At 34.5% G+C, this 144179-nt stretch overlaps 2 protein-coding genes across 4 annotated transcripts; both read right to left on the reverse strand.

Moving 5' to 3' along the window:
* Positions 1–41795: 41795 nt before the first annotated feature.
* On the reverse strand, positions 41796–67345 carry LOC100369565 (solute carrier family 28 member 3-like). Of its 3 annotated transcripts, none has more exons than XM_078008940.2 (11): positions 67088–67345; positions 48790–48975; positions 47848–48131; positions 46723–46864; positions 46061–46252; positions 45357–45518; positions 44575–44837; positions 43982–44150; positions 43034–43210; positions 42486–42666; positions 41796–42150 (listed from the first exon to the last, which is right to left on the reverse strand). In XM_078008940.2, the coding sequence occupies exons 1-11, from the start codon at positions 67244–67246 to the stop codon at positions 42053–42055; spliced, it is 2013 nt and encodes a 670-aa protein (XP_077865066.1). In that variant the 5' UTR covers positions 67247–67345; the 3' UTR covers positions 41796–42052. The 3 variants fall into 3 exon arrangements, with proteins under 3 accessions (XP_077865066.1, XP_085362535.1, XP_085362536.1); XM_085506409.1 differs by lacking the exon at positions 67088–67345 and adding an exon at positions 54240–54436; XM_085506410.1 differs by lacking the exon at positions 67088–67345 and adding an exon at positions 51125–51274.
* An 8839-nt stretch (positions 67346–76184) lies between these two features.
* On the reverse strand, positions 76185–98366 carry LOC100367480 (ATPase SWSAP1-like). The gene is made up of 7 exons (XM_085506123.1): positions 98211–98366; positions 96393–96548; positions 95975–96089; positions 89172–89248; positions 77993–78114; positions 77291–77522; positions 76185–76302 (listed from the first exon to the last, which is right to left on the reverse strand). The coding sequence occupies exons 1-6, from the start codon at positions 98363–98365 to the stop codon at positions 77353–77355; spliced, it is 795 nt and encodes a 264-aa protein (XP_085362249.1). The 5' UTR covers position 98366; the 3' UTR covers positions 76185–76302; positions 77291–77352.
* Positions 98367–144179: the final 45813 nt, after the last annotated feature.

Here is a 144179-nt window from a genome sequence, read left to right on the forward strand (position 1 = left end):
ATACCTTGACATTTATCTCGAATTTGACAACAATGGTCATCTTTCTACCAGACTTTATGACAAAAGAGATGATTTCAATTTCACTATCATCAATTTTCTAAACCTTAACAGCAATATTCCTGTTTCCCTCGCGTTTACATGTCTCAGCTTATCCGTTATGGTAGAGCATGTTGTATGTATTCTGATTTTTTACAACGACATCGTCTTCTCTGTTTTAAACTATGAAGTCAAGGGTTTATAAGAGAAAGACTGATCTTGTCATTTAAAAAGTTCTATGGCAAGTATCATCAGCTGGTGGACATGTTTCTATGAAGCAGATGGTAATAGAAGCGCTGGATGTCAATTGTCTTGCACGCGAATAACCTAAAATTCACGATTGTGACTCAGAGAGATGTATGGCGGGTGCCACATGTGGAGCAGGATGTGCTCACTCTTTCGAAACACCTGACATCACCTCTTGGCTTGTGCCATGAGGTCCATGTATCTCTCTCACCGATTTGACAGTGTGTTGTTTGGTTTGTTTGTGTGTCCACTGTGTGTTCTTGGATTTGTAAATATTGCCTTTTGACATTGATTGTTTGAATTATAGTTGGGTATTGTTGCTTGGATTTTCATTTACGCATTAAGGGCCCTGACTTCTACTTTTCACTTACAATTCATGTCACAGTATTAATTTCATATGTTGCACAGAAACAGAAAATCAAAAAGTTGTCTTCTGTATCGAAGAGTGATATCGATATCGAAAACATCACAGAAACATAACGTATATCGCATCACCTAGCCAAAATAAGAAAATAAAAATGTAATTTACTCTTAATTAATCTTCGATAAAATATTTGGGTATTTAGGCTTTTCAGTAAAACTGTGCAAAAATGCTTTCCGATAGCTAACATGGTAGTTCTAAATCGATCATTTCTATTGTTACGAGCTTAAAAAATAATCGAAAAACTGATGGAAAAGTGTGTTTTTGAGACACGTTTGTTATCAGAGTCCTGCAATCTGTTGAAAGTAACAAGTTTATTCAATAACGTGATCATAGCAAGCTAACACATTCATGGAGAATGCAAAGGCTCGTTGTTATTTCACTCTAGTACTATTTCTCAAAATTTCGCATGTTTTCAATAAGCTTTACCATTGCTAAGTTACCTAATTAGTATGCATTTCTAGAAATGTGAGTGCACATGCGCAATGTATAATGGAACAATTGTGATCGTGAAGAACCCACTCCTACAAGAAATTAGTAGCACGAAACTAGTTGTCGGTTGAATTTTTTTGCAATAGACACAGTTTTAGGACCTGTATATGTAATGTTTCTATGTTTCGTTGAGAACTATTTTGTAAATAAATTTCTAAAAAGATTTCATCTGTTCGTAGATGGGACATCGTTGCTTGATGAGGGTATGCGGACGAGTGACTTTGAAACGTCTCACTCAGATCGGACGGCACCCTCTCATGCCAATTCTCGTGGCCAAAACGTTGGTTTAATAAAGTTAGCTTTTAGCAGTAAACTTGACTTGCTACCATTCGCCTAACCCATACAGATTCTGTTATGATTCATACATTGAGTCAAATTCGCTAAAATCGCATGTAGCCATGTTGAAAGTGTGTCATCTTCTGTGAAATTTGTTTTACAACGTTCTAAGTGTCTGTTTTACTTTCTATAGACCGATCCTTGGCTGTACTTCAGACCTCGCATTCAGGTATGTTGCTTAACTTGATAACTGACTTGTCTCGCTATATAACCATGTTATCGGTAAAATTTAATGAGGCAATTGACAAAAACATTTGAAATGCATAGAAAACGACATCGACACATTCATACTGCTCTACCAACGGTGTATAAGGCAGAATTTACGTGAGCTTTCCCTTGGATGTATATATATTTATATTCATATTCCGAAGTCGTTCCACTTACTGGCGAACAATAAATTACCAGCAGTGTAGAAAACACAACTTTGAAAATGTGTTCTGCCGGTTTTGTTGAAATCTACAAATTATACCCTATCACAAGTTTTTGTTACTCACGCATAGATAAACTATCCATTTTTTTGCATCACCATGAAAAACAAACACAAACAAAAACAAAATGTTCCAACTTGAATGAATTGTTTAATAGAAACGAAGAACACTAGATATTTTATCACAGCAATTTCAGCCCTCATGCAACGAGTTTGATTAGATATAGGATAGGATAGTAATATGTGACATACTCGCCAGAGTCCCTCTAAAAAATGGCACTGCGGCTTTGCTCTTCTCACGCACATGTTCACCCTTAAATGTATTTGTCCTCGCTTAACCGGAGGTAGGGAGGCTACGACGGCTGAAATGTAGATTTTTCGACACAAAAAGACAGGAAGGTCAAAAAATGAGAGAAATTTAAAACTACTCACCAACAAAGAGTCTTGTCCCGGGATACAACCAATCAGCTGGCCGCCTGAACAATAAAATAGGGCCCAAACAATTTTAATGCATTAAATGCATTAAAACAGTATATTGGTTGGGTTCAATAGCGCAGATCGAAGCCAGCAGCATCAAGCAAAAAGGGGCTTGTTTTGGCTGAAGACCCCATCACGCTAAGGGTTTCTTGCTTGGGGGCCCTTGGTGGCGTGGGCTGGGTCCACAAACACTGTCTGACCCGTCACGACTAGTTCCTACCTGTAGATACTCTCCTCCAACGCTTGGAAATCTCTCAGGAAATAAATAATGAAGACATTCTGAGATCTCCAGAACCCTGCTCGAGCGAGACACCAGACATCAAAGCCCAAAAGTTGGCTACTTTGCACACTTTGTGTGCCCTCACCTGGTGACGTTCCAAACTGGTCGTTGAAGAAACCGTTAATTATACTCTTCCACAACCGTAACGACAATTCAGAGTGAAATGGTAATATTCGAGGCGGGGTGGCTTTGCTTGCCCCACCCATAACAGACAAACATGCACTTCTCGCTGCCCAGAGACACCTTGGTGCAGTCGCAGTACTAGCTCAGAACTCGGACAGAACATAGAATTTTTTCCTGATGGTCTTCCTTGTCCACTATGTGGGCATGGGATGATAATCGGTTCAGGGTCATGCCCTGGGATTTGATTCTTGGCAAGAAAGCCCATCCGAGTCTTCAAAATAACTTGTGAGTTCATAAAGAGGTACAATCTTCACTAAAAGACAGTGCCTCTATCTCTGACCGCCGCTTACCTGACGCCTCTTCGAGCAGAAAGGCTTAAACAGCTGTTGCATAACTTAACTCAAGGCCAGTTTTGGAAACAAAACTGGCCGATATCCAAGAATCATCAATATAGATTTTCCTTGATCAAATAAATACAAGAAAAAATAGGCTACCTCTCTAATAGAGGGACTGAGATAATCAATCTCCCTTCCATTACACCAGTCAATGTAAAGTCTCCATCAGAACTCATACTAATGGATGTTGCTGTCCGACTGTACTAAAGCGAGGAACTCGAACAACTCTGCAGAAAAGCCTTGCACTTGCACAAGTTTATTGATAGCCTCCATGCGTGAAGATATAATAATGACGCGGTAGAGTATCGTACAGTTGGAGCAACAGATCCGGAAGATCCAGCAACTCCACCCTCAACAAGAGGTATGGGACAGGACTGACCCAATCCAGGAGCAGTCTTCTTGTCCTTGTCTCCCAAAGGGTACCAATCACCCCCCCCCCCCCTCCATCACCACAACCTAGGTCACACGAGGTGCCCAGGGGAGTAGGCCAACAGGCAAGGTCTCTACGTCAGCAGTGAGAGAGGGGAGCGCAGATGAAAACAAAAAAGTCCGGGGAGATGATGGGATCACCATCGGCCTGCACGAAAACAAAGTCTCGTGCCAAGCACTGCCCGGTTCACAAGCTGCATTCTTAACCGTATAATGGTAAAGGTCAGCTGGGCTCCGGTAGCCTGTGCTTGTCCCAACAAGGGGCGAGAGACGAGATGTAGGGTACCCCCGTTAGAGGGGGGTCCCCCTCCATAGGAGAAGTGGACGCTCCCTTTCCAACTTGATGTGAGTTGGCCCCCAGACCCTCTTAAGGAGAGATCAAAGGTATCCGTGGTGACTGGCAACTGCGCTCCCGGGACAAAAGCAGTTGAACGATGCATGTTCGTCTCAGTATTATCACACGAAAAACTGACTCATTGGGAGAAAGGCCCATTGCCGCAAGCGACGCCTCAATCACCTCAAAGATGAATGGTTGTGAAGGTCTTGTGTCAGTCGTCGATCCTGCTTCATTGAGCAGTGAATCTGACCGTGGCAACTCTTGATCTTCCTCAGTCTGCGAAAGGAGAGATTTGTTTTTCACTCATTGAAAACAGACACATCGTTAGCTTCGGTTGGGGAAATCCCCTTTTAGAGTGATGCACACCAGCTTTTTTTGCGATTGCTTGCCCTCAGCTTCAACCCCACCTCAAAGTGCTACCACGATCGAGAAAGCCACAGATCACAAATTGCGACTATAACAAAAATGACAGCACACATGTTTCGGGTCCCAAACTGGCAGCTCTTAGTGGCAAGATGAGCGTATCTTATGTGCCAAATTTAGTCAGCACGTGAGAACGTGAAAAAAAGGAGTAAATCCCCCCCCCCCAAGGAATCGAAGCGAATTCAAACTGAGCTGGCGATTTAACAAAAACAGTTGCCTTAATAATGGAAAGGCCTTACTGCAGATCGCACCAACACTAGATTTCTAAGCAAATCCCAGTGGAGATCTGTAATCTGCCTCTTTTGCAGCGGGAAAGAAAAATTTCGTCTATACCGCAGCGGAACATAGAGAATTTAAACTGACAGGTCTTGTGTGCGTGATCGCCCTGGAGGGTGACCCCCCAGGCAAGACCTTTTCTTAAGAGAGGGGGGGGGCAAGGGTTATTTTCATTCAACGTAATTACAATATTTTTTTTGTTTGTATAACATAAATTGAAAAAAATAAATTCCGTAATTATGTAATCACAGGCTGGACGTACAACATAATCAATCAAATATTTTTTTCGTACACTGTAAAAATGTGTCATTTTTCTCGATACGTACGAGAATTTACATCCAAATAAAAAAATCGTAAAGAATAATCCAGGGAAATTATACCTTAGAGACTGTAAAACGACTAGATGACACAATTCACTGCAAAATTGAATGTCAAGACGTAAAAGGCCATCTAACCGAAGAGCATTACGAGGGTAATATGCGCATGTGTCTTTACACACGGCGCAGCAATGGCGGAGAATTTGAGTCTGAGAGCTCTTCGGATCATTTAATGTTCCATTTTTTATCACTGTAAACACGTCTTTTTTTCCTTGTAAATTGCAAAAAGTCCTTTTTATTTCCCGTAAAACTGTACCAGCTGCCAGTCTCCCCCCCCCCCCAAGAAAATGCTATCATAGGGCGTTTCTTTGGGACTCGAGTATATTCTCTGGTAGTTTCCGTTTGGGGCTGTAATCTGTAATTAAGTCTAACGAGTAATAAATGAAATATATTATTTCCACAGATTTTCTGGTAGGCGATGTAGTAAACAATAAGGTTTTACTATATTTTTAGATAAGCTTAATTTAGAATGATTCCCATAGCTGTTGGATGAAAGTGAAATCTAATTGGTCATTTCTGATATAGTCATAGTTCTGCGTAATTATAGCATTAAAATCAGTAACCAATGGACAAGTTGGTGTACGTTTATAATAGTTCCTGGTATCCCGTGGTGTCGACGTTATTGAGCAACAAAAAAAGGTCGTGATATTACAACCAGTCGTCCGAGAGTCGGTGTTTATTAGACAAGATTGTACTTGTTACTTCGGAAATATTTTATAAATTTAAGCACGGTTATTAAAAATTATACTAATTATACATTGTCCAACTTCATTGTACGTGTAAGAGTGTGAAAAAGTTTTCCATATTGTATGAATGGTTAATAAATTTTCAAAGATAGCGTGGATCCTACAACGCAAAATAACCTCACAACACTGCGCATTTCTGCTGACCGAAAGTGATTCTATGGAGAATAGACCCCCTTCGCGCATATATTGCTAAGCAACTAAGGAACCCAAAACTAGTCCATTAAAGGAAAAGTCAAAGCTAACAACAATATTTCCATATATTAGAGCTCGACAAATCTAAGAACATGCAATTTACAGTATATTTTTTACATCACTTTTCAATCATTTTCTCAATTTCCATGTCATACTTTACCCATAGTCCTTTGCTTGAGAATCAAGATGGCTGACTACATAATACTATGGATCACAAAGGTCATTTCACACTTGTAGGCACCGGAAATTCTGCATGTGGACGCTTCCAAAATAAGTGATTACTTCTTTTCTGATATTTTTCATCGGAAAAGTTGTCCAACTCTAGCACTGATAAAAAAAAATCAGCAAATTTTCGCACAGAAATTTAAAGATACATGACAAGTTTATAACAAGATGTTTTGACAGGCAGTTTTTATCGGTGTGCAGATGTTGAAAATCGGCCCTTTTTTGTAATAGTTTTGCGTAGTGCGCCGAGAATCTTCTGAATATAGCTGAAATACGCAAGCCGATTAAAGGTGACATTGTACAGCACGTTTGCCAACTTCGATTATAGTCTAGTCTAACATAAGCAAAATAGAATATTGTAGGTCACCAGTCATCGCTTGTAAAAACAGGACAAACAAAGGTCATAGCGTCGTAGTCGCGTCAAACATCGCGTGGGATTCGACAAACGCGAAAGTATTTCGGGGACATTTCCATGCCTTATAATGTGCTGTCCACATTTGATGATAGGCAATTTCGATTAAGTGAGGGTATTCGGAAGCAATATTCCTCTGTGGAAGATCGGCCGGTCAATGTAAGCTGCGAAATAAAGAAATTCCAGTTCAAAATCAAATCGTTCGATTTTTGCGGCAGACGTTTGACGCGCGTCTTTCATGCATCTCGCGAGATCTCGCAATTGTTCGGAAAATCACAAATTACATAACGTCAGTCAAAAAATGTCAGCTTCTATTATTTGAACACTCTGGAAAACACAACCCCATTATCAAGGTCAGGTTTATATTGCACTGGTCCTGCTAACTCTGTATTGTACCAATTGTATTTCAATATTATTGATGCGGGCCTTTTCCTGCAAAGTCACAGGACCTCGCCTAAGGAGGTTTTTTAAGAGACCTACATAGTAATGCTGCATTAGACCAAAAGTCTAAGCAGCATTCTAGAATTTCTTTGCACTATTTATCCCGTCGAATAACGTCGTTTCTCAAAGGATATTAGTTTTGTGTCTTGAATGTCCAGATAATCATCGGATATTTCGTAGGATATAATCTATTTCGTCGTGTACATCCGCTGCTGGTTGAAGTAGGGGATAATAATACGACTTCCTCACCAATATTTACAGTTTGATCAAAGTGATCAATAGACACATTATTATTAACGCTGACAGTTTAATTGCATGCCTAATCACTATGCAACGTGCTTTCCGTACCAGGTATAACAAGTGTGTTTTCATTGTCCTTGTTGAGTTCACTTTATTTGTTGGTTGTGTGTCCATTTTTAATACTTTCGTCACACACTTCATTATCTGCTTCATTGTCTGTCACCGACTTAGCTTCTTCAGTGTGTTCGTTGCTAGTAGTGACCGTTTCGGCTTCTGTGTCACCTGTTGTGTTCATGTCTTTAATTGTTTGATCATTCTGATATTTCTGTAGTTTGTCAGTGTGCTTACCATCGTCTGTGCTTTTACCAAGATTTTCAGAGTTCGTATGGCTATCAACATTTGTATTTGTACCATTCAAAGTACCCCCATTTTGACTTGCTTGATTCGGACAATTCTTCTGTATGTGACCAGTTTGTTTACATTTAAAACAACGAAGGTCGTCCATGGACACGTATACTGCATACGGCCTTCAAAAAAATACATGTATCAAACCATTAATTTGCGTATTATTCAACAACATATAGGTTTGTCTCGTAAAAGACTGAACATGCTATAGACTTTCCGACTTACATCCAAGAGGGATGCTGCTGAAATTGCTAACGATACATCTGCGGATTAATGAATTTGAAATAAAGGATGGAACATTAGAAACAATTACACGTGCTGCTGGTTTCACCATGAACCCCCCCCCCATCCCCCCAAATCGAAGATGAACATCACATGCTTCTAATTTGCCCACAATATGCTAATCTTAGGCTAAGATTTATTCCACACTGGAATGGAAATTTATTTTGTTAATTTATTCAAGTAATTCAAATACATTAGTAAATCTAGGCAAGCTTTTTTTTCATTATAGACTCGCCGAAAACTGTGGAAGGGTTTATTTAACTTCAAGAATATTTAATATTGTACATATAAGGCTCATGGCCTATAGTACTAAATATATATATATATATATATATATATATATATATATATACCATAGGTTCTGCCTGTATCATTACATCATTGATTATAATGCCGACATTGACAACAATATCAACACATTCTACATTTGCAAGGAATATAATGATTCATTCTAGAGGCAGCAAGCATTTGCTCATCACCAGCAAGTTTCCAAACCACAATTACATAGTTCTCAACTGAAATACCTTCATAACTATCACACCTCACTGCATGCTTCTGCGTGAGTGTGGCTGGAGGTTGGGCAGTTCTGGTCGCCATCTTGGCAGTGTCCGTCACAGAACCAAACGACAAAAAAAAAAAAGACGACCGAAAAAAAATCGTACAATAAACCAAATGCAACAAATGAAAACGAAGCGAAGGTACTTACCAATAAACTGTATAACAAAAACAAGACCAATAAGTTGAGAGAATATGAGGAAATAGTCAAAGTTTGAAGAGCAGTTTTTACACACGTCTTCACAGTGGAAGAAGAAGAAATATACAAAACAGTCGTATCCAAAAGACCTGTACCCTAAAAAGAAGTAAAAAGACAACATAAGAGTACAAGCTTTGCTTGTAAATTAGCCACATTGGAATAATGTTTACAGACTTAATCTAAATATGTTCTCATTATTTCACGCATTGATTCCACAGTTTCTTACGAGGGACCCAAACCTGTAGAGCTACACCTTATTATTGTTTGTTTTTTTCATTTCTCCTTCTTTCTTCCTCCATAATTTGTTTTATCGAGGCGTTTGATAATATGGCTGAAGCTAATATCCTGAACTTAATGTGATGATGTGGAACCCCAATGGGAACTGGTGCAATTGACTTCAAAATGGCGTTCGGTCAAATGATTTGGCAGTTATCTTGTTTTGAAAATTTGTATTTCTTCTCACTCAGACAGTTTTGATTCACATTATGATGTAATATGCATATTTTAACTTATTTTCTTCAGCAGACATTGTGAAGAAGTCGATTATAGAATCCAATTGTGCTGCATTGTGGGTAATATTGTTAGAAGTCTGAAAATAGGTGAGCTCTGGAACAGTAATGCAACCTTCAGAAATCTACCCCAGCATTCGGAATAATCAACAATTTTAGCCGCCATTTTGAATTTACCCAAAGCCGGTAGTGTCAATTTTGAACCACTACTCTTTGACATAAGTATAATGTTATAAAATAAGTTCTAAAACAAGTCTCATTATTATTTTTAGCGGCCATGCGATATTGGCCGCTATGAAGTCCTCCCAAACGCAAAAAGATCATGACAATTCATTTTTCAACTTTATATTTTGTATATAGCATGTTTGGTCACAATTTTTAAAGGGAAAAATATATTAAATTGAACGATCATGTGGTTTGTTCGTCATTTGTGAGTATTGACAAAGATTCCCAAAAGTATGATCATTTGTTGCTTGAATGCTCCAATCAATCAACTTGCTAATTTGCATATTAAATAAGTAGTTATAGCTTTTTATAAAACAAATAATTTTTTTCTTTGCGCATTTGTTTTCTCATGGGCGCTTAAATCAATCAACTTGATATTGTGCATATAACATGTATGGCCATAGCACATTATGGGGAAATATTTAATTAGTTTTGATCACTAACGTGGTGTGTTCGCCTTTTTGGAGTTTGTAATTATATATGTTTTAATGCGATTTAGTGTAATTCACTCTAAATATATATTCTTTCATTGGATTACAGTATCGGTAGGGTCACGTGGTTCGAAACCATGGGATTAGGATCATCTGAACACATCAATATGCATGACTGTATTATGTCAAGAACTGTTATATGTAATCTCAGATATTATGAACACATTATATAAGTGACATTTCTAAAGACGAACCAACTGCATTTCGATCCCATGGTACTGATGATTTAAACTAAACTAATTTATTATAGAAAGGATGTATAATAGCTTAATAATATGTTCTATTTTGGTATTTGAACACGCCATTCCCTTTAACAACTTGTTTAGTCCATCTCTCATTCACTATTATTGTATTTCAATAAACAACTACTGGTATCACTTGTTTATTGCTAATGATTTTCCATAGAGATTGAAAAATAAAAGGAAGACATGATTTATGAATATTTTGTGCGTAGAATGTGTTTATTTCAGGGTCACATGATGAGATGAATGAATAATATAAACAAAAATGTCAGAAGCGTTTCATACTGTTATTCTGCTTACACAAAAACACAGCATTGTGGAAAATTATAGATTAGAATATTATTTTCAGATTATTATTATTTCTAATAATTTGTTACATTTTGCAAAATTGTGAGGTCGCAGCCATTTTTTCTGACGACGTTTAAATATATTTAAATATATATTTCAATATAATTATATCTTAACCAAGGTTCCCCAAAGTCGTACACCACTTCAAGAGGTTTCAAAGACATGTAGAAGATCATCTTGGTGCGAAATAAATATTTTCATTTGCTTTTTCACCACCTAGATACATACACTCCATGATTCGGCGTGGCAAATATCAATTCAACGTTTGGGCCTCGAGATTAAAATAATTAATCATTGGACTTCTTAATACATTCTTGTCCTAAGGTATGTTTTGACTCTTTCACACATTGATCCCTATTTTTTTCTATTCTGTCTTTGGTCTATTTGATTTCTGACTTTGTTCCCGCTTCTTCATTTAATTGTGTTCTCTATTGCCACATTTAATTTGTTTACCATAATTGTACATTATTAACAACTGTTGACATAACGTATTTATTGATCATACATTATAATTATAATCTTATCACGTGTGGAGCAAGACAATAACAATTACTGTGTTGCTATTATTACGTTACTTATTGATTTATGTGATGTAATATTCAACAATAATGTAATGTCAATGTCAAACCCTCATAAATTGTCCCTGGGTTGTAATGCATGTACTCGATATCAACACCATTCGTGTTCCAGTATCCGTTTACCATGGCTAACTGTCTGTTAATGATCATAATATGTCAATTTTCTTCACTATCTTGTCTCACTGTCTAGTTGCATATATCACCGCTCCGTCTGTTTACTGGTTAGCAGCTAGCACCCACCATGTACATCAACACGTTAACAGCATTAAATAACATGTACCAGTACATGGTTTCTAAGTACAGACTCTAAAGTATCTTCGGTATATGCTTACAACTGTTACTTTATGACATTATTTTACGGCTTATGGAAATGTTCTTTCATTCCAGCTTTTACCACGCCCGTAACATCAAAGATGGAAGAGAAAGATATATTAGGGGAATAAATAAGACATTCTGAAAAATATTAACATATGTTAATAATTAACAAGAATGCATGAATTTACACATGTACCGTACATTCGGTAATGCTTATAAGAACAAAATGTCAATATGACTAAAGTGAATTCAGCATTACGTGCAGATGTAAACTTAGATGACCATAACTTTACCAATATTTTGATTTATCGCAATTGTTAGAGGACAGTCAGCAGTTACCATTACAGTTTAGAATTTTTGTCAACATTCTTTAAATAAGTACATTACGTTGATCAGGCTCATTGTGTTTCAAATGGTGGTGTAAAACATTATGGCGATGCCAGAGTATAGTGAAAAGCTATGAAAAACACAACACACTATGAAATGGTATAATTGTTGGTTTCCATTTGACTGGTTTCGTTGTCACGTGGTCACAGACAATTTACTCCTATCTCTTGCCACGTTCCTATTTTTTTTAACAAACCTCCATTTGTATACATCAGTGCTTACAATAAAGTCAGTGAACTGTCTTTTACGTGTTATCAACGATGAGATGAGCAATAAATTGAAACAAGATACTGGAATCTTTGAGCCTTTTTCTGTTTTCTCTACATGTCTGTCAGTTGAGGTTGCATGGTACACGGCGCAGTGGTCTGCAGTATTGGATTGATAATATAATGTTTATTGAAACCGTATCTTTAGTCACATATCTCTCTCTTTTGTATGTCCTTGCATTCTGTCCCTTGTACCACCAGCATTCACGGGAATATGACTCGCATCGACTCTCAGATAAGCCACATCTACATATTGTGCCCTTTCATGTGTTGTTTTCACAGCACAACTTCTGATTTTCCATGTCATTATGACTGACGATTCCCTGATATACACCAGATCTTGTGGTATTGATCTTCATATGCATATCTTCATATGAGTTAAATCGTGAGAGGTCAAATTCATTTTGTTTTTCCGCAAGGGAAATATCTCTTCCATCTTCAAAATTTGAAAATGCTTGTTGTGGTTTGTTTCACCTTTACCGGTCAGTCGATGACAGATGTAAGCTGCATTGAAAAGGAAGCCTTTTACAATGATCTCAAGGGAATCAAGATAGGAGTGAACATTGGGTTTGCCAAATTGGTGCCTAAGGACAACCTGAGAAAGTTTTCTGATATAATTGTTTTCGACAGTCACAGTGACACACACGGCTAACTGCAAATGTGCCCAGAATATGTTAAAATATAAATAGCATGGAATGAGTTTTTGTTGGCAGGATGTTTACAGATTTGATAGCCCTAAATCATTTTATAGGTATGACATTTTGTGAACACAAAGTTTATTTGTGTTTTACAAATCTCATTCATACTTTCTCGGTGACATTTAATTGATCAATCATTGAATATTCTACCTGCTCAATCTGGAATAGTTGTTTTTCTTTTCTAACTTCAGAATACAGACAATTTAATACATTGTTCGACATAATTTTATCTGTTACCGTAACTCCATAAGTTATTTTGCGGTATTGCACTGGGTATTTTCATCCTACCATAATAGAACATGCGTGTGAGCGTCTTCTAATAATAAAAAAACAAACATGGCAGCATCAAGGGTTTGACCGGACTCCACACAAAGAAGTTCACCAAAACTGTTCTAAATTGTTTGGAATTCACAACAAAGTATGCACCTAGGCAGTAAGCTGTCGCATCAACCTTAACTGTGCGTTGGTCGATAAATGAAAATTAGGTTCAGCTCTATCAATGTTGTGGTCTTCCACTGAAAACCTAACGACTTACACACAACTATTTTTGAGAGTACTGACAAAGATATCAAATTGTTTCGAAGTATCATTGCTAGTTTTCTTAATACAATCTTACTAAATGAAATAGACAAAATTGTAGCTTAGTATACTTAGTATACTACTTTCTTGTTGGCTTCATAATACGATGTAATTCAGGGTCCGCTGTACGGATTCCATAAGCAGATTCATATTATATCAACTATTGTGATTATCACTGTCCGGTGTTTAATGTATTAGTAACACGTCTTATAAAATGAAATGAAGAGATTTATTTGCAACATATGTGCGGAAGTAAATCTCAAGCAATATTCAGATGGGTACAACTGTTTATCAATATAGGTTCCAATTTCCTATATTGCCTATTCACTATATAACGTGACCCTTTGTCCATGATGTATTGTAATATAATAACACTATTCATGCAATAGAAAATTCAATGAAACAAAATGGCGTTTACATTACCCCCATTGTAGCCTGGACTCACCCGTCACGACATTCTCCGTCGCCGAGACTATTGGTCTTTTATCCCTAAGCTCGGTAGTCGACAGGGAACGTCCCACAAGTCTCTGCCACAAGCTAATTTAAATATTAATGACCGGACCTACTTTTTGCTTTGCCATGAGTGCGTTCGCGTCGCTCCCTGGGGATGCCTCAAACGACGTGGTAGGAAGTAGATGTATTGGTCCGTTGCTATGCGAGCGAAACTCGTATAAAATGTATAAAATTTATTTTGTTATCACGCCCACTAGCATTTTATGTTTGAGAAAATTACCTAAACACGTTTTTACCTATCGATTTTATAGTTCGCTATCGTTTTCCCAACACTTGTGACGTCATATAGCAGTCGAACGAGGCAACGAGGTGAACTCACCGACGATTTACATCTACGTCTACTACCGCAGGAACTACTTTTTCATTATTTTAACATTTTGAAACGATTTTAGCACTGAATGTAAAAGTATTTGATATATTTATTTTAAATAACGCACATTTTTTTCAACACGAACCTTAGTATATATGCAACAAATGAATTAAAAAATGCGGAATACCAACAATTTTGGTGTAAAATGTCGCCTGTGGCAGAGTCTAGTTGCGGCTCTCTGTAGCTCCCTAGGTCAAGAAGACTTTGCAAGGGAGAGTGCCGGCACGAGTCCATACACAAAATAAATACTGTTTTAAAACTAGTTGACCACGCAGTGTCCACTGGGTTCGAGGAATTCGTGGTTGGTCTACCTGCGCAATACAAGTAATAGTCTTAGGGGAGAACAACAAACACACTGACACAGGTATCTGTTTAATGACAACATGAACTATTCAATACTCAATAAATGTTACAATCCTCTCATAACTTGATAGATCCAAAATAATAGAGAAATATTAAAATCCCTAACTAATGCACGTACACGAATGAATCATTGATACGTACAAATAACAACTACACAATATTACTGATCATTACAGTGAAAGTGAATCAGTAAGTCAAACAATAAAAGTTAACAATTATGTAGTTTCTTACAATGTACAACAATCTCTGATTAACAAAGTTCAATAATGTACTACAGTAATCCTTACGAGTTAGGCTAGGCAATGCACCGTAGTCACTTAACAGTAATATTTAACAATAGTGTGACAATACACCATAACTGGTAACAGTAATATTTAACAGTAGTGTGACAATACACCGTAACTGGTAACAGTAATATTTAACAGTAGTAGACAATACAAAGTAACTGGTAACAGTAATATTTAACAGCAGTGTGACAATAATGCGCTTACGTCATTCACACTAATCCCTAACAACAACTCAACAATGTAGTGGCAATAATACATCAACAGTATTGCTCAGCAATAATCTTTAACAGTAGTCGGCGTGGTAATAAGTTCACAGATGTGTATCAAGCTTCTCCTTGTAATATATAGTTCTACAACACTGCTGTTGAGTATAATAGATGACGTGGGTTTCACAGATTCAATGAATAGCGACTACCCAAAGTTAAATCAGTACGTGAATAAAATTGATATGGGCATTATCATATTGTCGCAATCAATGAATGCAATGTCCGATGTTCTTCAATGTTACTTTATATAACGGTAGTTGTATTGATACATACGATTGACCACCACTGCTGTTGACTCCCTATTTACTGCCGAGTTGTCAGTCGGCGAAGGGTCGTTCTGCTGAGAGTTGCTTTCCTCAGACAGGAACCAAACCCTTCAGGCACTTTTTTATAAACATTTCAAATAAAAATACATGTAGACATCAGACTTTCACTGATCTAGGTGCAACAGTAAGCTGGCACAAATAGTCCAACCATGAATTGTACATACTGAATAGAAACAAGCATTAAACGTCTTTCTACAGCTGAAACAAAAATTAGAGTATAATTTTAAATAAATAATATCAAGACACCAATTATCTTATAGTTGACTGATAAAAATCCGTTGGCATATGCATACAACAATGACCTACTTTCGCCGGAAATGACGGTTAATGCGCCACTAAGTTTGTTTTCACATTTCTATAACTTTTCAAATACATCGAATACAATACACAAAAAATAACACTATTTTCAACAGTCTACATTTTCTTACATTGATGGGATAAGTGAAATAATACGATCCATTTAAGCTCTCACCAGGACGCTTACTTATTACGTTACTTGATATTAATTTTATTAGTTCAAAATACATGTTTAGTTATTTTTGTACTGGAATCCAGTTTCTATTTATGTTTTCTATTTTACTGTATAGATCGCGACACCCTATTGTAACAAGGTTTAACCTATCTATTACTTTACATCTATCCAATGTTCTCTTTTGTCATATTTTCAACATATTGTATCTCCAAAATTATGTTTTGTAGTTAGTTACCAGAATATTCTATGAAAAACTGCTGGTATCACGAACTTTTTGCAAGCGCTTTTATTGATGATTATAGACTCCAGAAATAGTGTGATTTATTAGCAGACATCTGGTGAGCTTCAAACTGCAAACTGGAAAAAAAGAAACGAGAGAATAACAAGTCACGTTTGGAAAATAAGGAAGAAATATTATTTCAATTTGGAAAAACGACTATTCAAATAACAATTTCATAACATTTCCTTAAGATAAATGCGTTTACCTTTTTAGATATGATCCAATTGCTGATATTTTGAAATAGTCTAAGTTAGGGCTGCATTGCGACCCCTTAGCTTCTTAGTTATTTATCAACATAGCATTTAAATACAGCCCCACATACATGTTATCATTACAGATTGCGCTACCACAATCTTCGGATCCACATCGTAGTAAAAATGGTCGGAATTTGGTTTCTCCTCGCAGCAGTCTTCCAGGTGCAGGTTAGTGTACGATATATATTATGTTTATCAAAACGATATTCTGTGTCTTCTCTTCTCTGTGAAAACTGAGTAGAGCTGTTGTACATTACAACACAGTCCTGGACTAATGATACTTTTGATAACTTTCCTAAATATGTTCTCTTTGTTTATCAACGTTGAACATCCAATGTGTATTACAATGTTGCAACATGGTGTTTATAAGTGTTTAAACTAATTTGACTGCAATCCACCATTAATTAAAACACTAATTAGACCGCTAAGCATAAATTGAAAAATAAATCACGTGGTGTTCATCAGTTGAAGTGACGGCATATAAGCGATGCTCTGTACATTTAGGTGGCCAGACAACTACATTGGTTCGAGCAACAAAGAAACGTTGTAAATATTTGTTTTGGCGATGCGGTCTGATTTTTTACCGGGAATTCTTGTTCATATCCACAGTTACATTTTCCGTTAATACAATGTCACATTTCTGGATTACAGTGTATACCTTATTTAAAGAATGAGTCGTAATGCTTCATAGAATGTGTCCACTTTAAAGCGTATTGTTGTTATGTGTTGATGACACACAAAACACACCAATCACTGGTCGTCAAATACAGTTAATGTGACTAAAGTACATTAAACCTAATATATCTGTTATATCGTCTTGATGTTCATCGCTCTTTGAGAAGTTTGCACAGCACAAAAGACGGCTAATGTTATACAGAATGTATGTCTGAATGTACGAATGGGTCTTTTCCCGCTAATACCTCAAAAACAATGGCTTAATCGGGATGGCATTTTGTATTAATTAGTTAATTGCATATAGTTACTTACTCGTTGTGATGCCTTTATCTAACTAATTTTGTTTGAATGCTAAAACAAACAGTTGTATAATAGAGGTTCAGTAAGCATAAATAGTTTAACATTTACTTAACTTAGAAGCATTTTATACCATTTATATTATGGAGATTTGTAGTTTTTATGCCAGGTGCTTTGTGGGAATGTCCACTGAGAAAACAAAATGTGATATCGCAAGTGTAATACATTCTGCCCATCGTCTTCAATCGATATCTTGTACTATCAATAATTATGAATGCGTTTCTAAACTTTGTGATATTTTAAACTATAATTGTACATTTTGTGATAGTCGTCACATGAAATCATTGGTGCATTATTTATTTTGATTCTGTGAGTTAAGTAATAACTCGTGATCCAGGCTACACAGATATGTTTTTTTGGCTCCCATTCCGAAAACCTATTCAGGGTACCAAATGAATTACCGCCGTTCTGTACAGTGCGGCCACATCCTTATTTTTCACATGTCTAATACGATCTCATTCAAGCATTACACATAAATCCTAAGTGACATGTGCACGAACATTAGTTTCATGGTTCAGTTTAATATTGTTATCGGTTACCGCCCAATATCGGTAGTTGATGTGGTTCATATTTGGGCGACAACCTCATAATACATTCGTCATATGAGAAAGCATAAAGTTGGATTCAATCAGACATAATTTTGTATTAAATGAATGCTGAGCTAAGTTTCTGAAATGAATATAATCAAACAACATCTACATTGAACATGAGATTATTGTTACTAACTCTAATTCATTTTAGTGCTGTTCATAAGTTTAATATTGAACTTTTTGTGTGTGGTTCCGAAAATGAATGCAAATTTCGCCAGGAACAGACAAGGTGTGTTGGTAGTCAGTCATGCCCGGGTAAATCCTAGGATTACAATACGTGTCCAACAACAACAACTACAACAACAAGAAAAATAAAATAAAAAAGGCAGACCCTACAACGATGTTTAGGTAAATGCATATTAGTCGATATTAAAGTAAAATAACGATGTCTATAAATATTTGTAAAAAGACACCCTTTTTGATGACAATTACCCTATCATGAACAAATCCCAAAGTTGTTGGCTGTTAACATGTATTACGGTCTCAGGAGTAATAGACTCTCCGACATCAGAGAAAAACAGGTGTATTGAATTAACTTTTGTTACATGCTGTTTATATTATCATGTTTTTTTCTTATTGTACAGTTAAAATATTGCACGATCATATCAATATACTGCCCCTGTTGTGTGGTCTCGTACAATTTATTTTGTACTCAAAAAAAATATTTTAATAATACTCTGTTATTAATATCAATACTTTCTGAATAGGCAAATCTTGGTGGTCGGATTCCCAGAAGCTATAATGGTAAATATAAATTAGTCATTACAAAATGAATCGTTTTTGTAGTTACATATATCAATGGATACAATTTGAAGCAAACAACTCGCAATGCAATATGTTCTTATTTCAGGGCCTGCGTTGATTGGTACTGGCGAAGATATGAAGTTGTACACTAAAGGTTATTCTGAAAGAAAGTGGGATGGTCCTCTTCGAAGTTCATGCTGTATGATGAGAATTGCAGTTATGCCTGACGGTAGCTTACTTGGAGTCGGTGAAGACAATCAACTATATACTAAGACGTCAATTTATTCTGGCAATTGGAAGGTCGTTGAGGGCAGTTGCTGCATTCAGGATGTGGCCGTGAAGCAGGACGGTACAATCATCGCTGTATCCTCAGCCACAGGTACAAAACTGATGACTCGTCCCGATTTGAACAGTGAATGGACAACCAGCCGTAAATTCAACGATGTTGTCCGCATCGATGTACTGCCAGACGGCACAGTTTTAGGTGTCACTAAAACTGGAGGACTCAAGCGACGTGTTGGTGGATTTGATGGTACATGGCAATACCAGAATAGTTTTGGTATGAAAGCAGACGACATTTCAATTCAACCTGACGGAATCGTACTAGGTATTGAAAAAGGCGGATGTGGTGTTCACGCCCTTGACTTAGAGACTGGTAAATGGGGAGAACAATTACCTGAATCTGAATGTGTAACAGCTATTGCGTCTCCTGGCAATTTGAGTGAGTACAGTGTTCATACATACGAAAATAGTTTCGTTAACAGAATCATTATTTGCATTCTTGTTTTTTAAGATCAATTTTAGTACAAATGCTACTAAACCAAGCAGCATATTATATATTATATAAACTATTTTTTTAATGAAAATATGATTTATTAGTTATTATCTTCACTTTGTGACATATGATATAATCAAATGTACAAAAAATACCTTCTGAAAAGTAGAGACGAATATGCAAGTGATTGTAATTACTTCTATTATGTTTTAGAAGTTAGGTAAGCTTGTGAACACGCTGAAGTTCTGAAAACTAAGACACAGTTGAACAATGAGACCCATTTATATTACATTTTTGTTCATTACATTAGTACATTTTTATACTTTTGTACAATTTGATAAATATTATGGAACATATAAATATGAGCGTATATACTTTGTAAAGACTAATACGTCTTTGGAAAGCACAATTGAGTGATCAGTAGGAATTGTAGTTGACAGTATATCTTTTGGGTTTTATTTGTTGGCAAATACGAATATTATTTATTTTAATGTTTACATAACATTAACATTTTGGACAGAATTATTTCGATCTATATTTGGTAGTTTTAATAGTTATTTTTTTCCGCAAAAACTGTCGTTTGCATATATTATTACTTTATACCAAGTTTCTAGGTTAAAATAGGTAAACTATGTATTAATCATAATACCGTCTTATCACGTAAGTGTATGAAAAAAAATAATTACTAGCTATAGCAACATATATATTTCTATTTAAAGTATTCCCTGAGGCGACTGAAGAACCAACAACTGTTGAACCCACAGAAGCACCAACCGAGGCCCCAACAGATGCACCAACGGAGGCCCCAACAGATGCACCAACGGAGGCTCCAACAGATGCACCGCCACCACCACCACCACCTTCGAGTACGTAATCATTCAATAATTAAAATTTTCAGACTGCATTTTAAAGAACCTTACTATGGGCTACAAATTCCCCCTCACAATATTGGTTGTTATCAGTTTGTAGTGTTATAATAAACACATAAATAACTCTAATGTCTACAACATTTAATTCGTTCCCAATAATTACAATCCAGACATCTCGTGACATACTATTACTTTGTGATTACTCGACAATGTTTTTCAAATATTTACATATTTATTTGTAGAATATCAAGTTTTTACTGACTTAGTAAAAAACAGAGATGCTTACGGGGAATGCTATAAAAGAGGTATGATGCTTGCTGTCCCACATGATAAGAGTGCATATAATGACATAGTTAATGCAATCAAAGCCAAGGGGACACTGGATGCAAAACGTTTCTGGTTTGGTATAAGATCAATCGATGGAGAAATTAAAACAATTTATGGAAGTAACGCTTACTACCGAGCATTTGCACCTAACGAGCCCAGCGGTGATGGCGGCTGTATCAGTCTTTCGTAAGTGATTTTTTTTCAATTTCCGTCAATATATTTGAATGCATCTGTCACGTTCCCGATTCAAGTAGCAGTCCCTTGACATTATGTCGTGGTCATGACACTCAGAATAAGTGTGATTGTTTATAACATTAGACGTGGATTTCCGTGAAGTGAAGCTCATTATACGTCCTTCTAGCTGAAAACTTTGCAGTGAACTTGAGGTGTGAAGATTATAAAGAAAAAAGTAATATTTGCATGGAGGGTTAAACACATACTAGACAATAGAATACAATTGACCTGTCCTACCAGATCTATCCATAGTCAAGAACTTCTTAACAGCAAATTATTTCCAAGGGTAATTTTAGTGCATTTTAGATAATATTTCAAATTAAGTTATTCAATTGGCATGTTTTTGTTTTACTGTTTATTTGAAGGCACTTATATTAGCAGCATTCTAAAAGTCAATTTAGTGTTCAAGCTCATCATAAACTCTCATTGAATTTTGGTTCTGTCAGAATACAAAAAACGGATACTTTCTCCGAATAATAAGTTTTTTTTCTATTATTTATTTGTGGTTAGTTTTTGTTTTTGTTATGCTACATTATATTGTTGAATTATATATGTCAATATATTTGTTGTATTTTGGGTGTATTTAAAAATAATTTACCAAAGATATAAGTCGATTAAGGTATGCTGGAAAATGTACGGTATTCTGTTTTTCCTCAAAGGGTGGAAAAAGATTATAAGTACGACGATGTCACCTGTGGGAGCCAGGGTATGTCCGTATGCGAACCCCTAGGTAAGACTTTTATATGTGAGCTCGATTTTATGTTTTGTGACTGGAAACTATCCTCAGACTTGTGACTTGACACTGTCGTTCTTTTTGTTCATTCGTTTAAACATGTAGGCATGTTTTAATTTCTTACTATTGAAGGACAGTTGTTGAAATACATGATAAACTTGGTAAAATATCCTATGATATATATCATATGATTTGTATATGTTTAGTAAGTAATCATTGCTAATTAAATTTTGTTCAAAATTACAGATCCTAACTTTGCTGCAGAGTTAGTCAAATACAAAGTATTCGAAATAAGGGCTACCCGTGAAGATTCAATAAATGAATGTAAAAGGAAAGGCATGGTACTTGCCAGAGACAACAATGAAGATGTCCATGCTGCCATTACAATCAAGATTTGGATACTTGCCGCAAGAAAAGAGAATTTCCACATTGATGCACTCAAAAGTGGTTCTGACGTGGTATCAAGTGATGGCACTGTTCAGAATTTCAAACCATTCGCAAAGGGTGAAGTTGATGGACAAGGTGACTGTTTTTATCTACGGTAGGTATTGATATTTTATCGTGTGTCTCTAATTGAATGTGTTCCATTGTCTAATACAATATTATCAGGCTGATGACACGGTATTCAGCATTTGTGTTATTATTATGGCCACTGGCTGTCTAATTGTTATTTAGGTTGGACGAATTTACTTTGTCAAATTTATTTGTATTTTCGGTTAACATCTATAAATGTTTTAAGAGATAAAAATGTTTGTTTCTAGACATTTAGGTGCTAAAGTAGACTTTATAGAGACAGAAAGTAAATTTCTGATACAGACTAAACAAATAGAATATAACCACAAGCTTTTCAAAGATGAAAATTTATTATAATTTTAAAAGAACAAATCTTATGAAAAATAGCCAAGGTATACGTATAACAGGTGTCAAAATGATCATAGTATAGTAGTTGTTTAGAAGAAAAATGACAGAAATATTTGCGAAAAAAGTAGAATTAAAGATATCCACAGAAAACAAGTATAAGTCCGAATAATCAACTACTAAAAATGCACGTGTTCTAGTATAGTGTTGTAAGCGAAGTAATATGCAATCTTACTAACACTACTTGTAACATAATGCAACACAGTCATGTGGTACAGCAGCATCACCAAGAGACTGTTTTTTTGCAAGTTCTTGACGAAAAATGTAAGGAGTTTAAGAAGTCATCTGCAAACTAAATACATTTCATAATAACTATTAATATATCAATCAACGAATAACGTATATAAGTGTATAAATTGTAAAAAGTATATCCATGATATGATAAAGAGTACGATGTATACCATTTGTCTAAAAGATCTAAAAGTGTATTTATTTCAAATTACATTTATTAAATATTCATAGGCGGCGGCACGAAATTTTGCATGTTGAGGCGACCTCTGGTCACCACCCCTCGCGCCTAAGGCGCGACTTCCCAGAGGGGTCCAGGGTATGCTCCTTCTGAAATTTGTTTAAATCTAGACCCTCCTGCATTTTGAGGGACAAGATTTGCTGACACAAAGAGTTTCAGCTTTGTCTCATCTGCCCCTTCCCCTGTGCCGCTGCCATTGATATTAAGTGAATTTAATCTTCTGTTCATTTCCTTTCTTTATATAAATACATAAAAAGTCTACATTAATTTTGTGGCATATTATACATATTCACATCAAGTTAATTATTGGAATAAAAAGATTAGAAGAGCAATCAATCAATATTATAACCGAGCTGGGTATTCATGGTTGACAATCGTACATTCTTTTTGTTGACAGGAGAACTAAGGAATTGCAGTGGGGCGATCAAAAATGTCATAAGACGTTTGGATACGTATGCTACGACAGTGAGTTTGTCTTTTGCATTGCATATATTCCAATAAAAAATACGAAAATGGGTCTTTAATACTAGTAATTCTTTTCAAAATCAGATTTTTTCCTTTGTGTGCAGGACGCTTTTTGTAACAGACACACTTATTCACTCAGTAGTGAATGCATAATTGAATGATATCAATTGAAGTATCAGTTATTAATTGTATAATTTTTTCTTTTTCTTTGAAAAGAAAATGCTACATCTGACTAAGGAATATATATGCCAAATAGGTAAGAAACTACTGGCTGAATTGATTATGATGATAAATGTTTAACACATCATTTTGAAAACACTTAAATTACCCATAACGATTTTTCTAATTTATTGTGAAAACAAAGTTCAGTCCTCCAATGTGGCTTTGGATGAGAAAGTCACAGATGAAGTATAATTTGACTCTCTATTTGTACATTGTCAGCTGTCTAATTCTATTTTCTCATATTTTTTTCACAGAAATTGATCCTACCGAGAAGCCAACCATGAACCTACATCATGACAAACAAAGCACGTCACCCTATCTCAGGTGAAAAGATGCATTGTAAGAATGAATAAATAAATAAATAAAATGTATAAAACTATGCAAATGATTCACGTTTTCAATGATGATTGTCAAAATTTTTGCATCATATATTGCGTAGTGTTCACATTTTCGACTTCAAAGTATTTGTTTTTACATTGCTACAATGTACATCAGCAAATTTAAGAAGAAACAATGAGTAGCCTTTTAAAACTGCAGTAAAATTCTGAATCGATTGAGTGTGTAAGACCCACTGTGATAAGGTATCATTGAAAGTCACATTTACTTCGTGAAGCAAGAAACAGGTGTGATTCGTATTTTTGTTTTGTTTTAGTACATTTCGTAGGCCGGTATTTAAAATCTTGAATGGTTTGCTAACGCCGGCTTTTCTGATGATATTCCTTAAAAGTGAGAAGATATGTAATAATAGCAAAACGGCATTTCCTTTCGTCATGCGTTACGTGGTTGTAATATCGTGTAGTGAATACTGTATGTCATACTGTAGCATCAAATACATGTAGAGTAACGAAATATCGAAAATATCACATATATATATATCATAGGTTGATCACAATGTTGTAATAGGTATTTCATAGAGCGAAAATAACATGGGTTTAGTGTATATCATATGTGATATTGACTAAATATATTGATACTGCAAAAAGATCACAAAGTTGTCATCTGTATCAAATAGTCGCAAAGTTGGGAGATTTTGAAAACATCACCAAGATCTAATGTATACAGCATGTGGTGTGAAAAAATCATAAACATCAATATATGTATGGTGACATAAAATATTGTGAGGGAGGGGCCTTTGTGGGGCTACTCCGTATTTAGGAGCTGGGATCTTATCTTTAGTACAGGTCTAATAATATATATTTCTGGTAGCGTGGTTATATTATAAGTCTTCTTCTTTCAGCTCGTCTGCTGTCACGGGGTGGGGATCGTTTTGTGAAACTATATCACGACAATTGAGACAGTGCAAAGGAGGAAATATACCGGTAACGAATACAATAAATCAAAACGACACAATATATCATGTTTTCCTCACTTTAATATATAAATACGGGGTGCTAGTCACTGGAACCAGCAAGGCATGGGTATATGCAGTAACCAAATAAAACTTAGGACCTGATCGATGCTGCAGGGAACACTCCGGTGAGCAACAATGTACATTGTTGCATTCATTCGTGTCTGATACACTGTCGAAGCGGCTGCATTACAATTTAAGCTCGTGCTGTGTGTCCAGGGAGAATCGGCAACTGCACTGATGTCTGCTGCTACTAGTAGCACCGGTACCAGGCCCGTAGTTTGGGGGGGGGGGTTCGGTCGAACCCCCTGAATTTTGGAAGTGAATAGATTTATGGTCATAGATTAGAACATAATAAAACAAACAGTATTAATTAAAATAATTATCATCGTTTAAATCACTTGACTCAGTGAGGTAACTATCAGACTCGGTCGAAATTGCATAGTAATGAGCATTTCGGTGACAACGAGCTGTAAATGTCAATCGTGAAGTTACGCCATCTCAGTTCAACAGCTGCCAATCAAAACAGGTTGTTATAAATGGGAAAGCTTTTATTCGGTGATTCCGCGATGGTGTAATGAAGATCGCGTTCAAGCAGCTGATGTTAAATATTAAAGCAACATTGAAACAATAATGTAATGGTAGTCACTCTCTGAAGGATGTGGTGGTCCTGAATAGGTCCGTTTGTCTTGTGCTAGTGCAGGCCCGTAGTTTGGGGGGGTCGGGGGTTCAGTCGAACCCCTTAAATTTTTGAAGTGAATAGATTTATGATCGTAGATTAGAACATAATAAAACAAACAGTATTAATTAAAGTATTTATCATCGTTTAAATCACTTGACTATCAGACTCAGCCGAAATTGTATTATAGTAATTACGGGCTTTAAATGTCAATCGTGAAGTTACGCCGTCTCAGCTCAACAGCAGCAAATAAAAAAAATGTTATAAACGGGCAAGCCTTTATTCGGTGATTCCGCGATGGTGTAATGAAGATCGCGTTCAAGCAGCTGATGTTAAATATTAAAACAACATTGAAACAATAATGTAATGGTAGTCACTCAGTAAAGGATGTAGTGGTTCTGAATAGAGCCGGTTGTATTGTGCTAGTTTTCGCTCAGTTACTGAAGTGTGTAGATCGAACGGGATAGACACGATAACACGACACTCTACTTTCCTAGTTTGGTTCATGAGTTTTGTATTCATGATGGCATATATACTGTTTTGTTCAAAGTGTATCAGCCTAATGTAGTCAACTTATTGTAAGTACGTGTAGCCTGTGTTATTGTACAATAGTGTACAGCTACGGGTTGAACAGATCTTTAAAAAAATGATTTAATAAAGATTTATCATCACGAGTTGTATAGGTCGAGGAGCTTCCTGCAGCCAACAATTTACCCCACAGTGTTGCTTCAGCACTGAAACTGTGCGATGAATCATATTTTGATGTCTTAGAAAATTTACTATATTTTAGTGGGTTCATAAACAAGAGATGTAGTCATTGAAGTCTATTGAGACCGCTGCTAAACTACCACTATATGCATATTATTTTACCACCCTTTAAAAACAGATTTACAGTGAACCAACAAATTTACATACTGTAAGAAACTTGGTAGTATGCCATTGGTTAGTGCATTTAATTTGTTTGATGCAATCATTGTGCCAGCTATTCTTATGGTAGCGATATGGGTGTACACAAATTCGGAAACCGAGAGGGTACAGACAACATTTTGCAGATATCTACTTAGCGTTGATAGTTGTGCAAACAATATGGACGAATGTGGAAGGCTGCCATTATGCTGTGGTTATTTCAAGCGTTGTATCTCATATTGGTTGAAATTACTTGAAGTAAAAAATAGCTGGAACCCCAAAACATGTTATATCATGCTTAAATGATTTGACAAGATTGGCAGACTTACTTGGGAAACCTACATAAAAATCTCCTGTTTAAATATGGTTTCGGCATTTTCTGGTTTGAAAAACAAGTTGGAGATTTCTTAGAGATATATACTTAAAGAACAAACAAATGTTGTCAGCAAAAATGGCATGCCTCAATTTCACAATCATCCAGGCTGTGTACTTTTGGAAAAATCAAAGTAGTATTATAACATGGGAGATTTATTGGCAAGCAATTATAGATTAAAATTTATACTGACGAGTTTTCGCTGTTTTGGAAATAAACATAAATGTTGAATTAGGCAGACACACAAAAATACAGTTAGATCAATAAATTTTTAGTTTTTGCAGTGATACGTTTGAATTTAGCATGATAGAAAATGAAATTTACTTTGTTTTTATATGTTCATTTTATAATGATCTAAGGGCTGATCTGTTGTCAATAATTTTACGCAATTATGCAAATACTGACAGTCTGGGCTTACTTCGCCGCTACACAAACTGCCACACCATATATCAACTAGCTCTGTATCTTTTAAAAGTTTTTAAGCGACGAGATAAATATGAATCCAGCTTAACTTAGTACCATATGTTTACATGGATGTTGTATTGTTTTTAAAAGGTGATATGCACTTTTCTACCTATTATATTTTCTACGATGAACTGAGGCCCTGTACAGAAATAAAATTACATAATTGACTAATACTAAGATGAAAAATTGTAGACAGATTTCGACATGAAATTGTGTCACTTTTATGTGCGCTAACATCTGTGAAGAGCGAAAAAGCTCGTGAGTAGCATTCTACCTTAAAATGCTTGAACAATAATGCTAAGATACGTACAGTCTTGTCTTTTTTGTGTACAACATTTTGCCGTAATGGATCAAGGGCGTGGATGTGTTTGTCTGTGGGTGGGGAATGGCCTAGGACCCCTTCTCTATAATGGTAAAATAGTACAAAAATGTTTTGTGTAATAACCTACCAACTTAACACAAAGTAAACCAATTGAATTTAATACCGAGAATATAAAAATGTATGTAACAGAGCTCAAACACACTTTTTGAATATTATAATATTCACACGTTTCACATCAAATATATCATTTATTGTTTTCGAATTCCCTATTCAAAAGTGTTGGCTACGGGCCTGGGTAAAACGGGAGCATTTCGGGCAGCGAGCGTCCGTGGTTCCTTTTGATCAGCAAGGACTACTGCGAAGCACGTCTGCATATCTACCCCTGAATAGGGTAAAGCTCACTGGAGTAAAGAATCAGCATCACAGGATATTACAGGATCAAGTCAGGTCACCTTCCTGACTAACGATTTTCACACTTGTCTTTACCTAAATACTACAGGTAAATCTCGAAATAGCGGGCCAATCAGTGTATAGAGGATGCCAATTTTGGTAGTGAAATAAACCTCATTTTATCGAAGCTCTACCAATTTAAAATAGCCGACTCGGGTCAATGATGTCATGTGTATTTGTATTGCCAACAACGCTAGGCACAGCACAATCCAAGGTATTTCACAATCACCATGGACTGTCTGAGTCATGCCATTAAGTCACAGGAAGAAACGGGGTGTATGTATCTCAAATTCCGGTGACAATACAATCCAGTGACTGTAACAACAGTTTAAAAATAAACATGTACAATGTCTTAAAATACCAGCCAGAGTTGAGAATGATGACTTATCCCACTTGTATTGAATACCAAGATTACACCATACAAGGAAAGATTTTTCTAATTGTTCAACTAAAGAATTGTCTAAAACATTAACTATAGTACTGTCTGTCATTGAAGAAGGAATTCAAAAGTACTGTGACACTGTCTTTTCCAGGAGTGGCGTAAATCACATGTGGATATTACACAATTCTAAAGAACTTTTCGAAAAACTCAGATCTAGATTTTATCTGAAATAAAGTCTATTAAAACATTCGACTTTTCCACGTTATATACTACAATACCACATGGTAAATTGAAATCACGATTGATAGATATTGTTCAATAAGCATTTTTTTATGAGAATGGTTCTCGGCGATATAAATATATTGTTCTAAACTACAATTCCACTTATTTCGTCAAGAATGAAACTAATGCCACCACTTTTTACAGTGATGTAGACATTGTTCTCATGCTTGAATTTTTGAAAGATAATATACTTGTTAAGATTGGACGACATATATTTCAACAAATTATCGGTATTCCAATGGGAACGAACTGTGCTCCATTGCTGGCCGACTTGTTTTTATTCTCGTATGAGACCGACTTACTTCAGAAACTTGTTAGGAACAAACAATTTAAAGAAGCTAAATCTTTTAATGTCACATTTAGATATATTGATGATGTCCTTTCCATCAATAATCCTAACTTTTTTGATTCGCTCCCATTGATATATCCGACAGAACTAGACATTAAAGAAACTACAGAATCAGCTTCCTCGGCCTCATACCTTGACATTTACCTCGAATTTGACAACAATGGTCATCTTTCTACCAGACTTTATGACAAAAGAGATGATTTCAATTTCACTATCATCAATTTTCTAAACCTTAACAGCAATATTCCTGTTTCTCTCGCATTTACATATGTCAGCTTATCCGTTATGGTAGAGCATGTTGTATGTATTCTGATTTTTTACAACGACATCGTCTTCTCTGTTTTAAACTATGAAGTCAAGGGTTTATAAGAGAAAGACTGATCTTGTCATTTAAAAAATTCCATGGCAAGTAACATCAGCTGGTGGACAAGTTTCTATGAAACAGATGGTAATAGAAGCGCTGGATGTCAATTGTCTTGCACGTGAATAACCTAAAATTCACGATTGTGACTCAGAGAGATATATGGCGGGTGCCACATGTGGAGCAGGATGTGCTCACTCTTTCGAAACACCTGACATTACCTCTTGGCTTGTGCCATGAGGTCCATGTATCTCTCACCGATTTGACAGTGTGTTGTTTGGTTTGTTTGTGTGTCCCCTGTGTGTTCTTGGATTTGTAAATATTGCCTTTTGACATTGATTGTTTGGATTATAGTTGGGTATTGTTGCTTGGATTTTCATTTACGCATTAAGGGCCCTGTCTTCTACTCTTCACTTGTAATTTATGTCACAGTATTAATTTCATATGTTGCACAGAAACAGAAAATCAAAAAGTTGTCTTCTGTATCGAAGAGTGATATCGATATCGAAAACATCACAGAAACATAACGTATATCGCATCACCTGGCTATAATTAAAATAAGAAAATAAAAATGTTATTTATTCTTAATTAATCTTCGATAAAATATTTGGGTATTTGGTCTTTTCAGTAAAACTGTGCAAAAATGCTTTCCGATAGCTAACATGGTAGTTCTAAATCGATCATTTCTATCGTTACGAGCTTAAAAAATAATCGAAAAACTGATGGAAAAGTGTGTTTTTGAGACACGTTTGTTATCAGAGTCCTGCAATCTGTTGAAAGCAACAAGTTTATTCAATAACGTGATCATAGCAAGCTAACACATTCATGGAGAATGCAAAGGCTCGTTGTTATTTCACTCTAGTACTATTTCTCAAAATTTCGCATGTTTTCAATAAGCTTTACCATTGCTAAGTTACCTATTATTAGTATGCATTTCTAGAAATGTGAGTGCACATGCGCAATGTATAATGGAACAATTGTGATCGTGAAGAACCCACTCCTACAAGAAATTAGTAGCACGAAACTAGTTGTCGGTTGAATTTTTTGCAATAGAAACAGTTTTAGGACCTGTATATGTAATGTTTCTATGTTTCGTTGAGAACTATTTTGTAAATAAATTGCTAAAAAGATTTCATCTGTTCGTAGATGGGACATCGTTGCTTGATGAGGGTATGCGGACGAGTGACTTTGAAACGTCTCACTCAGATCGGACGGCCCCCTCTCATGCCGATCCCCGTGGCCAACACGTTGGTTTAATAAAGATAGCTTTTAGCCATAAACTTGACTTGCTACCATTCGCCTAACCCATACAGATTCTGTTATGATTCATACATTGAGTCAAATTCGCTAAAATCGCATGTAGCCATGTTGAAAGTGTGTCATCTTCTTTGAAATTTGTTTTACAACGTTCTAAGTGTCTGTTTTACTTTCTATAGACCGATCCTTGGCTGTACTTCAGACCTCGCATTCAGGTATGTTGCTTAACTTGATAATTGACTTGTCTCGCTTTATAACCATGTTATCGGTAAAATTTAATGAGACAATTGACAAAAACATTTGAAATGCATAGAAAACGACATCGACACATTCATACTGCTCTACCAACGGTGTATAAGGCAGAATTTACGTGAGCTTTCCCTTGGATGTATATATATTTATATTCATATTCCGAAGTCGTTCCACTTACTGGCGAACAATAAATTACCAGCAGTGTAGAAAACACAACTTTGAAAATGTGTTCTGTCGGTTTTGTTGAAATCTACAAATTATACCCTATCACAAGTTTTTGTAACTCACGCATAGATAAATTATCCATTTTTTTTTTGCATCACCATGAAAAACAAACACAAACAAAAACAAAATGTTCCAACTTGAATGAATTGTTTAATAGAAACGAAGAACACTAGATATTTTATCACGGCAATTTTAGCCCTCATGCAACGAGTTTGATTAGATATAGAATAGGATAGTAATATGTGACATACTCGCCAGAGTCCCTCTAAAAAAAGGCACTGCGGCTTTGCTCTTCTCATGCACATGTTCACTCTTAAATGTATTTGTCCTCGCTTAACTGGAGGTGGGGAGGCTCCGACGGCTGAAATGTAGATTTTTCGACACAAAAAGACAGGAAGGTCAAAAAATGAGAGAAATTTAAAACTACTCACCAACAAAGAGTCTTGTCCCGGGATACAACCAATCAGCTGGCCGCCTGAACAATAAAATAGGGCCCAAACAATTTTAATGCATTAAATGCATTAAAACAGTATATTGGTTGGGTTCAATAGCGCAGATCGAAGCCAGCAGCATCAAGCAAAAAGGGGCGGGTTTTGGCTGAAGACCCCATCACGCTAAGGCTTTCTTGCTTGGGGGCCCTTGGTGGCGTGGGCTGGGTCCACAAACACTGTCTGACCCGTCACGACTAGTTCCAACCTGTAGATACTCTCCTCCAACGCTTGGAAATCTCTCAGGAAATAAATAATGAAGACATTCTGAGATCTCCAGAACCCTGCTCGAGCGAGACACCAGACATCAAAGCCCAAAAGTTGGCTACTTTGCACACTTTGTGTGCCCTCACCTGGTGACGTTCCAAACTGGTCGTTGAAGAAACCGTTAATTATACTCTTCCACAACCGTAACGACAATTCAGAGTGAAATGGTAATATTCGAGGCAGGGTGGCTTTGCTTGCCCCACCCATAACAGACAAACATGCACTTCTCGCTGCCCAGAGACACCTTGGTGCAGTCGCAGTACTAGCTCAGAGCTCGGACAGAACATAGAATTTTTTCCTAATGGTCTTCCTTGTCCACTATGTGGGCGTGGGATGATAATCGGTTCAGGGTCATGCCTTGGGATTTGATTCTTGGCAAGAAAGCCCATCCGAGTCTTCAAAATAACTTGTGAGTTCATAAAGAGGCACAATCTTCACTAAAAGACAGTGCCCCTATCTCTGACCGCCGCTTACCTGACGCCTCTTCGAGCAGAAAGTCTTAAACAGCTGTTGCATAACTTAACTCAAGGCCAGTTTTGGAAACAAAACTGGCCGATATCCAAGAATCATCAATATAGATTTTCCTTGATCAAATAAATACAAGAAAAAATAGGCTACCTCTCTAATAGAGGGACTGAGATAATCAATCTCCCTTCCATTACACCAGTCAATGTAAAGTCTCCATCAGAACTCGTACTAATGGCTGGTGCTGTCCGACTGTACTAAAGCGAGGAACTCGAACAACTCTGCAGAAAAGCCTTGCACTTGCACAAGTTTATTGATAGCCTCCACGCGTGAAGATATAATAATGACGCGGTAGAGTATCGTACGGTTGGAACAACAGATCCGAAAGATCCAGCAACTCCACCCTCAACGAGAGGTATGGGACAGGACTGACCCAATCCAGGAGCAGTCTTCTTGTCCTTGTCTCCCAAAGGGTACCAATCACCCCCCTCCATCACCACAACCTAGGTCACACGAGGTGCCCAGGGGAGTAGGCCAACAGGCAAGGTCTCTACGTCAGCAGTGAGAGGGGAGCGCAGATGAAAACAAAAACGTCCGGGGAGATGATGGGATCACCATCGGCCTGCACGAAAACAAAGTCTCGTGCCAAGCACTGCCCGGTTCACAAGCTGCGTTCTTAACCGTATAATGGTAAAGGTCAGCTGGGCTCCGGCAGCCTGTGCTTGTCCCAACAAGGGGCGAGAGACGAGATGTAGGGTACCCCCGTTAGAGGGGGGTCCCCCTCCATAGGAGAAGTGGACGCTCCCTTTCCAACTTGATGTGAGTTGGCCCCCAGACCCTCTTAAGGAGAGATCAAAGGTATCTGAGGTGACTGGCAACTGCGCTCCCGGGTCAAAAGCAGTTGAACGATGCATGTTCGTCTCAGTATTATCACATGAAAAACTGACTCATTGGGAGAAAGGCCCATCGCCGCAATCGATGCCTCAATCACCTCAAAGATGAATGGTTGTGAAGGTCTTGTGTCAGTCGTCGATCCCGCTTCATTGAGCAGTGAATCTGACCGTGGCAACTCTTGATCTTCCTCAGTCCGCGAAAGGAGAGATTTGTTTTTCACTCATTGAAAACAGACACATTGTTAGCTTCGGTTGGGGAAATCCCCTTTTAGAGTGATGCACACCAGCTTTTTTTGCGATCGCTTGCCCTCAGCTTCAACCCCACCTCAAAGTGCTACCACGATCGAGAATGCCACAGATCACAAATTGCGACTATAACAAAAATGACAGCACACATGTTTCGGGTCCCAAACTGGCAGCTCTTAGTGGCAAGATGAGCGTATCTTATGTGCCAAATTTAGTCAGCACGTGAGAACGTGAAAAAAAAGGAGTAAATCCCCCCCCCCAAGGAATCGAAGCGAATTCAAACTGAGCTGGCGATTTAACAAAAACAATTGCCTTAATAATGGAAAGGCCTTACTGTTGATCGCACCAACACTAGATTTCTAAGAAAATCCCAGTGGAGATCTGTAATCTGCCTCTTTTGCAGCGGGAAAGAAAAAATTCGTCTATACCGCAGCGGAACATAGAGAATTTAAACTGACAGGTCTTGTGTGCGTGATCGCCCTGGAGGGTGACCCCCCAGGCAAGACCTTTTCTTAAGAGAGGGGGGGGCAAGGGTTATTTTCATTCAACGTAATTACAATATTTTTTTGTTCGTATAACATAAATTGAAAAAAATAAATTCCGTAATTCTGTAATCACAGGCTGGACGTACAACATAATCAATCAAATATTTTTTTCGTACACTGTAAAAATGTGTCATTTTTCTCGATACGTACAAGAATTTACATCCAAATAAAAAAATCGTAAAGAATAATCCAGGGAAATTATATCTTAGAGACTGTAAAACGACTAGATGACAAAATTCACTGCAAAATTGAATGTCAAGACGTAAAAGGCCATCTAACCGAATGAAGAGCATTACGAGGGTAATATGCGCATGTGTCTTTACACACGACGCAGCAATGGCGGAGAATTTGAGTCGAAGAGCTCTTCGAACCATTTAATGTTCTATTTTTTATCACTGTAGTTACGTCTTTTTTTCCTTGTAAATTGTAAAAAGTCCTTTTTATTTCCCGTAAAACTGTACCAGCTACCCCCCCCCCCCAAGAGAATGCTATCATAGGGTGTTTCTTTGGGACTAGAGTATATTCTCTGGTAGTTTCCGTTTGGGGCTGTAATTTGTAATTAAGTCTAACGAGTAATAAATGAAATTTATTATTTCCACGGATTTTCTGGTAGGCGATGTAGTAAACAATAAGGTTGACGTTTTACTATATTTTTAGATAAGCTTAATATGGGATGATTCCCATAGCTGTTGGATGAAAGTGAAATTGAATTGGTCATTTCTGATATAGTCATAGTTCTGCGTAATTATAGCATTAAAATCAGTAACCAATGGACAAGTCGGTGTACATTTATAATAGTTCCTGGTATCCCGTGGTGTCGACGTTATTGAGCAACAAAAAAAGGTTGTGATATTACGACCAGTCGTCCGAGAGCCGGTGTTTATTAGACAAGATTGTACTTGTTACTTCGGAAATATTTTATAAATTTAAGCATGGGTATTAAAAATGATACTAATTATACTTTGTCCAACTTCATTGTGCGTGTAAGAGTGTGAAAAAGTTTTCCATATTGTATGAATGGTTAATAAATTTTCAAAGATAGCGTGGATCCTACAACGCAAAATAACCTCACAACACTGCGCATTTCTGCTGACCCAAAGTGATTCTATGGAGAATTGACCCCTTCGCGCATATACTGCTAAGCAACTAAGGAACCTGAAACTAGTCCATTAAAGGAAAAGTCAAAGCTAACAACAATATTTCCATATAAAAGAGCTCGACAAATCTAAGAACATGCAATTTACAGTATACTGTAAAGGGGGTAATTATTCACTGGGTTTTAATTTAGCTTATTTCGCTGACTGGAAAAATGCGCTAAATTACAACACAGTGAATATGTAAAATTTAGCATAGAACACATTATCTAAATGACGAAACAGTGAATTTAAAACCCACTGAATATGCTCGAAATGGTAAATCAGTGAAATTTAAACCCAGTGAAAATCAAAGAAAGCTTAGAAAGAACTCCCATGTGCTGAGAGTATTGGAGACACATTAAATATAATTTGAAATTACTTAGCTGAAAACTAATTATGCAAATCAGAAAATTAATATGACCAGATTTGAGTGTAAAACTAATGAGGTCTGCGCAATGTAACAGAAAATCTATGTCTCCAAGTTTAATTGAAATGTGATTAGAACCAAAAAACCAAAAAATTATGAATTATTATGCTTATTAGGGAATTAATATGAACAGATTTTTACCCCAAACTAATTAGGTTTGTACATTGTCCTAGAGCATCTTTGTACTAAGTTTCATTGAAATGGAATAATTATTACCGTGAAAACTCCAAAATTTCGACCCCTCTAAAAATTCGAACGCCTATTTATTTGCCGGGTTTCGGTGTTTTATTTACCTCCAAATTTTCGACTCCACTAAAAATTGCCGACTCATTCTTATTCGAAAATTGCGATCAGTTTTAGTTTTCCCCCAAACGAAAAAAAAACGATGTGAGCGTTCAAACGGGACCTTCCTCGAAGGCATGAATCCGGGTTTCTGATTGACTGAGAGATTTTTATTTTATTGGTAACGAAAATATATTCTAAATAAACGAAGTTTCAAATAAAAACGAACACAAAAATCTCGGCATGCTGCGTTTCTGAATTGTTGATTATTACTGTACTCAGTAGTGATTATAATAATGTACACAAAATAAATTTGTTGAATGGTTATGAAATACAAATAAAAGTCAACTTAGTTTCATCGTAAGCGAATGATTCCGGTCTCGTATAAACGTTTGATGCTGTAGGATATCCGCCATGTTCTCTTAGGTCAAATAGGTCAAATCGCTAATTAACCAATCAAAAAGCTGGATGATGCCAACGTGTTCAAATTACCATAGCTTATTTAAATAGATTGATGTTGTAGTACGATATTTTGGCTTGGATTTTGATGCGAAAACGGCATGATTTTTTTTAAATAAAAAAATTAGTTGTTTTTAAAAAATAAACTGGTCATCTGAAGAATAATTTAACATTGTTCACAGTGATAACAGCTCATTCTCGAAAGGAAGCTTACCCGCTCACGCTAGTCACGATAAAAATCATACACGTGTACTCTTGAATAGACAAACGTCAATGACTACGGTAAAACTTAGACTCTATTTTAGCCGGCAGGATTGATTGAAATGTCCGAAAAATGACGCCAAAATACACCTTAAAAGTCCCATTTTATTTTCTTAAATCCCATTTTATTTTTTAATCCAAGGGCGAATTTACGGCAGAATTTGGTCCCTTCAAATAACGGACACGTGAGCTTTGATTCTAACCGGATACATTGCACTGGGTCGGGGAGATAGTTTGCTAAACTTCCATGCATCTTTTGTCCAATGGGTACCTGTACTTCGAACATTCGCAAGTTTTTCTAGGTAGTGCAAGACAGCTTTGTCTTTTGACCTATTAGTTTTGTGCTGACCTCTTCTCCGCGTCTTGATGTTTTGTTTTGCTTGTCATAATACTCACTGATTGATGACTTTGTTTAGATTTTGAGTTACAACTCGGCCACGACCTTTGCTTTTACCGTGAAACATGAGGAAGTTTACGTCAATTGACGGACATTGCATTTTTTAAAAACTAATGAAGCACACTGTCTATCATCCCCATTTTTTCATTTGCTGATTTCTATTCTGAAAAATTCGACCGTCCGAAAATGCACCTTAATTTTGACTCTAAAAACACGTCACATATCTAACACCAATTATTTAAAACCGGTCGAAATTTTGGAGTTTTTACGGTACTTTAGATATCAGTGTGGAAGCTTAAAATTGGTTAATTATGCAAATTAGGTAATTAATATGTACAGATTTTAACCCACAATTATTCAGGTCTGTCTATTGTCCTACAGCATCCATGTACATTCATTGATATGTGATGTATAGTACCTGAGATATCAGTGTGAAAGTTGGTTAATTATGCAAATTAGGTGATTAATATGCACAAATATTTACCAGAAACTAATTGGGTCTGCATAATTCTAGATTCATTGAAATGTGATGATTAGTACTTTAGATATCAGTAGAAAAGCTGAAAATTAATTATGCAAATTAGGTAATTAATATGCACAATTATTTACCCTAAAACTAATCAGGTCTCTGCATAGTCCTAAAGGATCTATGTACCAAGTTTCATTGAAATGCGATGATTAGTACTTGAGATACCCGTGGAAAAGCTGAAAATTAACTAATTATGCAAATTAGGTGATTAATATGCACAAATATTTATCGAAAACAATCAATCTCTGCATAGTCCTTGAGTATGTAAGTACCAAGTTTCATTGAAATGTAATGCTAACTACTTATATCAAATGCTGAAAATTAATTAATTATGCAAATTAGGTAATTAATATGTACTGATATTACCATAAAAACTATCAGGTCTGTGCAGTGTCGTATGACATCTATGTACCAAGTTTCATTGAAATGTGATGATTAGTACTTGAGATATCAGTGGAAAAACCGAAAATTGATTAATCATTATGCAAATTAGGTAATTAGTATCCACGGATTATTACCAAAAACTAATCAAAACCTAGCATGAGTTCAGAGCATCTATGTACCAAGTTTCATCAAAATCCAATGAGTGGTTGTTTAGATATCAGTGGAACAGTCATGGAACCACTAAAAAATAGCTAATTATCATGCAAATTAGGTAATTAATATGCACGGATTTTTACCAAAAATTAATCAAATCTGCGCATATGTTCAGAGCATCTATGTACCAAGTTTCATCAAAATCCAATGAGTGGTTCTTTAGATATCAGTGGAACAGTCATAGAACAGCTAAAAATTAGCTAATTATCATGCAAATTAGGTAATTAACGAGCATGGATTTTTACCAAAACCTAATCAAATCTGCGCATTGGCCCAGAGCATCTATGCACCAAGTTTCATCAAAAACCGATGTATGGTTCTTGAGATAGCAGTGGAACAGTCGGACACACATACACACACACACACACATACATACACACATACACACACACATACAGACACACTAACTGCAAAGACTCCCATTTTGTGCTTCGCACATGGGAGTCAATTAGTCATTTTACAGTATTTTTTACATCACTTTTCAATCATTTTCTCAATTTCTATGTCATACTTTACCCATAGTCCTTTGCTTGAGAATCAAGATGGCTGACTACATAATACCATGGATCACAAAGGTCATTTCACACTTGTAGGCACCGGAAATTCTGCATGTGGACGCTTCCAAGATAAGTGATTACCGGTACTTCTTTTCTGATATTTTTCATCGGAAAAGTTGTCCAACTCTAGCACTGATAAAAAAATTCAGCAAATTTTCGCACAGAAATTTAAAGATACATGACAAGTTTATAACAAGATGTTTTGACAGAGTTTTTATCGGTGTGCAGATGTTGAAAATCAGCCCTTTTTTCTAATAGTTTTGCGTAGTGCGTCGAGAATCTTCTGAATATAGCTGAAATACGCAAGCCAATTAACGGTGACATTGTACAGCACGTTTGCCAACTTCTATTATAGTCTAGTCTAACATAAGCAAAATAGAATATTGTAGGTCACCAGTCATCCCTTGTAAAACGGTCCTTGGTGAATAACCCCCCCCCCCCACCAAATATACACATTTTAACGCCTATAGTCATTCAACTGTTTACGCAAGGTACCGTATAATTGAAGGTTTAAAACTAGGATTGAGCCTTAATCATTTATGTGCGTTGACAAGCTTACAAGTTCAACAATATCAAATGTTGGGATGATTTTACTATATCGGAAACTCAAACTACAACAGAAACTTTCAGATAGCGCCCTCTGGTGGCAAGCTTCACATATTATCATCACTAATATTGTACAGATCAGATTTATTGTGTTCAATGCCCAAAGATTGTCCTTTAACAAAATAACACTTCAAATCACACCTTCGCAAAGGGCAACAGAATATAGGCAAAAAATAGACAAAATAATTTCAACAATAATTTTCATTAATTAAAAAATAAATACATTTTATTAGCGAAAAAGGAAGCACTTCGAGTACACCCTGAATAACTAGAAAATAAAAGGTGCCGAGTCACCTATTACAAGCAAAATTTTATGGCAGTTACATACACACAGGTTATGTATTTCAGTTGTACACTTAAACTCAAGGAAGATACAACCTGATGAAATTTACAACACATTTTGAACTTCGGGTACAGGGGTGTTTGGTCTCTTAAATAGCAAAATATACATTTTACAATCACTTGAAAGATTTATATATTTATCATTTTGTCAGTTATTAGTACAATATTGATTTCAATAGGTTGGAATAACCCTGCTTAGCATATGCATTGCTACAGTTGCATGGTAATTAAGTTGAAGAGAATACAATTTAGTCCATACTGTCACAACCAGTTTTCGATTCAGCACAAGGGCTTGTTGGTGATGATACATTTAGAAAATATAAATTAGCACTTTAACAGAACAAAAAATGCTCACTAACTATGCAGTATTTGGTGCAAACACTTTTTTTTTTTACAATAAAACTGATAATATTTATACACTATTTATAAACTTAATGTTCACATTATTAAACTAGATTCACTGAACTAGAGTAAGGCTGATAATACCAGTAAGTAAAGATCACCAACGATAAAACTTAGTACTCCCTGAAAAATAGAAAATGACTTAGACTAGCAACTAAAGTAAGGTTCCCTAGTGTATCTCAACAGAATAGAGTAACACGTTTCTTGTTAAATAAATCGTTAGCCTCAAGACAGAATTGAAGAGGGGAGCAAAAATGATGACAATATATAAATAAAAGTGAGTGTACTTCACACGTTCAGCCACATAATAATGGGCGATACCACAAATTTGCAGCATCCCTTGCATTGTTAGTTTCTGGATACAATATTAGCATACACAAGTCCATAGCAAAATCACTTGACTAATATAAACCACAGTATTTGGGTTCAGAACAAAAGCACTTACAGATTATTTCTCAAAGTCGTTACCAGGAAATGAGACATTTACTTGTCAATGAATGAACCACATTTACATTGTATGCAACTCTTACAGGGTAAATTTGGAGACTGACATTTTTGAGATTTACATTTATGACCACGTGTAAGCACCAATATTCTAAACATAAAATTGTTTTCCCAATAGAAAAAATTCCCAGTAATATCTTATTAGGATTTGTTAATCACTGCTACAATTTTTGAAAGGTGAATTACATAATGTCCCAACTCAAATAAAAAAAAATGATTATTTTAATATACACATTATTATTCTTCGCTCAGACATCAAAATCTGCAGAATAAAATGCTTTAACCATTTTTTTTTTAAAAACAGGATTATTGCATCAACATTTGCTTGAAGTGATATTTGAAATATTAGACAGTTACACCCATATCAGCATTATTGCTTCAAATAAATATTTTTGATGACTACAAATTTACACTAAATAGAAAACAAAATCAATTGGGCATCAACTGCACAAGATTAAAAAAAAAAATGATTTTTGCTTTGAATTTTAGTGATCCGATAAAGAACATTTCCTGAATTGATTCCACATCAGAATATCAAGAGCTTGTTGAGTAAGTAATAGTACTAGATTTATCAGAGAACTCCAAGAGAAACTTAATGCTGTAGTTAAATGAGTTGATTCATCATAGTTGAGAACTTAGTCTTTCACCACTGTGTGAAGTGGAATTAATGTTTGAAATCAAACACCCAAGATTTGAGCCGTAAATAGCCTTCACATTCTAGACCAAAAACATCAAGGAGCTAAGGTCAAATGGTCAACCAGTTTCAACTCAATATTTCAGTTAGTTTTAGAGTGTGTATACCATGACAACTGTACCGAAAGATTTCTTCACAAGTACTTTTTATTTTAACTGCCAGTTCAATACTAGTTCAATGGAGGCATGTACTTCCTGGATAAATAAATAAGACAGACCAACTTTGTCTTTCTGTTAAAATAAAATTCTTTGAAAAGTTGTTCAAATAATAGTGCACCAAAGTTGAATTTGGCAGATTTAAATACAATCCTGATACAACGACTAGTGCAGTAGTTTGGGTCGGCGAGTTGTGAATGAACCCACTTTCCATTAATCAGTCTTTGGTCCTATAGTCCTATTGTTGTAGTGTTATTGATTATTGATGAGAGTGTGGAGTTAACAAGCATAGCATCGTACGTTTCATCAAAATCTTTATAAAGCACACCTACAGGAGGAAGAAATAACAGGATTACAGTTATTGGTCTAAAATAAATGAAAGCCAATATTATTTTTGGAAATGACAGACTTGTTATTCAATATTTTTGATGACCCACACAATTCAGTTATACAAATATTTGTCAAATTGAACAATAGCATTTGACTTTCATCAACTGATTGAAAAAGAGCAGTCCTGTCAGATCATGAAATCAGACGACCCTACATGAGCTTCGAACATTGTCCAACGATACATGCAAATGTACCAATTCCATCCTATAATGTAAGAAAGATGAGTAACATTCCTTTGAACACAAAAGGGGCTACTGTGAATATTAAACCTACCTGCAACACAAGCAGTCATGAAGCAAGCTACTGTGCCAGCAACGAGAGCACGGATAGCAATCTCTGCCAGATCTCCCTTCCTGGATGGACACATGGGTGTAATTCCACCGAGCTGAATTCCAATGGATCCAACGTTAGCAAAGCCACATAAAGCATATGTGGAAATTACCTCGGCCCGTCTCTGTTAAAGGGAAAATGAATAAGCTTTATCAAACTTATGTTTGTAAAATTGCAATCGGAAATCTTGTATGCAATATGGAAATTATCAGAAGAGCACTTATGGAGCCTGCCCTCTTGAGGCACCTCCATAACCAATCCTCACTAGGACCACAGAGGGCGCTGCACACCCTAGATGTGCATTAGAATTGTCTCAGGATCTAAAACTGCAGTTATTTATGTCACATACAGTAGTTTAAGCACTTTAAGCAATCAAACTTAAGCATTCATCTCCAATAAATGCGTTTATAATTTTTTTTAAACTGGAGTCGAGAAGCGGCTTTCAAACATTAATTTTGAGCCTTGTCACTTTGCAGCATTTAAATACTTACAGATATTGTTGGTCCATCGCCAGTTTCTCTGTTCTCTAAAATTTCTGCGAGTCGCAAATATGCTACAAATTCATTAATGAACGTCTTGATACCAATGAGCTCGGCTACAATATGACAGTCTTCCCAGGGCGTACCCATGAGCCAGGCAAGGGGCATGAATACGTAAGAACATATCAACTGTAAAGATAAGATAATTAGACCAATTACTTACAAATAGTGGTGCACATATAACAAATCTTATCCGTGTTAATCAAAGTGCATCAAGACAGACGAGAACAAATTTAATAACTGCCTTAGAAAGCATATATAACAGAATATCTCAAAGCACTCTCTTTTAATGCTTCCCTGAAAATTTATGCTCTGGTCCTATGCAAGTATAATATTTACCGGACACAGAATCAATAAAATACAACATTTTGACCTAACATGGGATGGCAATTTTCCATCCCAACATCTCGTTAGTTTACAGTCTTTTAATCTGAGTATTTTTTATCTAAAAATAAAAATACAGTGTTTTTAAGGGTACATGTACATGCATGATAGTATTTTGTATTCATGTGTTAGCGTGGTGTCTTGATCTAAAAGTGAAGTTTAATGTGGAATCAAAATTTTTGAATTTGTCATTTCGTAACAAGCTACCAATTATTTAGTTAAAGCAAGAGTGTAAAGAAACAAACAAGTGATCCAAATTCAGTAATTTCAAGGATGGCTTACTTTTCCCAAACATTTGTTAGAGAAAAGTCACAAAGTACTATTGTTTTCTAGGAAAATCACATACAGGAATGTCAAAGTCAACTGTATAGATAACCAACAAGATTTCCCTTTGAAAAACACACTTCTGATACATATTTGTATAAAATATGGCCTTTAAAGTGTCTGCCCATACATAAAGCAACACATAAAGAGCTTTTTAATTTACAGGCAACATAAAAACGTTTATAGACTTACCTCAAACGTGAGTTCAGGGATGCCAACCATTCCACCAAACCATCCCAGTAGTGCATTGGTAAATGCTAATAATGCAATGAATGCGATAAGATTGGCACCAATATTAGCCACCAATGACACAGCAGTTGAGGCACCATTCGAGGCAGCTTCTATAGCATTTCTCTCTTTTCTGAAAAAAAAGTACAAAAAAACAAATTACTTGATAATATAATATCTTGGTTGTTAGAGGCACATGGAATTTCAGTGTTAAGTATTCTAATATTGTACACAGTCAGCTGGCATGTAATAATAAAATAAATGCGATCAAATCAATGGCCAAACTGATCGTTTAGCTGTAAAAATTGGGTATTCTAGTAATCTGAAAAACGCATTTCTCAACTAGTCCATTTTCAAGCTGTATTAAAGATGACTACAACATATAGTAAATACACAGTTCCTATATAATGGTTAATTTTATTATCATTTGTACACCAGTCGACTGTGATTGTGCACTGCAAAAAATATGAAAATAAATGACTGGAGCTCTAACAATTGAAAAAATTAAAATAGGTAAACTATCTTGACAAATTCATATTGAACACATGGTAACTTACGTCAAGTCCATTTTTCTGAGAACTTGTTCCTGAGTCATGTATTCAGAATGCTCAATCTCTGGATAAAAAAGTTTAGAAATAGCGAGTGCGGCTGGTGCAGACATGACTGATGCCGACAATAGATGAGACGAGCTGATACCGAATGCGATATATGCCCCTAAAACACCGCCAGCTATTGTAGCAAATCCACCCGTCATTACAGCATGCAGTTCAGACTTCGTCATATCCTTCAGGAATGGCTTAATCAACAATGGTGCCTCAGTCTGAAATTGAAAAGTTGAATTCATTATATTTAACTTGGGTCCATTCATTTGGAAAGTTAATACAAAATTGTTATCTTTATATACTTGTCCATATGCCATTTGCACAGTTACCTTCCCAGCTAAAATTTGTCTAATAATGACAGGTCTTATTTATTTTTTTATTGAATTCATTTTTTATGTTAGACGACAGTCATGAACATTGAATGTGTCCATTTTGCGTCATCCAACCTTTAAATACAGTTATAGATTTTGTAATTTGGTGAAATGAAATTCACATTTTATAAAAAAAACTAGGGGCAACAAAGTTTTGTTAATGCATCATGGAGCAAGTCATCATAGAGTCAGACGCAATTTTTTTTCTTCAAAGACTGACCCCCACCCGAGCTGACGCGAGGGGATTCAGTCTGCCTCAGGATTCATACAACATCAGTTCAGTTAAGACAGTCAAGATAAAAACCACGAGTCTATGAAAGGCAATTTTGTTAAGTATTGAGTGTGGTCTCGATTGTACATACATACCTGTCCAATAAATATATTTCCAGCAGCATTGAGTGATTCTGTCGCTGATGTGTGCATTGTGACTTGCATAATCCAAGATATTTTACTGATCACGAATTGCATGATGCCAAAATAATAACAAATAGAAATACAGCAACTGAAGAAAATTACGACAGGAAGAACCTAAATCAAAAGTAATAATATTTGTCAGTTAAATTGAAGAAAAATTGTGTGGTTTTATAATACGCAATTCAAAGGAAGTTTGTCATCGTGCAGCACTTGTTCCAATTTCATGTAAACAATGCATTTTACATGTGTTGTGTATATTTTACGAGCCAAACAGAATCAGAGCAGTGATCACCCTCCACCTTTTAAAAATGTAGAAACCCCACCCCTCTTCATCTACTGTGTGTGAACATACCGATTACTCCCCTGTATTTAAAGGGTGGTGGTCAATGCGCAGCACATGTTCAAATTTCATGTAAGCAAAACAATGTATTTTACACGCGTTGTATACATCACTGAGTCCCAAATCGAACAGGAAACGGCGCGACGACCACCACCCTCTGGATAATAATCTGCGCAAAAATCAACAGTTTCAACAATAATATATGGGCACATTCTAATTATCCAAGCCCAATTCAAAGAATCTCATGAAATAGGAAGCAGCATGTCATCCAAAACAGAATGAGAAGCTAGCCTAAAAACATTACAAAATACATTACCTTGAAAGCAAAGAAATGGTTCTCGTATAAATCTCCAAAGAGAAACTTTGATCCAACATTAGTGAATTCCAGGAATATTTGGACTTTATCCCCAATCCATTTGAATGATTCATAGCCAGCTTTGGTTCTCAGAATAAAAATTCCAAGGATAAATTGAAGAGCTAGACCCCATAATACTGGACGCCACTTCACCTGTAAATGTATATAGCATGTATTTGTGTTTAGTTGTTAGTGTCTGAACATACTGAGACACCAATGTACCAAGTATGTTTTGGTCTGACTCGTTTTTACCAGAAATGTGACAAAAGCACTGAAATAGATCAAGTGAACACTTTTTAAATTATTAAATTGAAGCAGCTCCCATTTTGATATTTTTATAACCACTGGGTGCCTGAAATGGTTCATATAAAACTGATCCCCGGATATCTTTTCCGATACGACTTAAACAGAGTTTATTTTGGATCAAATAGACTTCCAATTGCCTGCAGGTCTAGATCAAAAATATATGGGGAGAAAATTATATGAATTTAGTTTTTGAATGATGACCAAATTTATGGTGTTTGAAAGGTTAAAATAAAAAGCTATGTAATCAGTGACTGTTATGTAATAGCATGCTTGTGAATGACTTAAAAATGTCAAACAAAAATTAAAACAATTCTCACCTTCATCGGGGCTTTTGAGAAAACAAAACAGAATGCTACCAAGACCAGCAGTCCGAGAGCAGAAATTAATTGTTCTGGATTGTCTTTACCATAGACAACTAAAAAGACGACTAGAACTGCCAACAGTCCAATATACACAAACCTGTAAAAAAGAGAAAAACACTCTTTCAGTTAAAAATTCGCAAAAAACATGGAAATGAACAAACTGAGGTTTAGATTAACCCCACAAGGGAAACCAACAACATATTCTATATATTTTTTTACTAAATTTATCATTATTTTAAAACATGCTTACAGTTTAGGATATTGCTTTTAGCTTTTGATCCAAGGGTTAGTCATTTTTAGTCAATATTTTATGTGAGGAGGAGCACCGTTAAAAACCAATTTGTAGATGGTTCCAAAACTTTACGACACTCAAACTGTTAAACAAATGTCTCTCAAATAATAAAGGACCTTTTATGCTGCAACATCATTTCTTATACATGCAGTCTACGAGACTGAACAGTCCTCAGGCCTAATTTGTTTGCATTTCAGCGAAGGCTGGATGCCTGATGACATTACATGGTTTCCCACCGGTACGGAACATTGTCAAAGAAACCAGCCAATCACAGATTTGATCACAAATTTATTCGCTTACTAATGTTGGTCTGTAGTTTAAAACTCTGAAAATATCTACATGAACAGCGAAAATGATGAAATACATTAAAATTGGATACCATGCCATAACTTTTTCAACCATTTATTTTAAGGTTCGAGGGCTTTACCTTTTTCAGCACCAGACTTGTACCCAAATGTTTCTGTTTTTTTTTTATTTTTTATATTATTTAATATTTCTGGCAATGTACCCCAATTTTGGAGCCAACAGACAAAATCTCAGGTTTTACTCAAAACATTTGGCTAAATTTGGCGAAACAGGGCTATTTAGTGAAACATACCTACAATGTAACCAACCTTCAAGCCTTTTTAACTTCGCGAGTGTCCAGTGCTTAAATCCATATTCTTCAGTTACTAGTAATTTTTCATTATCAATGCACATTCTCAAAATTTGATTGTGTATACATTAGTAAGAGAATGATACCTCACAAAATGACAAAGTAATAATGCAAATAGAAGATAATTACTTACCACCGGAGAAAATACCACTTAGAGTCCAGAAATGCGAGGAACGGTTTGATGCAGGCCGTGTTGCACGCTTCACCGAAGTTATCACGTAGTAGAACATACAGTATGAATAACAGTACCAAGGCGGTGATGACGACAAGAGGCAACGCTTGCTGGAAGTCATAATAGCACGCATAAATAAGGTATGCAAAGTAGCCCACTATGAGTGCCACATAGATGCCGTACCAGATGTAACGTTGATATTCTTCATAGAATAGTCCGAGTTGATCACCTACATTGTTCATGCACTGCAATGAAAAAAACAAAACATCTTAGTTTTAGGTTGATGGTTGTTTACTTGAAGCGTGTTTGAAATTTGAAAATCAAAGAATTTTACACAAAATTGAACTCTGTGCTAGACATTTTCAAATGACAAGGCCTGCTGTTAACTTGCTGTATGATAAACTCCCAGCATGCAGTGTGGTTGTGTTGTGAACTGTGCATGTGCAGTACTTTATGTTGCATGCTCAGTGTGTTTTTTTAAGCTGTGCAGTCTGCATTTCTGTGAATGGGATTCTAATAAAGATGAAACCGTTTACCGATATCCTCTAGTTCATACTTTTTTACTTCACTGTACATGTCAGAAGTGACCCACTTCCAACAGGACGAATCAGCAGATATAATGTGATTTTTAAAACAAGTTGGTGACTGTCAAGAGTTTTGGCCGTCCACAATTATCAAATTTTCTCATGCATCCCTTTTGAACCCCAAATACCCAAGGGTCAGCAAGTTCTTCATTATGTCTGTAGCACAAAATATTTTTGCTACTTTCTCTTGAAAACAGATTGTGTTGAGTACTAAAACTAACTAAAACCATGGCTTGCATAAAACGTGCTCTTCCAATCAGAATGACATTCTGGCAATTAAAATGATCAATTATGTTATGCGTTATTGATAACATCCTACCTTTGTACAACAATCGTCGTTGTCTTCTTCTGTTCCTTTGCTAATGTCAATTGCAACGGTCTCATTGGCATATGGAGCAACACCATGTACAAGGGGTTCAATTACAGGGATGTCAGCTTGGATTCCAGTCGATGTCCTGCGATTTTTTTTCAAGTTGTCTAATTCAATATCATGATATTCATTGTTCTGTAAATAAAAACAAACTTAGAAATGCAAAAATAATACATACCTGTAGCTGAACTGTCAATGTTAGTCACTTTTGTGCTAGTTACATTACAACTGGGCTTTTCACCAACCACCCATTTAACCCATTTGGGTTAATATTACAATGTATAATATGAAATAATTAAGTTTAGAGCCTTCTGTACAGTGACAAATTTGATATTTGCCATAGTTCACACAATGGTATTGCATTTATCAAAACAAAAGTAGTTTATATGGTTGTTTCCATGGCAATTGTAAATGTTATCTTTTTACTAAGTATCAAAACACAATCAAGGCAGTACATGTCGTTTCATGACAGTAATATAATTTTTTTACCAAAAACAATATTAAAATTCAAATTCAAATTGAAGCGATTATCATGAAATGCACAAATCTGACAGACAAACTCATGGACAAACGGACAATCTCCTATTGACAGCATCGTTGTGCAGTCTTTGATGATATCAAAGCTAGTAATAAGTACACACATACAAATGTGGAACTCAAATTTTGCCAGGAAAAATGATTAATCTTGGGTGAGGGTGAAAATTGTACATCCGATGTGTTGATATTGAAATCTGTTATGAAGCAGTACTATTAATAGTTAAGGATTGAAAAGTTAAGAAGATTAAAAATAAACAGGTAAACAAAAAAACAAAAAGAGCTCTGTTCATAGTCTACACTTTCCTTCAGAAGATTAAGACAAAAATAGCCAAAAATTGACTTGAATCATTTCCAGAAATATTGAAGAATACAAGAAAAAAGGACTGAAAAAATTGTGGGAGAAAGTCTGGTGGTGGAAAGAAGAATTTATATGTACATGTATCTGTTATGACGCATCATACATGTATAGCTGGCAAAACCTCAGTCCCCTGACCAGCTGACACCTGGCCTACATTGACATGGGCAGTGACTGAACTGGGCCCAGTTTACAATCTTCCTATAGATTTATACAGTGGTGTCAAGGTATTAGAAAATAATCATGTTGTATATACATAACACAGTACAATAGAAATACTGTCTCATAATAAGCTGTAAGACCTGTTGTGTTTTTTTTCCTATTTTCTATACCCATTTTTTCCCCCCGAACTGATTATGATGCTTCTCTATATCCTCTTGTGAAATGTCAAACATGAAATGTCAAATATATAAAAATAAAACCATTTTTAGATTTAAGTAGCTGCAGAAAGGCTCCATGATTAGCCAAAATAAAATGGGGAAAAACAGGTAATTTGTTAAGATTAAGCTGAGGGAAATAAATTTTGCTGTGAACTTTGGATGATCCAAATGTATACAAGTGATCAATTTCAGTTGGCTTCATCAACTAAGAACAAATTAATAGAAATTAATTGACTAAAAATAAACTTGATTATTTTTATTACCACTGAAATAGATAATTGCAAATGGCAGCAATGGCTAATTGTTACCACAGATATAAAATATCAGATTGCTAATGCCAGTAAAAATGTCTGTTTAACATGGCATAGTTTTAAAGTATTTGCTTGTAATGGAGCAATAATGTAAATATTGCATTTATTAAAAAGAACAACGACTTCTAGTCAGGGAATGTTAGAATTTTTTTTCTGACTGGTGCTTTTTCTGTGAAAATAAGTCATATATGTGCATCTTTCAGTAACACTTTTCTAATTTTTTTTTACAAATTCACCTTTTTTTATTTCTTTCCATTTGTGAAGTGGCGAAACCACTTTGAAATTGAGGGGGAAAAATTTAGTATTAGCCAATGTGACTACAACATTTTTACCCCCAGCATAACCCCCAGGTTGCTGAATTCCAGCCGTAGTTTCTCTTCAAGGTACAACACGCTGAATGAAAAATACACACCATTTTAAACACGACTCCACGTGGGCAAAACCAAATTGTATACACGTTGACATACAATACAAACAAAGTACTTCAACTGTACAGTGTAGATTAGAAAATTAACAAAGGGGAATTGCCATTTAGAAAAAGCATTTTTTTTTAAATTCAAAGATTAATATTTAAAAAAATATTTCCCCTCCTCCCTGTATATCCCTCAAGATGTTTGCTGTATTAACTCATCAGCATATGTAACACGTGCATAGCACATGTACCAGTCTCATGCCTACTACAACAGGAAACAGACTCTTACCATGGGAACTATGTGGTACACTCCATTTCTTTCCATTTTTCAGCTCAAGTTATCCAAATAAATATCCTCTAAATATTCAAAATACCAGCATTAAAGCATTTGGCCAGTTTTCACTAGGAACACTGAATTACCGATACTGCCATGATTCACTTTCCATCACGCTATATATACCCCTTAACTTAGTTCAGAAAATACACTACTCCCTAGCATGTTTGGATTCCATCACTGAATTGTTCAAACCATGCGGGATGACCGTAGGAGTAAATAAAAACACTAGTTTAATTGTTAGATCTTTTGTCAGTTATAAAATGAATGCAGACCTTGCTTTCGAAAGAATGATCTTTTCTGATCTATCACTCGTAATTTATATTGAGAGATATTACCGGTAATAGCACAGCTCCAAAGATCACTGAGTTCAGAAGAGATTTTTAAAGTAATTTTCAAAATGCAATGTTTAGTATTTTAAAAAGACTCGCACTTTCAATTAAAGTTAACCTAGTTCAGATTTCATTTAAGAAAAACAACTTAATGTGAATACTTATGCATTATTAAACAAATGCTGCTCAGCATGTGTTGTCCAGAAGAAATAGGATACTATATGCCAGGAGGGCTGTTACATGTACATACATTGCAGTTATTCACATGGTTTCTGTTTACTTTTGTAACAAGTAATTACGTATTTGTAAAATTAACTGACTAGTCATGTTTTCTCTAAAAGGTGACAGACTACAGTAAAATACTTTATTTTCGCTGGAATTAATTTTCGCTGATTTTTGATGAGTTAAATGTAAAATATAGGAAAATAAGTATATTCGCTGGATTTATTTTCATTGAAAATACCCTTCAGTGAAAATTAATTCCTTTAACAATTTTCACAAGAAATGGCGAGTATGAATACACATGTCTGAAAAATAACATTTTTCAAACAGTTTTATTGTGAAGTTCAATAAAAAATCTTGTCTCATTTTTCTCATTCACAGGTGGAACAAGTGTGAAGGTTTGAAAAAGGAGATTTCTGTGTGCATTTTTGTCTTTTCTGCCCAGAGCAATTACCAGTTGTGCATATCTTTTCAAACGCCAAGAATTCACACCTAAGAGAATCTCAAAATTCCAAAATGATCATGTCCAAAATAAAACAAACAACTTTTCATTCACTGCGAGATAATGCTGCATAATATGCTCAAAGGACTCTGAGCGAACACTTCAATTCAATTACTCCATTTTATACTTTAATGTTAGAGGGGAATATGGCATTGTGATGAAAGTACCTCAGCAAAATTGACCATCAAATGTCAAAATACCCAACAACTCAAATCTAATGTTCATGTCACTTCAATGCTATGGCCTTTGTTTGTCCCGTTTATACGTTCCATTTCACACATGACCCAGAATCTAGCAGTGAATAGAGAATAGTCTATTGAAAGAAGTTTGTCGCATGATCACTGATTTATGCTAATTATGATACAAAGTACTATTTAAAGAATGACAGCAAATGCATCACAACATCAGGTGATGTCTCGCGCTAAAACTTTCTCACAACACAGAACTAGTAATTTATTTTTTTGCAGAGAAACACCCATGATAGAACACAGACGAGTTGCCATTAAATTGTTTGAATAACAATTTTACTTGGAATAAGTTTCATTTTTGGGATTGTGACAATACAGTTTACTCTTTAATTCAAAAACAAAACTAGCCAGTCTGGAAACTGTTTTAATTTTCGAGCACTCAAAATATCCCTGCTTTTCTAAGTGTTATCTACACTGAAGTTGCAATCACAGCACAATTAAGACAAGGGACTGTACAACACATGTAGATTGTCTGATGTAACCGTCAATTAGAATAATTATTTACTAAAGAGAGTATTCTAGTATGGTAGGAAGAGCTTGCCTTGCAAGAATATACAGCAAATTTTATCGAACAAAATAATTAAACAATGATAAGATAATTTTCAAGGTAAAATTGCATGTAGTTCAAGCTATGAACAAACCAAACATGTACTACAATCTCTATATACCGATAAATTGTTCTAACGCAGCACATGATAAAAACTACATGTAGGTCAAAACTGTCGTTTGCAACACAAAAGAATGACCTAAACACTGGAAGGATGAATGCGTTTTTCAATCCATTAGATCGTTTCTTTTTATCTTGTAGATCCTACCTGACCATATTTTTTTTCTTTCTAAATTAAATCCATATTAATATACATAGTGAATATAAAAATATTTCTACGAGTTAGACAACTTAAAATACAAACTTTCAAAACAGTTATACAGGCCACTGTTTTTTTAAGGGAATTATTATTTAGTAATACTCAATTAATATCTAATATCACAACACTTGCTCTTTGGCCAGTAAGTTATTTTTCTACAGCATTTTACATCATTTTCCACATTTTAACTTATGTAATAACAGCTTAAAATATATAATTGTCCAGCACAATACAAATTGTAACTAGAAAAATATGCAAGTGTGAATACATTTTGCAGTCAAGCAAGTTGTGATGGGGAAAATGAAAACATACATGCACTATTCAGAGATTCAACTGTAAAGAACTATGCATGTTTATCTGCGAACTAAAAATATTTTTGATGTTTCATTACTTGTCAAACGAAATGCTTGTGTGTGCTTGCCCATTGTCAGTCACGGCTGTATAACTTATCTGACTTTTTAAATTAATTTTTGAACTAAGCAATAACCCAAAATAAAAATTTGATTTTCAACCGGCGTAGTAACAGGAGACTCTTACTAGTGGCACCAATAACAGCTACCTCAATTCCAGCTTTCATTGTTATGCAAAATATAGTAACCCTTTGTATGCTGGAATGAGGACAATTGAGTAAACAAGGTCACTTTCACACAAAACTGCCAGTGGTGTGCAGAAAATAAATCATCTTGTGAACTACTAAGTTACCCAAGCAAGGAAAAGTCACCCCATCTTGCGCTTGCTGAAACCAAACTGAAGACTGCAACTTGGCCAAAACATCCTGCACTTTTAACATAGGGAAAGAGAACAACGATAGGGAGTACAGGAATTTTTAAGAAACGGCTGCATACATCCTACACTATCAACAAGCCACATTTTAGTTTTAGTCCAAGAAAGTGAACTTACTTCAACAGGTGCAACTTGAATATCTGGCACGTCTTTCAACCCTGGGTTGCTTAATCCCATGGGTGGATTAGGCCTGGTGTAATAATAACCACGTGGGCGTACCATGCCACGATGGTCATCCAAATCATAACGAGACATCTTTAAGATTGTATCAACTGATACAAAGAAAGATGCTTTCTGGTAAACTACAAGAGTTCGTGTACTGAAGCAAGAATTGTATGCGAGTGTTTATGTTAACTTGCATCATTTGCATATGAAAAGTTATTTAAATCTGGTTATTTCCACCCAATTAGAACACTCGACATAAAGACCATTGATATTTAAATTAATGGCAGACCCCTCTAACATATCTTGAGCTGCTTCCCAATTTCCCAAAACAGAGCGCCCCCTACAAATTGTCACAATTCGACTGCAAGTGAACTTAAAGAGATAATTTTCTAGGATTTTAAGGGGAATAGTAGATTAGAAACACATAAATCTAAAAGTAGTCTGTTAGGCTATCACTATCAGATCAATATTTTCTCCTGCATTTTGTCGATCCCAAAGATTGAAGACCCACCACAAGTTTAAAATGAGTGTTATTGTTTGTAACTGCTGAATGAAAAATCTGATTTTGCACATTACTGTAAAACCATTTAATTTCACTATTTTCATGTTTTGAGCAATTTCACTGTGTTTTTAAGTTAATGAACTTGGCACGGAAACAATTAGTATAATTGTTATTCCACATGTTCACATGGATTAAAATTTTACTTAACGAAAATAGCGAAATTAAAAAAGTGAAAAATTAATGCATTTACAGTATATTTATGTCATCAAGTCTGTTGTCCAAATTGAGATAAGGAATCTCTTATCCATGCTTCTTTTAATATTGTCCAGTCTTTTGAAAATAACCAGCAAGAAGCTGTTTCTAAACAACACACAATCATAGTAGCTATCCTATTTCAAATTCGTTAAAATCTGTCTTTATTGTACGTCTCCAGTTGATCAATGGATACAAGAGCCAATGGACTCGTCTCCTCAAATTGATTTGACTCTATAATAAAATCGATAAAACTAGGAGAGTAATAAATTACTCTGGCATTTGTAATTTTTTTATGACTGTGCAAGGGAATCACTGAACCATAAACTACAATGTAGATTTAAACCACACCACCAGCTTCACACTTGATAGATTTTGACTGGCATGATAAGAGCGCGACATTCAATGCTTTAACAACTATCCAGTTAAGCCACATGCACATTCAGGAAAAAACTTGTTAAGAGTCTAACCGGGTACCTCAAAACTGAATTACTATATTGAACTTTAACCTGACATGTATGCGCGAGTAGGCCCTCCCCCGCTGAACGCAAACAGACCTCACTAACGCCTGATAGAATAGTGTATGTCTCGTCGGCAAGATCAATACTGCGAATTTGCAAAGTTCACGCCTTCTTGCAATGAATTTCAATGAATATTAATTTTGATGGTCATGATAGCACAGTTGATTAAAGCCATGTTTGTATTGTCGACAATATGCGCGGAAATAAACTGTCGTACCGACAAAAAATCGTCAGGGGAAGTAAAAATCTACATCGTCCTGTCAGGACCGTGGAGGGCACAACACACACAACCACGTCAGGCTCAATGAACTTGTGTTTCACAAAAAAGGAAAGGTACTGAAAGTACGGGAAACGGCTCAATCTCATGGATTGCACCAAAGAATCATGGGACACTATTGTTTATGTTGTTTACAATGTTAATCTATCTTTTGTTATTTTAATCCAGAAAAGTAAATTTGTGGTGAGATAAGGCTTAGCTGGAAGGTGCCCCTCTATAGAAGACTGCCAATGAATGAGTAAAAGGGACAAGAAGCTGCCTCAGCCAAGACGTCTTCATATTTTGTTGAATTACCATAAGATAACCAAAGAACTCAAATAAAATCAAAGAAAGCTTAGAAAGAACTCCCATGTGCCGAGAGTATTGGAGACACATTAAATATAATTCGAAATTACTTAGCTGAAAACTAATTATGCAAATCAGAAAATTAATATGACCAGATTTGAGTGTAAAACTAATGAGGTCTGCGCAATGTAACAGAAAATCTATGTCTCCAAGTTTAATTGAAATGTGATTAGAACCAAAAAATTATGAATTATTATGCTTATTAGGGAATTAATATGAACAGATTTTTACCCCAAACTAATTAGGTTTGTACATTGTCCTAGAGCATCTTTGTACTAAGTTTCATTGAAATGGAATAATTAGTACCGTGAAAACTCCAAAATTTCGACCCCTCTAAAAATTCGATTGGCTATTTATTTGCCGGGTTTCGGTGTTTTATTTACCTCCAAATTTTCAACTCCACTAAAAATTGCCGACTCATTCTTATTCGAAAATTGCGACCAGTTTTAGTTTTCCCCCAAACGAAAAAAAAAACCGATGTGAGCGTTCAAACGGGACCTTCCTCGAAGGCATGAATCCGGGTTTCTGATTGACTGAGAGATTTTTATTTTATTGGTAACGAAAATATATTCTAAATAAACGAAGTTTCAAATAAAAACGAACACAAAAATCTCGGCATGCTGCGTTTCTGAATTGTTGATTATTACTGTACTCAGTAGTGATTATAATAATGTACACAAAATAAATTTGTTGAATGGTTATGAAATACAAATAAAAGTCAACTAAGTTTCATCGTAAGCGAATGATTCCGGTCTCGTATAAACGTTTGATGCTGTAGGATATCCGCCATGTTCTCTTAGGTCAAATAGGTCAAATCGCTAATTAACCAATCAAAAAGCTGGATGATGCCAACGTGTTCAAATTACCATAGCTTATTTAAATATGTTAATGTTATTGAACGCAATGCGAAGAGATTGATGTTGTAGTACGATATTTTGGCTTGGATTTTGATGCGAAAACTGCATGATTTTTTTTTAAATAAAAAAATTAGTTGTTTTTAAAAAATAAACTGGTCATCTGAAGAATAATTTAACATTGTTCACAGTGATAACAGCTCATTCTCGAAAGGAAGCTTACCCGCTCACGCTAGTCACGATAAAAATCATACACGTGTACTCTTGAATAGACAGACGTCAATGACTACGGTAAAACTTAGACTCTATTTTAGCCGGCAGGATTGATTGAAATGTCCGAAAAATGACGCCAAAATACACCTTAAAAGTCCCATTTTATTTTCTTAAATCCCATTTTATTTTTTAATCCAAGGACGAATTTACGGCAGAATTTGGTCCCTCAAATAAGGGACACGTGAGCTTTGATTCTAACCGGATACATTGCACTGGGTCGGGGAGATAGTTTGCTAAACTTCCATGTATCTTTTGTCCAATGGGTACCTGTACTTCGAACATTCGCAAGTTTTCCTAGGTAGTGCGAGACAGCTTTGTCTTTTGACCTATTAGTTTTGTGCTGACCTCTTCTGCGCGTCTTGATGTTTTGTTTTGCTTGTCATAATACTCACTGATTGATGACTTTGTTTAGATTTTGAGTTACAACTCGGCCACGACTCTAAAAACATGTCACATTTCTAACGCCAATTATTTAAAACCGGTCGAAATTTTGGAGTTTTTACGGTACTTTAGATATCAGTGTGAAAGCTTAAAATTGGTTAATTATGCAAATTAGGTAATTAATATGTACAGATTGTAACCCACAATTATTCAGGTCTGTCTATTGTCCTACAGCATCCATGTACATTCATTGATATGTGATGTATAGTACCTGAGATATCAGTGTGAAAGTTGGTTAATTATGCAAATTAGGTGATTAATATGCACAAATATTTACCGGAAACTAATTGGGTCTGCATAATTCTAGATTCATTGAAATGTAAATGATTAGTACTTTAGATATCAGTAGAAAAGCTGAAAATTAATTATGCAAATTAGGTAATTAATATGCACAATTATTTACCCTAAAACTAATCAGGTCTCTGCATAGTCCTAAAGGATCTATGTACCAAGTTTCATTGAAATGCGATGATTAGTACTTGAGATACCCATGGAAAAGCTGAAAATTAACTAATTATGCAAATTAGGTGATTAATATGCACAAATATTTATCGAAAACAATCAATCTCTGCATAGTCCTTGAGTATGTAAGTACCAAGTTTCATTGAAATGTAATGCTAACTACTTATATCAAATGCTGAAAATTAATTAATTATGCAAATTAGGTAATTAATATGTACTGATATTACCATAAAAACTATCAGGTCTGTGCAGTGTCGTATGACATCTATGTACCAAGTTTCATTTGAAATGTGATGATTAGTACTTGAGATATCAGTGGAAAAACCGAAAATTTACTAATCATTATGCAAATTAGGTAATTAGTATCCACGGATTATTACCAAAAACTAATCAAAACCTAGCATTAGTTCAGAGCATCTATGTACCAAGTTTCATCAAAATCCAATGAGTGGTTGTTTAGATATCAGTGGAACAGTCATGGAACCACTAAAAAATAGCTAATTATCATGTAAATTAGGTAATTAATATGCACGGATTTTTACCAAAAATTAATCAAATCTGCGCATATGTTCAGAGCATCTATGTACCAAGTTTCATCAAAATCCAATGAGTGGTTCTTTAGATATCAGTGGAACAGTCATAGAACAGCTAAAAATTAGCTAATTATCATGCAAATTAGGTAATTAACGAGCATGGATTTTTACCAAAACCTAATCAAATCTGCGCATTGGCCCAGAGCATCTATGCACCAAGTTTCATCAAAAACCGATGTATGGTTCTTGAGATAGCAGTGGAACAGTCGGACACACATACACACACACATACACACATACACACATACACACATACACACATACAGACACACTAACTGCAAAGACTCCCATTTTGTGCTTCGCACATGGGAGTCAACAAATCCTGGCAGTTTTTAAAATATAGCAGCGATTCAGATGCTTATTTCTGTTCACTGCAAATTCTTGCGTATTGCACAAACTGAACAGTTGCCTCAAAATCAAATAAATTGATTTTGAATTTTGTTTTTTTTGTTTTGTCAAAATACAGATTGTTGAAGGGAGAACATTGAGAATATTGATCATCAGCATGTAAATACCACAAAATACTTTCACGTTTGTCAAATCCGAAGATATATTTTGACGTCATTATGATGCTATGATCTTTGTTTGTCCTGCTTTATGTTTGATTTCACTAATAACGCATGGTTTCACAGTGAACAGAAAATGTTTACTGTTAAAAGTACTGTTTTACACCCAAGATATGGCAGAAAATTATAAACATTGTAGTTATTAACAAATTTATTATATTTATTTTTTTATATTCGTAAAAATACCCAACCATTTCGTTTGATGCAGAGGCATGTGGCTATGGGAGTGTTATTTATAAATTACTTTTTTAAACCATTGTATCTATTTTCATACTTCTGTGTACCTTCATTATTCTGGAGATTACTGAAAACCATGTAACTATATTCAGATAAAAGCATGCTTGTACGAAGTAAATCAAACAGTACCAATGAAGAGCAACAGTTCAAAACACTTTTCACAAAAAGATAACGCAACGAGTACCTGCAGGAAACAAACACAAATCCCTGCACACCAGCTACAAAAATGTACGTTTCTAGCCTATTCTCAACCAATAACTTTGATTCTAAAATCAAACTTAGAACAAGTTTCTTTTTCAAGTGTGAACATGGTTAGTTATGGAACTGTAAGCTTCTATAATGCTAGCCGTCATAAACTGAGAAAACCGTATTTAGCACAACCATAAAAAACAGGCGTGCCTGCAGCCTTAAGACAGATTTTAATAATCCAGTATACAATAAGACAAAATAACAAGTGTGTATAACCCTAACCAATTTATTTTTTTAAAAACATGCAAAATCAACGAGACTTTGAGGAAACTGAATTTATAATCTAACATAAAATATAGGTTTCGTAAAGTTGTTGGAGTAATTTCGGAATCATTATTCTACAAAGAATTGTATTTGCACAGATTTTGAAGTGCAATGACGGTACAAGTGTGAACGTGGCAGAAACCACCAAAGTGTGTTCTTTTGTTTCAATTTTCATATTCAACTAGAGGATTTTTCGCTAATTTTTTACATGACCAAGTTCAAGATCAAGTGGTTTGTGCAAAAATATGTTTTTTTTTTAATCATATGATTATGGAACCTAGTGTTCCCACTAGCCTACAGTTTTTATTTATGCCAATTTTTTTTTAGTCAGGTGGCATTTGATGTAAATTGAATTCCAAATACACTATTCAAGATGTAAACACAGAATCTTGGCACAAGTCTGGCGCCCTCACAGTTTCATATGAGCAAGGCTTTTTGAAGCACTGCACTATAGGAAACCACAACTTGAGGCTCTAATTGGAAAAAACACTTAGTATTTCTCGTTTCTTTTTAATTTAACCTATGAGAACACTGAGAATAAAATGAAAGAATCCTGTCAATGACTGCATTAGCTGACTTTTTTCAACCTTTCTTTAATTTGCAACTAAATTCAGCTATTCCCTGGCACAAGAAATACAGCACAATGTTGCATGGTCAAGTGTACTATAGTTTTACGTTATGCACATTGTTAGCAACAATCGTTTGCGAAATTGTTGAAAGGCATTATTAGATCTGTATCTTGTAGTAAAGATCAAGTCACTGACCTCTAGTCACATCTACAACATGTGTGAATGATCTGTAAAGATGCCATTTCCCAATGATTGTAAATGTTCAGTCAGAAACAGTGATTCAAAGCACACTTCAAAAGCTGGACTACGAAAAACTAAAATATTTAAAATAAATGATTTTAAACTGGGGCTCCCAACTCCCAACTTGTGTTTTTAGCACATATGTACACGTGAAACACCAATTTCATTACTAAATAATGGATCACTCAAATATGACTTACTTTGACCATCATTATCATTTACACAAGTGCACGTGCTACTAAGAGTTACTATTCAGTAGACCAATAGGCAGTTATACTTTTCCCAGACTATAATAATAATAATAGTTTTATTACATCGTAATGAAATTACAAATTCATTTTTGGCTGAAAGTAATGAAAGGTAAAGTAAAAAACGAAACCATAAAATAACATAAGATTAGGCAGTAAAAATATATGCAGTGTGTGTTATTTGAAACAGATAGTGATACCGTGTCACTATAGGACTAAGCTTTCTGACAAACCTACAAGGCTAATTTAATACCAAGGACTATAAGTATCATTTTCTGTACAGGAAATATCTTGCTTTAACATTTTTAAGATTCAGATACATCTCGACTGCAACTATATACAGAGAAGCACAGAACCACCAAGTTCCTGCTAAGGATGAGGAAAAAGTAACTGTACGATAACATTACCTACTCTAATTTTATGCAAAGCCTAATTTTACCCACATTGTTCATTTCCTTCCTTTGATATAGTGGATGACCAAAATTTGAATTTATTAAAAGAAATTCATGATTATGACCAACCTGGTCTTGCGTTTGTATTGATCGTGATACATTAGCAATCAATTTTAAAAGGTAGACTTGTTAGGGAGGAAAAATAAAGTAAAATAAATCCATCCCCTCTCCCAGTGTTTTTTTAGCAGATTCTTGGAATGTTTTATTGCCACCAATTTCTCAGTAAGGCCAAATAAAACATGCGTTTCCCGTAACCCGATCCATCGTAGTGCAGTAAAAGCATCTCATGTCTCCTTGAAATTCTAATTTTTTAAATAAATTGTCAAACTGTTCATGGAAGGTGTGGTGCATTATTGAAAAATACTCTTGTATATACATGAGCCAAGCAGCAGTGTGGAATAAAAAAGGCATGATAAAGTTATTCTTACCATCCTACCTACCTACCCTCATTTTTAAAGTTGCCAGAAACAAATTATATTTAGCCTAACAAGACTGTCTAAGAAACCAAATACATGAACTTAAGGATGTTCTCAGAGGCGAGATCACAATACTGTCAGTGCCAGTTTAAGCGTGAAAGCATGCCAATCAAATTTTATGGAATCTGATCAGTGTTCTAAATGCACACACAAGTATTATAATAATGTTCATTTGGAAGAAGATCAAAAAAAGTTTCAATGTTGTATCCATCCTCCAGAGCTGATCAATGACCACGCAATAATGTAAAGGAAAAAAAACATTTGTTCTAATAGAATTTACAATTCTACTAAATCCTCATTAATTAAATGTGATGTAAACGATAATTCTCCCTACAGTAGTGTTGAGACATGGCTAAATTATCAAAAAACTTTATGTTAAGTGAACTATACATAATTTTACATAACTACACATGTATTATTTCGGGGCTTGAACTTAATTGTGGGAGCATTGATTTTAGAGACAAATTTTATCGAAAATGTCTTGGTTTCATGAAACAGTAATAACATTTTTGGGCACCAAGGCAGTCATGTAGGGCATCTAATAAATTCATGAATTCAGAGCCCTGCTATTTTTAATTCATTAGAAACAGAACTGTAAGAGGAGCATAAAACCTCAAAATATTTTTTTGTGGGAATTGCAAGTAATTATTTTTTACGGATAAGGAAACAAAAATTTTATTAAAACAAGAAACTTTTAGTTTCCATTAAATTCAACCCCTATATAATGTATAATTTTTCTTTATATTTCACAAGTACACGAGTACAATCTGAGGCAAGTTGATGAAAACTGCTGGGTAATTCATAGAAGGAAAACATACTACACTGTGCTGAACATTTTAATCACATGGAGTTTCCGCCAACGCAGTCAACTCCTTGCCTATAAAAGGTAATGATAAACTCTCAGATAGTAAAACTTGCAATGACGACAAATGCAAACCAAAGAAAACCAGTTTGTAAGCAAGACTAGCATTTCAAATAGCTGAGGAGGACGAACGATTACATTTCCTATCTGGATTTGTTGTGTTCTGCATGACTTCCCTGAGAGACATCACATGATAGACTACGTCACACTAACAAATTAATGCATTTCGATTCAGTGCTATTTATAGACTTGGCTGACCTTATCTGACCTGAAGGTCAACGTCTCTGTAAGAATGTCTTAGAAGACGAAGAGCTGTTACAACAATATATTATCTTTGACTATCTATTAATTTTCAATTACAGTAACTAACCAGATTACAAGCAATTTCTGCAGGAAACCCTCACTATACAGAACAAGATCAAAGGCAAACATGCATGTACTACTGGTTCATAATAGTATTAGACGGCGGGCTCATCTTCCATATTAACTTCAAATATAGCATCTTTGTTCACATTTTATTTTATGAGAGAATGAATCTTAATTTTTCAACTAATTGGTACATGCAATCTTGATTTAACACCAAAAAAATAATGATCTTGTAAATATTTTCTCACCAGTACAATCTACCTCAGAGTTGGGTGTTGGGCTTAATGCAAGTGTCGTTAAAACCCGTTTCATTTTCAGGAACCTAAAATTTATTCCTCATTTTAGTAAACTATTTTTTGGTACTTTTACAGAAAGGATAATTATTACCATTAGTACAAAAAATAATAATCATAATAGTCGTTATTAAGGAAAGAAATTATTCTAATTTGCAAATGCGATAATTGAGAATAAATTTTCCATGCATCACAATTTTTACTAATTCATCTCAAGATATATTCAATAAATTTTGGAAAACAAATTCTCAAATCACCATGACAGGAGAAGCATATTTGATAAACACAGGGCTTGCATATCAGACACATAAAAGACTATTTCCTTGATACCAAATGACTGTCCTGGGAAGCACCAAATAATACAGAGTTTACATGCATTCATATATGGTCACTCAATGTTGAAGTTCAACCTCTGTTATGCATTTTCAATTATAAAGAAAAATCATTTTAAAAAAACAAGTGACAATATTCTAGTAATTTGAGAGCTTTATATTATGAAGAGAAATTCGTGCAAAACCTTTCCAATACCTCTCCAGCAGAGCGCAAATTCAAATAAAGTTGACGTCACGACTAATGTACACAATCTGAATTACTAACAAGTAGAAATAAAAGCAAGAACTAGTTAAAACCAGAACCGCTATAATACCGTGTATGTCAGTACAGCCATCAACGATTACGTACTTCACACACATCAACGTATGAATGATAATCCCAGACTGATCATGTGATAGAAAAGCACAGCCAGTCGATACCAAATATGGAAACAAAATATTTGATGTTAATTTGTCAGATTTAAGTGGAATAATCAATACAGGAAGTAACTGATTATGCATCACACTATTTTCAGAAATGGATTATACCTAGAATTGAGGATGCAGTGGACTTTTTAAAAAGGTCATGTTCAAGATAATGAAGATCAAAACAGAAAATGAGATCAAAACTATCAGGATGTTAATCGCAATAATACTATACAGGTTGTATCACCTTATTATAGGAGGGGTGGGGAATGTTTGGGGTGTCGACTACGAATGCTTAAACTTGAAAGGAATTTCAGTATTTTGAGGCCATCAAATTTCATGGCCAGAATTTCTAAAATTGTTTTGGACTAATTGGAATTTTGAAGGAAATATTTGAGTGTCATGAAAGGCATCAAGGAATTTAGATGGGGCATCTATGCAATTGCCTTCATGGCTGCTGGGAATTTGGAACCTTGCAAAAAGTGCTCAAATTTAGAGTTAATGGTACCCACGAGTTTAAGACCAAAATCAATAAAATTTGCATTAGCATTATAGGAATAATGTCAGGAATACTGTAGGCACCAATGCAAACTTATTGGGCATCAATAGACCATTTTCCGTTCACTGCGAGAATCACGCGTTATGCGTGAAATCGAACGTAAAAACAGGACAAACAAAGGTCATAACGTCGTAGTCGGGTCAAACATCGCGTGGGATTCGACAAACACGTAAGTATTTCGGGGACATTTCCATGCTTAATAATGTGCTGTCCACATTTGATGATAGGCAATTTCGATTAAGTAAGGGTCGAAGATCGGCCGGTCAATGTAAGCTGCGAAATAAAGAAATTCTAGTTCAAAATCAAATCGTTCGATTTTTGCAGCAGACGTTCGACGCGCGTCTTTCATGCATCTCGCGAGATCTCGCAATTGTACGGAAAATCACCTATTGTATTTGATGCCTTCCTTTCTATTTAGTTCAAGCCCAGTATATCTGACAAATATTAATTTACACGAGTGTCAGTGGGTGATGGGTCAGTTAATATAAAATACATATTTGCATAGGGATTTCTCTCATTTTGTCTATATGACCTTATTTAGATTATACGGTATCCAAAAATCTAATTCAATCATAGCATATACATGGCTCCAAGCTAGGAAGCAGTAGCCTAAACTAATCAATACGGTAATCTGTGGGAATGCAATTTTTGCGATTTGGGGGAAAATTGCATTGAAGCGATACAAAGATAATATTTGACTATAAGGTAACCTTGCAATTCAATTTTGATTGCTAGTGTGATACCTTGGCCAAATGAAAAAAAAAATTAAATGGTTCCAGTAACACCCACTCTAAATATTTTTGACCAAGCATGAAAACATTTTTCAAATCCGAAAAGAGTTCAAACAAATCAACAAATGAACTGAATACAGAACAATGTATGGACAAGTCAATGAATAAAATATATACATAAATCTAGACTCAATTTTCACAGACAGACAATTTTTCGAAAGTCACTGTGACTTTGTCATTAGATCAATGGAGATCATAATGAAATTGTTACTGATTCACAAAAATCTCTTGCAAAATCGAAGATGTTACAGAAGTAGTGTTAGGACAACAAAACGCATAAATGTAAATTTGTTTTATTTGATTAAAAAGCTTAAATACATCTTCACAGGTAACCGGACTCTACATGTATATTCACTGCATATCAGCCATTATTAGCTCCCAGTATCACCAAAGTTCATTTAAAAATATATGTGCTACAGATAAACCCCAATCAATAAAATTAAAATATGTGATACAGAAAAACCCCAGCCAATAAAAATTATAATAGCCATCATCAATTTACAACATTTTACTATTTTTAAATCTTCAATGTATAAAATAATATTTTTATGGAACCTGATCAATATGAATGAACTGATGGGTATGTGGGCGTGTTGGTGACCTAACACTGATGCAAGAAATTTGCGATGACGTTCACTTTTCAGGTTGACACTTTTTTTTTTCCACCCTCAGGAAATCTTGTCGGTTCAAAACTGCACGTAGTATTTCTGAATTATAAATTATGCAGAACACGATGTCAGAAACGCCGTCACAACACTATTAAACTACACATCTAAAAATGTATCAACTTATCACGACATATTTTTTATACTGTTTTTATTAAATACGGAACACGATTTTTTTAATTAACGTAAAACTAAATAAAATTGAATTATAGTTAATTGATTTCAATCTGTCGTTCATGAAATTATTAATATTGAACATATTGATGCTCAACAATTATTGACAACTTTGATCAATGAAACTTTTTTGGCGCGCTCATCGGCTCAATCGACCACGATATTTTTATGTTTATATAAAAAAAAAACTCCGCTAGAAACAAATTCATTTTATACACAGCGGTAAACCTGAAATTAAACGATCGTGGTTATTTCGTCAGATTTTGGTGATAATCAATACTGACGTACTATTTTGAAAATCCCGTAGTACGCGCCACAAGTTTATTTTACAAACATCAACAAAGAAAAAAATGGCGCGCCACGAAGTAGCGTCCAGAATAAAATCGTAAATTATATACTGAAGTGACATGGAAAAAGTGTCACGATGAATCGGAATAAATTGCTTGGAATTTCAATCAAGTTTACAAATGTAACGGTTAAGAATTATTTAAAGCAGAATTTCTTACAACTTTCGGAAAATTCCAACACTCACCAAAATTCGGGTGACGGGCTTTCGTTCTGGGGTCATATCAACCATACACGCGAGACCATCCACAGAAAATCTGCCGGAGTCTGGGCTTCCACCGGTACCATTGTGTCTATCAGGGGTGTCGCCGGCAGAAAGGTGCTTCTTTCTCTGTGGTGTTGCCATCTTCTGATTACTTTAGTGTTGTAGAGTGTGTGAGAAGTACTACGATGGGATATCTGTTTTAACTGTGATCTGAAACCCTATTTCCCGGTACACCGGTAGAAGCCGTTCACTCAATTTCTCATTTGCGTATAGAAGACAGTTATATTATCCCCCGGTCACTTAAGCTCGCATCTAATTGGCTGCACTGTTGTTTGGGTTTCTCGAAACAGTTCACAATATGAATAATTCATCAAAAATGTTGACGTCAGTTGTGACGTCCGTGGACAGCGCCCACTTTTCTACCACACATCGCGCTTGGCGCCAAAATACGAATTCCATGGCAAGCTGCAGGAGTGTAAACACAAAGAGAAACTACAGCGATTCAAATCCGACCTTCAGCTGATCAAGCTTGCAAACCGAAACAGTATTGGAAAGTTAAATTGAATGGTGAGCAAAACGTATAACAAATACTAATAGTGTAATAATAATAATATTTACTCAAGTTAAAAATAAAAATTGAAATATTACTTTTTAATTTGTTTTTAACTTTAATTTTTCACAATATTATGCATCTGAATAAGACTGACATTCTAACCATGAAGAAGGAGTCATCATTCTGTTTTTGCAAAAATCAGCAAGTTTACAAGTCAGACTCAAATGCACTGAGTTCAAATATACAGCAAGGGTAGCCATTTTGTCTTGCAATGTTAGTTACGTCAAACAACATCAAAACTAAGAATGGGTTGCAATACATTTTCCTATGGATCTCAGTGCTTGTAAAATTACTGCTTAATATTATCCCACAATATGTATTCAATAAAACAGACAAAATAACAAAAAAATTCTTGAATTCATGTCTTTGATTTTAAAATTCTACTCAGCTATTTGTTTTGTCTTACAAGTTACATGCATAATGACATGCTCCTGAAGGTTCATCGTTACCTTTTCAACTTATACAAGTCATTGACACATGTATTTGTATAATACATTGACATAATTTGATATGCATCCTAAATTCAAGTCATATGACACAGACCCCGATATATCAAGTATATAATATATTCCCCTGAAATGTTCATTATAAGGGATTGACCATTTGGATTCGTGGGGGTGGGGTGGCTGCAAGATTTCTTTAAAAAAAACTTGCAACCTTGACACTGAAAGAAAAACAAATGCATGGCAAGTGTTGCAAGGATAAAATTATAAATAAAAATGTTCAGATAAGACACTGTAAACAAACAAAAAAAGCCATGGCCACACTGTTCCAGCCACAACTGGTTGATCCCTGAAGTAAATGACACAGATACAAGTATACAATCATTGAACCACTGTTACTATGCTTGTCTGAAGGAGTTTAAAATGCATCTTAATGTCAAGTCAATAACACAGTAGACACAGACAATATATCAAGTGATCAATGGCCCTTGTATTTTATTTTGATGCACAGTTATTAATGATATAAAGATCCATCCATGGCTGCCACTGTTATAGACAAATTTGTTGGCAGTGAACTGTTCACTGGGGTTCTTGGTGATTCAGATGCCCAATATCCTAAATTTGTTCAATATTTCAGACAGAGTGTTTAAATGTATTGTTTTACACCCAAAATATGGCAAATTATTAAAAATGTTCCATACACACACTGTATCACTAGTTGCCACTTTTAAGCAAAATGCTGGAAGCTAATTTTGAGGAATGTCCTTGCAAACACAAATAATCAACTAACAAAAATTCCTGACAGCAGAAATGAACAGTTTATTGTATCACCATCCCTCAACATTGTGGGGGGGGGGGGGGCAACCAGGTAGGTTTACTGTATATCAACCTTCTAAACCTAATGCTAATACAAATTTTGAATCTCAAATTTCTTTTTAGGGATTTGCCGAAATTTAATATTCAACAAAACAATAACCTTAGTAGAAAAAAAATGAGTAAATACAGCAGGATTTTTTTCTTGAATTCAAGTCTTTGATATTAAAATTCGCTGCAGCTGTTTGTTTTGTTCTGCTTACATAAAAGCATTCAACTAGTTTTCATAGTTTAACCTTTTTTAACTCGTACAAGTCATTGACATTGTGGTCTGCATGCAATAATTAACTGTTAGAGATTTGAAGTTAAAACATTATTTATACTTGATGTCTATATAATGTAAAATAGACAATTAAAGGCTAAAAATAGTTTTCTATCTTAAAACAGAAAAATATATAAATGGATAATTTTGTTTATTATAATATAACTGTGTAGACCTGTTTTCATTCCTTCACCAGTAATTGTTTTCCAGTCCCAGTTTGGATGATGTGTTCCTATGCATTACATATTTATTTTCTAACTGAAAAATTAACAGAAAGACTTACTATAAAAAGGTTTCATTCAATAGTCACATGGTTCATTCAAGGACATGTACAACCATTAGGGATAGTCCATTTGAAAACAGGGGGTATTTGGCAATTGTCCTTCCAATATAAGGATCCCAGTCATTAGCAGCTGCAGATCAAGCAGTTGTATAATGTCGTAATTCAACAACAATTTCAGGATTTGAGAGGTCTCTTTTTTCTAGGCCAAACTGTATGCCTTAGCATATATATATGGGCTGAAAAATGCTAAGTACGAATTAAATCTGGCCTGTCTAGACCCTTAGCACAGACTAATGAAAAAATGTGCGCAAATGCTCAACTTGAGCCATACACCCAAAACACCATTGTACTGAAATAAACATTTGGATGATTTACATTTGTATTCATAACTATTCATTTCGGTATGTGATCCATCTCCATCCACAGACATTCTCAAGAAAATGAATTAGCCTGACAAGGTCGTGTGAGTTGCGCCCTCAGTGGTGCTCCAAACCCAAAACACACCTAACAGAACGATGTAGCTTTTCACTAACCCCAATGATTTTTTGTTGGTACCAATGAAAACGCAGAAATTTATATCTTGCCAACAAGACATACACTATTCTGTCAGGTGTTAGTGGGGTCTGATACCGTTCGGCCGGTTATACTCGCGCCTACATGTCAGACTAACAAGGACTCCACAACTTCCGTTTACTCAACAATTTTCTGAATTTGCATTGTTATTGTAAACATAATTAAAAGGAGCGAAGATTGTAAATTCTTAACAAGTTAGGGTGTTTCTTTGCTCATTTTTACAATGCATACAATGCATGATTTTTGACAAGTTGAATGTGAAATATAGGAAACAAATTTATTTTCACTGAATCATCTCTTCAGCGAAAATTAATTCCAAGCGAAAATAAAGTATTTTACAGTAGTCTAGGCACTACTAGAAGGAATACTGAAGTTAACCATTTACAAAATTAGGCATCAAGGCAATTACCTTGAAGCCTTTGACAGCCAAATATATTTCCTCATCCAAAATTCAGTGCAAATATTTTAATATTTTGTAAAATTGTCACTAAATTTCATCGATTTGGTCCATATGGACAGTTTGAGATATTGCTTTTAGTTTCTGATCAAAAGATTTGTCAATTTTTCATCAATATTTTATGTAGAAAGATGCAGACTATAAAATAATTTTGTTATCGTGAGTTGAAGCTTCTAGAGTAAAAGTTCTGCAATTTTCAAAAAAAAATTTTGTAATTATATTTTCAAACTAGCATAATATATGCTCAAACATCAGTAAGGAAAAATACATCAGACACAGATTACTTTAAAATACTTTATTTTCGTTTAGAATTTATTTTTGCTGAAGGAATGATTCAGTGAAATTATATCCAGAGAATATTCCTTTTTTCTTATATTTTATATTCAACTCATCAAAAATCAGTAAACATGAATTCCCTAAAAACACATAAAAAGCTTTTCCATTTTTTACATTATTGTTGTAAATGTGTTGATATTGTGCTAGCCATATACACAGAGGACAAGGAAAATTAAAATTTATCACCTCTAAGGCTCAAACTTTTGTACCAATTTTCAAGGCCAAAACTAAAAATGCCTTGGACTATTTGTGAAGTATTGAAGAACATCCCGGCAACCTCCCCTGTGAATTTTGAGGTCACCATTGATAACCGTGATTTGCGATTTAAATTTGAATTGCAATCATATATAAAAATACAATTTAATTCAACTCAATTAAATTGCAATCCTATTTAGGAATGCAATTTAATTACAGTTCAATCTTGCTGTATCTAGTATATACCTTAAATTTAATTTTAAAGTGCAGGGATCATCTACTGTATGCACAGGAATTGAGTCCTAAGCGACGATACACGCTAAAATACAAAGGCTCATGGGTGAGCACTTATTTGTGAAGAATGACGTGCTATGCCCACAGGCCTTGGCAATAGCATTAGGGAAAAGGGATAGGTATGTGGTATATCAACCTAAACCTAATGCTATGACACATTTCTATGAGTTGACTTCAATATTAATTTTTCAATTCAGCAATTTCCGATTACCGATAGGCATGTAACTATTTGCGCATACTTAACCTACCAGGCAACGGGCAAGGTAAGACATTAGACAATAGACATGCAACTCCAGACAAAACTATTCACAGATATACATATTCTGCGAAAATTCTTGATTTTTGAGAGAATTTTGCAAGTTCTGTCAACAATTCTGCACAAAATTTATTATGAGGAAATAGAAACCATGCCTCTTTTTAGCTCCGCTGTCGGCTGTCAAGCGGAGCTTATGATACGAGTCTTCGTCGTCCTTGTCAATGTTTTACTTTTTTGACTTCTTCTTGAAAATTACAAGCCTGAATGCTTTGATACTTGGTGTATATGTACCTTGGGTAGACCTCTCTCAGATTTGTTCATTTCATTATGATATCTTTAATTCTCTAATTTTGGTGAATATTTTTGTCATTTTTGGTAAAAAGTGATATTTTCGACTTCTTAATAACCGCAAGTCTGATTGCTTTGAAATTACATATATAGGTACTACATGTGGACCTCTCTCAGATTTGTTCATTTTGTGATGATGTCTTCAATTCTCTAATTTTGGTGAATATTTTTGTCATTTTTGGTAAAAAGACAATTTACAGTCTTGAAAACATTTAGTATGCACACAATGGAGCATTCTGATTGGCCGAGAAGCACTAGATTGGTTGGAATTTTAGTTTCAATGAAATTCTGGTGGCCATTTTTTTCCTAAAACCACAAAATAGTAACATGTCATCAACCATTTTTCAGTTATTCTTTGGCGAATTTCATTCATGAACTTTCTAATACAAGTCATTTGTTTGGATTAAAAATGGCAGACTGATGTAATTTTGTCATTTTTCAAGTCAGTCCACATAATTTTATCAGACACTAATTTTGGTCAAATTCTGTAAAAAGGAAAAATGAATATCAATAATTTACTAAGAATAAAACAGGAGATGAAGATCCCAAATTGAAGTTGTGCCAATTCAGTCAACTTGATACAGTTAGCAAGTTTTTGCCTGAGGTCAAGGCGAGTAAGACCCAGTTGACCCATCGGTTAGTGACATTGCCTGTTACTGTTCTTATGGTACTTGCTGAAACGATACTAAACATAAAGACTAACAGTGTGCCCTCCAACAGAACTGAATTGGTAGGAATCTGGAGTCAAAATGGAATCCCCCCCAAAATGAAGTTGATTCAGCTTGTTATCTGCTGCCGTGGTCAGTCTTAAAGAAGAAAATTAAATTGTATGTGCCATGCTCTCTGACATAAGTGATGTATGTGGGTAATGTTTGCCATATTTTGTTTTCTGTTCTGAATTAACACTTTTACTAACACACACAAACAAAATCCAGAGTGCACTGAGATGTGACTTAAGGTGCAAACAAAAATGTTGTACCCCAATTTCCTTTGTATTTACACTTATTTTGTTTATTAAATGTAAATTTTATTTTACCAAATTACAAATTTCATAACTATAGTAAGTTGATTTTTAAAATCACCAAATCAATGTTGATTTTCTTTTGTGTCAGTTACGCGCAAGTGAATTAACACAGCTACATGTAGTTGCATCACAGGAAATCTTTGTGCATCATGCTTAGAGGCACTCCCAAAGACAAAGATGGGGAATAGTTAGTTTGCATGATACCTCAGGATCGCTTTAGACCCTTCATAAAAGGTTTTTACCGCATCATCCTCAGTGATGTTCCTGTTTAAACTGACTTGCAGCTTGATGCTGCTTAAATGTTGGACACCATGGAGAAAGCTTTTTTTTTTATCCATATCAGCCACATAGTAATGAGTTCTTTCACAGTGACTTGTTTACACTCTGTATTTGCATTTAAAATCCTGAAAATAGTAAACTGGTTTTGCAATGCTTCTGGATCTACTTAAAATAAAAAATAATGGCAAAATATCCCTTGTTTGCGATCATGTTTTCATTGGAAAAAAAAAGAAGCTTGGGAATTCAAAGTATTCAAGGGTATACAAATAATTTACATTTCAATTTTTCATTTTCATTTTTCAACTTCATTGATGTACATAACCAAAAAAGAAATGTAATATTTTCTTTACGGTGTCAATAAAGCACTATTATATTCTATAATTGTCTACCTTTTTCTTGGAGACCATGAATCAAATGAAGACTACCCAGTCCGGACAATGTTCGAATACAAAACTTAAAGAATTTACTAATACCCAAGGTGATGCTGAGAAAAAAAAATTAATTGGAGAGAACAACTTTCCCCTCACTATTTAAAAATTGTACTTTTCTGGAGCAGCAACTTCCTGGATTCAATTCATAGATTTCCAGATTGATGAGCTATGTGGATGCATGGTCTAGTTTACTAAAGCAGAGACTCCAAAGTTAATTTTTGGTGTTTTGAGGACCAAAATGGTGGCCTGAAATAGGTCAAACAAATTAAAAAACAATCAATGTGCAATTTTATTACTTTATTGCTATAGACTGATAGAAATATTATATTTCTAAGGATGCAATAAAGATTATTATAACTAATCTTGATGGAAATTACTTTACATTTTGTAATATACTCCATCTTTGCATGATTAAACAGAAAATTCCACATGTTATTTGGTGGCTTGACAGCACACTAAGATGCAGAAAAGTTGATCACAACCGATTAAGCTACAGAACTTACTTGCATTTGGCTATTGGCCAGACGAATATATTGCATGAATACTGTATATGTTGCATTTATTATAGTTCACATATCACTTGTGCCAACAATTAATACAACTGTGAGGAGAATTTGATACCCATAATACTGATCTAAAATTACCTAACTGGTGTCAAATGAATACCCACAGTCTAAAAGGGTATTAATGTTAGAATAGATAAAACCAAGCTTGATTCTGTGATGTCCGCCTTTTTTTTATCCGGTTTGCTGTATCCACTTTCATTGCTGGATATTTCCTCATTGCTGGTTATTTCCTCATCACTGGTTATTTCCTCATCACTGTTTAGATTTAGAAAGAAATTATTTGTATCAAGCCTCCCTAACTGGTGTCAAATGAATACCCACAGTCTAAAAGGGTATTAATGTTAGAATAGATAAAACCAAGCTTGATTCTGTGATGTCCGCCTTTTTTTATCCGGTTTGCTGTATCCACTTTCATTGCTGGTTATTTCCTCATTGCTGGTTATTTCCTCATCACTGGTTATTTCCTCATCAGTGTTTAGATTTAGCAAGAAATTATTTGTATCAAGCCTCCCTAACTGGTGTCAAATGAATACCCACAGTCTAAAAGGGTATTAATGTTAGAATAGATAAAACCAAGCTTGATTCTGTGATGTCCGCCTTTTTTTATCCGGTTTGCTGTATCCAGTTTCATTGCTGGTTATTTCCTCATAAGACATTGCTGGTTATTTCCTCATCAGTGTTTAGTTTTAGCAAGCCTCCCAACAATAGTTTCTAGTTATTCACCCCAACCCCCTCCAAACAATTGTCAAATATTGCATATAAATCATATCAAAATTAAACTCGCCCTGAGTTTATGCAGAATATGATACGTAAAAGTGAAATGATATCAGAGGTTAAAGGTCGAGATACCAGCTCAAAACATGATTCATGACCAAATATATACATGCATTTTCCCCTAGAAAGCTCACAGCATATTTAGTTATATGCACTGACCCAGCAAATAACTACTATTATTATACATCTATCACCACAACACCATAATTTTGCGGTATTGCATCCATGATGTATTCCTGGGAGGAAAAGATGTATAATAATAAGGTGACAGTACGCAGTCGCAGTATCGACCTCCGCTGCAAGTACGTCGATACTTTCGCTGAACTGTCTTTGTGCATACTGTTCGGTATCCTCAGAATAACCTCATAGTATCACGACCTTGATTGTAACAATTTTTTTTGGTGAACATTTGTATGGCATACACATTACTGTATCAATGCACCTACTGTAGAATACTTTATTTTCGATTGGAATAAATTTTTGCTATTTTCGCAGAAGGAATGATACAGTGAAAATAAAATCCAAGGAACATACCATTTTTTTCTATGTTTTACAATCATCTCATCAAAAATAAATTCCATACAAAAACACTCAAAAAGTCTTTTCAGCGAAAATAAAGATTTCTGATGATGTACGTGTAATAGTAACATGCTTTCAGAGAAAGTCTGAATCACGGATCAATAAACCATTTTCCATGCTTTATAGATCCGTGTTATGCATAAAATCAAACAAGGTTATATAGTGTGAGATAGGATTGACAAATGCACAAATAGTTTTGGGGTATTTTCAAACTTAATGTCCCATACACATATGATGATGTAAGCATATCTAAACATCATGTTTCACACTAAAAGATTGAATATTTCGACATTGAATTACCGGTAATGAAATAAAAACATTCAATTTTAGCAACAGTGAGCAGAAAATCCACTATAACTCAGTTTCTCCCTGTTGCTATTTTAACGAATACACCCAATTAATTTTTTTTTTTTAAGATGTAATTGTAACAGTGCCAAATTAGCATAGGGGAGCTTTGTTGAGAGGCCTGAAATTGAAAACCAAAAATGAAATCTACAATTAACTGTTGAAATTTATTTTGTTCTTAAAAAATACAATGAACACTGAGCATAAAATAAAATGATACGATTTTAAATAGAAATGCAGCTGGCTTGTGAATAGGAACCATTTCCCTGTAATTAAACAAATGTATAATTTATGGATCAGGCAAGTCTTGTTGATGACATGGTCCCTGTTGTATATAGATCAGGGAAGTCACTGTCTATGACATGGTCCCTGTTGTATATAGATCAGGCAAGTCACTGTCTATGACATGGTCCCTGTTGTATATAGATCAGGGAAGTCACTGTCTATGACATGGTCCCTGTTGTACATGTATATAGATCAGGCAAGTCACTGTCTATGACATGGTCCCTGTTGTATATAGATCAGGCAAGTCACTGTCTATGACATGGTCCCTGTTGTATATAGATCAGGCAAGTCACTGTCTATGACATGGTCCCTGTTGTATATAGATCAGGCAAGTCACTGTCTATGACATGGTCCCTGTTGTATATAGATCAGGCAAGTCACTGTCTATGACATGGTCCCTGTTATTTATAGATCAGGCAAGTCACTGTCTATGATATGTGATATGGTTCCTGTTATATTTAGATTAGGCAAAGTCACTTTTCACTTGAATGCAAGTTGTATGAAAATGAAATGGTGAAGGAAATAAATTCAATACATTGCAACAACTAATAATTTGGTTACAAGTAATAACAGCCAAAAAATAATAAAACTAGCAAACTACATCAATAACCGTTTCAGTGCCAAAGAAAAACATTTCCAAAACACCACCAGCTGCCCCTGAAACTTTTTTTTTATTTATTTCCCTATTTTAGCACTTGCTACTACCTCAGTTCTTCATCTTTATTGTGATTTCCATTTTTCTGAGTCAATATCCAAATAAGGATATGTTTATGCAATAAAGATTATTATTATAGATCAGGCAAATCACTGTTGATGGCATGGTGCAATCACTTAGGTATATGATAGGTCTGTCATTGTATGATCAAACTTAGTTGCATTAAATTATTTGGCACACAATAAATGCGATTTAGTAATTATAATCGTTGTAACCTGAGTACAGTTATTCACAGAATATCAGTTATCACTTACTATGATTCCTTCATAAGCGTTTTCCACCCACTGATGAGGGATAATTCACTACTGATGGGTTCTTATCCAATTTCTTCAGAAAAGTCACTTTCAGTGATGCTATCATTATAAGTACAGATATCTAAAACCTTCATATTGGTTGATGTTATTTCATAGGTGACTGTTACATTCAATGGTGTGCTGTCAGGAGATTCTGAAACCACTTGATAAATGGTATGTTGCTGATCTGTACCTAATAAAGAACGAGACGTACATTAATGCAGTGAATACTGCCCTCTAGTGGCACAAATACCACCCTCTAGTGGTGTGAATACTGTATTTTGTGGTGTGTAAGATGGGCTGATGTCAAAGTACAGTAGTTGTGTAAACACTGCCCCCTAGTGGCGCAAATACCACCCTCTAGTGGTGTAAATACTGTATTTTGTGGTGTGAAGGTGGGCTATATCTTGTATTTCGCAAAAAAAGTAGTTTTGTTTCAATTAAGATTATTTATTATGACAAAAGCAGAATATTTGTTTAGCGTTTATTACTAATGCTTATAAATGCATTTGTTTTATTTGAATCAACGAAACAGAAAACAAACATTTGTCTATTCTACTGTGAGTGGCACACAATTCACAAAATTGCTAAAAAAAAATTACTGGGTGCAGATTTCAAATTGATGCCCTATGGCGAGAAGCACGTTTTTGCCTTAGTACTTACATTTTAGGCGTAACATAGTTGGGAAAAAGTTCTTGTAAGGATCTAAATCACACGATGGTGCAGACGTGTCATCAGATTTGATAGAAGCAAGTAATATACAGTCTTGATTGTTATCACTGTTACTGAAATAAATAAACATTTTTAATAATATAATTGAGCTGCATATTACATAGCTGTTAGGTGATTTTATTCACAATTCTTTCATTTTAAGAAATGAGCATTCTCTTGATTTGTAATACTGATTTTCTCTCTTTTACTATTACATTCATTTTATATACATATTGCTATTAACTGATAGAAAATGTTATTTCTAAGGATGCAATAAAGATATTATTGTAATTATAACTTCTGAGCAGGGGTTTACTTGTCTCAAAATTATATCCTTATATATCATGGAACATTGCTATTTATTTGCCATATTTTGGGTGTAAAACCAAAATTAATAGAAAACACTTAGGACATTTTGAAATATAGTACTGGCAAATTGCTGATGTCCGGTGAGCATGTGAATCTTAGGATCAACACACATTTGCAATACATGAAAAGGCTTGCAAAATTGCAAGGAAGGTAGTCAGCCTTATACATGTGAAGATATGTCTGCCATTCTTGTGTTTAACTAATAAAGTATGTCATCCTTTTCCCACAATGCAACATGCGCATTTACTGGAGGTAGTCTTTAGCCATCCACCTATCTACGTGTCATTTTAAACATACAATCCACATATTTCAGACAAAGACAAATTTCACTTTTTATTGAATGATTCTCATAATTTGCAAAACAATAAACAACAAAAAATAAACAAAATGTCTTGTGGCTACAGACAGCTAACTATCAGTCTATAACTATGCTATAAACAGGACTATTTTGTGATGAAAAGAGGGAACTGATGGTGAAAGAGTTGAACAAATTTAGGCTATTGGAACCAATTTCGCTAAATTTTTTAGTATTACTACAGGACGTATAGCCCTATTTATAAAAAACATTTGAATGTGATTTTGATGGATATTTACCATTAAATATATTGTGAATTTGTCAATAAGACATGTATTAAAATTCGCAAAACATTGGTCCTGGAGACCAATTCTGAATTGGTATTTGCTGGGAAATGAAGGAAATCCATTTAGGGAAGAGGAGTATGTGTTTTCATGGAAAGATATATATATGCTCAGGGATTGAAATAGAATTTTTTCTCTGCATGCACAGTGTGCATGTTGAATTTGAAATTTACCTGCACTAACTTGTGAAATGCACCACTTTTAAAGTTTAAATCAAATTTTGTTTTTTAGTTGTCTTACAATATTGGTTGAACTTTATTTAAGCTTAGTGAATATAATGAGGAAATGTTGTGTTAATTTCTACATGCACAGCGTGCACATTATATTTTGAGTTTACTTGCACTAGCTGATAATCTATGTGCATAGTGCAGTGTGCACATTATATTTTGAGTTTACTTGCACTAGCTAATAATCTATGTGCATAGTGCAGTGTGCACATTATATTTTGAGTTTACTTGCACTACCTAATAGTCTATGTGCATAGTGCAGTGTGCACATTATATTTTGAGTTTACTTGCACTAGCTGATAATCTATGTGCATAGTGCAGTGTGCACATTATATTTTGAGTTTACTTGCACTAGCTAATAGTCTATGTGCATAGTGCAGTGTGCACATTATATTTTGAGTTTACTTGCACTAGCTGATAATCTATGTGCATAGTGCAGTGTGCACATTATATTTTGAGTTTACTTGCACTACCTAATAGTCTATGTGCATAGTGCAGTGTGCACATTATATTTTGAGTTTACTTGCACTAGCTGATAATCTATGTGCATAGTGCAGTGTGCACATTATATTTTGAGTTTACTTGCACTACCTAATAGTCTATGTGCATAGTGCAGTGTGCACATTATATTTTGAGTTTACTTGCACTAGCTGATAATCTATGTGCATAGTACAGTGTGCACATTATATTTTGAGTTTACTTGCACTAGCTAATAATCTATGTGCATAGTGCAGTGTGCACATTATATTTTGAGTTTACTTGCACTACCTAATAATCTATGTGCATAGTGCAGTGTGCACATTATATTTTGAGTTTACTAGCACTAGCTAATAATCTATGTGCATAGTGCAGTGTGCACATTATATTTTGAGTTTACTTGCACTACCTAATAGTCTATGTGCATAGTGCAGTGTGCACATTATATTTTGAGTTTACTTGCACTAGCTAATAATCTATGTGCATAGTACAGTGTGCACATTATATTTTGAGTTTACTTGCACTACCTAATAATCTATGTGCATAGTGCAGTGTGCACATTATATTTTGAGTTTACTTGCACTAGCTAATAATCTATGTGCATAGTGCAGTGTGCACATTATATTTTGAGTTTACTTGCACTAGCTAATAATCTATGTGCATAGTGCAGTGTGCACATTATATTTTGAGTTTACTTGCACTACCTAATAGTCTATGTGCATAGTGCAGTGTGCACATTATATTTTGAGTTTACTTGCACTAGCTAATAATCTATGTGCATAGTGCAGTGTGCACATTATATTTTGAGTTTACTTGCACTAGCTAATAGTCTATGTGCATAGTGCAGTGTGCACATTATATTTTGAGTTTACTTGCACTAGCTAATAATCTATGTGCATAGTGCAGTGTGCACATTATATTTTGAGTTTACTTGCACTAGCTAATAATCTATGTGCATAGTGCAGTGTGCACATTATATTTTGAGTTTACTTGCACTAGCTAATAATCTATGTGCATAGTGCAGTGTGCACATTATATTTTGAGTTTACTTGCACTAGCTAATAATCTATGTGCATAGTGCAGTGTGCACATTATATTTTGAGTTTACTTGCACTAGCTAATAGTCTATGTGCATAGTGCAGTGTGCACATTATATTTTGAGTTTACTTGCACTAGCTAATAATCTATGTGCATAGTGCAGTGTGCACATTATATTTTGAGTTTACTTGCACTACCTAATAGTCTATGTGCATAGTGCAGTGTGCACATTATATTTTGAGTTTACTTGCACTACCTAATAGTCTATGTGCATAGTGCAGTGTGCACATTATATTTTGAGTTTACTTGCACTAGCTAATAATCTATGTGCATAGTGCAGTGTGCACATTATATTTTGAGTTTACTTGCACTAGCTAATAATCTATGTGCATAGTGCAGTGTGCACATTATATTTTGAGTTTACTTGCACTAGCTAATAATCTATGTGCATAGTGCAGTGTGCACATTATATTTTGAGTTTACTTGCACTAGCTAATAATCTATGTGCATAGTACAGTGTGCACATTATATTTTGAGTTTACTTGCACTACCTAATAGTCTATGTGCATAGTGCAGTGTGCACATTATATTTTGAGTTTACTTGCACTAGCTAATAATCTATGTGCATAGTGCAGTGTGCACATTATATTTTGAGTTTACTTGCACTACCTAATAGTCTATGTGCATAGTGCAGTGTGCACATTATATTTTGAGTTTACTTGCACTACCTAATAGTCTATGTGCATAGTGCAGTGTGCACATTATATTTTGAGTTTACTTGCACTACCTAATAGTCTATGTGCATAGTGCAGTGTGCACATTATATTTTGAGTTTACTTGCACTACCTAATAGTCTATGTGCATAGTGCAGTGTGCACATTATATTTTGAGTTTACTTGCACTAGCTAATAATCTATGTGCATAGTGCAGTGTGCACATTATATTTTGAGTTTACTTGCACTAGCTAATAATCTATGTGCATAGTGCAGTGTGCACATTATATTTTGAGTTTACTTGCACTAGCTGATAATCTATGTGCATAGTGTAGTGTGCACATTATATTTTGAGTTTACTTGCACTAGCTGATAATCTATGTGCATAGTGCAGTGTGCACATTATATTTTGAGTTTACTTGCACTAGCTGATAATCTATGTGCATAGTGCAGTGTGCACATTATATTTTGAGTTTACTTGCACTAGCTAATAATCTATGTGCATAGTGCAGTGTGCACATTATATTTTGAGTTTACTTGCACTAGCTAATAATCTATGTGCATAGTGCAGTGTGCACATTATATTTTGAGTTTACTTGCACTAGCTGATAATCTATGTGCATAGTGCAGTGTGCACATTATATTTTGAGTTTACTTGCACTACCTAATAGTCTATGTGCATAGTGCAGTGTGCACATTATATTTTGAGTTTACTTGCACTAGCTAATAGTCTATGTGCATAGTGCAGTGTGCACATTATATTTTGAGTTTACTTGCACTACCTAATAGTCTATGTGCATAGTGCAGTGTGCACATTATATTTTGAGTTTACTTGCACTACCTAATAGTCTATGTGCAGTGTGCACCAGAGTATTTCGACCCCTGATGCTCCAAAACGGCAGTCATTTTGTGGGAGTAAAGCTTCAGATGTTTGAATGGATGGACAGTCACTGTCTATTTTAGAATGTATTTGCCTACAAATTCACCCAAGAGATTTCAGAAAATTGCAGATCTACTTTATTCATGCGACATGTACTTTCATCCTTGGTTCATCAATCCCTAATATAAAGTTTGCACAATTGATTTAAATCGTCACTTTTATTTATTGTCAGTCGTTTAATTTTCACTCCTAGGATTTTCACGATTCATGGATTTTATAGATTTGTGAAGAAAAATTGTCTAAAGTCACAACACTCAATCAAGGTTTGTAGGACAGTATAGTACATACAATATATATAAAAATTTAAACGCAAGCTACACAGTGACTGTGGAGCTTTTAATTGGAATTCATCTATCATCAAAAAAAAATTGACTCCGAAAAAAGTATGTATGACAGTGTTCTAAATTTTATTATTCAGAAACAATTCTAAATTAATAAATCAAACAAGATTAAACCTAAATATTTAGGTTATTGGCCAGGTGCCAGAAACTATAATGTGTTTGAAAATATTAATGGGTCTTTATAGAAATATTTCACAGACAAAAAATTAAAATTAGTTAAAAATATTGAAAAGTAATTAAACTGAATTCCTAACTTTTCTAAACTAAACCTGTCTAAACTGGAGGCTGACAAAATTGAACCCTCTGTCTGCCATCAATAACTGAATAACATTTTTCTCACAGATTTGCATATATAAAACAAGCTATGCATGGCATAGTCCCTGTTAGTTATTGAATTTAAGATATATAGTTTTGTTTATAGTAATATAGCTGGAATATAACCATGTATAACATGATGTTTAATGAATATATAAAATTTGAACATAATCAGTCAAGCACGTCAGAGATATGGCTCTTGAAGCCCATTCATTAAAACAAAATGGCCGCCAGTCAGCCAGTTTGAATCCGATCTGAAAAATAAAATGAATTGCATCAGGAACCCATAAATGCAATGTTCAATGTATGTTATAAGTTTTAGCAAAATCCATCCAGAAATGCTTGATATTTGATGATTTTTAAGCACAAAAATGGCTACCATTCGGCCATTTTTAATCGGGTCGTCAAACCAATATTTCTGTTTATCTGACATGATACTAAATGAATATTTAAAATTTGAACATAAACAGTCAAAGCAAGTCTGAAGTATGGCTCTAGAAGCCCATTCATTAAAACAAAATGGCCGCCAGTCAGCCATTTTGAATCCGATCTGAAAAACAAAATGATGTGCATCAAGTTCTTATAATGTCCAATTTATATACCAAGTTTGAACAAAATCCATCTGATAAATGCTTAATTTTTATTATTTTTCAGTACAAAAATGGCTGCCAATCGGCCATCTTGAATCAGATCGTGAAACAAATTGATGTGCATATGTATAATGTCATATATGATGTATGTGTGAAGTGATTGGTCCAGGCATTCCTAAGAAAATGGTCCGGACGCACGCACGGAAGAACGGAGGTCAAAAAACATAAGACCCCATTTTCGGACTGCGTCTGAACGGGGACTAATAAAACCTGAATAAATCTTTGGTTTTGTTTTAGACAGATTTTAAAATTGTAAGAATACAATGGTCATATCTTCCAGTGGACGTTGATGAGATTTAAGTACTTTAGTCACAGAAACAATTGGGTTTCAAAATCTTAGTAAACAAAATATTTTTACATGCGTCTGTATGGAAACAATAATAAACATTGAAAAAGCCCATTTTAAATTTAATCAACTGCTGTGCATTAGCTTATCAATGTACAAGTACTCATCAAACAAAAGATGTACTCTGACCTACAAATTTATTAACAACATGCATATCAATATTAACTAATTGATTTTCAGAATGTGTTGCTGCAAATCAATTTGATTAATATCTTCTGAGATATCTTCTGGAATTTAATTTATACTATGCAATTATTGATTAGCCACTAAATAAAGACAAAGATTCCATCTATCAATACCTGCATTAACAGAACATGTTTAAGTGTATATAAAGATCATGTATTTTTGGGTGATTAATGTTATTTGTTATCTGTGATGGGATATCCGGAGATTTATAAAACTGAAACTTTTGATTAGGTCAAACAAAATATATTTGGTATTTCCGGTAATGTGTTGACAAAATAATGGAAACATTAGTAGGATTTATTTTTATTTTTGTTTTTTCCCGATAGGTTATTGATAGAACATAATCCTGACTTAACCTGTTAAAGCAATCAAGCTGATGGTTTTCAAGAAAAAAGTCTGTTTAATATATTGTTTGTACAAGACATTAAAATTAATGCTGTCTGTCTTGACATTTTATTTGTTTTTTCAGTGGTGTAATTCAACCATTTTCACCATCAGTTCCCTTTTTTATCGCAAATTCACAAAATAGTCCTGTTTATATTCTGCACCTTCCTTCAGAATATTGGGACAAAAATAGCAAAATTTTTTGAGTAAAAACTGAAAATTGACTCAAATTTTGTTTGTTGGCTCCAAAATTAGGGTTCATTTCCAGAAATATTAAATAATATACAAGAATAATAGCCTTACAAAGCAAATACTGTGTGTCCGAGCATGGAACCAGAGTATATGTTTTGTTATCACCTCCAAGGCAGGGTGCAAACTAGCCTTACAAAGCAAATACTGTGTGTCTGAGCATGGAACCAGAGTATATGTTTTGTTATCACCTCCAGGACAGGGTGCAAACTAGCCTTACAAAGCAAATACTGTGTGTCTGAGCATGGAACCAGAGTATATGTTTTGTTATCACCTCCAGGGCAGGGTGCAAACTAGCCTTACAAAGCAAATACTGTGTGTCTGAGCATGGAACCAGAGTATATGTTTTGTTATCACCTCCAGGGCAGGGTGCAATGTACTCTGGTTTATAGTGCTGAGTAATAAACAGGTGGCTCTAGGAATCAAACTGATGACGAGGTCAGAAAAATAAAAGTTGAAAAAAGGAAAAAAAACATTTCAATCAGATTGTATTTTGTGAACGGAAAGGATTAATGATTGGTCACAGCAGGTTACCGTAGTTACACACAGGTACCATGGTCACAGCTTGCAGAGAGAAGGATGTTTGTTATTGTTTTTTTACTTATTAATGCTTCACAAAACTACGATTTCAACAAATTCTGTGTGTTCTAAATGACAAGACAATGAACACAAATGGGAAAGATACAACAGGTGCTGGCATCAATACACAGTGTCTTGTTGAGAACAGACATCGTCATGGCGATTAATATAGGTCACCATTTACAACAACATATTTATTTACTTATTGACTCTTACACAATCCCCGGAGGGAAAGAAAATGGTCACAAAGTACAAGGAGAAATATATATATATAAAAAACAAAAAACAAAAACACAATATACTAAATAACAAATAACAAATACAATCACTAAATTACTAAATAATACAAAATCTCTAAAATACAATCTAATATAAAATTACAAAATTGACAGCAGGCATTAAGATGTCAAGTAAGACCCTGCTTCCTGACTTCAAAGCTTTTACTTATGAACTGTGCTACTGGTATAATAATGTTTTCATTCTGTAACAATTCCATGAATTTTTTCTCTGCAGGTTTATTTTCAAATGCTGGGATCATATCCTTAGCTTTATTGAACAGTTTGGCACGCAACTCATTATATTTGTTGCATTCCAGCAGAAAATGCATTTCATCCTCAATTAGACCTTTGTTACACATGTCACAAACCCTGTTGTTTAGTGGGATTTTTTTATGACGACCCATTTCAATTTTGAGACTATGGTCACTAAGACGAAATTTGGTAAGCACACTACGCAGTTCAAAGTTTTTTAGCTTGACTAAATATGGCTCAAGTTTTAAATCTGATTTGATTAGCCGATATGTTCTTAGTTTGTTTTTCTCATTTGCTTTGGTGCGGTTATCATTATAGACCTCACCTTTCCATCTTGTTAGAAATAAATCCTTGATGCCCAAATCAATTTGTTTCATTTGTGCCGAGGTTAGTTTATCACAGTTGTTAACTGAATGATATATAAAGTACTGCTGTTGCAAGCTGTACACTAATTCATATAATAATACCATGACGTCATAGTATAATGCATTATTTTGATTTTAATGCATATATTTACAACATACAAAATAATGTTGTACTAATAGTGTAAGTATTCTTAATAATAGGGTGTGTCTATATTTATGATAAGACAGACTTTAATTTATGCAAATACTTAAAGGTAATGTCCAGCATTAAAATACCATGAACAAACAAACAAATCATTCAATGATTTATTACCGAATGTTAAATCAGTGCACAACCCTCCAAAATGCTCATCAACTGACTTTCCACCAAGTGAATGACTTGTGTGTTCATGGTATTATGCTGGACATTGCCTTAATATTTTCACCACCAGTTCCATCTTTTCATCACAAATTAACAAAATAGTCCCATTTATAGTCTGCAGTTACCATCAGAAGATTGGGACAAAAATAGCAAAATTTGTGAGTAAAAACTGAAAATCAACTAAAATTTTGTTTGTTGGCTCCAAAATTAGGGTTCATTTCCAGAAATATTCAAGAATATAAGAAAAAAAGTGCAGAAAAATTTGGACGAGAAAGTCATGTGGTGAAAGGTTGAGATCATAAAATTATTCATACTGTTTATATAGCAAACAGCACATTTAGAAGTGTTCTTCATCCAGTACCCTTAACTTTGTGTTACAAGTGTATTTAGCACCCTTAACTCATTGACTATAGTTATGTAGGTTAATTATTAAGAGTAACCTGTATAGGCATGGGAGCAATGACATGGTCATTGTTGATACAGCAATAGAATATACGATAGTTATCTGGCGTCATGGAACAACAAAATATGAAAACAGGTCACCCTTTCAGTCAATCATAAAAATAAATACAGAAATCACACTATTCCATAGTTTTATGTATTATCATTAGTACCAGTACCTGCATTTTTTCTGAAAAAATAACTCTAATAGTTTTCAGAATTTCTTTTGAGCAGTTGTTTAAAAAAGAATAACACCATGACTCTTTTTTTTGGTTTTTTTTTTTTTTTTTGGTTTAACTATCTTTTATTCCATACAATAGAAATTAGTTACAGCACAATGTCAACATACAACAAATGTCACAGCTAGTATAACCCATACAAAATAGACACTGAATACCCATTAACAATTGAAGTCTCCCCACTTGTCCAGGAAAATGGACATTGTATGTCTTCTATTTGAAATTTCTAACTCTATCTTCTGCGTGTAACGTATATCAGATTTTATGAGATTAAGGCATGGTAGTTCCTTTTTTAATTTACACGTATAGATATTTCTTTTAACAATTATAATTATATGGTTTAGTAGAGGGGAGAAGTCCTTGTCTCTTAATATAATCTGTTTTGCTGACAATGTTCTTGGGCATCCTAGTTTTGTTCCCCATAGATTAAAAATTGATGCCAGAGGATTTTAATTGACTCGCATTCAACAAAAAGATGCACTAGGTTCTCGGTGGTACCATGACAAAATGAGCATAAATCTGACGATACTAATGGTGAATTCATATGGAATAACATTTCATTTGTGTACAGGATATTGTGGTTTAATTTCCACTGAAACTCTCGTAGTTTGCTGCATAGAGTTACCAAAAAAGGCATGGAATAATGAAATTCCCAATCCTTGTTATCCAGATTACACAAAGTATTAAGAAAGAGTTGACTTTTGGGTGTTGTAAAAACATGGGAGGTGAACAGCTTACGTAATTGCTTTTGGGTGGTATTTTCAAGTATAATTATTTGTTCATCGGTGACTAAACTAATAGGAGGCTCTGGACGTACACAAATTGCACGGCTATTCCTCCTATACACCATGACTTTGACTTTGCATCCACCAACAATGTTATTAAAAGTGATTTTGACTGTGGGGTTCAAAGCTCAAAGGGGAAGTCCAGGAGAACTACATAGTGCTTCAGAATGAAAGAGCTCCACAAATGTAGAATGCAATTTACCTCACTCTTCATTCTCGAAATATTCATTTTTTTATCGGTATTATGCAGTCCACCATCCCTTGTGTATTCAATGTATGTTTTTATGTGAAATAAAAATGATGATGACCTCATAGAATGAGTGTGTACATTCATTATTTGCTATTAATTAGCCTTAGCAATGTGAAAAGAGAATCAAAGAAAGCTTAGAAAGAACTCCCGTGTGCTGAGGGAATAAGGATCTTGATGTGAAAGGAGAAAAAGAGTTTTATTTGTACCCCTACCTTTAACCCTGATTCTAACATTACCCCTACTTTCCAGCATTATTCCCTCAATTTAATTACATATGCCCCTCTTAAGGACACCTATAGTTATCTATAGGGGGCATAGACAATGGGAGAGATGGATACAGTTTAAGTGACACCCCCCCGTGACCATACACATATTCCTCAACCATTCATGAAAGCGCATACACTTTAACAAATTAGATAAAAATTGGAAGAATCTTCCTATCAGGAGATTTTACTCTATTTTAGCTTGTATAAAAACAAAAAAAAAGGTGATTTTTTTTTTATGCAGAGTATGTAATAACCCAACCTAAAAATAAATTCAAATAGGACCTTTTTAAATGGCATAGAACTCATCCTTGCGTTGTCATAAAATGTTTTCAAAACAGCGCTGGAACAAAATTTATATTTCTTGTAATTCACTGAGTGAACATTTAAGTTACGGTACGTCTCATGAATTCAAACGAGAATAAGGATGAACTAATAACTTACATTCTGTGTGTTATGAAGCTGGCAGCATCAACCAACAAAGCACAAGTCAAACCAAGACTAGAGTTTAAGTCTACACCCTGTAATGAAATGAAAAAATATGTTAAGATATGGCAGCACGTTACACCTATATCATTCAAATTAACTTGGAAGGTTCAGCTATATGAATGTTTATTACGCCAAGGATTATATAAGATGAGAGTACGCAAGTGTGTGATACTGCTGTGCGTATTATACTATTATTTGTGGGTGTATCTAGTTGTATCAACCCATTCAATAAAGAAGTCATGCGAAGAAAAATGAATTTTCAGACCATCAAATATTTCACATAATAGTCCCAAGACGTATTGTAAAATACTTTATTTTAGCTGGAATTAATTTTGCTGAAAAAGCTGTTTTAGTGTTTTTTATGAAGTTTCACTGATTTTTAATGAGTTGAATGTAAAATATAGGAAAAAAGATATATTCGCTAGATTTTATTTTCACTGAAACATCTCTTCAGTGAAAATAGTGAAAATAAATTCCAAGTGAAAATTAAGTATTTTACAGTAGCCCAATAAAGCTAAGGTAATGGGATTGCAGTAGTAAGTTTATTTACCGACAAGAATTTTTCAAATCTCTAGTGAAAGTTTTTGAAATTCAGGCTGTCAATTTACATTTTATCTAAAATATGAAGTCTGGTTTGATGTTGACAGAAATAACACTCAAGAACCACTAAGGGGTCAACCATATGAAATCATGGGGGGCATGGAAGAATGTGCAATTTCTCTTTTTTTTCATTGTGTCATATATATACATGTACATTTCTTGAGTGTGCCAACATCTTTCCCTGCAACACGCTGGATGCATTTTATTTTCTCTTGCTTTCTAGCATAATTTTCAACAACAACACCCCACCCCCATAATAGCAAATGGTCGACCCCTAAATTGCAGGCACCAGTTCTTATGAAAAATTACTTTCCTTTATACCAAAATAGATCCATGTCTACTATTTTAGATTTGTTTTTTTCAGCATAAAATATAATTGATAGTAGATTTTTGAAAATAATGATTTACTACTAACATGCATATGGTATTTATACATTTTGGATCTAATTATAATAATTATTCATAACTTTTCTACAGTTGGCAAAAGTCCAAGCAGATCTGTGTGCCAATCTCAATGAAATATATTAAAATAATATTTTAATAAAAATTAATTAATTAGTAAAATATGAATAAAAGTTTTAAAATATGCTGAAATGTTCAAAAAAGAGATGTCATTGTTTTGGCCTTGCAACCAATAACTTATATGCAAACGCATTTCATGGCTAGAAATTTTTTGTAAGTCTGTTGAATAAATAGTATTTAAAGCTCGATGTCTGATCATGGCTTTAGACCCATACAAAAAGAGGAAATGCAAATAAATAAATATAAAATAACTTGCTCAATTTGTGTCAGAAATCTATAGTTGTCAAGTCTCGTGTTTTATTCAATCTATCATAAAACTGGATTTAGGAGATATTTACATTGCTATTAACACCCATCTGTGTCTTATAAATACATTGATTTATGTTTATCATGTAAATCCTGTTCATGCATGTGAATTCATCACAGTTTTAATAATAACTCATACTATAAATATATAATAAAATAAAATGGGAAATGATTTCTTATTATTGGAAACATACATGCTTGAAGTAGGCTTTATATATTAACGGACGTGTATCAGGTGTTCTGCCAGGGGTCAAAAACAGTTCATACTAGTCAGCATAATCATACTAAAATTTGCATTTTAGATTCAATATACAGGGATCAAAATTAAGGCGTGTCTATCTGTTCCAGACATGATATTTAAGCTGGGACAGGTAAATGTACAAACTACCTGTCCCTATGGACAGCTGAATAATGATATCAAGTTTCTACTGACTGTCCAAATCGGGTTATCCAAAGTTAATAATGTCAAGAAAATTGCCTGCAGCTGTTTTAAAGACTTATGAAACGATGAGTGCCAGGAATCCATTTTTATTTTCAAATAACATGTTTTGTAGGGACAGGTAAATCATCAATTGGAACAGCCACTTTTATCTATCAAACTGTCCAATGGACAGACAACTCATCTTGAATTTTCAAGGTGAATGTTCCAGCGAAGCACTCCACTATCACCTTGAAGTATTTCATTAGGACTAAGTGTATGTGACAGTGGCCTCACAGTTTAGAATCAGTTTACCAACAGCCAATCATATTGCTTCTTTCATCAATGCGCTTGGCCAAGCCGTCAAAATCCTGTCCTCGGGACAGAGCTAAGTCACAAGAAGCATCTTGCTGTTAAAGACACGCACCACTCTACCAGGAGTGCGTTTGCGTCGCTCCCTCAGGGTGCCCCAAGTGACATGGCAGGAGTGATCCGTGGTAACGAAAGGGGTTCCTGAGGAAGTAGATTACACAAATGTAATCCTGGGAAGTAGTTATCACATGATCGTACTGGTTCGTTGTAAAATGTTCAAAATTTATTTTAAAATCACGCCCAGTTGCATTTTATGTTTGAGAAAATTACCTAAACACCTTTTTGGGAACATTGTAAAAATGGCCTAAATTACAATGAAAAGAAAAATAAACAAACCGTCCAAAAATGCACACAAATACTATCACAATGTAGCTTCATTTAACATAATACTGTAAAATGACTAAAATTACTCTGAATTACTTCCATGAATTCAACAAGCACTGTCAATGTCTTGGATGGGCTTTACACACTGTACCTATTTTTTCTCATATTTGTATACATTTTAATCACTTAAATTCAGTAGCATAATTATTGTTAGGTTGTACTTGCAAAAATACTGACAGGGGTGTGTAGCTGGTTGTTTGAAAACCCTACTCCTTATCAGACAAAAATAAACTCAAATTGTCTACCTCGTATCAGACAAACTGTGGATATTTGACGCCCCTTTCCAGACAGTAAGCATAAATGGTAAACAGCGAATCAGAGGATCCATTTCAGGTTTATTCATTCCGGGAAATCGGGGGTGGTCAGCTATTTTATTTACCTAGATGGACTCCCAGAGATAGACTTTGACGATCAAAATGAGAAAAATCAGCTTCATTCTCCTGATTGATGGATCACTCAAGCTCTAAAGACAGTCTTTGGAGAAACTGGACACCTTTTCAGACAGAAATAATGAAAAAAAGGATACCCCTTTTCAGACAGACCTGGGTAAAATAACGTACCCCTTTTCAGACAGAAGTGATGAATTTGGGACCACTTTTGGCGGCACATATACATATAGCATTTCAATGTGAGTACCCCCTCCCCCCTCAAAACATATCACTTTTTCTCAATGCCCAAATATTGGAGATGGAACAAAATTACAGAAATATGTATGATATCTGAATTGTAAACCTGATTGCATCCACATATCAGTTGTATGATAAATAAATTTTGGAATTTTAACTGAATTTAAATAATTCTCAAGAAGACATTATGAGGGCGCTGTTCTTTTGTATTCACACACCTGTTTTAAAGAATTGCCATTATTAAGATAAACAAAATAGATCAGTGTGAGACCAACATTCAAAACTCCCAGTTAAACTTTACGAATCTGCCAAAGTAACAATACTTGCTTTACACATGTTTAGTTTATTTGTTTACACTCGCTAATATACTGTGGTATTCAGGTATTCAGCATTATATTACTGAACAATCTAACTCTGTAATTACTAATTGTCAGCCTGCAGTCAAACAACGCTTGGTTAGAAAGTTATTTACTTTTATTTCAATACAGTCCACCTCCACTAAGGGTCACCTGCCCCTAAATTTTTTTTAAAAAAAAGAAAAATGTTGGTCTGTATTTTAATTGTTAATTAATTATTCACAATGCAGAAGCCAAACTATGCTACAAATAAAATGTTCATACAAAACTCCAGGCACAACATCATGTCGGTTACGGCACTGAAATATAACTGCGTTTTCAATGAAAACCATATTTAGCAACATTCCAAACCCTCATTTGCACAAATTTGTTTACATAAATCACTTGAATGCCTAGCCCTATATTTGTAACCTGCCATGCTTTAATGAATACAAAACTATACCGCAGGTAATTCTCAAGGGTTTGAATAATAAACAGAAAAGACTTTAAATGCCCACAACACATCAGAGCAATCAAGGGCCTATATCCTGTCAATCAATTTTATTTCACTAAAAACAAACTAACTGAGGTTAATATGGTTAAATATGAGAAATATTTGAAACCAAAATGTTTGCTACCATACTCAGTGTGCATGATGGTTTTTGAAATCACCGGCACCAAGTAGATCAGAGTTATGATAACTTGCAATAAATATTGTTAATAAAGCACATTGGGTATTCCCATCACAAAACTACTGAGACGTTTTTGACAGAGTTTAAAGTATTCTTTTTTGATTATGGTATTTAGGTAGATAACTTTGCATAGTTTAGATACATGTCAGTTTTGAAAACAAGCTAAGCTAGATTTACACTAGATAATAACTAGCTAAATGTTATCTTAGACTTAGAACATACTGTAAAAAATAATAATAACATACTCCATTTTGTACATTAATTCTTTTCAAACAAAACATGATGACACCATAAATATATTTCAGTTTAAAAGATCACATATGAAAACCTTAAATATTTTGTCTAGTAATTTCAATTACCAGTATAGGTAACAATATACTACACAACAGTCAACTCGATATTTCACTATAGTCTGCTACAAACATTCTTTGTGTCTGGGAATGCATGACCTCCTCAGTGGATCAGGCATAATTGCATACCAGTACATAGTTTATTAGTTTACATAACCATTACTTTCATAACTTCACCACAAGAGGGCGCTATTTAATTTTTTTTTTCATCCTGAAAATCAGATGATAATCTGGACTAGTCTTTTAACCAGCTACCTGTCTGTGTGTCATTTTAAACAGACACAAAATTTGCAAAGACAAGCTAAATTTATACAAACACATAGTTTTTACACATACATAATAAAAAATCACCAAAAAATCGATTACAAGACTCGCGCTACATACCAGCAACTATTATTTTGCATATCAATGTAGATTTTAGACAGGCACTTTTAATTTTCTGGCTATGACACTCACTTGATTCCTCTGGAAATGGACCAAATTGTTTTCAAATAGTACACATCATCTAAAACTCGTACCTTTTAGACAATATACAAGCTAATCAATAATGTTTCATCACTAGAATATGCAAACGCTGACAAAAAAAGTGTCCATAGACAGGAGGGGTAAGAAAAGGAAACAAATCAAAAATTTGGAATGTATCTTAAACTAGCCATCAATTAAACCAACTTCAGCTTCATCATGTGTTTTCCCATCACAAAACTACTAAGACTTTTTTGGCAGAGTTTAAAGTATTCTTTTTTGATTATGGTATGGTATAGGTAGATAACTTTGCATAGTTTAGATACATGTCAGTTTTGAAAACAAGCTAAGCTAGATTTACACTAGATAATAACTAGCTAAATGTTATCTTAGACTTAGAACATACTGTAAAAAATAATAATAACATACTCCATTTTGTACATTAATTCTTTTCGAACAGAACATGATGACACCAAAAATTTTGAACCTATCTTGAAGTAGCCATACATTAAACCAATTTCATCCAAACATCAATGTGAAGATATTCTTATTAATCGTAGTCCATGAATGAAAGGTGGCAGTTTGTTCACAGGCATGTCTTCAGAACAACTTTCACATACTTCACAGTACCCATGCAGAGCACTGTATAGGATATTGACTAATTTACATCTCAAATACAATCTGATTAAAATTTGATGTAATTTTATTTTATTTTATATAATTTATTTTATTTTTACTATATATTTTTTATTATTTTGTAATTGCTTTTGTTATTATACATCTAAACCATTTTAACCTTATCACCGCTGGTTCCCTTTTTCATCACAAATTCACAAAATAGTCCCGTTTATAGTCTGTACTTTCCTTCAGAAGATTGGGACAAAAATAGCCAAATGTTTTGAGTAAAAACTGACAATTAACTCAAACTTTCTCAAATATTGAATACAGAAAAAAAAGTGCAGACAAATTTGGGCGAGTAAGTCTGGTAGTGAAAAAGTTAACCTGGCTGTAGAGGGACTGTGAGTGATCAATATGAGCAGAAACAAATTCCATTTGAAAATTTGTGGCTTTAAAAACATGACAAAAAAATTCAAAAATTTAAAATTTGCATTTATCTAAAATATTGAAATTACAGTAATTCTTTTACTAGGAGCACTTATAACTATTTTTCTAAACTGAATCAATTTTGCAGAAGGCAAATATTTGAAAAGATTTGTAGCAGTGAAAATCATGTTCCTGAGACACAGCCCTCACTAGCACTCAGAAACTATTAAATCTTGGGAATTTCTCTGGCAGAGATTTGAGCATTTCAGTCTTACATTATATTTCTCAGTATTTTTGGCAATTAAGAAATTTATGTTTTTTATTTATCCAAGACAATAACAGCTCTATTAGTGAACATAAACGCTTATGTAATTGTCAATTCAAACAATGTTATAATTTATATAATAAAAGCACTTTATGATTTATGTGTCTTCTAAGTAATTGTAATGTAATTGTATTTATGTATTTTACCTGTGACGATTCACAGTAATTGTCTAAATCATTTCATCTGTTTGTAAAAGTGAAGTTGTTGCTTTGACGATGGCTTACGAATGACTGATTTTGAAACGTTCCATCCAGATCGAACGACGCCCTCTCGTGCCAATGCCTCCCCGGATAGTCTTGTAATGTATGTACCGGTATCTTACCTGTGATGGTTTACAGTAATAGTCTAAATCATCTACTATGATAACATGAGGTGGTAAGGCTATAGTGTGTATTGAAGACAGATAGTCAAGTAAGGCTTCTCGGTCAACTAGATATCTGAGTGACAAGAACAGAATAGTAATGTCAGTTACAGAGAGAGACACACTGTTCATTAGTGAAGGATATGCAACTATTATAACATAAACCTGGTGCAGATCATTCACAGTTGGGACACTAAATTAGTGTAATATTTCACTCAGATCTATGCTACGTGTTTGCCTATATTCGGCTGTTCTGTCTTTGTGAATACTTTGCAGGTCTTTGCAGCATTTACTACATAACAACACAAGGTGGGAATGAAACTTTAACTGGTTGGGAAACAAAATATTATGATGTCGGGATTAAATACGCAATACTTACAGAAGTTGTACTTGCTTCATCAACATGGCATCAGGTCTAGATGTGCCATGTACCTGCAATGGCATGGTCTGTAGTTTACTGTGTGTTATGTACACTACTTTGTTGCCTTCACTTGCATAGCTAAGAGCACACTGGAAAAGCAATGAACTTTTACCACTGAAACAATTAACATAAAATAGTGTTACATCTTACTGTCGAAAACATCACTTTGATTGGTGGTCAAAGTGGTTATGTGACCTGAATATTCACTAGAATTACTGACACCACTGGTATTAGCATAGTTGTTTTGTTGCACATCTCTTAAAGGGCAGTGTTCATCGTGCTGTGTCCTGTTTGATATGCTTTGTAAACAATACATGTAAAATATACTGTTATATAAATGTAATATTTTCTTTACGGTGTCTATTCTATTCTATTCTATTCTATTCTATTCTATTCTATTCTATTCTATTCTATTCTATTCTATTCTATTCTATTGTTTGTTCACATGAAATTTGAACACATGCTGCGCGACAACCATCAACCTTTAAAATCTTTGTTGTGGGCAGTCAATATTCAGTGCTATTGACCCAAAGAGTAAACTATTGACTGCAGCATACTCCACTTTGGTTATAATTACAGTAAAATAATCAATTTTTGCCGCTAGAATTTTTCACAACTTGAGGAACTTACAGGGGTTAGTGGTCTAAAAATTAGCTAAGGACAATATGTCCAAAACGGTAACTAGTGTCATGGAACATTGATAACTATTCGCCATATTTTTGGTGTAAAACAGTGAATTTAATAAAAAAAATACTTATGCCATTTGTCTCAAAAGATTAAACAAAATTAGGACATTTTGAAAAATACAAGCAAATTGCTGATGTCCGGTGAGCATGAAGACAGTTTTGTGAAAGTCACTAACACTCCATTTTCTATAACCGTGACGAAATTTTCCCTGCTATAAAATTTTGCACCTTTTACAAAATTCACAAACTTTTTCTCATGAAATTAAACCCATTTATAGTATTTTTTATATTTAAGGGTGAGATACATCTTTTAGACACTTTTTGATCAAAATTCACTTTTATCTTTAAAAATAACCCATCAATTCTGCAATGAGTTTTGGAGAGAATTTAATCATGGTTTAACTACAAGTGTGAAAAACTACATACTAATATAATGCTAGCAGAGTTGATATGGCATCCATTTTTAAGACCAAAAATGGCCTCAGCATATAAGAATAACATATCAAAGTGAATATCAAAAGGCACCAAGGTAAACTCGATGGGCATCAAGGCACTTGTGATGCATACAAAAAACACAAGAGATAAAAAAAAAGTGAATGTTTCCTAACATGTACCATTCGGATCCTTATACACGAGGGGTCGACAATATCGTGATATTTAATAAAAGCTGTATTTAACTTTACCACAATTCACAAAGCTACAATACAGTAATTGAACTGAAATGTTATATTTTTTTTTTTCTACCAGGATAAAGTCAGTGTTAGTCAATATCAAGATCACAGGCTTTATTTCAGTCATATCACGGTAAAAAATAAAATATACAGGCGACCAGCATTATTCGTGTTTACATACAGAGCCAGACGGTCGCCGATGCAATGTCTGTGTTTCCCATGTAATGTCAGTGTCTTTTTGTAAACTTGCGTCATTCAAATCGAAAACAGTCATAGAAATTATTGAAATCAACAACATGTCAGAGAACAGTAGCGTTGATGGGCGTGTTGTGAGGCATATAGTTCGCTCTTCGGCGATTACAACTGGCCGAGTCCGACTATCTTTCGTATATGACGTTATTTTCGAACTCTTCTCTTACCTGCCATTTTCACCAACTAAAAGACATTTCGACGCTTCTTCTGGCAAGTGTATTCCAAAAATGTCTCTTTTTGATTTAGTAGATTCGCAGGCAGTCTGCAATCTCGGAAAATTGTCACACAAATGCGGAAACATGTATGTCAAGACGACCGCCATGTTTTCTAATTTGCATTTTAGGTATAAAAACAAAAGTATCTTATGTGTAATACTGAGGGCGTTACCACGAAATATTCAGGGCGTGCTGGTTGTGGAGCTTCCAGGCGGGCCGGTGTAAATCACCTAGTATTCAAACCCGACCCTCCCCCGCTCCTCACGAATGTGATATTTCTAAAATGTTGTACCCCTATCAAAATAAAACTGTTGGTATTATTTATTATTCTTTTGTCTATAGACTTATTAACCGCCAGACCGACAAAGATAATATATACAAAATGTAGAACTGACAAACAACAGCTACTGTGCCGAAAAAATATAAAAAAAAAACACGATGAAAGTTCCAGATAAAAGCGGAAAAGTGTTACAAATGACGATAATTGGCAAAAGTAACCCAAGCTATAATAATAATAATAATAATAATAATAATAATAATAATAATAACAAGATATATGTGAAAATATTATAAAAACAAAAGAGCGTAACTAGTACTTAAATGTTAATATGGTACAAGCTATATATCATAGGTTCTTAATGAAGGCACATGCATGGAGGCCCATATACCATGCGTTGTAGCTAATACAATTACCTACTACCATTTTCATATACTGTTCATCGGCTCGGAGTTACTCGGCAACAATCGATAAACTTCGTGTGGTCTTCAAAAAAAAATATTAATTAGTTGCTTGTTGATGTCTCGAAGTATCAAATCCCCATTGTAATGCGACCTTGTTGAAGCATTTGTGTGTGTGTGTATTTTCAATTTTACAAGACGAAATTTACACACATTACAACCACATGTTCATTTAATTACTAACATGTTCATTTAATAAGTTCATAATTCTAATGAAAGCCTGAAAACTATGATACATAAATCACTTTAAAAATTACAAAAACAGGTTCTGTCAAAACAGCAGCACCTCCGTCTGTTGCTTCTGACAGTGTTATTACTTGAGTTATTTTTCTTTTCATATTTTGTAATCCTTGTTAGTACAGGCAACTCCGCCAATACTTCCTTCGCTTTTTCCAACTTTGCACGATGTTTTCTAACAATCCCGAATTAAACTACCACTTTTGCAGTCTCTTTTAACAACTTTGTAAGCAGTTTGTTGCTGATTTTTCTGTTGACTGATGTGATAATCTGCTTATATGTGAGGCATTCTCGCAATATTTACTTAATGTTTTTGAAATTTAACTGCGGGGTTGTCATTTAACTTAGGTTAAATATACAAGCAACAAAGCCAACATTTCCTTCGTTTTTTCCAACTTTGCACGCTGTTTTCTAGTATTTTACAGTCAGTCAGAAAAAACTAAGGGAATGTTGGCTTTATTGCTTGTATATTTAACCTAAGTCATTATCATGACAACCCCGCAGTTAAATTTCAAAAACATTAAGTAAATATTGCGAGAATGCCTCACATATAAGCAGATTATCACATCAGTCAACAGAAAAATCAGCAACAAACTGCTTACAAAGTTGTGAAAAGTGACTGCAAAAATGGTAGTTTAATTCGGGATTGTTACCTGTGATATCATACTAACATGTCCCATAGTTAAAAGTTCGAAAATGTTCAAATTCCTTCTAACTTTCAAGAACAAGTTGTTTATGCTGTCGGCACGTGGTGGGTTTTAAGCTGTTAATGCACTGTGCAAAGTTGTTAAATATACAAGCAACTCCGCCGACATTTCCTTCGTTTTTTCCAACTTTGCACGCTGCTTTCTTGCATTTTACAGGCAGCTCATGTGAACATTAATAGGCTGATTTAAACTGGCTTTTATTAATTTTGTCGACTTTACAACTGCGCGTTTCTATATTCCAACAACTTAGGTCATATACACAAGTACATCCACCAACTTTGCAATAACTTTGCACAACTTTGAAATCACTGCGTGCCGACAGCATAAACAACTTGTTCTTGAAATTAGAAGGAATTTGAAAAAATTACATTAATGAAAAAGTTACAAAAATGCCACTATTTTTCACTTTAAGTGATTGACATCGCAGTAAGGAAAACTCAGGAATGTTGCCTTATATTATATACATGTGTGTGATGAATAAAAAAAAAAAGAATTTCAACAGCTCGTTTATTTTTTTCGCGAATAATATTTTCTAAGGCAGATTATTAAGATAATAACAAAGAAACAACTGTGGTACGGTATTGTGGGGAGTTTGGCGCGAAATAAACACGTAACAGCTGACGCAAAAGTTTCGATGTGCAAAACGCAATGTCGCTCTTTCTGTTCAAGTGTTCTGTTTCGCGGTTACAAGTATAAACAATGACGCTCTGATTTCACGCATTCTGATTGGCCGAAAGTTCACGCCGTCGCGTGGGGTATACCACTAAGCCGAGGAAGGGGTGGCATAACCAGCTGGGTATCGTGCTGGTAACGATAGATGCGACAATATTCTGTTAATATAAATGACAGTATTTGTGTACCAATAATTGAACAATGAATATAATTCATGTTGTTGTGCTTCCTCCTGTAAAAATACGAGTCGAAACACTGGAAAGAACTGTTTCTTTTTAACAACCATGGTGTAGATGGGAGTATCTGACACCGGGGTAATTTCGAAACCTCTAATAGACTTGACAGAGGTTACAAATATAGTGAACTGAAGTGTCGGTAACCATTTTCCAATTCTTCTCTTCGGTCACATGCATATTTTATAGCTTATCGATTCCGTTCTTGTACTAATAACCCCTATGTAACAAACGATTGTAGGACGTATTGGCCGCGGACTTTCCGGCGCTAACGTTTCTAATACGGGTGTTTCGGCCTTGTTTTTTCAAAGGTGCACGTTTTTTTTCATACGAACGTAGGAAGTTTCGGCCACAGAAATTTCGTAATTCATAAACACTGAGTATTTATATTTATTTACTAGATTTCTAACAATTATGGCATATTTAGTATAACTCGTACGTTACAAGCACGGCGTTTTTATGTTTTTTTTACGAGATACGTTCAAGTACGACGTATTCATATTTATTTACACACCGATCCCAAACCAGTGACTTATTGTAATTTTGTAATACATATGTTCATTCTATTTTTCATTTACGTCACAGAATAGATTCGTCACCAGAGGGAGCCTTTTGGGAATCGATATTATCTACGCACGTCCTGCATCCGGTTGTTATCACGTAGTCGCCATATGTAATTGCAATTAACTTACAACAACACTTGAAACGAAGAAGACACAATCACACCACCACGATTATATCATTTTAGTTGAAAATATACATAGCTTTAATTTACTTAAAAATTAATTAAAAAATTTAAAACACAGGAAATCTACTGTAAAGTCAAAACAACAGTCGTCATATAAAGTCCAATGAACGAATGTGAATTGCCGACCACAAACTACTCCAGTCAAATTTCTGGGTTTACAACCAAGTATCTGGTAACAAACACCAGTTCCTAAAAATGAAAATGAAATTGAAACATATTTAAAAATTTCATAAAATAACTGTAGTATTTATTTACACGTGTCTTCTGTCCAACGAATAATAACTGTGTAAGAATAATAAAAATATAATAAAGATTAGAACTTACATTTTCTTCGGAAAACCTTTTGAACAGCCTTTCCCATACGTTTCCACACACTTTTCTTATTAATGACATTTGATTTTGTTGTTTCTACGTTAAAAAAGAAAGTCACGTGTATAAGAATCTTGTTTTGAACATCATATATCATTCACATCGATCTCTATCTCGGATTTATATTTAGTTCCATGAGACAAAAACTAAGCACTCACATATCTTACCTGACTCCTGATTTGTGACGTCATTATTTAGAGTTTCATCTTTGTCATTGTCCAAAACGTCATCGATCGAATTGATTGCATCCATCAAATCAAACTCGTCAAAGTTTTCAAACGATGTGACGTCACTACCGGCGCAACCCCTGTCACGTGATGTAAACTTAATGTTTTCTTTCTTTCCGAGTTTTGCAAGCTCTATCATGTCGCTAATCATATTCACATATGAACGTAACTCTTCAGCGTCCTGTGTCCTGAAGTGAAACGATTTCTGCAAAAAACGTAAGACACAATAATGTTTACCACATTGCTTGACTTGGTATGCGCAGTCTTCACAGTAAATTGTATACGTGTCGGGGTTTCGTGTTGAATAAATAGTTTTACTTACTTTGAAACACTTAGCTCTGTGGTTAGGAACCAGTGAGAAGGCACACTCTCCGTTCTTCCTCGAGACGTTCAAATCGTAATAGAACAAGTTGATATATTTATACAAGTTTTAATATTCCATATTTGCCCTGTCAAAATAAAAAAGTATGAACGTAAATGTATGATAACATTTAATACGGAACAGTGTTATGCAACGACTGAATATTTCATGCTGTGTTATCAGTGTTGCTGACACTCTACAGTAGACCGGATGTTACGTAGCTATGACGTCAATCCAAAGCCCCAAGTTAAGCGATAGTATGATGCATATATATAAATCTACTTACAATATTCATTGTGACCAAAGTATAAGGCCATAGTAGTTCACACATTCTGGGTTGCCATGTTAACCCACTCTTTGTTTTGATATTGCCTACGTGTAAACAATCGCCATGCTATAAATAAAATAATACAAGACATGATTTTAAATATATAAACTGCTCAGAATTATACTGTAATAATATTGTTATTAAAATACATTGGTGTAAAACAACGTAACACATGTTGTTTAAACGTAACGCCGAATGATACGGGCACGTCAAGTTACTTACTGCGTATTTATCGGCAAGAAGACGTGACGGTGAACTCTGAACAGTATCCATTCCGAGCGCGGATAATATTTTCTAATTCAGATTATTAAGATAATAACAAAGAATCAACTGTGATACGGTGATGTGGGGAGTTTAGCGCGAAATAAACACGTAACAGCTGACGCAAAAGACAGTAAGTGTCGATGTGCAAAACGCAATGTCGCTCTTTCTGTTCAAGTGTTCTATTTCGTGGTTCCAAGTATAAACAATGACGCTCTGGTTTCACGCATTCTGATTGGTCGAAAGTTCACGCCGTCGCGTAGGGTATACCACTAGGCCGAGGAAGGGATGGCGGGTTCCATAATGATGGACAACATGGCATAACCAGCTGGTTATCGTGCTGGTAACGGTAGATGCGGCAATATTCTGTTATAAATGACAGTAATTGTGTACCAATATTCGAACAATGAACGGAATTGATAACTTGTTTTGTTTGCCCCTGTAAAAATACGAATATAAAAAATAGAAGAAACTATATCTTATTTAACAAGCACGACGTAGATGGAAGTATCTGACACCGGTGTGTTTTCGAAACTTCTAATAAACTTGACCAAGCTTACAAATATGTTTGACGGAAGTGTCGGAAACCATTTTCCACTCCGTACATATTTAGGACGTATTGGCCGCGGACTTTCCGGCGTTGACGTTTCAAACACGGGTGTTTCGGCCCCGTTTTTTCAAAGGTGTACGTTATTTTTCATACGAATGTAATAAGTTTCGGCGCATTTATATTTATTTAATAGATACCTTACAAGCACGGAGTATTTATATTTATTTACTAGATACGTTACAAGTATGGCATATTTATATACTTATAACTAGTACGTTACAAGCACGGAGTATTTATATTTATTTACTAGATACGTTATAAGTATGGCATATTTATATACTTATAACGAGTACGTTACAAGTACGGAGTATTTATATTTATTTACTAGATACGTTACAAGTATGGCGTATATATTTACTTATAACTCGCTCGTTATAAGCACGCCGCATTTATATTTATATACTAGATACGTTACAAGCACGGCGTATTTATTTACTTCTACGATACAAGTAAAGCGCATTTATATTTATTTACTAGATACGTTAGAAGCACGGCATATTTATATTTTATTTACTAGCTACGTTACAAGTATGGCGTATTTATTTTCTTATAACTCGCTCGTTACAAACACGGCGCATTTATATTTATTTACTATATACGTTACAAGCACGGCGTATTTATTTACTTATAGCTCGTACGTTACAAGCACGGCGCATTTATATTTATTTACTAGATTCGTTACAAGTATGGCGTACTTATTTACTTATAACTCTCTCGTTACAAACACGGCGCATTTATATTTATTTACTAGATACGTTACAAGGACGGCGTATTTATTTACTCACAACTCGTACGTTACAAGCACGGCGCATTTATATTTATTTACTAGATACGTTACAAGCACGGCGTATTTATATACTTGTAACTTGTACGTTACAAGCACGGCGTATTTATCTTTATTTACTAGATACGTTACAAGCACGGTGTATTTATTTACTTATAGCTCGTACGTTACAAGCACGGCGTATTTATATTTATTTACTACATTCGTTAGAAATACGGCATATTTATTTACTTATAACTCGTACGTTACAAGCACGACGTATTCATATTTATTTACTAGATACGTTACAAGTACAGCATATTTATTTACATATAACTCGTACGTTACAAGCATGGCGTATTAATATTTATTTTTATACTAGATTCGTTACAAGCATGGATGGCATGATTATTTACTTACAACTAATACGTTACAAGCTCGGCGTATTTTTTTTATTTACGCGCCGATCACCAACAAGTGTGTGTATTTACTTATAACTCGTACGTTACAAGCACGGCGCATTTATATTTATTTACTAGATACGTTACAAGCACGGAATATTTATATTTATTTACTAGATACGTTACAACTATGGCGTATTTATTTACTTATAACTCGCTCGTTACAAGCACGGCGCATTTATATTTATTTACTAGATACGTTACAAGCACGGAATATTTATATTTATTTACTAGATACGTTACAAGTATGGCGTATTTATTTACTTATAACTCGCTCGTTACAAGCACGGCGCATTTATATTTATTTACTAGATACTTTACAAGCACGGAATATTTATATTTATTTACTAGATACGTTACAAGTATGGCGTATTTATTTACTTATAACTCGCTCGTTACAAGCACGGCGCATTCATATTTATTTACTAGATACGTTACAAGGACGGCGTATTTATTTACTCACAACTCGTACGTTACAAACACGGCGCATTTATATTTATTTACTAGATACGTTACAAGGACGGCGTATTTATTTACTCACAACTCGCTCGTTACAAGCACGGCGCATTTATATTTATTTACTAGACACGTTACAAGCACGGCGTATTTATTTACTTGTAACTTGTACGTTACAAGCACGGCGTATTTATCTTTATTTACTAGATACGTTACAAGCACGGGGTATTTATATTTATTTACTACATTCGTTAGAAATACGGCATATTTATTTACTTATAACTCGTACGTTACAAGCACGACGTATTCATATTCATTTACTAGATACGTTACAAGTACAGCATATTTATTTACATATAACTCGTACGTTACAAGCATGGCGTATTAATATTTATTTTTATACTAGATTCGTTACAAGCATGGATGGCATGATTATTTACTTACAACTAATACGTTACAAGCTCGGCGTATTTTTTTATTTACACGCCGATCACCAACAAGTGTGTGTATTTACTTATAACTCGTACGTTACAAGCACGGCGCATTTATATTTATTTACTAGGTACGTTACAAGCACGGAATATTTATATTTATTTACTAGATACGTTACAAGTATGGCGTATTTATTTACTTATAACTCGCTCGTTACAAGCACGGCGCATTTATATTTATATACTAGACACGTTACAAGCACGGCGTATTTATTTACTTGTACGATACAAGTAAAGCGCATTTATATTTATTTACTAGATACGTTACAAGGACGACGTATTTATTTACTTATAACTCGCTCGTTACAAGCACGGCGCATTTATATTTATATACTAGACACGTTACAAGCACGGCGTATTTATTTACTTATAACTCGTACGTTACAAGCACGGCGCATGTATATTTATTTACTAGATACGTTACAAGCACGGCGTATTTATTTACTTCTACGATACAAGTAAAGCGCATTTATATTTATTTACTAGATACGTTAGAAGCACGGCATATTTATATTTTATTTACTAGCTACGTTACAAGTATGGCGTATTTATTTTCTTATAACTCGCTCGTTACAAGCACGGCGCATTTATATTTATTTACTAGATACGTTACAAGCACGGAATATTTATATTTATTTACTAGATACGTTACAAGTATGGCGTATTTATTTACTTATAACTCGCTCGTTACAAGCACGGCGCATTTATATTTATTTACTAGATACGTTACAAGCACGGAATATTTATATTTATTTACTAGATACGTTACAAGTATGGCGTATTTATTTACTTATAACTCGCTCGTTACAAGCACAGCGCATTTATATTTATTTACTAGATACGTTACAAGCACGGAATATTCATATTTATTTACTAGATACGTTACAAGGACGGCGTATTTATTTACTTATAACTCGCTCGTTACAAGCACGGCGCATTTATATTTATATACTAGACACGTTACAAGCACGGCGTATTTATATTTATTTACTACATTCGTTAGAAATACGGCATATTTATTTACTTATAACTCGTACGTTACAAGCACGACGTATTCTTATTTATTTACTAGGTACGTTACAAGTACAGCATATTTATTCACATATAACTCGTACGTTACAAGCATGGCGTAGTAATATTTACTTTTATACTAGATTCGTTACAAGCCTGGATGGCATGATTATTTACTTACAACTAATACGTTACAAGCTCGGAGTATTTTTTTTTATTTACACACCGATCACCAACCAGTGACTTATTGTTATTTTATAATACATATGTTCATTCTATTCTTCATTTACGTCGCAGAATAGATTCGTCACCAGAAGGTGCCTTTTGGGAATCGATATTATCTACGCATGTCCTACATCCGGGTGTTATCACGCAGTCGCCATATCCAATTGCAATTAAGAGACAAAACACTTGAGACGAAGAAAACACAATCACACAACCACGATTATATAATTTTAGTTGGAAATATATATATCTTTAATTTACATAAAAATTAATTCATCAATTTAAAAACATATGAAATCTACTGTATAGTCAAAACTACAGTCGTCATATAAAGTCCAATGAACAAAAGTGAATTGCCGACCACAAACTACTCCAGTCAAATTTCTGGGTTTACAGCCAAGTATCTGGTAACAAACACCAATTCCTAAAAATAAAAATAAAATTAAAACAAATTTAAAATGTTATAAAATAACAGATGTAGTAATTAGAATGATTATTTATAAAAAATGTAATTACAGAAACCGTAATGTTTATTTACACGTGTCTTCTGTACAACGAGACATTTCAAATGATAACTGTGTAAGATTAATAAAAATATAATAAATATGAGAACTTACAGTTTTTTCTGAAAACATTTCGAATAGCCTTTCCCATACGTTTCCATACACTTTTCTTCATTGTTATTGTTGTTTCTGCATTCAAAAGAGAAAGGCACATCTATAAAAATCTTGATTTGAACATCATTCATATGTTTCCATTCCTGACCACTAGATGGCGCTGTACAACAATCTTATTTCATCGACCTCTATCTTGGATTGATATTGGTTCCATGACAGAAAAACTCAGTCCTCAAATGTCTCACCTGACCCCTGACTTGTGACGTCATTATGTCGAGTTTCATCTTCGTCATTGTCCAAAACGTCATCGATCAAATTGATTGCATCCATCAATTGAAACACGTCAAAGTTTTCAAACGATGTGACGTCACTGCCGGCGAAACTCCTGTCACGTGATGTAAACTTGATGTTTTGTTTCTTTCCGAGTTTTGCAAGCTCTATCATGTCGCTAATCATATTCACATATGAACGTAACTCTTCAGCGTCTTGTGTCCTGAAGTGAAACGATTTCTGCAAAAAACGTAAAACACAACGAATGTATACCACATTGCTTGACTTGGTATGTGTAGTTTTCACAGTAAATTGTACACGTGTCGTGGTTTCGTGTTGAATAAATAGTTTTACTTACTTTGAAACACTTAGCTCTGTGATTAGGAACCAGTGAGAAGACACTCTTCCCGTTATTCGTCGAGACGTTCAAATCATAATAGAACAAGTTGATATATTTATCAAGTTTTAATATTCCATATTTGCCCTGTCAAAATAAAAAAGTATGAACGTAAATGTATGATAACATTTAATACGGAACAGTGTTATGCAACGACTGAATGTTTTCATACTGTGTTATCAGTGTTGCTGACACTGTACAGTAGACCGGATGTTACGTAGCTATGACGTCAATCCAAAGCTCCAAGTTAAGCGATAGTATGATGCATATATATAAATCTACTTACAATTTTCATTGTGACCAAAGTATAAGGCCATAGTAGTTTACACATTCTGGGTTGCCATGTTAACCCACTCTTTGTTTTGATATTGCCTACGTGTAAACAATCGCCATGCTATAAATAAAATAATACAAGACATGATTTTAAATATATAAACTGCTCAGAATTATACTGTAATAATATTGTTATTAAAATACATTGGTGTAAAACAACGTAACACATGTTGTTTAAACGTAACGCCGAATGATACGGGCACGTCAAGTTACTTACTGCGTATTTATCGGCAAGAAGACGTGGCGGTGAACTCTGAACAGTATCCATTCCGAGCGCGGATAATATTTTCTAATGCAGATTATTAAGATAATAACAAAGAATCAACTGTGATACGGTGATGTGGGGAGTTTAGCGCGAAATAAACACGTAACAGCTGACGCAAAAGACAGTAAGTGTCGATGTGCAAAACGCAATGTCGCTCTTTCTGTTCAAGTGTTCTATTTCGTGGTTCCAAGTATAAACAATGACGCTCTGGTTTCACGCATTCTGATTGGCCGAAAGTTCACGCCGTCGCGTAGGGTATACCACTTGGCCTAGGAAGGGGTGGCGGGTTCCATAATGATGAACAACATGGCATAACCAGCTGGTTATCGTGCTGGTAACGGTAGATGCGGCAATATTCTGTTATAAATGACAGTAATTGTGTACCAATATTCGAACAATGAGCGGAATTGATAACTTGTTTTGTTTTCTCCTGTAAAAATACGAATATAAAAAATGGAAGAAACTATATCTTTTTAACAACCATGATGTAGATGGATGTATCTGACACCGGGGTGTTTTCGAAACTTCTAATAAACTTGACCAAGCTTACAAATATGTTTGACGGAAGTGTCGGAAACCATTTTCCACTCCGTACATATTCAGGATGTATTGGCCGCGGACTTTCCGGCGTTGACGTTTCAAACACGGGTGTTTCGGCCCCGTTTTTTCAAATGTGTACGTTATTTTTCATACGAATGTAATAAGTTTCGGCGCATTTATATTTATTTAATAGATACCTTACAAGCACGGCGCATTTATATTTATTTACTAGATACGTTACAAGTATGGCGTACTTATTTACTTATAACTAGTACGTTACAAGCACGGAGTATTTATATTTATTTACTAGATACGTTACAAGTATGGCGTATATATTTACTTATAACTCGCTCGTTACAAGCACGGCGCATTTATATTTATTTACTAGATACGTTACAAGCACGGCGTATTTATTTACTTGTAACTTGTACGTTACAAGCACGGCGTATTTATCTTTATTTACTAGATACGTTACAAGCACGGCGTATTTATTTACTTGTAACTTGTACGTTACAAGCACGGCGTGTTTATCTTTATTTACTAGATACGTTACAAGCACGGCGTATTTATTTACTTATAACTCGTACGTTACAAGCACGGGGTATTTATATTTATTTACTACATTCGTTAGAAATACGGCATATTTATTTACTTATAACTCGTACGTTACAAGCACGACGTATTCATATTTATTTACTAGATACGTTACAAGTACAGCATATTTATTTACATATAACTCGTACGTTACAAGCATGGCGTATTAATATTTATTTTTATACTAGATTCGTTACAAGCATGGATGGCATGATTATTTACTTACAACTAATACGTTACAAGCTCGGCGTATTTTTTTTATTTACGCGCCGATCACCAACAAGTGTGTGTATTTACTTATAACTCGTACGTTACAAGCACGGCGCATTTATATTTATTTACTAGATACGTTACAAGCACGGAATATTTATATTTATTTACTAGATACGTTACAAGTATGGCGTATTTATTTACTTATAACTCGCTCGTTACAAGCACGGCGCATTTATATTTATTTACTAGATACGTTACAAGCACGGAATATTTATATTGATTTACTAGATACGTTACAAGTATGGCGTATTTATTTACTTATAACTCGCTCGTTACAAGCACGGCGCATTTATATTTATTTACTAGATACGTTACAAGCACGGAATATTTATATTTATTTACTAGATACGTTACAAGTATGGCGTATTTATTTACTTATAACTCGCTCGTTACAAGCACGGCGCATTCATATTTATTTACTAGATACGTTACAAGGACGGCGTATTTATTTACTCACAACTCGTACGTTACAAACACGGCGCATTTATATTTATTTACTAGATACGTTACAAGGACGGCGTATTTATTTACTTATAACTCGCTCGTTACAAGCACGGCGCATTTATATTTATATACTAGACACGTTACAAGCACGGCGTATTTATTTACGTATAACTCGTACGTTACAAGCACGGCGCATTTATATTTATTTACTAGATACGTTACAAGCACGGCGAATTTATTTACTCACAACTCGTACGTTACAAGCACGGGGTATTTATATTTATTTACTACATTCGTTAGAAATACGGCATATTTATTTACTTATAACTCGTACGTTACAAGCACGACGTATTCTTATTTATTTACTAGGTACGTTACAAGTACAGCATATTTATTCACATATAACTCGTACGTTACAAGCATGGCGTATTTATTTACTTATAACTCGTACGTTACAAGCACGGCGCATTTATATTTATTTACTAGATACGTTACAAGCACGGCGAATTTATTTACTCACAACTCGTACGTTACAAGCACGGGGTATTTATATTTATTTACTACATTCGTTAGAAATACGGCATATTTATTTACTTGTAACTTGTACGTTACAAGCACGGCGTATTTATCTTTATTTACTAGATACGTTACAAGCACGGCGTATTTATTTACTTATAGCTCGTACGTTACAAGCACGACGTATTCATATTTATTTACTTGATACGTTACAAGTACAGCATATTTATTTACATATAACTCGTACGTTACAAGCTCGGCGTATTTTTTTTATTTACGCGCCGATCACCAACAAGTGTGTGTATTTACTTATAACTCGTACGTTACAAGCACGGCGCATTTATATTTATTTACTAGATACGTTACAAGCACGGAATATTTATATTTATTTACTAGATACGTTACAAGTATGGCGTATTTATTTACTTATAACTCGCTCGTTACAAGCACAGCGCATTTATATTTATTTACTAGATACGTTACAAGCACGGAATATTTATATTTATTTACTAGATACGTTACAAGTATGGCGTATTTATTTACTTATAACTCGCTCGTTACAAGCACGGCGCATTTATATTTTTTTACTAGATACGTTACAAGCACGGAATATTTATATTTATTTACTAGATACGTTACAAGTATGGCGTATTTATTTACTTATAACTCGCTCGTTACAAGCACGGCGCATTCATATTTATTCACTAGATACGTTACAAGGACGGCGTATTTATTTACTCACAACTCGTACGTTACAAACACGGCGCATTTATATTTATTTACTAGATACGTTACAAGGACGGCGTATTTATTTACTTATAATTCGCTCGTTACAAGCACGGCGCAGTTATATTTATATACTAGACACGTTACAAGCACGGCGTATTTATTTACTTATAACTCGTACGTTACAAGCACGGCGCATTTATATTTATTTACTAGATACGTTACAAGCACGGCGAATTTATTTACTCACAACTCGTACGTTACAAGCACGGGGTATTTATATTTATTTACTACCTTCGTTAGAAATACGGCATATTTATTTACTTATAACTCGTACGTTACAAGCACGACGTATTCTTATTTATTTACTAGGTACGTTACAAGTACAGCATATTTATTCACATATAACTCGTACGTTACAAGCATGGCGTATTTATTTACTTATAACTCGTACGTTACAAGCACGGCGCATTTATATTTATTTACTAGATACGTTACAAGCACGGCGAATTTATTTACTCACAACTCGTACGTTACAAGCACGGGGTATTTATATTTATTTACTACATTCGTTAGAAATACGGCATATTTATTTACTTGTAACTTGTACGTTACAAGCACGGCGTATTTATCTTTATTTACTAGATACGTTACAAGCACGGCGTATTTATTTACTTATAGCTCGTACGTTACAAGCACGACGTATTCACATTTATTTACTAGATACGTTACAAGTACAGCATATTTATTTACATATAACTCGTACGTTACAAGCATGGCGTATTAATATTTATTTTTATACTAGATTCGTTACAAGCATGGATGGCATGATTATTTACTTACAACTAATACGTTACAAGCTCGGCGTATTTTTTTTATTTACGCGCCGATCACCAACAAGTGTGTGTATTTACTTATAACTCGTACGTTACAAGCACGGCGCATTTATATTTATTTACTAGATACGTTACAAGCACGGAATATTTATATTTATTTACTAGATACGTTACAAGTATGGCGTATTTATTTACTTATAACTCGCTCGTTACAAGCACGGCGCATTTATATTTATTTACTAGATACGTTACAAGCACGGAATATTTATATTTATTTACTAGATACGTTACAAGTATGGCGTATTTATTTACTTATAACTCGCTCGTTACAAGCACGGCGCATTTATATTTATTTACTAGATACGTTACAAGCACGGAATATTTATATTTATTTACTAGATACGTTACAAGTATGGCGTATTTATTTACTTATAACTCGCTCGTTACAAGCACGGCGCATTCATATTTATTTACTAGATACGTTACAAGGACGGCGTATTTATTTACTCACAACTCGTACGTTACAAACACGGCGCATTTATATTTATTTACTAGATACGTTACAAGGACGGCGTATTTATTTACTTATAACTCGCTCGTTACAAGCACGGCGCATTTATATTTATATACTAGACACGTTACAAGCACGGCGTATTTATTTACTTATAACTCGTACGTTACAAGCACGGCGCATTTATATTTATTTACTAGATACGTTACAAGCACGGCGAATTTATTTACTCACAACTCGTACGTTACAAGCACGGGGTATTTATATTTATTTACTACATTCGTTAGAAATACGGCATATTTATTTACTTATAACTCGTACGTTACAAGCACGACGTATTCTTATTTATTTACTAGGTACGTTACAAGTACAGCATATTTATTCACATATAACTCGTACGTTACAAGCATGGCGTATTTATTTACTTATAACTCGTACGTTACAAGCACGGCGCATTTATATTTATTTACTAGATACGTTACAAGCACGGCGAATTTATTTACTCACAACTCGTACGTTACAAGCACGGGGTGTTTATATTTATTTACTACATTCGTTAGAAATACGGCATATTTATTTACTTATAACTCGTACGTTACAAGCACGACGTATTCTTATTTATTTACTAGGTACGTTACAAGTACAGCATATTTATTCACATATAACTCGTACGTTACAAGCATGGCGTAGTAATATTTATTTTTATACTAGATTCGTTACAAGCCTGGATGGCATGATTATTTACTTACAACTAATACGTTACAAGCTCGGAGTATTTTTTTTTATTTACACACCGATCACCAACCAGTGACTTATTGTTATTTTATAATACATATGTTCATTCTATTCTTCATTTACGTCGCAGAATAGATTCGTCACCAGAAGGTGCCTTTTGGGAATCGATATTATCTACGCATGTCCTACATCCGGGTGTTATCACGCAGTCGCCATATGCAATTGCAATTAAGAGACAAAACACTTGAGACGAAGAAAACACAATCACACAACCACGATTATATAATTTTAGTTGGAAATACATATATCTTTAATTTACATAAAAATTAATTCATCAATTTAAAAACACATGAAATCTACTGTATAGTCAAAACTACAGTCGTCATATAAAGTCCAATGAACAAAAGTGAATTGCCGACCACAAACTACTCCAGTCAAATTTCTGGGTTTACAGCCAAGTATCTGGTAACAAACACCAATTCCTAAAAATAAAAATAAAATTAAAACAAATTAAAAATTTTATAAAATAACAGATGTAGTAATTAGAATGATTATTTATAAAAAATGTAATTACAGAAACCGTAATGTTTATTTACACGTGTCTTCTGTACAACGAGACATTTCAAATGATAACTGTGTAAGAATAATAAAAATATAATAAATATGAGAACTTACAGTTTTTTCTGAAAACATTTCGAATAGCCTTTCCCATACGTTTCCATACACTTTTCTTCATTGTTATTGTTGTTTCTGCATTCAAAAGAGAAAGGCACATCTATAAAAATCTTGATTTGAACATCATTCATATGTTTCCTTTACTGACCACTAGATGGCGCTGTACAACAATCTTATTTCATCGACCTCTATCTTGGATTGATATTGGTTCCATGACAGAAAAACTCAGTCCTCAAATGTCTCACCTGACCCCTGATTTGTGACGTCATTATGTCGAGTTTCATCTTCGTCATTGTCCAAAACGTCATCGATCAAATTGATTGCATCCATCAATTGAAACACGTCAAAGTTTTCAAACGATGTGACGTCCTACCGGCGAAACTCCTGTCACGTGATGTAAACTTGATGTTTTCTTTCTTTCCGAGTTTTGCAAGCTCTATCATGTCGCTAATCATATTCACATATGTACGTAACTCTTCAGCGTCTTGTGTCCTGAAGTGAAACGATTTCTGCAAAAAACGTAAAACACAACGAATGTTTACCACATTGCTTGACTTGGTATGTGTAGTTTTCACAGTAAATTGTACACGTGTCGTGGTTTCGTGTTGAATAAATAGTTTTACTTACTTTGAAACACTTAGCTCTGTGATTAGGAACCAGTGAGAAGACACACTTCCCGTTCTTCGTCGAGACGTTCAAATCATAATAGAACAAGTTGATATATTTATCAAGTTTTAATATTCTATATTTGCCCTGTCAAAATAAAAAAGTATGAACGTAAATGTATGATAACATTTAATACGGAACAGTGTTATGCAACGACTGAATGTTTTCATACTGTGTTATCAGTGTTGCTGACATTGTACAGTAGACCGGATGTTACGTAGCTAAGACGTCAATCCAAAGCCCCAAGTTAAGCGATAGTATGATGCATATATATAAATCTACTTACAATTTTCATTGTGACCAAAGTATAAGGCCATAGTAGTTTACACATTCTGGGTTGCCATGTTAACCCACTCTTTGTTTTGATATTGCCTACGTGTAAACAATCGCCATGCTATAAATAAAATAATACAAGACATGATTTTAAATATATAAACTGCTCAGAATTATACTGTAATAATATTGTTATTAAAATACATTGGTGTAAAACAACGTAACACATGTTGTTTAAACGTAACGCCGAATGATACGGGCACGTCAAGTTACTTACTGCGTATTTATCGGCAAGAAGACGCGACGGTGAACTCTGAACAGTATCCATTCCGAGCGCGGATAATATTTTCTAATGCAGATTATTAAGATAATAACAAAGAATCAACTGTGATACGGTGATGTGGGGAGTTTAGCGCGAAATAAACACGTAACAGCTGACGCAAAAGACAGTAAGTGTCGATGTGCAAAACGCAATGTCGCTCTTTCTGTTCAAGTGTTCTATTTCGTGGTTCCAAGTATAAACAATGACGCTCTGGTTTCACGCATTCTGATTGGCCGAAAGTTCACGCCGTCGCGTAGGGTATACCACTTGGCCTAGGAAGGGGTGGCGGGTTCCATAATGATGAACAACATGGCATAACCAGCTGGTTATCGTGCTGGTAACGGTAGATGCGGCAATATTCTGTTGTAAATGACAGTAATTGTGTACCAATATTCGAACAATGAGCGGAATTGATAACTTGTTTTGTATTCTCCTGTAAAAATACGAATATATAAAATGGAAGAAACTATATCTTTTTAACAACCATGATGTAGATGGATGTATCTGACACCGGGGTGTTTTCGAAACTTCTAATAAACTTGACCAAGCTTACAAATATGTTTGACGGAAGTGTCGGAAACCATTTTCCACTCCGTACATATTCAGGACGTATTGGCCGCGGACTTTCCGGCGTTGACGTTTCAAACACGGGTGTTTCGGCCCCGTTTTTTCAAATGTGTACGTTATTTTTCATACGAATGTAATAAGTTTCGGCGCATTTATATTTATTTAATAGATACCTTACAAGCACGGCGCATTTATATTTATTTACTAGATACGTTACAAGTATGGCGTACTTATTTACTTATAACTCTCTCGTTACAAACACGGCGCATTTATATTTATTTACTAGATACGTTACAAGGACGGCGTATTTATTTACTCACAACTCGTACGTTACAAGCACGGCGCATTTATATTTATTTACTAGATACGTTACAAGCACGGCGTATTTATTTACTTGTAACTTGTACGTTACAAGCACGGCGTATTTATCTTTATTTACTAGATACGTTACAAGCACGGCGTATTTATTTACTTGTAACTTGTACGTTACAAGCACGGCGTATTTATCTTTCTTTACTAGATACATTACAAGCACGGCGTATTTATTTACTTATAGCTCGTACGTTACAAGCACGGGGTATTTATATTTATTTACTACATTCGTTAGAAATACGGCATATTTATTTACTTATAACTCGTACGTTACAAGCACGACGTATTCATATTTATTTACTAGATACGTTACAAGTACAGCATATTTATTTACATATAACTCGTACGTTACAAGCATGGCGTATTAATAGTTATTTTTATACTAGATTCGTTACAAGCATGGATGGCATGATTATTTACTTACAACTAATACGTTACAAGCTCGGCGTATTTTTTTTATTTACGCGCCGATCACCAACAAGTGTGTGTATTTACTTATAACTCGTACGTTACAAGCACGGCGCATTTATATTTATTTACTAGATACGTTACAAGCACGGAATATTTATATTTATTTACTAGATACGTTACAAGTATGGCGTATTTATTTACTTATAACTCGCTCGTTACAAGCACGGCGCATTTATATTTATTTACTAGATACGTTACAAGCACGGAATATTTATATTGATTTACTAGATACGTTACAAGTATGGCGTATTTATTTACTTATAACTCGCTCGTTACAAGCACGGCGCATTTATATTTATTTACTAGATACGTTACAAGCACGGAATATTTATCTTTATTTACTAGATACGTTACAAGCACGGCGTATTTATTTACTTATAGCTCGTACATTACAAACACGGCGCATTTATATTTATTTATTAGATACGTTACAAGGACGGCGTATTTATTTACTTATAACTCGCTCGTTACAAGCACGGCGCATTTATATTTATATACTAGACACGTTACAAGCACGGCGTATTTATTTACTTATAACTCGTACGTTACAAGCACGGCGCATTTATATTTATTTACTAGATACGTTACAAGCACGGCGAATTTATTTACTCACAACTCGTACGTTACAAGCACGGGGTATTTATATTTATTTACTACATTCGTTAGAAATACGGCATATTTATTTACTTATAACTCGTACGTTACAAGCACGACGTATTCTTATTTATTTACTAGGTACGTTACAAGTACAGCATATTTATTCACATATAACTCGTACGTTACAAGCATGGCGTATTTATTTACTTATAACTCGTACGTTACAAGCACGGCGCATTTATATTTATTTACTAGATACGTTACAAGCACGGCGAATTTATTTACTCACAACTCGTACGTTACAAGCACGGGGTATTTATATTTATTTACTACATTCGTTAGAAATACGGCATATTTATTTACTTATAACTCGTACGTTACAAGCACGACGTATTCTTATTTATTTACTAGATACGTTACAAGTACAGCATATTTATTTACATATAACTCGTACGTTACAAGCTCGGCGTATTTTTTTTATTTACGCGCCGATCACCAACAAGTGTGTGTATTTACTTATAACTCGTACGTTACAAGCACGGCGCATTTATATTTATTTACTAGATACGTTACAAGCACGGAATATTTATATTTATTTACTAGATACGTTACAAGTATGGCGTATTTATTTACTTATAACTCGCTCGTTACAAGCACAGCGCATTTATATTTATTTACTAGATACGTTACAAGCACGGAATATTTATATTTATTTACTAGATACGTTACAAGTATGGCGTATTTATTTACTTATAACTCGCTCGTTACAAGCACGGCGCATTTATATTTTTTTACTAGATACGTTACAAGCACGGAATATTTATATTTATTTACTAGATACGTTACAAGTATGGCGTATTTATTTACTTATAACTCGCTCGTTACAAGCACGGCGCATTCATATTTATTCACTAGATACGTTACAAGGACGGCGTATTTATTTACTCACAACTCGTACGTTACAAACACGGCGCATTTATATTTATTTACTAGATACGTTACAAGGACGGCGTATTTATTTACTTATAATTCGCTCGTTACAAGCACGGCGCAGTTATATTTATATACTAGACACGTTACAAGCACGGCGTATTTATTTACTTATAACTCGTACGTTACAAGCACGGCGCATTTATATTTATTTACTAGATACGTTACAAGCACGGCGAATTTATTTACTCACAACTCGTACGTTACAAGCACGGGGTATTTATATTTATTTACTACCTTCGTTAGAAATACGGCATATTTATTTACTTATAACTCGTACGTTACAAGCACGACGTATTCTTATTTATTTACTAGGTACGTTACAAGTACAGCATATTTATTCACATATAACTCGTACGTTACAAGCATGGCGTATTTATTTACTTATAACTCGTACGTTACAAGCACGGCGCATTTATATTTATTTACTAGATACGTTACAAGCACGGCGAATTTATTTACTCACAACTCGTACGTTACAAGCACGGGGTATTTATATTTATTTACTACATTCGTTAGAAATACGGCATATTTATTTACTTGTAACTTGTACGTTACAAGCACGGCGTATTTATCTTTATTTACTAGATACGTTACAAGCACGGCGTATTTATTTACTTATAGCTCGTACGTTACAAGCACGACGTATTCACATTTATTTACTAGATACGTTACAAGTACAGCATATTTATTTACATATAACTCGTACGTTACAAGCATGGCGTATTAATATTTATTTTTATACTAGATTCGTTACAAGCATGGATGGCATGATTATTTACTTACAACTAATACGTTACAAGCTCGGCGTATTTTTTTTATTTACGCGCCGATCACCAACAAGTGTGTGTATTTACTTATAACTCGTACGTTACAAGCACGGCGCATTTATATTTATTTACTAGATACGTTACAAGCACGGAATATTTATATTTATTTACTAGATACGTTACAAGTATGGCGTATTTATTTACTTATAACTCGCTCGTTACAAGCACGGCGCATTTATATTTATTTACTAGATACGTTACAAGCACGGAATATTTATATTTATTTACTAGATACGTTACAAGTATGGCGTATTTATTTACTTATAACTCGCTCGTTACAAGCACGGCGCATTTATATTTATTTACTAGATACGTTACAAGCACGGAATATTTATATTTATTTACTAGATACGTTACAAGTATGGCGTATTTATTTACTTATAACTCGCTCGTTACAAGCACGGCGCATTCATATTTATTTACTAGATACGTTACAAGGACGGCGTATTTATTTACTCACAACTCGTACGTTACAAACACGGCGCATTTATATTTATTTACTAGATACGTTACAAGGACGGCGTATTTATTTACTTATAACTCGCTCGTTACAAGCACGGCGCATTTATATTTATATACTAGACACGTTACAAGCACGGCGTATTTATTTACGTATAACTCGTACGTTACAAGCACGGCGCATTTATATTTATTTACTAGATACGTTACAAGCACGGCGAATTTATTTACTCACAACTCGTACGTTACAAGCACGGGGTATTTATATTTATTTACTACATTCGTTAGAAATACGGCATATTTATTTACTTATAACTCGTACGTTACAAGCACGACGTATTCTTATTTATTTACTAGGTACGTTACAAGTACAGCATATTTATTCACATATAACTCGTACGTTACAAGCATGGCGTATTTATTTACTTATAACTCGTACGTTACAAGCACGGCGCATTTATATTTATTTACTAGATACGTTACAAGCACGGCGAATTTATTTACTCACAACTCGTACGTTACAAGCACGGGGTATTTATATTTATTTACTACATTCGTTAGAAATACGGCATATTTATTTACTTGTAACTTGTACGTTACAAGCACGGCGTATTTATCTTTATTTACTAGATACGTTACAAGCACGGCGTATTTATTTACTTATAGCTCGTACGTTACAAGCACGACGTATTCATATTTATTTACTAGATACGTTACAAGTACAGCATATTTATTTACATATAACTCGTACGTTACAAGCTCGGCGTATTTTTTTTATTTACGCGCCGATCACCAACAAGTGTGTGTATTTACTTATAACTCGTACGTTACAAGCACGGCGCATTTATATTTATTTACTAGATACGTTACAAGCACGGAATATTTATATTTATTTACTAGATACGTTACAAGTATGGCGTATTTATTTACTTATAACTCGCTCGTTACAAGCACAGCGCATTTATATTTATTTACTAGATACGTTACAAGCACGGAATATTTATATTTATTTACTAGATACGTTACAAGTATGGCGTATTTATTTACTTATAACTCGCTCGTTACAAGCACGGCGCATTTATATTTTTTTACTAGATACGTTACAAGCACGGAATATTTATATTTATTTACTAGATACGTTACAAGTATGGCGTATTTATTTACTTATAACTCGCTCGTTACAAGCACGGCGCATTCATATTTATTCACTAGATACGTTACAAGGACGGCGTATTTATTTACTCACAACTCGTACGTTACAAACACGGCGCATTTATATTTATTTACTAGATACGTTACAAGGACGGCGTATTTATTTACTTATAATTCGCTCGTTACAAGCACGGCGCAGTTATATTTATATACTAGACACGTTACAAGCACGGCGTATTTATTTACTTATAACTCGTACGTTACAAGCACGGCGCATTTATATTTATTTACTAGATACGTTACAAGCACGGCGAATTTATTTACTCACAACTCGTACGTTACAAGCACGGGGTATTTATATTTATTTACTACCTTCGTTAGAAATACGGCATATTTATTTACTTATAACTCGTACGTTACAAGCACGACGTATTCTTATTTATTTACTAGGTACGTTACAAGTACAGCATATTTATTCACATATAACTCGTACGTTACAAGCATGGCGTATTTATTTACTTATAACTCGTACGTTACAAGCACGGCGCATTTATATTTATTTACTAGATACGTTACAAGCACGGCGAATTTATTTACTCACAACTCGTACGTTACAAGCACGGGGTATTTATATTTATTTACTACATTCGTTAGAAATACGGCATATTTATTTACTTGTAACTTGTACGTTACAAGCACGGCGTATTTATCTTTATTTACTAGATACGTTACAAGCACGGCGTATTTATTTACTTATAGCTCGTACGTTACAAGCACGACGTATTCACATTTATTTACTAGATACGTTACAAGTACAGCATATTTATTTACATATAACTCGTACGTTACAAGCATGGCGTATTAATATTTATTTTTATACTAGATTCGTTACAAGCATGGATGGCATGATTATTTACTTACAACTAATACGTTACAAGCTCGGCGTATTTTTTTTATTTACGCGCCGATCACCAACAAGTGTGTGTATTTACTTATAACTCGTACGTTACAAGCACGGCGCATTTATATTTATTTACTAGATACGTTACAAGCACGGAATATTTATATTTATTTACTAGATACGTTACAAGTATGGCGTATTTATTTACTTATAACTCGCTCGTTACAAGCACGGCGCATTTATATTTATTTACTAGATACGTTACAAGCACGGAATATTTATATTTATTTACTAGATACGTTACAAGTATGGCGTATTTATTTACTTATAACTCGCTCGTTACAAGCACGGCGCATTCATATTTATTTACTAGATACGTTACAAGGACGGCGTATTTATTTACTCACAACTCGTACGTTACAAACACGGCGCATTTATATTTATTTACTAGATACGTTACAAGTATGGCGTATTTATTTACTTATAACTCGCTCGTTACAAGCACGGCGCATTTATATTTATTTACTAGATACGTTACAAGCACGGAATATTTATATTTATTTACTAGATACGTTACAAGTATGGCGTATTTATTTACTTATAACTCGCTCGTTACAAGCACGGCGCATTCATATTTATTTACTAGATACGTTACAAGGACGGCGTATTTATTTACTCACAACTCGTACGTTACAAACACGGCGCATTTATATTTATTTACTAGATACGTTACAAGGACGGCGTATTTATTTACTTATAACTCGCTCGTTACAAGCACGGCGCATTTATATTTATATACTAGACACGTTACAAGCACGGCGTATTTATTTACTTATAACTCGTACGTTACAAGCACGGCGCATTTATATTTATTTACTAGATACGTTACAAGCACGGCGAATTTATTTACTCACAACTCGTACGTTACAAGCACGGGGTATTTATATTTATTTACTACATTCGTTAGAAATACGGCATATTTATTTACTTATAACTCGTACGTTACAAGCACGACGTATTCTTATTTATTTACTAGGTACGTTACAAGTACAGCATATTTATTCACATATAACTCGTACGTTACAAGCATGGCGTATTTATTTACTTATAACTCGTACGTTACAAGCACGGCGCATTTATATTTATTTACTAGATACGTTACAAGCACGGCGAATTTATTTACTCACAACTCGTACGTTACAAGCACGGGGTATTTATATTTATTTACTACATTCGTTAGAAATACGGCATATTTATTTACTTATAACTCGTACGTTACAAGCACGACGTATTCTTATTTATTTACTAGGTACGTTACAAGTACAGCATATTTATTCACATATAACTCGTACGTTACAAGCATGGCGTAGTAATATTTATTTTTATACTAGATTCGTTACAAGCCTGGATGGCATGATTATTTACTTACAACTAATACGTTACAAGCTCGGAGTATTTTTTTTTATTTACACACCGATCACCAACCAGTGACTTATTGTTATTTTATAATACATATGTTCATTCTATTCTTCATTTACGTCGCAGAATAGATTCGTCACCAGAAGGTGCCTTTTGGGAATCGATATTATCTACGCATGTCCTACATCCGGGTGTTATCACGCAGTCGCCATATGCAATTGCAATTAAGAGACAAAACACTTGAGACGAAGAAAACACAATCACACAACCACGATTATATAATTTTAGTTGGAAATACATATATCTTTAATTTACATAAAAATTAATTCATCAATTTAAAAACACATGAAATCTACTGTATAGTCAAAACTACAGTCGTCATATAAAGTCCAATGAACAAAAGTGAATTGCCGACCACAAACTACTCCAGTCAAATTTCTGGGTTTACAGCCAAGTATCTGGTAACAAACACCAATTCCTAAAAATAAAAATAAAATTAAAACAAATTAAAAATTTTATAAAATAACAGATGTAGTAATTAGAATGATTATTTATAAAAAATGTAATTACAGAAACCGTAATGTTTATTTACACGTGTCTTCTGTACAACGAGACATTTCAAATGATAACTGTGTAAGAATAATAAAAATATAATAAATATGAGAACTTACAGTTTTTTCTGAAAACATTTCGAATAGCCTTTCCCATACGTTTCCATACACTTTTCTTCATTGTTATTGTTGTTTCTGCATTCAAAAGAGAAAGGCACATCTATAAAAATCTTGATTTGAACATCATTCATATGTTTCCTTTACTGACCACTAGATGGCGCTGTACAACAATCTTATTTCATCGACCTCTATCTTGGATTGATATTGGTTCCATGACAGAAAAACTCAGTCCTCAAATGTCTCACCTGACCCCTGATTTGTGACGTCATTATGTCGAGTTTCATCTTCGTCATTGTCCAAAACGTCATCGATCAAATTGATTGCATCCATCAATTGAAACACGTCAAAGTTTTCAAACGATGTGACGTCCTACCGGCGAAACTCCTGTCACGTGATGTAAACTTGATGTTTTCTTTCTTTCCGAGTTTTGCAAGCTCTATCATGTCGCTAATCATATTCACATATGTACGTAACTCTTCAGCGTCTTGTGTCCTGAAGTGAAACGATTTCTGCAAAAAACGTAAAACACAACGAATGTTTACCACATTGCTTGACTTGGTATGTGTAGTTTTCACAGTAAATTGTACACGTGTCGTGGTTTCGTGTTGAATAAATAGTTTTACTTACTTTGAAACACTTAGCTCTGTGATTAGGAACCAGTGAGAAGACACACTTCCCGTTCTTCGTCGAGACGTTCAAATCATAATAGAACAAGTTGATATATTTATCAAGTTTTAATATTCTATATTTGCCCTGTCAAAATAAAAAAGTATGAACGTAAATGTATGATAACATTTAATACGGAACAGTGTTATGCAACGACTGAATGTTTTCATACTGTGTTATCAGTGTTGCTGACATTGTACAGTAGACCGGATGTTACGTAGCTAAGACGTCAATCCAAAGCCCCAAGTTAAGCGATAGTATGATGCATATATATAAATCTACTTACAATTTTCATTGTGACCAAAGTATAAGGCCATAGTAGTTTACACATTCTGGGTTGCCATGTTAACCCACTCTTTGTTTTGATATTGCCTACGTGTAAACAATCGCCATGCTATAAATAAAATAATACAAGACATGATTTTAAATATATAAACTGCTCAGAATTATACTGTAATAATATTGTTATTAAAATACATTGGTGTAAAACAACGTAACACATGTTGTTTAAACGTAACGCCGAATGATACGGGCACGTCAAGTTACTTACTGCGTATTTATCGGCAAGAAGACGCGACGGTGAACTCTGAACAGTATCCATTCCGAGCGCGGATAATATTTTCTAATGCAGATTATTAAGATAATAACAAAGAATCAACTGTGATACGGTGATGTGGGGAGTTTAGCGCGAAATAAACACGTAACAGCTGACGCAAAAGACAGTAAGTGTCGATGTGCAAAACGCAATGTCGCTCTTTCTGTTCAAGTGTTCTATTTCGTGGTTCCAAGTATAAACAATGACGCTCTGGTTTCACGCATTCTGATTGGCCGAAAGTTCACGCCGTCGCGTAGGGTATACCACTTGGCCTAGGAAGGGGTGGCGGGTTCCATAATGATGAACAACATGGCATAACCAGCTGGTTATCGTGCTGGTAACGGTAGATGCGGCAATATTCTGTTGTAAATGACAGTAATTGTGTACCAATATTCGAACAATGAGCGGAATTGATAACTTGTTTTGTATTCTCCTGTAAAAATACGAATATATAAAATGGAAGAAACTATATCTTTTTAACAACCATGATGTAGATGGATGTATCTGACACCGGGGTGTTTTCGAAACTTCTAATAAACTTGACCAAGCTTACAAATATGTTTGACGGAAGTGTCGGAAACCATTTTCCACTCCGTACATATTCAGGACGTATTGGCCGCGGACTTTCCGGCGTTGACGTTTCAAACACGGGTGTTTCGGCCCCGTTTTTTCAAATGTGTACGTTATTTTTCATACGAATGTAATAAGTTTCGGCGCATTTATATTTATTTAATAGATACCTTACAAGCACGGCGCATTTATATTTATTTACTAGATACGTTACAAGTATGGCGTACTTATTTACTTATAACTCTCTCGTTACAAACACGGCGCATTTATATTTATTTACTAGATACGTTACAAGGACGGCGTATTTATTTACTCACAACTCGTACGTTACAAGCACGGCGCATTTATATTTATTTACTAGATACGTTACAAGCACGGCGTATTTATTTACTTGTAACTTGTACGTTACAAGCACGGCGTATTTATCTTTATTTACTAGATACGTTACAAGCACGGCGTATTTATTTACTTGTAACTTGTACGTTACAAGCACGGCGTATTTATCTTTCTTTACTAGATACATTACAAGCACGGCGTATTTATTTACTTATAGCTCGTACGTTACAAGCACGGGGTATTTATATTTATTTACTACATTCGTTAGAAATACGGCATATTTATTTACTTATAACTCGTACGTTACAAGCACGACGTATTCATATTTATTTACTAGATACGTTACAAGTACAGCATATTTATTTACATATAACTCGTACGTTACAAGCATGGCGTATTAATAGTTATTTTTATACTAGATTCGTTACAAGCATGGATGGCATGATTATTTACTTACAACTAATACGTTACAAGCTCGGCGTATTTTTTTTATTTACGCGCCGATCACCAACAAGTGTGTGTATTTACTTATAACTCGTACGTTACAAGCACGGCGCATTTATATTTATTTACTAGATACGTTACAAGCACGGAATATTTATATTTATTTACTAGATACGTTACAAGTATGGCGTATTTATTTACTTATAACTCGCTCGTTACAAGCACGGCGCATTTATATTTATTTACTAGATACGTTACAAGCACGGAATATTTATATTGATTTACTAGATACGTTACAAGTATGGCGTATTTATTTACTTATAACTCGCTCGTTACAAGCACGGCGCATTTATATTTATTTACTAGATACGTTACAAGCACGGAATATTTATCTTTATTTACTAGATACGTTACAAGCACGGCGTATTTATTTACTTATAGCTCGTACATTACAAACACGGCGCATTTATATTTATTTATTAGATACGTTACAAGGACGGCGTATTTATTTACTTATAACTCGCTCGTTACAAGCACGGCGCATTTATATTTATATACTAGACACGTTACAAGCACGGCGTATTTATTTACTTATAACTCGTACGTTACAAGCACGGCGCATTTATATTTATTTACTAGATACGTTACAAGCACGGCGAATTTATTTACTCACAACTCGTACGTTACAAGCACGGGGTATTTATATTTATTTACTACATTCGTTAGAAATACGGCATATTTATTTACTTATAACTCGTACGTTACAAGCACGACGTATTCTTATTTATTTACTAGGTACGTTACAAGTACAGCATATTTATTCACATATAACTCGTACGTTACAAGCATGGCGTATTTATTTACTTATAACTCGTACGTTACAAGCACGGCGCATTTATATTTATTTACTAGATACGTTACAAGCACGGCGAATTTATTTACTCACAACTCGTACGTTACAAGCACGGGGTATTTATATTTATTTACTACATTCGTTAGAAATACGGCACATTTATTTACTTATAACTCGTACGTTACAAGCACGACGTATTCTTATTTATTTACTAGGTACGTTCCAAGTACAGCATATTTATTCACATATAACTCGTACGTTACAAGCATGGCGTAGTAATATTTATTTTTATACTAGATTCGTTACAAGCCTGGATGGCATGATTATTTACTTACAACTAATACGTTACAAGCTCGGAGTATTTTTTTTTATTTACACACCGATCACCAACCAGTGACTTATTGTTATTGTATAATACATATGTTCATTCTATTCTTCATTTACGTCGCAGAATAGATTCGTCACCAGAAGGTGCCTTTTGGGAATCGATATTATCTACGCATGTCCTACATCCGGGTGTTATCACGCAGTCGCCATATGCAATTGCAATTAAGAGACAAAACACTTGAGACGAAGAAAACACAATCACACAACCACGATTATATAATTTTAGTTGGAAATATATATATCTTTAATTTACATAAAAATTAATTCATCAATTTAAAAACACATGAAATCTACTGTATAGTCAAAACTACAGTCGTCATATAAAGTCCAATGAACAAAAGTGAATTGCCGACCACAAACTACTCCAGTCAAATTTCTGGGTTTACAGCCAAGTATCTGGTAACAAACACCAATTCCTAAAAATAAAAATAAAATTAAAACAAATTAAAAATTTTATAAAATAACAGATGTAGTAATTAGAATGATTATTTATAAAAAATGTAATTACAGAAACCGTAATGTTTATTTACACGTGTCTTCTGTACAACGAGACATTTCAAATGATAACTGTGTAAGAATAATAAAAATATAATAAATATGAGAACTTACAGTTTTTTCTGAAAACATTTCGAATAGCCTTTCCCATACGTTTCCATACACTTTTCTTCATTGTTATTGTTGTTTCTGCATTCAAAAGAGAAAGGCACATCTATAAAAATCTTGATTTGAACATCATTCATATGTTTCCATTCCTGACCACTAGGTGGCGCTGTACAACAATCTTATTTCATCGACCTCTATCTTGGATTGATATTGGTTCCATGACAGAAAAACTCAGTCCTCAAATGTCTCACCTGACCCCTGATTTGTGACGTCATTATGTCGAGTTTCATCTTCGTCATTGTCCAAAACGTCATCGATCAAATTGATTGCATCCATCAATTGAAACACGTCAAAGTTTTCAAACGATGTGACGTCACTGCCGGCGAAACTCCTGTCACGTGATGTAAACTTGATGTTTTCTTTCTTTCCGAGTTTTGCAAGCTCTATCATGTGGCTAATCATATTCACATATGTACGTAACTCTTCAGCGTCTTGTGTCCTGAAGTGAAACGATTTCTGCAAAAAACGTAAAACACAACGAATGTATACCACATTGCTTGACTTGGTATGTGTAGTTTTCACAGTAAATTGTACACGTGTCGTGGTTTCGTGTTGAATAAATAGTTTTACTTACTTTGAAACACTTAGCTCTGTGATTAGGAACCAGTGAGAAGACACACTTCCCGTTATTCGTCGAGACGTTCAAATCATAATAGAACAAGTTGATATATTTATCAAGTTTTAATATTCCATATTTGCCCTGTCAAAATAAAAAAGTATGAACGTAAATGTATGATAACATTTAATACGGAACAGTGTTATGCAACGACTGAATGTTTTCATACTGTGTTGTCAGTGTTGCTGACACTGTACAGTAGACCGGATGATACGTAGCTATGACGTCAATCCAAAGCCCCAAGTTAAGCGATAGTATGATGCATATATATAAATCTACTTACAATTTTCATTGTGACCAAAGTATAAGGCCATAGTAGTTTACACATTCTGGGTTGCCATGTTAACCCACTCTTTGTTTTGATATTGCCTACGTGTAAACAATCGCCATGCTATAAATAAAATAATACAAGACATGATTTTAAATATATAAACTGCTCAGAATTATACTGTAATAATATTGTTATTAAAATACATTGGTGTAAAACAACGTAACACATGTTGTTTAAACGTAACGCCGAATGATACGGGCACGTCAAGTTACTTACTGCGTATTTATCGGCAAGAAGACGTGACGGTGAACTCTGAACAGTATCCATTCCGAGCGCGGATAATATTTTCTAATGCAGATTATTAAGATAATAACAAAGAATCAACTGTGATACGGTGATGTGGGGAGTTTAGCGCGAAATAAACACGTAACAGCTGACGCAAAAGACAGTAAGTGTCGATGTGCAAAACGCAATGTCGCTCTTTCTGTTCAAGTGTTCTATTTCGTGGTTCCAAGTATAAACAATGACGCTCTGGTTTCACGCATTCTGATTGGCCGAAAGTTCACGCCGTCGCGTAGGGTATACCACTTGGCCTAGGAAGGGGTGGCGGGTTCCATAATGATGAACAACATGGCATAACCAGCTGGTTATCGTGCTGGTAACGGTAGATGCGGCAATATTCTGTTATAAATGACAGTAATTGTGTACCAATATTCGAACAATGAGCGGAATTGATAACTTGTTTTGTTTTCTCCTGTAAAAATACGAATATAAAAAATGGAAGAAACTATATCTTTTTAACAACCATGATGTAGATGGATGTATCTGACACCGGGGTGTTTTCGAAACTTCTAATAAACTTGACCAAGCTTACAAATATGTTTGACGGAAGTGTCGGAAACCATTTTCCACTCCGTACATATTCAGGACGTATTGGCCGCGGACTTTCCGGCGTTGACGTTTCAAACACGGGTGTTTCGGCCCCGTTTTTTCAAATGTGTACGTTATTTTTCATACAAATGTAATAAGTTTCGGCGCATTTATATTTATTTAATAGATACCTTACAAGCACGGAGTATTTATATTTATTTACTAGATACGTTACAAGTATGGCATATTTATATACTTATAACTAGTACGTTACAAGCACGGAGTATTTATATTTATTTACTAGATACGTTACAAGTATGGCGTATATATTTACTTATAACTCGCTCGTTACAAGCACGGCGCATTTATATTTATTTACTAGATACGTTACAAGCACGGCGTATTTATTTACTTCTACGATACAAGTAAAGCGCATTTATATTTATTTACTAGATACGTTAGAAGCACGGCATATTTATATTTTATTTACTAGATACGTTACAAGTATGGCGTATTTATTTTCTTATAACTCGCTCGTTACAAGCACGGCGCATTTATATTTATTTACTAGATACGTTACAAGCACGGCGTATTTATTTACTTCTACGATACAAGTAAAGCGCATTTATATTTATTTACTAGATACGTTACAAGCACGGCGTATTTATTTACTTATAGCTCGTACGTTACAAGCACGGCGCATTTATATTTATTTACTAGATACGTTACAAGTATGGCGTACTTATATACTTATAACTCTCTCGTTACAAACACGGCGCATTTATATTTATTTACTAGATACGTTACAAGGACGGCGTATTTATTTACTCACAACTCGTACGTTACAAGCGCGGCGTATTTATCTTTATTTACTAGATACGTTACAAGCACGGCGTATTTATTTACTTATATATAGCTCGTACGTTACAAGCACGGGGTATTTATATTTATTTACTACATTCGTTAGAAATACGGCATATTTATTTACTTATAACTCGTACGTTACAAGCACGACGTATTCATATTTATTTACTAGATACGTTACAAGTACAGCATATTTATTTACATATAACTCGTACATTACAAGCATGGCGTAGTAATATTTATTTTTATACTAGATTCGTTTACAAGCATGGATGGCATGATTATTTACTTACAACTAATACGTTACAAGCTCGGCGTATTTTTTTTTACTTACACGCCGATCACCAACAAGTGTGTGTATTTACTTATAACTCGTACGTTACAAGCATGGCGCATTTATATTTATTTACTAGATACGTTACAAGCACGGAATATTTATATTTATTTACTAGATATGTTACAAGTATGGCGTATTTATTTACTTATAACTCGCTCGTTACAAGCACGGCGCATTCATATTTATTTACTAGATACGTTACAAGGACGGCGTATTTATTTACTTATAACTCGTACGTTACAAGCACGGCGCATTTATATTTATTTACTAGATACGTTACAAGCACGGCGAATTTATTTACTCACAACTCGTACGTTACAAGCACGGGGTATTTATATTTATTTACTACATTCGTTAGAAATACGGCATATTTATTTACTTATAACTCGTACGTTACAAGCACGACGTATTCTTATTTATTTACTAGGTACGTTACAAGTACAGCATATTTATTCACATATAACTCGTACGTTACAAGCATAGCGTAGTAATATTTATTTTTATACTAGATTCGTTACAAGCCTGGATGGCATGATTATTTACTTACAACTAATACGTTACAAGCTCGGAGTATTTTTTTTTATTTACACACCGATCACCAACCAGTGACTTATTGTTATTTTATAATACATATGTTCATTCTATTCTTCATTTACGTCGCAAAATAAATTCGTCACCAGAAGGTGCTTTTTGGGAATCCATATTATCTACGCATGTCCTACATCCGGGTGTTATCACGCAGTCGCCATATGCAATTGCAATTAAGAGACAAAACACTTGAGACGAAGAAAACACAATCACACAACCACGATTATATAATTTTAGTTGGAAATATATATATCTTTAATTTACATAAAAATTAATTCATCAATTTAAAAACACATGAAATCTACTGTATAGTCAAAACTACGGTCGTCATATAAAGTCCAATGAACAAAAGTGAATTGCCGACCACAAACTACTCCAGTCAAATTTCTGGGTTTACAGCCAAGTATCTGGTAACAAACACCAATTCCTAAAAATAAAAATAAAATTAAAACAAATTAAAAATTTTATAAAATAACAGATGTAGTAATTAGAATGATTATTTATAAAAAATTTAATTACAGAAACCGTAATGTTTATTTACACGTGTCTTCTGTACAACAAGACATTTCAAATGATAACTGTGTAAGAATAATAAAAATATAATAAATATGAGAACTTACAGTTTTTTCTGAAAACATTTCGAATAGCCTTTCCCATACGTTTCCATACACTTTTCTTCATTGTTATTGTTGTTTCTGCATTCAAAAGAGAAAGGCACATCTATAAAAATCTTGATTTGAACATCATTCATATGTTTCCTTTACTGACCACTAGATGGCGCTGTACAACAATCTTATTTCATCGACCTCTATCTTGGATTGATATTGGTTCCATGACAGAAAAACTCAGTCCTCAAATGTCTCACCTGACCCCTGATTTGTGACGTCATTATGTCGAGTTTCATCTTCGTCATTGTCCAAAACGTCATCGATCAAATTGATTGCATCCATCAATTGAAACACGTCAAAGTTTTCAAACGATGTGACGTCCTACCGGCGAAACTCCTGTCACGTGATGTAAACTTGATGTTTTCTTTCTTTCCGAGTTTTGCAAGCTCTATCATGTCGCTAATCATATTCACATATGTACGTAACTCTTCAGCGTCTTGTGTCCTGAAGTGAAACGATTTCTGCAAAAAACGTAAAACACAACGAATGTTTACCACATTGCTTGACTTGGTATGTGTAGTTTTCACAGTAAATTGTACACGTGTCGTGGTTTCGTGTTGAATAAATAGTTTTACTTACTTTGAAACACTTAGCTCTGTGATTAGGAACCAGTGAGAAGACACACTTCCCGTTCTTCGTCGAGACGTTCAAATCATAATAGAACAAGTTGATATATTTATCAAGTTTTAATATTCTATATTTGCCCTGTCAAAATAAAAAAGTATGAACGTAAATGTATGATAACATTTAATACGGAACAGTGTTATGCAACGACTGAATGTTTTCATACTGTGTTATCAGTGTTGCTGACATTGTACAGTAGACCGGATGTTACGTAGCTAAGACGTCAATCCAAAGCCCCAAGTTAAGCGATAGTATGATGCATATATATAAATCTACTTACAATTTTCATTGTGACCAAAGTATAAGGCCATAGTAGTTTACACATTCTGGGTTGCCATGTTAACCCACTCTTTGTTTTGATATTGCCTACGTGTAAACAATCGCCATGCTATAAATAAAATAATACAAGACATGATTTTAAATATATAAACTGCTCAGAATTATACTGTAATAATATTGTTATTAAAATACATTGGTGTAAAACAACGTAACACATGTTGTTTAAACGTAACGCCGAATGATACGGGCACGTCAAGTTACTTACTGCGTATTTATCGGCAAGAAGACGCGACGGTGAACTCTGAACAGTATCCATTCCGAGCGCGGATAATATTTTCTAATGCAGATTATTAAGATAATAACAAAGAATCAACTGTGATACGGTGATGTGGGGAGTTTAGCGCGAAATAAACACGTAACAGCTGACGCAAAAGACAGTAAGTGTCGATGTGCAAAACGCAATGTCGCTCTTTCTGTTCAAGTGTTCTATTTCGTGGTTCCAAGTATAAACAATGACGCTCTGGTTTCACGCATTCTGATTGGCCGAAAGTTCACGCCGTCGCGTAGGGTATACCACTTGGCCTAGGAAGGGGTGGCGGGTTCCATAATGATGAACAACATGGCATAACCAGCTGGTTATCGTGCTGGTAACGGTAGATGCGGCAATATTCTGTTGTAAATGACAGTAATTGTGTACCAATATTCGAACAATGAGCGGAATTGATAACTTGTTTTGTATTCTCCTGTAAAAATACGAATATATAAAATGGAAGAAACTATATCTTTTTAACAACCATGATGTAGATGGATGTATCTGACACCGGGGTGTTTTCGAAACTTCTAATAAACTTGACCAAGCTTACAAATATGTTTGACGGAAGTGTCGGAAACCATTTTCCACTCCGTACATATTCAGGACGTATTGGCCGCGGACTTTCCGGCGTTGACGTTTCAAACACGGGTGTTTCGGCCCCGTTTTTTCAAATGTGTACGTTATTTTTCATACGAATGTAATAAGTTTCGGCGCATTTATATTTATTTAATAGATACCTTACAAGCACGGCGCATTTATATTTATTTACTAGATACGTTACAAGTATGGCGTACTTATTTACTTATAACTCTCTCGTTACAAACACGGCGCATTTATATTTATTTACTAGATACGTTACAAGGACGGCGTATTTATTTACTCACAACTCGTACGTTACAAGCACGGCGCATTTATATTTATTTACTAGATACGTTACAAGCACGGCGTATTTATTTACTTGTAACTTGTACGTTACAAGCACGGCGTATTTATCTTTATTTACTAGATACGTTACAAGCACGGCGTATTTATTTACTTGTAACTTGTACGTTACAAGCACGGCGTATTTATCTTTCTTTACTAGATACATTACAAGCACGGCGTATTTATTTACTTATAGCTCGTACGTTACAAGCACGGGGTATTTATATTTATTTACTACATTCGTTAGAAATACGGCATATTTATTTACTTATAACTCGTACGTTACAAGCACGACGTATTCATATTTATTTACTAGATACGTTACAAGTACAGCATATTTATTTACATATAACTCGTACGTTACAAGCATGGCGTATTAATAGTTATTTTTATACTAGATTCGTTACAAGCATGGATGGCATGATTATTTACTTACAACTAATACGTTACAAGCTCGGCGTATTTTTTTTATTTACGCGCCGATCACCAACAAGTGTGTGTATTTACTTATAACTCGTACGTTACAAGCACGGCGCATTTATATTTATTTACTAGATACGTTACAAGCACGGAATATTTATATTTATTTACTAGATACGTTACAAGTATGGCGTATTTATTTACTTATAACTCGCTCGTTACAAGCACGGCGCATTTATATTTATTTACTAGATACGTTACAAGCACGGAATATTTATATTGATTTACTAGATACGTTACAAGTATGGCGTATTTATTTACTTATAACTCGCTCGTTACAAGCACGGCGCATTTATATTTATTTACTAGATACGTTACAAGCACGGAATATTTATCTTTATTTACTAGATACGTTACAAGCACGGCGTATTTATTTACTTATAGCTCGTACATTACAAACACGGCGCATTTATATTTATTTATTAGATACGTTACAAGGACGGCGTATTTATTTACTTATAACTCGCTCGTTACAAGCACGGCGCATTTATATTTATATACTAGACACGTTACAAGCACGGCGTATTTATTTACTTATAACTCGTACGTTACAAGCACGGCGCATTTATATTTATTTACTAGATACGTTACAAGCACGGCGAATTTATTTACTCACAACTCGTACGTTACAAGCACGGGGTATTTATATTTATTTACTACATTCGTTAGAAATACGGCATATTTATTTACTTATAACTCGTACGTTACAAGCACGACGTATTCTTATTTATTTACTAGGTACGTTACAAGTACAGCATATTTATTCACATATAACTCGTACGTTACAAGCATGGCGTATTTATTTACTTATAACTCGTACGTTACAAGCACGGCGCATTTATATTTATTTACTAGATACGTTACAAGCACGGCGAATTTATTTACTCACAACTCGTACGTTACAAGCACGGGGTATTTATATTTATTTACTACATTCGTTAGAAATACGGCATATTTATTTACTTATAACTCGTACGTTACAAGCACGACGTATTCTTATTTATTTACTAGATACGTTACAAGTACAGCATATTTATTTACATATAACTCGTACGTTACAAGCTCGGCGTATTTTTTTTATTTACGCGCCGATCACCAACAAGTGTGTGTATTTACTTATAACTCGTACGTTACAAGCACGGCGCATTTATATTTATTTACTAGATACGTTACAAGCACGGAATATTTATATTTATTTACTAGATACGTTACAAGTATGGCGTATTTATTTACTTATAACTCGCTCGTTACAAGCACAGCGCATTTATATTTATTTACTAGATACGTTACAAGCACGGAATATTTATATTTATTTACTAGATACGTTACAAGTATGGCGTATTTATTTACTTATAACTCGCTCGTTACAAGCACGGCGCATTTATATTTTTTTACTAGATACGTTACAAGCACGGAATATTTATATTTATTTACTAGATACGTTACAAGTATGGCGTATTTATTTACTTATAACTCGCTCGTTACAAGCACGGCGCATTCATATTTATTCACTAGATACGTTACAAGGACGGCGTATTTATTTACTCACAACTCGTACGTTACAAACACGGCGCATTTATATTTATTTACTAGATACGTTACAAGGACGGCGTATTTATTTACTTATAATTCGCTCGTTACAAGCACGGCGCAGTTATATTTATATACTAGACACGTTACAAGCACGGCGTATTTATTTACTTATAACTCGTACGTTACAAGCACGGCGCATTTATATTTATTTACTAGATACGTTACAAGCACGGCGAATTTATTTACTCACAACTCGTACGTTACAAGCACGGGGTATTTATATTTATTTACTACCTTCGTTAGAAATACGGCATATTTATTTACTTATAACTCGTACGTTACAAGCACGACGTATTCTTATTTATTTACTAGGTACGTTACAAGTACAGCATATTTATTCACATATAACTCGTACGTTACAAGCATGGCGTATTTATTTACTTATAACTCGTACGTTACAAGCACGGCGCATTTATATTTATTTACTAGATACGTTACAAGCACGGCGAATTTATTTACTCACAACTCGTACGTTACAAGCACGGGGTATTTATATTTATTTACTACATTCGTTAGAAATACGGCATATTTATTTACTTGTAACTTGTACGTTACAAGCACGGCGTATTTATCTTTATTTACTAGATACGTTACAAGCACGGCGTATTTATTTACTTATAGCTCGTACGTTACAAGCACGACGTATTCACATTTATTTACTAGATACGTTACAAGTACAGCATATTTATTTACATATAACTCGTACGTTACAAGCATGGCGTATTAATATTTATTTTTATACTAGATTCGTTACAAGCATGGATGGCATGATTATTTACTTACAACTAATACGTTACAAGCTCGGCGTATTTTTTTTATTTACGCGCCGATCACCAACAAGTGTGTGTATTTACTTATAACTCGTACGTTACAAGCACGGCGCATTTATATTTATTTACTAGATACGTTACAAGCACGGAATATTTATATTTATTTACTAGATACGTTACAAGTATGGCGTATTTATTTACTTATAACTCGCTCGTTACAAGCACGGCGCATTTATATTTATTTACTAGATACGTTACAAGCACGGAATATTTATATTTATTTACTAGATACGTTACAAGTATGGCGTATTTATTTACTTATAACTCGCTCGTTACAAGCACGGCGCATTTATATTTATTTACTAGATACGTTACAAGCACGGAATATTTATATTTATTTACTAGATACGTTACAAGTATGGCGTATTTATTTACTTATAACTCGCTCGTTACAAGCACGGCGCATTCATATTTATTTACTAGATACGTTACAAGGACGGCGTATTTATTTACTCACAACTCGTACGTTACAAACACGGCGCATTTATATTTATTTACTAGATACGTTACAAGGACGGCGTATTTATTTACTTATAACTCGCTCGTTACAAGCACGGCGCATTTATATTTATATACTAGACACGTTACAAGCACGGCGTATTTATTTACGTATAACTCGTACGTTACAAGCACGGCGCATTTATATTTATTTACTAGATACGTTACAAGCACGGCGAATTTATTTACTCACAACTCGTACGTTACAAGCACGGGGTATTTATATTTATTTACTACATTCGTTAGAAATACGGCATATTTATTTACTTATAACTCGTACGTTACAAGCACGACGTATTCTTATTTATTTACTAGGTACGTTACAAGTACAGCATATTTATTCACATATAACTCGTACGTTACAAGCATGGCGTATTTATTTACTTATAACTCGTACGTTACAAGCACGGCGCATTTATATTTATTTACTAGATACGTTACAAGCACGGCGAATTTATTTACTCACAACTCGTACGTTACAAGCACGGGGTATTTATATTTATTTACTACATTCGTTAGAAATACGGCATATTTATTTACTTGTAACTTGTACGTTACAAGCACGGCGTATTTATCTTTATTTACTAGATACGTTACAAGCACGGCGTATTTATTTACTTATAGCTCGTACGTTACAAGCACGACGTATTCATATTTATTTACTAGATACGTTACAAGTACAGCATATTTATTTACATATAACTCGTACGTTACAAGCTCGGCGTATTTTTTTTATTTACGCGCCGATCACCAACAAGTGTGTGTATTTACTTATAACTCGTACGTTACAAGCACGGCGCATTTATATTTATTTACTAGATACGTTACAAGCACGGAATATTTATATTTATTTACTAGATACGTTACAAGTATGGCGTATTTATTTACTTATAACTCGCTCGTTACAAGCACAGCGCATTTATATTTATTTACTAGATACGTTACAAGCACGGAATATTTATATTTATTTACTAGATACGTTACAAGTATGGCGTATTTATTTACTTATAACTCGCTCGTTACAAGCACGGCGCATTTATATTTTTTTACTAGATACGTTACAAGCACGGAATATTTATATTTATTTACTAGATACGTTACAAGTATGGCGTATTTATTTACTTATAACTCGCTCGTTACAAGCACGGCGCATTCATATTTATTCACTAGATACGTTACAAGGACGGCGTATTTATTTACTCACAACTCGTACGTTACAAACACGGCGCATTTATATTTATTTACTAGATACGTTACAAGGACGGCGTATTTATTTACTTATAATTCGCTCGTTACAAGCACGGCGCAGTTATATTTATATACTAGACACGTTACAAGCACGGCGTATTTATTTACTTATAACTCGTACGTTACAAGCACGGCGCATTTATATTTATTTACTAGATACGTTACAAGCACGGCGAATTTATTTACTCACAACTCGTACGTTACAAGCACGGGGTATTTATATTTATTTACTACCTTCGTTAGAAATACGGCATATTTATTTACTTATAACTCGTACGTTACAAGCACGACGTATTCTTATTTATTTACTAGGTACGTTACAAGTACAGCATATTTATTCACATATAACTCGTACGTTACAAGCATGGCGTATTTATTTACTTATAACTCGTACGTTACAAGCACGGCGCATTTATATTTATTTACTAGATACGTTACAAGCACGGCGAATTTATTTACTCACAACTCGTACGTTACAAGCACGGGGTATTTATATTTATTTACTACATTCGTTAGAAATACGGCATATTTATTTACTTGTAACTTGTACGTTACAAGCACGGCGTATTTATCTTTATTTACTAGATACGTTACAAGCACGGCGTATTTATTTACTTATAGCTCGTACGTTACAAGCACGACGTATTCACATTTATTTACTAGATACGTTACAAGTACAGCATATTTATTTACATATAACTCGTACGTTACAAGCATGGCGTATTAATATTTATTTTTATACTAGATTCGTTACAAGCATGGATGGCATGATTATTTACTTACAACTAATACGTTACAAGCTCGGCGTATTTTTTTTATTTACGCGCCGATCACCAACAAGTGTGTGTATTTACTTATAACTCGTACGTTACAAGCACGGCGCATTTATATTTATTTACTAGATACGTTACAAGCACGGAATATTTATATTTATTTACTAGATACGTTACAAGTATGGCGTATTTATTTACTTATAACTCGCTCGTTACAAGCACGGCGCATTTATATTTATTTACTAGATACGTTACAAGCACGGAATATTTATATTTATTTACTAGATACGTTACAAGTATGGCGTATTTATTTACTTATAACTCGCTCGTTACAAGCACGGCGCATTCATATTTATTTACTAGATACGTTACAAGGACGGCGTATTTATTTACTCACAACTCGTACGTTACAAACACGGCGCATTTATATTTATTTACTAGATACGTTACAAGTATGGCGTATTTATTTACTTATAACTCGCTCGTTACAAGCACGGCGCATTTATATTTATTTACTAGATACGTTACAAGCACGGAATATTTATATTTATTTACTAGATACGTTACAAGTATGGCGTATTTATTTACTTATAACTCGCTCGTTACAAGCACGGCGCATTCATATTTATTTACTAGATACGTTACAAGGACGGCGTATTTATTTACTCACAACTCGTACGTTACAAACACGGCGCATTTATATTTATTTACTAGATACGTTACAAGGACGGCGTATTTATTTACTTATAACTCGCTCGTTACAAGCACGGCGCATTTATATTTATATACTAGACACGTTACAAGCACGGCGTATTTATTTACTTATAACTCGTACGTTACAAGCACGGCGCATTTATATTTATTTACTAGATACGTTACAAGCACGGCGAATTTATTTACTCACAACTCGTACGTTACAAGCACGGGGTATTTATATTTATTTACTACATTCGTTAGAAATACGGCATATTTATTTACTTATAACTCGTACGTTACAAGCACGACGTATTCTTATTTATTTACTAGGTACGTTACAAGTACAGCATATTTATTCACATATAACTCGTACGTTACAAGCATGGCGTATTTATTTACTTATAACTCGTACGTTACAAGCACGGCGCATTTATATTTATTTACTAGATACGTTACAAGCACGGCGAATTTATTTACTCACAACTCGTACGTTACAAGCACGGGGTATTTATATTTATTTACTACATTCGTTAGAAATACGGCATATTTATTTACTTATAACTCGTACGTTACAAGCACGACGTATTCTTATTTATTTACTAGGTACGTTACAAGTACAGCATATTTATTCACATATAACTCGTACGTTACAAGCATGGCGTAGTAATATTTATTTTTATACTAGATTCGTTACAAGCCTGGATGGCATGATTATTTACTTACAACTAATACGTTACAAGCTCGGAGTATTTTTTTTTATTTACACACCGATCACCAACCAGTGACTTATTGTTATTTTATAATACATATGTTCATTCTATTCTTCATTTACGTCGCAGAATAGATTCGTCACCAGAAGGTGCCTTTTGGGAATCGATATTATCTACGCATGTCCTACATCCGGGTGTTATCACGCAGTCGCCATATGCAATTGCAATTAAGAGACAAAACACTTGAGACGAAGAAAACACAATCACACAACCACGATTATATAATTTTAGTTGGAAATACATATATCTTTAATTTACATAAAAATTAATTCATCAATTTAAAAACACATGAAATCTACTGTATAGTCAAAACTACAGTCGTCATATAAAGTCCAATGAACAAAAGTGAATTGCCGACCACAAACTACTCCAGTCAAATTTCTGGGTTTACAGCCAAGTATCTGGTAACAAACACCAATTCCTAAAAATAAAAATAAAATTAAAACAAATTAAAAATTTTATAAAATAACAGATGTAGTAATTAGAATGATTATTTATAAAAAATGTAATTACAGAAACCGTAATGTTTATTTACACGTGTCTTCTGTACAACGAGACATTTCAAATGATAACTGTGTAAGAATAATAAAAATATAATAAATATGAGAACTTACAGTTTTTTCTGAAAACATTTCGAATAGCCTTTCCCATACGTTTCCATACACTTTTCTTCATTGTTATTGTTGTTTCTGCATTCAAAAGAGAAAGGCACATCTATAAAAATCTTGATTTGAACATCATTCATATGTTTCCTTTACTGACCACTAGATGGCGCTGTACAACAATCTTATTTCATCGACCTCTATCTTGGATTGATATTGGTTCCATGACAGAAAAACTCAGTCCTCAAATGTCTCACCTGACCCCTGATTTGTGACGTCATTATGTCGAGTTTCATCTTCGTCATTGTCCAAAACGTCATCGATCAAATTGATTGCATCCATCAATTGAAACACGTCAAAGTTTTCAAACGATGTGACGTCCTACCGGCGAAACTCCTGTCACGTGATGTAAACTTGATGTTTTCTTTCTTTCCGAGTTTTGCAAGCTCTATCATGTCGCTAATCATATTCACATATGTACGTAACTCTTCAGCGTCTTGTGTCCTGAAGTGAAACGATTTCTGCAAAAAACGTAAAACACAACGAATGTTTACCACATTGCTTGACTTGGTATGTGTAGTTTTCACAGTAAATTGTACACGTGTCGTGGTTTCGTGTTGAATAAATAGTTTTACTTACTTTGAAACACTTAGCTCTGTGATTAGGAACCAGTGAGAAGACACACTTCCCGTTCTTCGTCGAGACGTTCAAATCATAATAGAACAAGTTGATATATTTATCAAGTTTTAATATTCTATATTTGCCCTGTCAAAATAAAAAAGTATGAACGTAAATGTATGATAACATTTAATACGGAACAGTGTTATGCAACGACTGAATGTTTTCATACTGTGTTATCAGTGTTGCTGACATTGTACAGTAGACCGGATGTTACGTAGCTAAGACGTCAATCCAAAGCCCCAAGTTAAGCGATAGTATGATGCATATATATAAATCTACTTACAATTTTCATTGTGACCAAAGTATAAGGCCATAGTAGTTTACACATTCTGGGTTGCCATGTTAACCCACTCTTTGTTTTGATATTGCCTACGTGTAAACAATCGCCATGCTATAAATAAAATAATACAAGACATGATTTTAAATATATAAACTGCTCAGAATTATACTGTAATAATATTGTTATTAAAATACATTGGTGTAAAACAACGTAACACATGTTGTTTAAACGTAACGCCGAATGATACGGGCACGTCAAGTTACTTACTGCGTATTTATCGGC

Source organism: Saccoglossus kowalevskii, chromosome 12 (genome assembly GCF_978046115.1).
Source record: "Saccoglossus kowalevskii chromosome 12, keSacKowa6.1, whole genome shotgun sequence".
NCBI lineage: Eukaryota > Metazoa > Hemichordata > Enteropneusta > Harrimaniidae > Saccoglossus > Saccoglossus kowalevskii.

Bases quoted from the DNA above. Each gene is read 5' to 3' on its own strand.
- LOC100369565 (XM_078008940.2), bottom strand. From the start codon at position 67,246: ATGGCAACACCACAGAGAAAGAAGCACCTTTCTGCCGGCGACACCCCT. The intron at 44,151-44,574 runs GTAAGTTACCAT...CTTTTTTTTCAG, and splicing joins CTCAGAAAAATGGACTTGAC to AAAAGAGAGAAATGCTATAG. The intron at 42,667-43,033 runs GTAAGTATTTAA...TCCCTTTAACAG, and splicing joins GCGATGGACCAACAATATCT to AGACGGGCCGAGGTAATTTC.
- LOC100367480 (XM_085506123.1), bottom strand. From the start codon at position 98,365: ATGGCGGTCGTCTTGACATACATGTTTCCGCATTTGTGTGACAATTTT. The intron at 96,090-96,392 runs GTAAGTATTGCG...CTTGTCACTCAG, and splicing joins ATGAAGCAAGTACAACTTCT to ATATCTAGTTGACCGAGAAG. The intron at 77,523-77,992 runs GTAAGTACTAAG...GTTCTTTATTAG, and splicing joins AACTATGTTACGCCTAAAAT to GTACAGATCAGCAACATACC.